This window comes from Nyctereutes procyonoides, unplaced genomic scaffold, assembly GCF_905146905.1.
Source record: "Nyctereutes procyonoides isolate TBG_1078 unplaced genomic scaffold, NYPRO_anot_genome, whole genome shotgun sequence".
NCBI lineage: Eukaryota > Metazoa > Chordata > Mammalia > Carnivora > Canidae > Nyctereutes > Nyctereutes procyonoides.
This window is the reverse complement of record NW_026575159.1, coordinates 19,568,946-19,713,124: the sequence shown is the minus strand read 5'-3', so window position 1 is coordinate 19,713,124 and position 144,179 is coordinate 19,568,946.

Genomic DNA, 144,179 nt, shown 5'->3' with positions numbered 1-144,179 from the left:
GGGTGGCTCAGTGGTTTAGCGCTGCCTTTGGCCCAGGGCCTGATCCTGGAGACACAGGATCGAGTCCCATGTCGGCTCCCTGCATGGAGCCTGCTTCTCCCTCTACCTCTGACTCTCTCTTCCTCTGTCTCTGTCTCTCATGAATAAATAAAATCTTTTAAAAAATAAAATTAAATAAATAAATAAATAAATAAATAAATAAATAAGGAAATGGCTGCATATTGTGGCACATCCATGCAAGGAATATAATCCAGCCACTGAAAAAAGTGAGTTTAATTGCTATCTGTTACCCTCAAGGGATGTCCAAGATGACTTGTAAAAGTGAGACATTTATAGAGCATTTAAGCAAGTCAAAGTAATATGTGTGTGTATGAATCTGATGCTTTCAATAAAAAGGGCAAAAAGCATATGTCTATATGTTTAGCGTGAATATTGAAAATGAAGCCAAAGATGGGGCACCTGGGTAGCTCAGTCAGTTAATGGCTCGGGTTAAGATCCCAGAGTCCGGGGATTGAGCCCCGTGTCATTCAGTTCCCTGCTCAGTGGGGAGTCTGCTTCTCTCTCTGCCCCTCAACCCCTGTGCTCTCTCTCACTCTCTCTCAAATAAATAAACACAATTTTCCTAAAAAAAAAATGAAGACAAAGATACCCATCCCACTGGTGTTAAAGCTGGTTTCCTAGAAGGGATAGGCTGAAGGAATTTTACTAGCCATTGTTTTTTTCATGTCCTTCAACTGCTTAATTTGTTGTTGTAGCAAGGACAAGTTTCTTTTGTAATTTTTTAAAAATATTTTTATTTACTTATTCATGAGAGGCACGGAGAAAGAGGCAGAGACACAGGCAGAGGGAGAATCAGGTTTCCTGCAGGGAACCTGATGCGGGACCTGATCCCAGGACACCAGGATCACAACCTGAACCAAAGGCAGATTCTCAACCACTGAGCCACCCACGTGTCCCTTTTTTATAATTTTTTGAAGATAAATTAAATTAATGAATAAAAAAGCCCAAACATTCTTATCACGGCTCTTCTCCTGAGGAAGGCTCAAGGGTGTGGGATAGAAGTTAAAGAGCTGGTCTACGCAAGCTATTGGGAAATATTCCCACAATATTCCTCCTTTTGAGGCCTCCTCTCCATCCCCACTGTGGCTGCCCTGCAGGAGAATTATCTCCCACCAGTCTTGGTGCATCAACCTCTGAGTTTGTTTCTTCTCCTCCACTGCCATGTGAGTATACTATACTCCTACAACGTCCACTATTCTACTGTAATAATTTATATACTTACCTTCCTCCTCCTCAAATGAAAACTGCTTTGCACATAGCATATGCTCAATTAAGTCTGTATAAATTATATTTACTTCTGGAATATTTGTTAGCAAAAATACATTTGTAAAAATATAGGTGTTTAGCAACAATCTGATCACAGACTATTAGGGATATGACTGATAATTTAAATTTTGTTATCAAAGTGAGTACTCAGTTAATAACATTACTGAAACACCAACCTGTGCTAATAATTGCCATTTAAATTATTGTTTCTGTTGGTCGCTGCTGCCCCAAAATTCATGGATCCCTCCCTTCCAGCTATTCCAGCATAACAGTGTGAGATAGATGAAATAAGATTCTTTTGGGGTGGGCAGCCCAGGTTGCTCAGCGGTTTAGCGCCACCTTCAGCCCAGGTGTGATCCTAGAGACCAGGGATCTAGTCCCACGTCGGGCTCCCTGCATGGAGCCTGCTTCTCCCTCTGCCTGTGTCTCTGCCTCTCTCTCTCTCTCTCTCTCTCTCTCTCTCTCTCTCTCTCTATGTCTCTCATGAATAAATAAAATCTTTTTTAAAAAAAAAATATTCTTTGAGGCATGTGGGTGGCTCAGTTGGTTAAGTGTCTACCTTTGGTTCAGGTCATGATCTCAGGGTCCTGGGATTGAGTCCCTTGATTCCCTTTGATGGGGAATCTGCTTCTCCCTCTTCCTCTGCACCTCCCCTATGTTCATGCTCTCTCTCTCCCTCTCTTCCTCTCTCTCTCTCAAATAAATAAAAATAATTTTAAAAAAAGAAAGCAGGAACATTCTTTTGGGCACCCACAGATCAAGATGTCAGTCCTGATTCTGCTTTTTTCTGACCATTTGATATCTGGCAAGCTCTTAACTGCTCTGTGCCCTACTTTGCTCATCTATGACCACTGTTATTCAGTGAAGACAATGGTAAGTTGGATACTTCCCTGGGTAATTGTAAACTCGATCCTATAAGAATGTTGAAGTTCTACATAAACCTAAGTTGTTGTCACTTTTTGTAACAGCTGCACCTCCTCCTACAGTGTTTATTTGCCCCTTTGCTCCTGATGGGAGTGAAATCAGAATCAATCATACTTGTCATGAGAAAAAGCACAACATGGATACCTAACTCATTTAAGCAAATCTATTAGGTCAAAATGAAGATTTCCCACACCAAATATTATGGGATGGTTATTTCCCATGCAAAAATATTTTTAATTTTGCAAAAAAAGTATAATTATTTAGTTTATTTAAGTAGCATGGTTTTCAAAATGTGTGCAATATCATTTTTCTTTAAATTCAATTAGCCAACATATAGTACATTATTACGTTTCAGATGTAGAGTTCAATTCCTCAGTTGCACCTAACACCCAGTGTTCATCACATCCCATGCCCTCCTTAATGCCCATCACTCAGTTACTCCATCAGCCCACCCACCTCCCCTCCAGGAACCCTCAGTTTGTTTTCCAGTGTTAAGGCTCTCTCATGGTTTGTCTTCCTCTCTGATTACTTCCCATCCAGTTTTTCCCTCCCTTGCCCTATGATCCTCTGCACTACTTGTGTATGCAATATCTTAATTCACAGGCAAAAATACCACTTTACACACACACACACACACACACACACATTTTCAGTTAGAACAAGGCTTTTCCTTCCTATTCGTCCTGTAAACATCATTTCCTTCCACTCAAGGGAGGCAGAGTAGAAGTGAAATTTGCTGAGCTTGAAGATGGGATAATTTGGGTTGCAATCTGGGTCCTAACACTTATTATGAAGGGCAGGGTATTTAAGTTCTCTGAGTCTCCATTTCTAAATCAGTCAAATGATATCTAGCTTTCATGATTATTATGAAAATAGAAATAAAGTATATAAAGTACGTGGCTCATAATATGTCTAAAAAAATAACAGCCACTATTATTAACATGTTTTACCATCACGTACTTCAAATATCTCACTTCCCTAAACCAAAAAGCTGCCTAGCCATGACATGAGTAAGAAATCAGAAACCTACAGCACACACAAATTAATAAATATATAAAAGATAAAAACTCAAAAAATAGTCCTAAGGATATTTCTCAAATATACTAATGCTAGTGTAGTATGCTAATGCTCCATCACAACTAAAACTTTATTGGATTACTGTTCTGGTCCTAGAACAAAGCAGCAAGAATTGTATTAACAACAAATATCAGTTTTCACTGGGTAAATGGAACAGCCAACAAACAAGGGTGAAAAGCCTGGCAGGAAGGAGAGTACCATAGGTTTATATTATCAGTCTTACTGTATAAGTCATTGATTCTGATCAGCAAGACAGTATAGTAATTTGAGTACAGTCTCTGATATCTGACAGGATTCATATCCGAGCTTTGCCAAATCAGTCCAGTCATAAAGGAACTCAAGAGCAGAGACATCACTCTCAGCTGCGGAATCCACACGAATAGGAGCTGTGGTCCTTGAGAATTCACCATGTGGCAGACACTCCAGTGGGTAGGCTACATACCTTTTCCATGTTAAATAGCCCAAAGGGGCAGACCCAGCTATTAGCCTTATTTTTAGGAGGAGAAATCTGAGATGCAGAGAAGTTATATAAATCCTCCAGTGTCACACAGCCCCAAATGACAAACCCATGCACGGAGCCTGTGGACATTGCCACAGTCATTTTCTCATTGCTCATTAAAAATAACTCCGGGATATGATGCATTGGGAACAATTGCTTTTTAAATGTTGATGGTTCATATTTATATAAACCAAAAATTGGGAACTGCTGTGTCATAAATTTGAACAGAATTTCAGTGATGTGGCACTTGCAGGCAATACAACTAGGTCTGTGTCCAAAGCATACATTACCTTCGAAATGTATTTCAGCTTAATTGTACCATATGGCCAAACAGCCTTCTAGTGTAATGAGTGACTTCCAGTGGTCAGTAAACAGCATTGTACACAAACTCTCAGAGAAAAACACACAGACCCAGAGTGCAGCTTACATGATTTCCTCACTCTGCATCAAAGAAAATGAGGCTCAATATAAACTGAGTAAGATCCTACAGATACAGACACACATCTGATCCATGGCAGAGCTGACACTCCAACTTAGAACTCCTGACTCAGTCCAGAAAGTGTCCAACTGTGCAAAAACATAGTAAGAAATCACAATGACTTTTTCAGTTCGTTAGCTAGAAAAAGTAGGACAACCCATACTTATTTGAGGTTTATATTTTTTAATAAAGATAAGCTAGTCACCTTCTCATTCATATACCTCAACTCTCCGACTTGAGAAAGAAAGGTCAAAAATTGGGCAGTCTGTCATTACGCTAGGGCATGGCTTCCCACAGACATTCCAAGATATACAGATCTATCTGAATCAGGGAACATGACAACATTTAAGAATATTCATGACACTGCAATTTCCTGTTCAATTTCTAGCTGTCTTTGTTAGACTTCAGGCCCATGAAGGCATCATGATTACTGTATTCATCAGCCACAAATGCCCAGCACAGGATTTTGGCAAAGAGAAGATAGTCAACAGATTTTTGATGAATGAATAAAATGAAAAGGAGCTCATATTTAAGGATGGTTATCTGTTGGCCAGGCTAATAACCCAAAGTAGCTTTCTCCTCTCAAATTGCTCCAAGAGTACTTTATTGACACCAAACTTCATAGCATTGGCTTCAGTCCCTGTGTAGCCAAACAACCCTTCTGCTAGCATACAAACTCCTTGATGGCACATTCTTTTTATTTGTTTCTCCCTCAAAACACACAGGCCTCCATCAAAAGAACCTGAGCCTAATGCTTGTCATCTTTTAGGAGCTCACTAATTGTTTATTGAATGAAGCTGAATCTGCAAATCAAGAGGTTAACCAGGATTATCGCTCAAAGACATTTTCAATCCTAGTAATGCATGATTTTAGCATGGGCTATGAGATGCCTTCTAAATGTCCTCATTTGCTTCCATATTTTGTTTGATAAGCCATCTGTGATTCACAAAGTCATTGATGTGGGAATGTTCAAGGAATGTTCGTATATATTCATCCATACGATTCCTTGGAATGCCAAGCTTGGAAATAAATGCTTCCTTGGCTAATGTGTTCTAAGATGTCATGTACTGTACCCTGATGCTAGTAAGGGAATTTTAGACAGTGACACAACATTGTTGGTCTTATGTTTCTTTTATTTACTTTATTTTTGGTTTACTTATTTTAAAGTAAGACTGTATTTTAAGATGGGTAAACAGTAATTCTTGCATTTCAAGATGGGTAAACATAGTATTTCTTGAATCTAACCAAATACGTTCGAGTTTTATTAAGTAGGGACCAAACTATATTCTGCATCAGAGGTCTAAATAAAAGATCCTTACATTCTTCAGAGAGTATCTAATATGAGCCATACTTATTATAGAGTATGTCAGGATGCCATGAGAGCTCAGCATCTAAAATTTTCTGCAGTATGGCAAAGTCCGAAGGCAACTAGGCCTTTGCCGTGAATTGCTAGAAGGCGTCAGGATGCCTAGAAAACTAAATTACAACCAGAATAAAACATTCTGTGTTATTTACAAGTGGGAGTCGTCAGGTCAGCTAAATCAATTATTCACCATTTGTCCAATTTGGCTTTGTATAAATCTTCATTTTCTCACACAGTAAATTCCCAGTTTGCTGCGAAGCCATACCCAGTCAGTAATGAGGACAGAATGCCAAACATTAAACTGAGGACAGTTGCAAAATTTACAAGTTCTGCCACTCGACTAGGCTTCATTGCTCTGCACCTTTCCCTTGCCCAATAGCCATTATTTTTGTCTGATTTTCATATGAAAGTCATAAACAGAAGCAAAGTCCCATCACCCCGACAAGCGAGAATTGTGTCAATTTTGCTTTATGATGTTGAAGCACAGAATTCCAGCTGATATCTATCACTGGGGAGGCTGGGGAGGGTTATGAAAATCACAGATAATAACAGGAATAATGGCTATAACAGCAGACATTTCTATTACTGTCTATGTTGTGGCAGCCAAACACTTTACATATTATGTTTTATTTAATCATGGCAACACCATTTGAGGATGTTCCTTATACCACTTTTCAGTTGAAGAAGAGACAATGTGAGATGTTAAAAAGCTTGTCCAAGGTCACAAGGTTAGTATTAGCAGAGCCAGGACGCCAGGGGCATTTGATAAATGGTAATTTTGATCTCATGCCTTCCTTCTCTTAATTTCCCTTCTTGAGCATGGGTCATCAGGCCATTTCCCCCTCTTGCTACCATGGCTGAGAGCTCTGATTTCAGCAGCTTTCGCACCCCAAAGCTCCTTCTGCAGTGACCCTTTATTAACAACATGATCCATTTATAAGAATATTCCTGAACTCTGCCCTTGGAATCAATATCTTCTTATCAATCAACTGTAGCAAATTCTCTGCAGGGAACCCTGAGGAAGAAAATAAGACCTAAGAGGAAGCATCTGCATAATTAAAAAGGACAAGCCCCCCTCTTACAAGGCAAAAAGAAGGAGCAAAAGAGATGTGGAAATTGATTGAAAATTCAATCCCAAAGACCCAGTCTTGGACCAAATGAATTGTTCTGTAGCTCTGAACCTTTAACAGAATCACTTTAATTGCTGGAACTTGCTAAAGAGCTCTGCTGATATGTATGTGGGGCCCAGGCTGCCCCCAGGAGACTTGGGGGCTGAAAGGAAGCAGGTTGGTGACTTTGGACAGTGGTACTGGGACAAGTGAGGCAGGCAGTGCCATGGATGCCACTCTTGTCTCTCATGTTTGCTGTACACAGAAGCTTCTCCACTTACTCACTCTGGCTTTTAAAAAAAAGGCTGTAATGTACGACTTTTGAAAAGTATGCGTTCTGAGAGACATATTTCTTAGGTTCAAGCCATGCCTCCTGTGCCAACCAACTAACGACGTGGCATTGTGACAATCACACACAATAAACAAGAAGCCAGAGTAAAATTTAATCAGTGCTGCTCACTGCCAACAGATGGCAGGGATCATTCCTGATATATTATCCACCTTTAGACTTCTGATGAACAACTGTATTTATGAAATGCATCTAGAAATCCAGCTTATAATTAGAGGAGCTTTCATATTGGGTGAGCCCCATTCGTTGCATATTACAGCTGGTTAACAATATGAAGTTATTTCCTTCAGTGGCTTCCAAACTTGGTCCCATTGAGCACTAGGGTGTGCCATGATGAAGCTTCAGAATGCTCAAGGGGAGAAAAGGGAGGTAAAATAGGTGAGTGGAAATAAGTAGATGAGTTTCTTCCCCTCTACCCCTTTTTTAGGCAAAGCACTCATGACATAATAAAAAATATATATTTGGCCTCTGCCCTCATTCCTAACATAGACATACTATAACTGTCTAATATCCTGAGGGATGAGGGGGATGGGAGAGTCCTATATCCTTTGGGGATTCCTGGCTTATACAAGCCCTTTTTGTTCTAATGAGATGGTTCTTGGTGGGCTTCTGGATAGTTATAGGACAGGGGCTGGTCACAAGGAAGACCAAGCCATGAAAAGAAGTTTGGAACTTTTGGCCCCACCCCCAACCTCTGGAAGGGAGAGAAGCTAGAGATCATGCTAAGGTGATGGAGTCTTCATAAAAACTTCTAGGACACAGAGTTCAGAGAGCTTCAGGGTTGATGAATGTATCCAGGTGCCAGGAGGGTGACACACCCCAAATCCAGGGGAACAGAAGCTCCTGCACTCAGGACCCTTCCAGACCATGTCCTGTGTACCTCTTCATTAGTTGCTCCCTCACATCCTTTGTGACAAAGCAGTAAATGTGAGTAAAATTGCTTCTCTGAGTTCTCTGAGCTATTTTAGCAAATTATCAAACCAGAGGAGGGGTGTGGGAACTCCCAATTATAGCCAGTAGGTCAAGCATGCTGATGACAATCTGAACCTGTGACTGAAGTTTGGGCAGGCCCGTGGGACCGAGCCCTTGGCATTGACAGTGGGATCTGTGCCAACTCCAGGTGGATGGTTTCAAACTGCATTAAATGGTAGGGCACCCAGCTGGTGTGCAGAGGTAGAGAACTGGCTATTGGTGTGAGGAAAAACCCCACACCTTTGGTGTCAGAAGCACTGTGAGTAGAGAAAAGGTTTTCCTTTAGCACCTTTATTATCATTTGTGCTATATCTTCACATTTTGTGTAATATTTTATTTGCTTTGGGGGACCTATAGATTAAAAAAGAAATGGAGTGAGAGAAGGACTCATTCTCTCTCAGAGTGAGGAAATCAGGTTGGCTGAGGATGACACCAAGTGAGTTGGGAGCAGAGCACAGAATAGTATCCAGCACCACCTCTAACTCCTATTTCCAGGGTGATTTTCATGACCACAAAGTGTAGGCTATCTACACATGCCTAATACTCCAATCCCTGCGCTGAGTGAACATTATTGTGTGATTCTAGCTCTTTACTTTGGTCCGGCAAGGTCCATTAATGCCCATCTGGGGTTCATGAGGTCACAGATGGGTTGTAAGGAAACAGCCTGAGTGCTTGGCTCACTGGCTCGGCACTGATGATACTGAGTTGGTGGACTTAGGGGAACAGGGAAGGAAAAAATACAGAAAGCTTGCCAGTGCTCCCTCAGCCTCTTAGCTTCCTTGCCTGACTCATTTGGAGAACAAAAACACAGGAAAGAAAAATACAGAATACCTGTGCCTTCTTGTAAAGTTGGTCTTTAGACCAGCCTGAGAAGTCAGTGACTAAGCTATGACCCTTGAGACCAGCTGGGACCTTGGCATTTTTTGTTATTTTGTAATATTTCTTAATATCAATCTTTTAATCCAGATTAAAATGTTATTTTAGACACTTAGGAGTTACTTAAAATTGTAATAAAAGTGAAAACTTTAAAAAATTTAAGTAAAACATTTTAAATTTAATAAAACATCACGGCAGTACCTCAAAAAAATATAAACACAGAATTCACGTATAATCCTGGGATTCCACTTCTGGACATTGACCCAAAAGACTTGGAAGCAGGGACCAAATAGAAATTTGCACACCCATGTTCAAAGCAGGGTTTCTCACAGTAACCAAAAGGTGGAGCAATCCAGTGTCTATATACAATAGAATATTATTTGGTTTTTACAAAGGAAGGAAATCCTGTCATGTGCTACAACGTGGATGAACCTCGAAGACATTACCCACAGCGATTAATAAGCCAGTCACAGAAGGACAAATCCTGGGATTCCACTTCTGTGAGGCTCCTAGAGGAGTCAGATTTGGAGGTAGTTGCAGGGACTGGGGCAAGCGGGCAGTGGGAAGTTAGAGTTTACTGGGGGCCGAGGTTCAGTTCAGGAAGATGGAAAAGCTCCAGAAATGGATGATGGTGATGATTATACAACATTATGAATGTACTTAATGCCACTGATGTGTACACTTCAAAATGGTTACAATGGTAAGTTTTTTGTTATGTATATTGTTCCCACACTGAACAAAACAAGATCAGTGCTAGGCATCATGTTGAGACGTGCATATGTATAAGGTATTCAACATAGAGGAAAATTGCAAGCATGACACCCACATGTACTTTGGCCTTTCACTCCACTCTGACATTATCCAGTAAGGACTCTATTATCGAGAACACAGTAAACAGGATGCCCATTGTGGCAGGAACTGAATTTCTGGGGAAGGATCCTGGATTTAATCCTTTTAGGAAAAATCGTCTAACTCTGATTTATTATTAGTATCTCAATGATGTGAGTTATTTTAAAGAGACAGTGCTTTTCCTAGCTACCACCTGGAGGAAAGAAGTGGCTCAGACCTCAGGAATGGTCACTTGTGAGCATACCGGAGACACAGCCTCTTCCTGCCACTCTGTACACAACAGCTCTCATAGCACATTGTTTCAGGGATATACTTATCTTTTTATGGAAAGCACAGGAGAGAAACAAGGGCCCCTTCCTACCAAGGTTGTGGAGAGGGTAAACATGGAATCAATGTATATGAAAGTGCTCAGCAAGTGCCCAGCACACAGCAGACAGCCAAGGAACATTCTAGAACATATGCTGTAATTATCTACTATGCTCCAGCTACTTTCAGATTCATTCAAAAATTATAACTGAGCATCTATTATGTGCCTGGCTCTTTTCAGGCCACGGACGACAAAACAGTGAATACGTTAAAGTCTCTGCTTTCAGAGTGCTTACATTTTAGTAGAGGGACAGAGACTAGAGAAGTAAAAACACAGTGCCAGTAGAGGTAAGGAAGAAGAAGAAAGATGAAAAACAAGTAAGAGAAAAAGAGAGTGATGGGGGGCAGTGCTCTTTTATCTGAGACGACCTGGGAAGACGTTTTAAATCAGAGACCCGCAGGGCAGGTAGGGAGCTTTGCATTTGGACAGGTGAGTGAGGGATGCTCTGGGGAATGCAAGCAGCAAGCAAAACTCCCTGAGGTGCGGACATGCTTAGAAAGTTCTTGAAATTGCATAGGCTGGAGTAGCTAGAGGAGAGTAGGAGGGGGAAGGGATATTGGAATATGAGGTTAGAGAGGTGTGTGGGTTTGTGCACAACTTGAGGAGAGTGGGCAATTATGCAAAGTGTGGCTCAGCAAACATGTTCTGCAAAAGGCTGATAGCAAATATTTTAGATCTGGGGGCCATACGGTCTCTGTTGCAGGCATTTGGTTCTGCTGTTGTGCTGTGAAAGCAGCCACAGACAAAAGGTAAACAAATGGGCAATAAAAAGAAAACAAAACAGGGAGAGCCTTGAAGGTCCTGGTGAGGCCTTTGGCCTTCACTCGGGAGGACAGAAAACCACTGGAAGGTTTTAAACAAATGAGTAACAAGATGCGACTTCCATGACTTACCATGATTGCTTTGGAAACGAGGTGAATCCCGAGGAGGCTTTTATAGTAGTGAGGTGAGAGAGGCTGGTAGCCTGTAGTCAGCTCAGGGAGGAGAATGTGTTTTAAAAGTAGATCCAAATTTTGGGGGGATCTTTAGTGGAAACTTTTTTTTTTTTTTGAAAGTGGATAGAAAGTGAGTTGGTGACAGGTTGCGTCCGGGGTATAAGCGACAGGAATTGTTGCCTGGCCTTGGCCTCTGCTGGCCTCTTCGGCTCCCACTGCCCTAGGCTCCCTCTGGTTCTAGGTTCCAGACGCCTGATCTCGATTCTGTCCCACAGCCACACCAAGGCATTGGCTCCAAATACTTTTCACGTCCTTTTTCTCCTAGTTCCTTCTAGCTCTTCCTTTAAATTTCAGCTGTAATGTCACTGCCTCGACCAAGGGTTCCCCGGTCAAGCTGAGAGTATCACAACTATTAGCCATTTCCTACATGGACACCTGCACTCAGGTGAAAATAGGATTCATTTGCATCACCACCGGCAGGTGTTATGGGGCGGTCTATTCTACTCACTATCAGATGATGAAGAGCAAGGAAACCAATGTTTCTAATGTGTCTGTTTGATTTCAAGTACTATATTATGCACTGTCTGTATAGCTCTATCAATTAAACTTCCAAAGCATATTGAGATCAATGTTATTATTCTTTGAGATATGAAGAAGTAAGGATCAAAGATGTCACATATCTTGTCCAAGGCCATAAAGCTAGCAGGTAGATGAAGCTGGGTTTTGAACTCAAGTCCGTGTCCTCCTGACCTATCTTCATTCCTCCATACCACACAGCACTGAAAGACAGGTTCTATTTACATAGAACCTCATAGCCTGCATTCTGGAAACTAGCGCTATGATTATTTGTCAGTAATGATACATTGCTATAACATCGCCTATAAAAGGTAACTATAAAGACAGCGAGGGGGAAAAGCCCCATTCCATTCTGCGTCCATTTTCTCACTGCCTTTATTGAGAAAAGGCCCTTGGGACTAAATTCTCTTTTCATGATCCTGGAGGTGGCTCCACAGTAAAGCAGGCGTTAACCCATGACCACTCTCAGCAACCATCAGAGGAAGGTGCCACCCTTTGGCCTCTGGGAAGAAATGAGCATTTTTGTACTGTATCGAATTGTCAAATCGCTGTGTCATACACCTGAGACTAACACGATATTGTATGTCGACTCTACTTCAGTTACAAATAAAATTTTTAAAAAAGAAGTAGAACAAAACCAAATCAAATGTATGTCACACTTTGGTTACAGGTGTTAAAATTGTTGCATAAAAACAAAAACCGAAAAAAAAATTAAAAAAAAAAAAAACGAAAGAAGAGAGACTCTGTGCCAGTCCATGGGTTTTGCAACACATAGTACAAAAGGAGGATAAGAACTGGAGCCAGCACACCCACAATCTGAGCCCTTATTTTGTTACTATCTCACAGAAAAAGGAAGGAAAGACCCTATTTTCCCAGGAAAGCTGATGTCTTCCTTCATCTGAGTCTTATTTTAATCAAAATACCAACTTCACAAAGTGGCTATGAAGCTAAACTAAGAATAGGAATATACACACAGGCCTCTGTGGGACTAGGCACCGTGTTCCCCCGAGGAAGCATTGGGGGTCCTCTCCCAGCCTCCTTGCTGACCCGCTGTCAGCACCGTGTCTGTCACAGGCTGGGTGACAAGAGCCCTATCCATGCCCCTCAGGGAGCCACCTGGGGAGATGGGGCTTCTTCCCTCACGCCGATGCCCTATTGTCCCTGTAGCTCCCGAGAGCTGGGCCTGTGCACAGAGTGGTTCCTGGGGCCACCTGCCCTGTCCTGCCCTGCCGGTCCCCTTGGGACTCCAAGAACTCCTGGGTCGGAGGGAACTGCCAGTGTTCCCTCTCACCCTGTCTTCCCCCTCTCTTTACTTTAAAAGCTGCTTTATTTAAAAGTTGATTTTGAACTTTTTATTTGAGGAGACAAAGTGAAAACAAATCTATAAATATATATTTTTAAAATATTAAAAAAAAAAGGAATATAAAGGACTCCTGCTTGGACCTGTTCCTCTTGTTAAAACTGTCACACATGGTGCAAAATGGATGCAGGATGAATTTAAAAGACCCGAAATGTATGCCTGGGGAGGCCCTTCTGCTGCACAGCATCAGACCATCACCGTCTCAGGAGGCAAATGCTCAAGTGCACAGGCTCTGGTGGACAAGGCATGATCTCCATACCCCTCAGCTACGTCGTATATAAATGATGTGACTGATGCCTCAGCTACCCTCCACCCCATGAGCCAGAGGTCCACAGAAGACAGCAACCACTTGAGATTTCCTTCTACATTTAAAACGTATACTTCCATAGGAAAAAGTACTTATTTTAACAACCACGTCCTATAACAGGCATTTATCAAGTTCCATATCAATCCAATGGATCAAAAATTGTTTGTGACGCTATTAGCCATTATATCTATTTCTATTTATTCTATTTATTTCTGTCTATTTCTATTTATTGTCTGTCTTTGTTCAAATAGTTTGGCATCCTGGAGACTGGCTGATTTCTTTCCAGCACTGTGCCTGTAATTCAGATACACACCACTAGGTGGAGAAGTCTCAGATCATGGTAAATTCATCCATGGTTAAGTTTCTCTAGTTCTTTAGGTTTGGAATCTACTTTACCATGAATAATAAATCTTTAAAAGAAATAGCAACGTGTATTTATTAAGAAAGGTTGGCCCCAGTCTCCAATAAATTCCATTTTCCGAACTTCCAGAAGAATAAACCTGTTTTATTCTCTTTGTTCTGACTCATCTAGAAAATAGGCCCTTTAGAGAATGGGTATCTTCACACCCCTAATGATACACATCAATTGGTTTAGTCACGCTACATATTTCCATGATTATGTCTTGAGGTCAACCCATGATAACCAGAAGCATATGGAGAGAGAGTGGACTTAGTGATGTTATTAATATTATCTAATATCAAGTATTAGAAAGCACTTGGCAAACAGTATATGCTCAATAATTATCACACACGCTATGAGCCAGGTACTTTTGCCTGCCTAATTCCTTAATTCCATGAGTATTTGTTGAACTCCTACTACATATCAGGCAATGTACATAATGGAGTCAAAAACAGCAGCAGCCATGGACTTAAACTCCTTGTCTACAGCAAGGATACATGCATTAAATAATTAAGTAATCAATAATTATGAGTGAACTCAGTGCCATGAGAGAAGAGCTACAGAAAGCTACAGCAAAGAATAATAGGGAAGGGGTTACTTAAGATGAGTGACAGGAAGAGTATTTCTGAGATGTGATATCCAAGCTAGAACTCAACAATGAGGAGGAGGCCAATACTTATGTTCTCCACAAGGAGAACATTTTAGGTAGAAACAGGTGCACATAAGATCCACGAGGCAGTGCAAAGCTTCTTGTGTTTTAGAGACTTAATAATATCTACATGGATGGGGCACCTGGGTGGCTCAGTAGGTTAAGCATCCAACTCTTGGTTTCATCTCAGGTCGTGATCTCATGGTTATAGGATGGAGCGCTGCATCAGGCTTTGTGCTCAGCTCAGAGTCTGCTTCAGATTCTCTCTCCTGCTCCTTCCTGTTCATGCTCTCTCCCTCTCAAATAACTAAATTTTTAAAAATGTATTGCATAACTGAAATGCACAAAAGAAGCTGTAGCAAAGTGCAAGACATGGTTGGAAAAGTAGGCAGAGGCCAGATCACAAAAGGACTTAATCCCATAATAAGGAGGTTATTGCAAACACAATAGGAAGTTCCAAAAAAAAAAAAAAAAGGAAGTTCCTGAATAGTTTTCAGCAGAGGAGGGAAATGATGTGTTTTAAAATGATTGCTCAATATTGTTGCAGAGAGACTATATGGAACTATGGAACTGGTTTCAGTGATGGTAGGAGACCAACAAGGAGTACGTTTTTGTTTTCTTGTTTGTTTTTTGATGACTTACCATTCAGGCTTCAGCAGGAAACAGAAAGCACTTTCACACAAGGAAGAGAAGAGAGCCATTACTCTAGCAGACACAGAGACGGATAAGTAGTTCACGGATGCAGAGGGTTGCCTCCTGGCTGGAAATGAGACTTTGTGTTGAAGTTCCTTGCAAGTCTGTGGCCATCCTGAAAGGAAGAAGCCCATGGAACATACCCTAGTCTCACTTACTCCCTTCCTCCAATTTCCTGCTATTACTTTCCATGAACTAAACCCAACCAGAAGCCCAAGGGATCTTATTGATGTATTTTATGCAGACCAGCCTGTTGAGGAATAGAGCAGGATGGAGAGGGTGGAGATTTGATCTGGAAGGAAACCTGGTAAATATGCCCCCCAGGTGATAGTGGAGATAAAAGTAAATGGGAAGAATTCAAGATCTAGTTAAAGAATTCCCATGGGGTGCATATGTATTTTATATGGAGAGTAGGGGCAAGGCATTAACACTGTTCCTTGGGCTTCTATTTGGAGTTACGGGGTTGTTATGCTATAGTTGCTGAATGTGATAGGTTTGGGATACAATGGATTCTTAAAAAGCTCAAGATTCATAGGCATGTTGAGTGTAAGGTCTTTGCGAGGCATCTCAGTGGAGACGTCATGTAGGCAGGTGGATGAACAAGACCATATCTCAAGATGTGCCTAATCTGGAGAGATACATTTCAGAGTCGTCAGCATACACATTGTGTGTAATGAGATGCTAATGGCTATTATCTAGAGAGAGATTATAAAGAGAAGAGAGAAGAAAATCTATTTTCAAATTCTGAGATCAGAGGGAGGGGGAGAAATTGGCACAGAAGACTGAGCAGGGGCAGCCAGAGTAGTAGAAAGAAGAAAGAAAAAAAAAACCCTGAAAACAGGAATGCATGAGATCACAGAAATTAAAAGAAGAGTATGTTTCATGGGGAGGGTGGGTCACTTGTGATAAACATACAATTGAAATGATAGCTCAACACCAGCTTCAGTAAGTGGAAAAGTCAGGAGCCAGATTCAAGAAGATTGTTCATAATAAACCAGTAATACAGATTCCAACACTTTTTTTTACTTTAATAAATGAAATAGAGATAATGTTGAGCCTAGTTAAGTAGATCTCTCAGTTATTAAATATTTTAAAGCAGGTCTTTGATCCCCAAACCCATGCTTTTTCCATTCTGCTGAGTAATGTTCCAACTCCATGACTCACTCTGCACCTGGAGAAGTCTGGAAGGAGCCATCATGTTAGCATCTCCCCCCAGGTTCATGCCACATCTGACCTTCTCTCAGCTCTGGGCTCCTGAAGGCAAAGGATGAGGAAAGTCTTCCACTCCACAGAGGGAAAAATAACATAAAATAAATGGCAAGATATTAATCTTGAGATCATTTCCAGAGAGGTGTTAAGTGCCCCCATTGGCATTAACAGCAATGAGCCTCAAATATCACTTGTACAGCAAGCTGCTTAGCTCGGCAGATAACAAGTCACAGCAGGCCTTCTTGGGTTGCAAGTGTAGTCACTCTGTTTGCCAATTAACTCTTTCCCACATTGCTTTTTATGTAACCAGCCAGAGAGCTTTGCTGAGACAGCAAGATCTGCTAGAAAAAAAGCACTGGCCTAGAGTTGGAAGAGATGAGGTGATACAAGCAGTATGTAGTAGTACCAGGCAGTAGTAAGAATAGTAGTAGAATAGTCATTAGTAAGCCAGAGCCCTAGGAGGATCCCAATTTTCTGAAATAAATTCCCATGATTGCTGAACTTCATAACAGTCAATGTCACAGGCAAGACATTGTTCTTTCATCCCAAGAAATTTCAATTTGTCTAAGTTGTTCTAAGCACGCTAGATAAAATATCCTGCTTTCTTTCCAAGCGCACTGCCAGTTATCCTTAAATCATTGGTGATGCCACAGATGAGATTTTTTCAGGAGCATGGTGTCCTAGAGAGGCAGGCCATCTCATCCATTGGAACCACGACTTCCAGTAGGGAAATCTACTGGATGGTCTTTGCTTGCTTTACCTCCTAGCAACATTTGACATGGCTGACCAACCCACTTTCCATACAACATGCTTCCCTTTGTCTTCCTGACACGATGAGTTCCTGGTGGTCTTCCTACCCCACTAATTACTCTCTCTCAGTCACTTGTGCTGCTCTTCCTTGTTTCTTCAACCTATATATGTTGAAGTATCTTGGGATCTTGCCTAAGGTTCCTTAACTTCTGCATCTATTCTCTCCCCGTGGCGGGTGCTGATATATTTTATCATCCAACACGGAACCACCTTGAGAGAGCTAAGATGCTAAACCAGTCAATATGTACCACAGGACCACAGATAAGTTTCTGGGTGACTACTTCCTACCTGGCAAAGATTCCGAAATCTTTCTCTATATACTCAGGATTCACATACTCATTAATCACCTTAACACTTCTGCTTGGGTTCAAATAAGTGCCTCAATTGTAACATATGCAAAATTGAATTCTTGAATTGATCCCAGCACACCTGTTCCTTCATAGCCTACCCCATCCTAGTAAATGGACCCATCTTTTATCTGCCATTCATAAAGCCAGGCACTACCTTTGATTTAGCATCCCTTCCTCCCATTATCCAATTCATTAGCAAGTCCTGTTGACTCCACTACCATCTTGGATAAAGCCACCGCCACCTCTTGGACAGATACTGCAGTAACAACTTACCTGGTCTCCCCTCTTTGATTGCTATCTTTCTATAAACTACTACTCCCCATACTTTGGATAGAGTACATACTCTTTGATGTACAAGACTGCCCACATTTTCATCCTCTCCTACCTCATTAGTTCTACTTCCTTCCACCTCCCATCTCATCCACACTGCTCCAGTCTCACTAGTCTTCTCAGGGCTTTGCAGCAGCCCTTCTCCACACGCTGCAAGCTCTGATCCTCAATGGTTAGCTTCTCCTTGACAACCAGAGCACTGCTTAAATATAACTTTCTCACCTGGGGTTTCTCATCGGACCACAGAACCCAGCAAATAATTTCACTAACTTCCCCTCCAGACTTTCTCAAGGACCTCATATTGCTAGTACCATTTTAGAGTCATAGAAGAGAAGTGAGTTACTTACATCCAATGTGTGCCTCAGGGCAGTTGGACTGAATCCTCTAGGGGAACTCCTACTGAAAAAAGCAACACATGCCCCCAATCACTTGTTAATCTTCCAAAAGTGGTTATCATTAAGTGGTATCCTTTCCTCTTTTATCTCCTTATTTGTTTATGCCCTAGCTCTTTTGACTGACTGTAAACTCCTTAGGGTAGAGACTGTCCATTTTCCTTGTGGGTACATACTATGCATTCAGCATTTCCTGGAGTTAAGAATGGATGCACAATGAAAGAAGAGGGAGAACCTAGGAGGATGAGGATTTCCCTGGAATCCTTTTTAAGGTTGTCCTTCCTTCCAATATCTTCCTTTATTTAAAAAAAATATTATGCCACGCTATGTATTTCTTTGATATTCCTCGTCACAACTTATACAGGCTTCCTCTCTTTCTCCACTCCCTAGAATATGAGATCCATGTAAGAGACCTTATCTGACATACTATCCTGTGTATCCCAATGTCCTACCTTATGCCTAGCACATAGCAGTTTTGTTGTCTAAATAAATGAAAAAGAGGGCAAGTATCTGCACAGAGACAAGTCCAAGATGAGCTTAGATCAATATTCCATAGACCTTGGAGCTTATTACTAACCCTGTTCATGTGTCAGATCTCCCCATCTGTAAAGCAAATGCCCATTAAGCATAGGGAGTAAATCATTCTACACATAATTGTTATGTGCTATTTTAGTTTGAGTTCCCAGAAACAATCTCTGAAACAAGGATACCAGTGCAACTGATTTATTTGACAATGAAGGAGACTGGTGGAAGAATAGGAAAAAAGAAGATAGCCATTAGTGTGGGCAAGAACAGAATCCCACTGAGGAAAAGCAGTAGAGAATGCAAAGTGTGGCTTGGTTGATCCCACAAAAGGGAGAGAGAGCTGGGGTATTTATACACCCATCAATCTTTGTTGGAGAGTTATGCTCCTGGGGCATTAATCTGACATTCTAGGTGCCATGAGGATGACAAATCTATCTGTAAGAGGAAGCCCTTAAGCAGAGAAATGCAGGTGATAAGGCTGGAAGTGGGTCCAGTGTCACTGTAGTCATAAGGGTGATGATGTGGAGGGGTGTGGGGAGAGGTTTCCAGAAGCATCTGTTCCATGTGACCAGTGTTTGACATCAATGGCCCAGCATCTACCATAATAACCTACATTTAGCAGATACTTGCTTTTGTTCATGGAGCCTCTGAAATGAATTGCAAACTATGGATAATTGTACATTTTTAAGGGAAAAGATGCTAAATGTTGATTATATATTGAAAAGAAATCCATGATCCCAAAGAGTTAAGGGCTACTGGCATATGAATCTATATGACCTGAGGTTTGTCCCTTTTCTATTCATCTACTTGCAAATATTTTTAAGTCACCATAGAGTAAGCATGAAGGCTGCACCCCCTGATGACTCCACAGCAATGTCCAGGAGGCTGAAGATTTTCCCTACCCATGAGAGGGAAGATTTGAGCCAGCTCCCATAGCTTTCCAAGGGGAAGAGGTGCCGCTCTAGCATACATCGTGTCCACGTGTAAAATGAAGACAGTAATGTTTACCTCACAAGGAGGCTGGAAGAATTTAGTGGCATAATATACTTAACAGATTTAAGTATCTAACATAAGCCCTGGCACTGCAGTTCCTACAGGGCAAATGCAAAGACCACACTTTTAATTCTTCATTTGGGCACCTAGGATCATTGGACACATAAATACATGCTGGGATGGCATTTTAAATAGAGGAAAAATGAGTGACAGGGTGAGCAGGCATCTGGACCACAGCGATTTTCAGCCTCTTGGATATTTCCAGAGAGGCCATTTAAAGCCAATGACACACAGAAAGTGCATTTATTGCATTTAGCAGGCTGGTGTCATTGGGATCAGACTCTCTCCAAGTGCTTATGTGACCCTGTGAGAATGGAGACAGCTGCATGGTCAGAAATAAGGAGGTGCTTCAGACGCATTTCCAAATATGTCCTTGATGCAGGAGGCAGGTCTCCTAGAAATGGGTCTCCTGACATTTGCCTACAGGATGCCAAGTCAACCTGCTCAGTTGAATAGACTTCAACCTTAGGTACGTTATTTAAAACAAAAACAAAACAAAAAACATAAGTGGCTTGGCTGGGACAGTTTTGCACTGTCTGCATGTTTGGCAAAGAGCCACCTAGAGAAAGTAGATGAAATCACAGCTTTATAGATCTCTGGGCTAGCAGTATTTTCACGGAATCGCTTAGAAGCATTGCTATAGCCTGGAAAAGAATCAGTTTCCCATTACCTGAAGGCCTGGGCTCAAATTCTGGCCTTAGACTGATGACATGGGAAGCCTTAGACCCGATTGCCCTAAGTCTCCCTGTTTCACCCAGAAAGCAAATCCAGGATGTGAAGACAAGCAAAATGCGTGCATGAGCACATGTGTATGCAGGTGCTGGTAGCTGCTGGAAGCATCTAGCCCAGCCCTCACTTTGAGATTTCACAGATAAGTCCAGTGAGGATAGGAGGAGTTAAGCTAATTGCCTCGCTCATGTTTGTAAGTAAGCAAATAGAGCAGAGGTCGACAAACTACTGCCCACAGGCCAAATCCGGTCCGCCGGCCTGTTTTTGTAAATGACGTTTTATTGGATGTCAGCCACGCCCATTCATTTCTGTAGTGTCTAAGGCTGCTTTTATGTTACAGCCACAGAGTTGAGTAGTTGTGACACAGACCAGATGGGCCACAAGCCTAAAATATTTACTACCCGACCCTTTAGAGAAAATGTTTGTTGACCTCTGAAGCAGAAGATAAGGGACATTCTGTGAGCTTGTGTCCCTGCACCAGTCTTTAATGACTGTATCTTCCAAAGCTAAGAACATTTCTTTCCCAATATGATGGGAAATAGTAACAGAGGTGACCCTGAAAGAGTCTCAGGCTTGCCTCCCTCTCCCTCCTCACATTCTTTCTTCTCCTCCAACTGTGTCCATCCTCTCATAGGGAAGATTTTTCCCTTTTCCTTTTAAGAGGGCGGTAAACAGATCGGGGCTGAGTTGCTCAAACCAGAGCATCCGATCCCCCTGCAACTGCGGTCCGGTGTGAACATCCCGGCATGGTACAATGAATGGCCTGTCTTCTTGGAGTATCAATTTATAGAAAATTATGCAAAATCTTATTTTCTTACTAAAAAAAAACAAATAAGGAGTTTTTAAAGATTAAGGTGGCGTGAGACTGCAAAAAAAAAAAAAATTTCTCCTAATATTCTCCCCTGGAGGCACATGCTTACCCTGTTCTCTGTTGGGATTTTTAGAAGAGAAGTTTGGCAAGTACAGTCTTGGTTGGGGCCTGACACATCAGAGCCAGACAGATCTGCATATGACTCTTCATTCCATGCCCAACTGGCTGTGTGTCCTAAATGTCCTGAGACACTCACTGCTTCCTCTGCTGAAGTGGGGTTTGGTGGTGGTGGTGGGGGGGGGGGACTATCTTCCTGGGGAAGTAGAGGCAAGAGTGAAAAGAGACAATTCAGACAACTCCTATCAATGGTTCTCAAACCTGACTGCATCTAGAAACCACTTGATGAACTTTTGGGATGCCCAAGTGCCACCCTCAGCCCAGTTAAGACAGAATGGAGACTACGGGGCTCACACTGGCATTTTTACAGTCACTCTGGCTAATTCTACCATGAAGCCTGGGTTAAGAAAACACTGATGTATATGGACGTGTGAGCATGGTGCTGACTCATAATTGGCCATTGTTAAATGGTAGTTTAAGTGATGGTGGGCAAGTGGCACTCACCTAACATTGCCACTCTCCTGCAAGCTCCAACTTGGTGTGGCAGAGAGCCTGAGGTTAACATGTCACCCCACCCATATCATATATTTGCATCGCAGAGCCTAATGGTGCCTTTAAATCACATCATGGAGACAACTTCAGACTCCACCTAATGCCAGCCCCAGGTCTAAGGTGAGTGCTGTTCTCAGTACATCTGGGGTTGGACACTAATACCCATTAACCCACAGGAACACACAACCTTTAAGGACCTGTCAAACACTTCCCACCCTTTGCGGACCCCAACGACCTATGAGATGCTCTGAAAACAGATGCTCTCAAGCTCCTCACACTTAGCCCATGTCCAGCTGCTTGCTCTGGACACGGAACTAGCATGTGTGTGTACATGTGTACGTATCCATGCCTGTGTGCATGTGTTAACTGAAGGAATCCCGACCCTGGAGTCCGAGATCAGAGGTCTGGCTTCTATCCCATCTTGTCCTCACTTGGGTTCCCCAATGAAGAGCCTGTATCAGAGTATGCCGTGAGATCGTTTATTTGGGAGGTCATTGCAGGGATCCTGAGTGGAGCACCAGTGAGTGAAACCAGAATATGAGTATAAAAATACACCATCAATTTGGTCACCACTGAGAGTGATTGTGGCTTTGCCCCTCCCCAACGTGAACTATGTCTCAGAACCATCCACGTGGGGGGAATGGAAAGAGGACGATTTCTCCAACATTTCCAGCCCCCCGTTGGTCAGCGGTGCCCCCCCTCCAGTGTTAGCCTCTTCTATAGTCCTTAAAAGCTGAGCAAAAGTGTACAGCTACAGCGAGCCAGGCGAAAGGACTGCCGCTCCATAAAAGCTGTAGAAACCGCAGCGTGGAATGGTTTGCACAGAATACGGGGCTGGGAGGAGGGGCCACAGTGCAACAAGGTGCTTGATACACAACTTGCCCACTAACTCCCTGCCACAGCCGATGAGGCAGGCCTGAGCTAAGTCCTGTAGGACTTAGTACTGTAGGTACATGTAGGTGCATGACCTCATTCAGGTCTTCCCAATCCCCAGGAGGCTGGCATCTCTCTCTTCAACTTACAGATGAGAAAGCTGGACCTCAGAGACACCGGGTCACCTAAAGTAGTCAACAGGCGCTGAAACCTGGGCTACCCACCTCGGAGTCCTCTGCTCTCCATCGTTGAGCTGGGAGATGGGGATTCTGGACACATGTCATTGTCATCATCATGATTCTTGGGGCCCTTGTCTATAAGATCATGTCAATGACCTCTGCCTCCTTTCTGGGCTGTAATGAAGACGAGATGACAAATGTGTGTAAACAACAAAGACATTCAGGGGGACTTTAATTTTTTTTTTTTTTTCAAAAGGCAGAAAACAGGGATGCCTGGGTGGCTCAGGCCATGAATGCATGGCCTTCAGCTGGGGTCATGATCCCAGGGGGCTCCTGGATTGGAGCCCCAGGAGTGGCGAGTCTGCTGTTCCCTCTATCTCTGCCCCTCCTCCCTGCTTGTGTTCTCTGTCTCTCTAAAATAAATAAATATATTTTTTCAGGCAGAAAACAAACAATCATAATAGCACAGTCCTAGTAGCAGAGGATGGGAGGCACAGGCCACATCCAAAGCCACATCCAGGACGAGTGGCTCTGCTTGAACAGACAGGCTGCCACAGGACGCTGGAGCTCAGGCAGGTTCTTCCCGGTTTGGGGACAGCCTTTCTCCAGGGTTCCAAGAAACAGCCAAGTAAGTTGGGGGTGGGGGGGGGTGCAGAAGGACAGGGGCTGGGTGTGCCCCTGGTTTGGTTGTCCCAGAGAAACAAAAACCAAGAGTTCCAATTCTTCTCCTAGGACGTGAAGCAGCTTTGCAACTGAAAGAGAGAGCAATCCGCCTGGAGCAATTATGTTTTCATGATTATTCCCTAGCTGCTGTGTCACAAATCAGTTTCCATCCCGGGGCATGTCGGTGCAGAGCTGGAGATGGCAGTTCCCACCGGTCCTCCAGCAGCCTGCTGCAGCCTGGCCCTGGGAGCCGCAAGCCGGAGGCTCGTCAACAGCGATACCTGCGCACAGGGTGCAGGCCGGGCCGCGGGATGCTGCGCTTCGAGTCAGGGCTTCCCCCCCATCCGCAAGGGATGACAAAGGCCCCTTGGCCTGTCAAACTCCCTTGGGGATTTTTCTGGAAAGAAAACTCGTGAAATCCTTGAGGATCTTCGGTGCCCACCTGCACGACGGCTCAGCCGGGAGCGCGGATGCCCGGTGCAGCCCCGACTCGCAGGCACCGACCAGCACCCCCGGGCGCCCCGGGCTTGGATGCGCGGGGACCGAAAGGGCCCGACTCGCGCGCGCCCCCAGCGCTGCAAGGCTCATGCCGCCATCAAGTGGCTGCAGGAGGAACTGCACCGGGGGCCGAGGCCACGTCTGCAAAGGGAGCTCTTCTTTTTCTTGCTTTTTTTCCCCTTTTTTTAAAAATAAATTTATTTTTTATTGGTGTTCAATTTGTCAACATATAGCATAACACCCAGTGCTCATCCCATCAAGTGCCCCCCTCAGTGCCCGCCACCCAGTCACCCCCACCCCCTGCCCACCTCCCCTTCCACCACCCCTAGTTCTTTTCCCAGAATTAGGAGTCTCTCATGTTCTGTCTCCCTTTCTGATATTTCCCACTCATTTTTCCTCCTTTGCCCTTTATTCCCTTTCACCATTTTTTATATTCCCCAAATGAATGAGACCATATAATGTTTGTCCATCCTTCCTCCTTTCCCCGCCTGCTTTCCTCCGTGGCCCCATTGCTTTCCTCCTGTCTCTTCCTTCTTTCCTTCCTCCTTCCTTGCCCCGTGACAAATACTGGGATATGGAAATGCATCTGAGACAGCCCTTGCTTTCCCGGAGTCAAGCCAAAGAGGAAAAGCAGAAGGGAAATTATTAAGTTCTGCATTAACTGCCCCCAACCCGTTTCCTGGGCTCCTGGGACTCCCCCCCCCCCCATTAGCACAGTGGCTTCTCATAGCAGCCTGGGGGTGTAGCCGAGGTTATTGATGACGCGTTGTCAGATGAATTTCAGTGGCCATCCAACACATTGTCGATTACCCTGTTGCTAAAATAGATCAGGTGGCTTCAATGTGAGAATCACACGGCTCTTATTTAAGAAGAGCGGATTCCCGCAGAGCATCCTAGGCTGTAAGCTAGGTGCGCAGAAGAAAATGAGGCTTCCGCTTAGTTATGGCTTCGAACAACAACAAAATGTTTTATCCCCCCCCCCAAAAAAAAAAGAAAATCTTAAACTGGGATCCCTGGGTGGCTCAGGGGCTGAGCATCTGCCTTCAGTGATCCTGGGGACCTGGGAGAATCTGCTTCTCCCTCTGCCTGTGTCTCTGCCTCTCTTTCTGTGTGTGTCTCTCATGAATAAATAAATAAGATCTTTTTTAAAAAAAGATCTTAAATTATGTCTTTTATCCATTGTTCTATTCGATTGTCTTCTAATTCTTAATTTGTAGAAGTTCTTTGTATCCTGGAGATATCCTTTTGTGTCTTCTATGACTTGCAAATGCTTCTGTATGGTCATGTATTTACCTTCTCTCTTTGCAGTCTCTTGGCCATTTTTTAAAATTATTAATATTTGTTTTTAACATATCCAAAGCTGCTAATTTTGTTTTGTTTTGTTTTCCTTTAGAAAAAAAAAAGAAACTCCTTCTGTGTTTCCTGCTCAGAAAGTTCTCTTCCATCTCAACGTTATGAGTATATTCCTTCAATAGTATTTTTTAGAACAATGATTTTGTTATTTTATTTTTATGTTTATGTGTACTTCATGTGAATTTATTTTTAAGCTCCCATTAAAGTAGGCTAACTTCATTTCCATCCAGATATGAAATCAATTATCCCTGCACCATTAAAGAAAAGAAAATCTGTTTTTTTTTTCCACTGAGCTGAAATGGTACATTTAATCCTAGAATAAGTGCCCATGCATAGATAGAATCTACCTGGTTATGGACATAGACTTCTCTGCTACCATAGTGCTTTTATCTGGTAGGACAAGCCACCCCTTACCATTTTTCTTTTGCAAAATATTCTTAGCCATTCTTCTACTACTTCTTCTCCTTCTCCTTCTCCTCCTCCTCCTTCTTCATCATCTTCTTCTTCTCCTTCTCCTCCTCTTCTCTTTCTTCTCCTCTCTTTCTTCTTCTTCTTCTTCTTCTTCTTCTTCTTCTTTCTTCTTCTTTTCTTCTCCTCCTCCTCCTCCTTCTCCTTCATCTTCTTCTCCTCCTCCTCCTCCCCCTCCTCCTTTTTTTCATTTCTTCTTCTTCTTCTTCTTCTTCTTCTTCTTCTTCTTCTTCTTCTTCTCCTCCCCCTCCTCCTTTTCCTTCCTTCCTTTCTTCTTCTTCTTCTTCTTCTTCTTCTTCTTCTTCTTCTTCTTCTTCTTCTCCTCCTTCTCTTCCTTCTCCTTCTCCTCCTCCTCCTTCTTTTTCTTCTAAGTCTTCTTCTCCTCCTCCTCTTCCTTCTCCTCCTTCTCTTCTTTCTCCTCCTCCTCCTTCTTTTTCTTCTAAGTCGTCTTCTTCTTCTTCTTGAGAGAGAGTGTGCATGCACACAGGGGTAGGGACAAAAGGAGAGAGAGAATCTCAAGCAGACTCCATGCAGCCACTGCAGTACCAGACACAAGATTCAATCCCACCATCCTGAGATCATGGTCTGAGCTGAGATCAAGAGTTGGATGCCTAACTAACTGAGCCACTCAGGCGCCCCAATGCTTAGTCATTCTAAACATTAATTTTTATATCATAAATTTATACATTGTATGATTTTGTATAGTAAACAAGCATTACTTTTGTTAATTAAAACAGGTCTCATTTCTGTATCTTTTGCAGAGCTTACATTGCTGCTTTGGACACCTGGCAGGAGAGGGCTACCTTACATCTTGGTTCCTGCCATGGGAAAGGCAAAGCCTACCTCTCAACCTGCTGGAGGGATTCTGACTGGCCAAGGTCTCTTCTACCGCTGCCAGGGGTGAGGGGTAGAGGATGGGGAGGGTCTTACATAGTAGAAACATGCTTCCAGGAGCCCACTCTGACTAGTAAGCAGTGGTTGTTCTAAGTAAATGGGGTGGCTGTAGGGTAAGCAGAAGCCCCAGTGGTGTTTACTATGTTCCTTAACCCCAAATTCATTAAAAAAAATTTATTGGTTGCTGCTTATATGGCAAGGCTTGGGACTAGGGAACAAAAATCAATACTGGTTACAGTCCTTGCATCCAAAGAGCTCATGGTCTAGTAGGGATGGATCCACATAAGACAAAATCAGTGCCCTACTGGGCAAAAAAAGTCTAAAGGAGACATGTGTGCTATGCCCCGGTACCTTTAACGGAAGAGCAGTTAAGTACCTCCAGGAATCAAGAATGTCATTCTTGGGACTCCTGGGTGGCTCAGGAGTTGGGAGTCTGCCTTCAGCCCCGGGGTGTGATCCTGGAGACCCGGGATGGAGTCCCACATCAGGCTGCTTGCATAGTGCCTGCTTCTCCTTCTGCCTGTGTCTCTGCCCATTGTGAAGGTGAAGTAGCACAGTGTCCCTTCCTCCAGGGGACCCCATCTTTGCTCAGTTCAGTGGTAAAAAGGTGATTACTCTTGTGTGTATATGCACTCTTATGTGTGCACACGTGTGCATGTTGGCCTGGTCCTGCACAGTGGCCTAGCCAGAAACCACAGGCTTGGGTTGAAGAGAGAGACCACAGGATTTAGGAAGGAAGCAGCTCATACACATGCCATTCTTCTTCCCTGTCTTCAAGTGACAACACGGGCAAACACTTCACACAGCCTTTCCCAAAAGACAAAGTTCTCAGTGTCCCAGGAAACGGGAGCTTATGGCCTCAATAAAGACTCCGCTTCATGCTGTACCACCTTCTCCCGCCTCCCTCCCGACACACAAATGCTGTTTGTCTGAAAGTTTATCTCAACTGGAGGTTTTCAGGAAGGGCCCCTTGACATTGCCGTAGATCCTGTGTTATGCTTCAGCTGTTTTTTGATGTTTGTTCACACAGATGAAGTCATGAAGATCACAATCTAGGGCAAGATGATATTTTCTGCGGTAATTATTGTTCTTGGAAATAGGAGACCAGAGCATGAGAGAGTGTGAGGGATGGGAGGGATTAAGGCAGCCATCCAACACCCCCACGGGGTTAACTCCTGAGGGAAAAGAGCCCCAGAGAGGTGACGTGACTTGGCCAGGTTCACACAGCTAGTTCGTTCTGCACAAATGCGTCTAAAGAAAACTGTTGGAGGGACGCTTCATCACCCCATCAGCGTGCAATTATATGGAGCCTTCCTTCTGACGGAATAGTTCACTTCTTTTTTCCCAAACCTCAAGTCAGGGTTAGCTACAATTTTTTTTTTATGTGAAAGTTTGCAAATATGAAATTCCAATCAGGGGGGTGAAATCCTTCCAAAAATGTAAAGGATATACGTTTCTTTTCTCTCAAAAAAAGGTTTCAACCAAGGAAAGTCTAATTAGATGGGGAATACTTGTTTCCCACTGCACAGGCCTCCCTGAAGAAAAATTTCTCCAAACACTCCCGTCCCGCTGCCTATTGCTCCCTGTGGTGAGCCCCTAAAATGATCTAACTGGAAAGTCTGGGACAAAGCGTGGAGTTTCCAGAGCTCATCTTTCTGCTCCCCCTTGACATCCAGTAACTGCTGGCAGAGGGCAGTTGTGTTCTCGGCCATTAGAATAAGGTCCTACCCCAAAGAGAAACACGACTTTGCTAGCACATCAGTGGCTGGTGGGAAAGCCAGCCGCATTCTGGGGAACAATTTTAGGAAGACCAATGTTGCCTGAACCTCATTAAGAAAGCAGGCATGTTGTTCTCCGTCTGTCAACCCCCTTGTGTCTCTTGTTGATTCTGAGCTCTGACAGGAAAAGGGGATGTGCTGTGTTCACTGCTTCCATCAGAGAACGTCACTGTGGGTTAGCAGTGGCTGATGTAAAGACTGAGAAGCTTCCTCATGTTTCTACAAATGTCAAGTTGGTCTACAATTTCATGTGAAATGCAAATGCTTTTCTTCATCATAGTTGAAAGATGTTTCACAACTCAACATTCTTTTTTTTCTCCACTTTGCTCTTTGGACAGAAGAAGAGCAGAAATGTATCACTGATGAGAACTTAGTTTGGCCTTCAAATCCAGCCACTGAGGAGAACAGTGCAGGAGCCAAGCAGAACCAGAAGGTCTGGGGAACTCATGGGCTTCTCCCACTGACTCCTGGATTGTCTCCTCTGTCTTCCTTGAAGTTCATACAATCTGAGAGTGTTCTCAAACACCACATGCAAACCACTTTGAGGAATTTTTAAAAAATCTCATTTATTTGTTCATGAGAGACACACAGAGAGGCAGAAGCTTAGGCAGAGGGAGAAGCAGGCTCTCTGTGGGGAACCTGATGCAGAACTCGATCCCCCAACCCCGGGATCACACTCTGAGCCAAAGGCAGACGCTCAATCACTGAGCCACCCAGGTGCCCGAGGAATCTGAAACCCTGCCACCATACCCCTGACAAGGGTTTGGCTTTCCACTGCTAGGGATCCAGGGTTTCATCAAACCAAAGATAGCCTGGTCCATGTTTCAACAAATCCATCTGCAAGGAAGTTTCGTTGTTTTCTCACGGCATTCTGAAAGTGGCCTTCCTGAACTCCACCTAAATTCCACTCCTTATGAGGCAACACTGCAATTCATAAAGTCTAAGATGCACGGTTTTTACATTCTACCTCTGAATCTGGAGTGTCCCTTAGCAGCTGAAGGCTTCTTAGGACAGTACTTGGGCAGTGACGTGAGTCCTTGTTGCTTGTGCACCTTTGAGCTCTGCTCTTCTTTCAGTTGAACCGTGTGGATGCCTTTGGAATAAGGAACATAAGTCTGCTTCACAACCTAAAAAAACTTAGCAGTTGAAACTTTCTGAAAATCACAAAAGCACTAAAAAAAAAAAAAAAAAAGTTAGGAAGGCATCCTGAAAAAAAATTCTGGAGGCAATAATGAAGCACTCTAAAGATTTTATTTATTTATTTATTTATTTATTTATTTATTTATTTGAGAGAGAGAGAGAGAGCGCTCCCTGCTTGGGAGCTGATGGAGGGGCAGAGGAAGAGGGAAAAGCAGACTCTGCAGGAGGGAGCCCAATATGGGGCTCAATCCCAGGGCCCTGAGATCATGATCTGAGCCAAAACCAAAAGTTGGATGCTTAACCAACTGAGCCACCCAGCAGCCCCAGTACTGAAGCACTTCAGACACTGCCTTATAATGTTCTTATAAGAAGAATAAAATTGATGGCATGATACAACAGAATTGCTTAACTGATATACCTAATACGTTGAATACAACAACTTTTTAGGAAATGGACTCTCTGTTGGTTTAGGATGTGCTACTAACTGCTAAACCTTTTCTGTTTAATCCACATGGAAACCTAATGAGGTAGTTAGTACAGGTACACTACCCTCTATCTACAACTCCTGGGGCAAGATGCATTTTTAAATTCATAGCTCTCTTAATTATTTTAGATAGATTATAATAGAGTATATATATTGTATTTAATGTAACCATTAGCAGAGCCTGGGATATTATGCTTTAATCAAACACATTAATATTTTATAGTGAAACACATGCATATTCACACAAAGCTGGAGAAAACCACAATAAGCTCATGCCAGTTCAGGTCGAGTTCAACTGTCAAGTGAGCTTGCCATGGACTTATGAAAATATTTTCTGTTTTTGGATATTTATGGATTTCAGAAATGCAAATGAGGCATTTTGGATTTGTATTACTGTTTCCTTTGTGCACATAAAGAAAGTGAAGCTTTTGAAGTATTTTCCCTGGTGCACACATCTCAGAAGTATGAAGTCAGGTGTGAGACACAGGTCATCCTACCTCCATAGTACATCATGCATCAGGGTCTTGACCATGACGCTTGATGGCCTTTGGTGGAATAGCATCTGTCAGTGGTTGAGGACCACTACCATGGGTCCTGAGTCTTCTCTCCTGCAGATTTTTTAAATTAATTAATTAATTAATTAATTAATTAATTAATTAATGATAGTCACACACAGAGAGAGAGGCAGAGACACAGGCAGAGGGAGAAGCAGGCTCCATGCACCGGGAGTCCGATGTGGGACTCGATCCCCGGTCTCCAGGATCACACCCTGGGCCAAAGGCAGACGCCAAACCGCTGCGCCACCCAGGGATCCCTCTCCTGCAGCTTAACCACCTGGGTGTAAGCACTGCCTCAAATCTCCCTCTCCTCTGAACACACAGCTATTCCCCACCCCAATCCCAATCATTATAAAATGAACAGTCTCCCACCATGCAGAGAGAGGCTTATCTGCTTATAGAGAAGGGCAGAGAGGTGTGGTTAGGGAGTCCACCCTCTAGCAGCCCCTGCCACTTGCTCAATGATTTAAAAAATAATAATAATCTAAGCAGATGATGTGGCTCCTACTTTTATAATGCTCATAATTTTAGAGGAAGAGAGCCATTTTTGGTTCCAAACTCAGGTTTGAGAAACTTCCATCCAGGTTCTAATGAAACCATAATTCCTATCTAACGTCCCCTGGAGAAGTTACAAATATCACAGGAATTTTAATAATAATAAAGTACAGGCTCTGTAGCCAGTGTATCTGAGCTGAATCCCAAGCTGTCACTTCCTAGCTGGGTGACCCTGAGGAAAACTTAACCTCTCTGTACCTCAGGTTTTCCATCAAACAAATGAGAATAATACTGTTTCCTGCCTTTGAGAGTTGGTGTGAAAAAGAAATGATTTCCTGCATGCAACTCTGAAGCTAGTGTCTGGCCATACTATGGACTTGATGAAAGTGAACTTCATCATCATCATCATCACGGGTATATTTAATATATGACATTTAATATACGATATCCCAGAAAGGAAAATGTGTAGAACCAAATTTATGAGCCAGATCTCTCTATCTCTGAAGCTCAGAGTCCTAAGTTTTAGGCTGCTCTGCTTCACATGCCCAGTTGTGAGGCCTGAAAACCAATCTACCCCTGAAGTCCTGGGGTCCTTCCAAAAACCACTCTAAGGAGCAAAACTATGTCTTTTCCTATCTCAGATTAGTGACCTGGTGCAAAACAAAACAAATACACATGGCCATCTCCATGGAGTCTCCTTGGTAAATTGTAATTTATTACATCTGCCTCAACACTCTTATTTTTTTAAATTTATTTATTTATGATAGTCATACAGAGAGAGAGAGAGAGGCAGAGACACAGGCAGAGGGAGAAGCAGGCTCCATGCACCGGGAGCCCGATGTGGGATTCGATCCCGGGTCTCCAGGATCGCGCCCTGGGCCAAAGGCAGGCGCCAAACCGCTGCGCCACCCAGGGATCCCTCAACACTCTTATTATTAGGCTTTCCTACAGGTAAGAATTCACATGATACACTCTAAAGAAACAAAAGTGGCTCTAACAGTCTTGTATTCAAAGAGATCGCACACTCATAGAAGTTACAAAATGTGCACAAATACATTAGAATATAGTACAGCGTATATGTATATGCATGTTATGTGTACCTATGTTATGCATATATGACAGACTCTTGACACTTTGTGATCAATACCTATTTGCTATGTCTGAATCTGTTTTTATTAGTTGATAGAGGATCATTTTTATTTACTGTCTGCTGTGGATTCTTAGATTTTTAGGAGTCCTAACTTGCTCATGTCTGTATCCATATTGCCTCTAAAATGAATGCTTGATGACACATGCGTGAATGAATGAATGAATAAATGAATGAATGAATGACGTGTGGTCTGGAGAGTTTCTGAAGGGATACAAGTAATTTCCACCTGTCGGTTTGTGCTACTATGGCGTCTAGAGCACACTGGGAGCATTTCCACAGTTTACCAGCTATCCTTTCGCCACACCCAAGGGCCCTCATCTGGCAGTGCTGGGAAATGTTCCCGCAGGGGCTCCCTGCAAGAGGTAATCTAAGACCTAAAGAAAACAAGGATGACTTTTTTAATTGCCTCGCCAAGGTGGGAATGGGAAGTTGAAATAAAAGAACGGTTCATGAATGCACATTGCCTTAATAGCACACGCAAGCCCTGGGGGTGAACCTGTTTTGGTAATTGAAGTGTAAATAAATTCTGATTTCCCCTATAATCCTAGAGGAATTTTAAGGGGATTCCCATTGAGCCACTTTGTAAACATGTGTTCACATTATCACCACCTTCAGGAAGCTTTTCTTAGCTATTGCACACCTCCTTTGATGGGTCTTTCCTCTGAACTTGTAAGGTGGCACTGTACCTAGTGGTGGTGTCTGGGCCATGAAATCCAACCCAGATTCAAATCCCACCTCTCCCTATACTAGCTATGTGACTTTTGCAATATACCAAGCCCTTTTTAAGTCTATACAGACTTACTGGAAAATGTGAATATCAATCAATAGCACCTACCTCATAGAGCTGTTTTAGAAATTAAAAGGTAGTCTGGATGGAAAGTACTCAGCTCATTGTTTGACAGTGTTGTCTTTAAAAGATCTAAAACTATTTATTAGTACTATTTATTGCCTTGATAACTTGCATTGAATAATAGATGTTCCTTAGGTTGTAATTTAAATATTTAATGCATGTTTGTTTTGTCTTCTTGATGGCAATAACCACATATTGGATTTGTATTGTGGTCTTGAGTGATTAATGTTTTTTAGCAAGATGGGGTGATTCTTGGCAAAATTTGTGAAGTGACAACAAGCCATGTAGTATAGTGGCAAGAGTATTTGTGAGGCCTCTTTTATCTTCTCTGGCCGATGCCTCCCCAAGCCACCTCTTGCCCATCCTGGTAGACTCTTCTCCCAGGTTCACAGAATGAATTGGATCTTGTGATACTATCCTGCAAGGGGAAATAAAGTTTGCTAAAATCAGCTGATTTTATGATTGGGAGAATATTCTGGAATATCTGGGTGGCCCAATGTAATCACAGCATCCTGAAATGGGGAAGAGGGAGGCAGAAAGACCAGAACCAGTAAGACAGCATCAAAAAGACCTACTAGGTGAATGCTATTTTAATGGTGGAGGAAGGAGCCATAAGCCAAGGAACAGACAACCTCTAGAAGCTCAAAAAGCCAAGGAAATGGAATCTCCTCTGAAGCCTACAAAAAGGAACCTTGTACTGTTGATAGCATGATTTTAGCTCAGTGAGGTCCATTTTGGATTCCTGATCTCCAAACTGTAAGATACTTGATTTGTGTTCTAAGCCACTGGGTATACGGTAATTTGTCCCATAGCAATAGGACACTAATGCACAGACCCTTCAAGTTAGATACTGCAGGATCTCTCAGGGACAGTGTTCACTCATAGAGCATATCCAGATGGCCTGCAACAGTATAGCCAGAGAGAATGTGACCTGGGGAGTCAAGGAGGAGGAAGATGAGCAGAGCTGGAACAGGGATCCTGGGCACTAGGACGGGATGACAGGATGAACTGAATAATAAGAAGAACAAATGGCAAGGTAAGGAGCTAGGAAGATCAATGGCAGGGTGGGATAGGATGCAGGAGCAAGGGCTGTGTGGTTCAAGACTGACATTGAGAACAGTGGGAGGGATGGGAGGCAGAAATGGTTGGCTGTGTTGTGACAGGGCAAGGATGTGCCTGCCATTTCACAGTTCTGGAAGCTCTCTCATGGGAGGGGACCTGACAATTCATCACCCTGGGAGCCGTGGTTCCACGTACGATGTGTATCTGTAGCTCCTATGACACTATCCGTAGCCCCTGATACCAAATCGTCTCTGAATATATGTTGATGAACAGTGTGCCTGAAGACCGTGACAGTGCTCAGTGTGATGATCTCATGTGTGAGATGTGGAGTCTTCTCATGATGGTACATCTTTCTTTTTTTTAAGATTTTATTTATTCATTCATGAGAGACACGGGGGGAGAGAGAGAGAGAGAGAGAGAGAGAGAGAGAGAGAGAGAGACAGGCAGAGGGAGAAGCAGGCTCCATGCAGGGGACCTGATGCAGGACTCGATCCCAGGTCTCCAGGATGATGTCCTGGTCTGAAGGCAGCGCTAAATTGCTGAGCCACCCGGGCTGCCCCTGTGCATCTTCCTTTTCATCATATTCTTAATATCTCACTTCCTGGAAGAATGCCAACACCAACCAGACTCCACGATACAGTGTGTTCTTATAAAATTTTACATCAACCAACAGAGAAACAATAAGCTTTCCTTACTTCCTTTCTCCCTTCCTTCATTTCTATTGAAATCCACATTCTAGAAGCCCTGAACTCACCAGAGAATGCAAATTCCACAGAAAGCATGCGACCCAGGGAGATGGGACACATGGAAGGTGGCAAGGACCTATTTTAGTTTTCCATGATGCCAAGAACAACCAACCTCACAGTCTTCTCCCCTCAGTTTCTTGTCTTCTTTTCTGACTTTCCTTCATCTCTCTTGGCTCTCAAACATAAAAGCTCTATATGCAGTGTACTTGAGACAAGATGGCAGCATCAGGCCCCAGGAAATAGGTATAATCCTGGCCACATACGATTGGAAAAGAGAGGCAACCTTCCGGTGCAATTTTTTTTTATTTACCACCAACAATACCTAATGCCTAATACCAGCGTAAGTTATGAGGAATCTTATTTTTAAACTGGATGGACTAAATAAATAAATAAAACAAGAATGTCAGAAGCAACTTGGAAACACAATAGTGTACCTCACATTGGAATGCTATTTTATGACAGTTGCCTAAGGACTTCCAGGGATATTATTAAACCCTGCACATTGCATTCATTTATACTGCAGAGAGAACATGGGGCTGGCCGTGAGCCCACAGGAACTCTGGGCTCAAATTTCTTTCCAACTGACTGTGTGTTCTTGGATAAGTCTCTTCCTGTCTCTGACTATAAGGTCTTCTGGCTCTGTGGCAGCCAACCTTCACTGCAGCAGTAAAGCTCCATATCTATTTTGCTATAGCTAAGGGTCACTGTCATTTTTCCAAGGATGCCTTCATGGTCAGGAAATCTGAGGACCGAAGCCAGTGTATCATGGTCACAAAATGTTCTTGACCACCTGGTGGAATGGACACAGACCACAGAGAAGCAAAAAAGGGCTAAGGAGTTGTATCATGTACAGCAGTCTCTGGGGGCATTTACTAGCTCCCAAGGCTGCTGCTTATCTTTCACAAGATGCTGAGCCACCCCCACTGCCTTCTTTAAAAAAAAAAAAATTGCATTTATTTATTTATTTGAGTAAGACAGAGAGAGCGAGCGAGAGAGGGAGCATGAGCACGGGGAGAAGCAGAGGGAGAGGGACAAGCAGACTCTGTGCTGACTCCTGAGCCGAACATGAGGCTTGGTGTCACGACCCTGATCAGGATCATGACCTGAACTGAAATCAAGAGTCAGACACTCAGCTGACTCATCTAGGCACCCTTCGACTACTCACCTTCTTAAAAATAAATAAATAAATAAATAAATAAATAAATAAATAAATAAATAAATAAATAAATTAGACTTCAGTGCAGGCATACAACCTTACAACTGCAAGAACCTTACACATGATTTATATCAAACCACTGTTTCTTCCCAATATTCAGCACACTCATATATGAGTGTGAAGAATCTGGCCCATGACTCCATTCTCATTAAGCGGTGGGGCCAGACTTGAACGCAGGTAGCCCCCCGGCCCCGCAGCGGATTCCTGCTCTTTCTGTTCCTCCAAAGACTATCCTTATTGGAGTCACTGTATTTGGCGAGAATGCAGCCCAAGGAAGTCCTATAAACTGTTGCTTTGTAAAGTGTTGTCTGTGATCCAGCAGCATCGACAGCAGCTGGAAACTTGTTACAAATGCCCCTCAGGCCCCTCCCCAGACCTACTCAATTAGAATCCAGCTTTGTGATAAGGCCCCCAGGCAGTTCCTGTGCACATTAAAGTTTAAGAAGCACAGCTTAAACTGCCCTTAATTCAGGGCAAACATCACAGTTCTCCGCCAGCCCTCTAGCCTAGCCGACCCACACTGGGAATCATTACAGTTCAGGGTGGCCCAAGAGGACCATCGTGGTCACTTATAAATCAGCATTAGCAAGTGGATCTTTAGTCCTCTGTACAGAAAGCTGTGACCTCCGTGGGAGAGGTCTTCATGATTTTCCATCTCCACTCAGGAATCAACATACATTTTGGTATCTAGGAAAGGAGGAGATGTCTTTTTTTTTTAATTATTATTAAAATATCAAATGACTGTGACTCTTTTGTTAACTTTTGCTTACTTGGCTTTGGCTTTGGTTTCATGAAACCAAACCTCCTATTTACATAGGGTTTACATAAGGTTCATTGTTCTTTCCATGGCAAAAAGAGGCAGGCTGAGGAAGAAAAAAAAAGAAAGAGCACATGGGGCCCAGAGTCCCCAGAGCTGGATTTCAATACTGTCTCAACTATTCAATAGCTGTGTGACCCAAAGCAGAACAGTTTACCTCTCTGAACCTTACTTTCCTTGCCAGTAGAATTGTTATGCCAATAATAACTAACTTATGAGAACCACGAGAAACGATCTATATGAAAGTTCCCAGCCTGTGGCAAGTAGTTAGTAGGATGCAGAGCTGTGTGATGCAGAAAGGTAGTAACTGGAGCAGGCAATAAATACTTCATGAGTATCCACGATGTGGGGAGACACTGAATACAACAGCAAACAAGACAGATATAGGATCTGCCCCGACAGAACCACTGTCCATTGAGAAAGTAAGACAGGAGATGATACAGCTCACAGTGACGGAGTGCTTGCTGTGTGCCTCGCTGTACACAGAACCTTACATAGATCAGCTGATTTAATCAGCAGTGCTACCCAAGGGATACTAGGTACTGGAATTAGCCCATTCTGCAGATGAGGAAACCAAGGCACACAGTGGTTAAGTAGCCTGGCCAAGATACATACAGTTAGTAAATAGGAGATCCTAGGTTATGAGCCCAGACAGGTCGGGTTCTTGAGCCCATGTACTTAGGCTCTGTGTTAACCTGCTTTGCCATAAGTTGTGACAAAATATATATAAATGTGTGCTCAAAAAGTAGATGGCCAGAGAGCTAGGAAAATGTCCCAGGGAGCCTTAACCTTGTCTGAAGAGTCAAAGAAGGATCTCTGAGGAGCTGATAAGGATGAGAAGAAGGAAGTGATGGGAACCCAGGTAAAAAAGGGGAAGAATCATCCCAGCAGGGCACAAATAGGGCTGAAGACTTGGAATTAACCCAGAGACTGGTTACTCTAACAGTAGGAGGTGACAGAACAGGGCTCGATTCCTGAGGAAGACAGCAACTCAAAACAAATAAGAAAACAGTGACCAACAAATACACTTGCAAATCAACCTCTTGTGTGCCACTCTGCTACGTAGGCATTCCCAGTGTTCAGTCTTGGCCAGCATCTGTCTACACCTAGCATTTCAAGAGATGGCAAAGGAAGCACAGGTGAGATGGCCAGGAGAAGGACAAAGACTGAGGGCTTTGGCATGGAGTCTGTCCGTGGAGCCACTGGCTCCATCCTGCTCCACCTTGAGAAGATGATTTGAAAGCGCTTTCTAAACCTCCGTTTCCCCATCCGGAAAGAAATACGTAATATACCTACTTCTGACCGTGGTGGTGACTATCAAGGAAGCCCTGCATGTGTGGTGCCTGAGACGTGGTATGAGCTCAAGGAATGTTCTCTCCCTTTTCTTCTCACAATTCAAATTTAGAACCAGGAAGCTGTGTAGGGAAATCAGACACAGTCCCCAGCACTGAGGTCCTCTTGGCTCATCCTCTGGTTTTTGACGGTGATTGGTTTTTCTGATGCTTTAACAATCACTGAGTTAGCAAGCTCTGTCACAGAGCCCTCAGGAGACCGTTTTTAAAAACATATGCATTTGGAAAACAAAACAAAACAAAACACAACAACATGAATTTGTTAAAGATCCTTCAGAGAAAGCAAAGCTCCAATCTTGAAGAAGACGTTCAAATGCCCTATTGGTATGTCTCCTTACAAATAAACTAACAAAAAAATGACATGAGCAATCAAATTATAAGAGGACAGCTAATATAATTAACATTGACATCAATGTAGAAAAGACAATTGTTCTAGCAGTACACAGTAAAGGGATATGTATGACTTCAATCCCAAATGCCAGAGAGAGAAATTTGGGGTTTAAAAGGCAAAACTGGGGGAACACCTAGAACTTCAGAACTAGAAATCAACTTCAAGAGTGTTAGTCAAGCCCCCCAGTTTCCAGTGAACATGAGCGATTTTTAAAGCTGAAGTAAGGTCACTTGGGGTTATTGGCAGACTTAGGACTTGAACTTAGGCCTTGTGGGGTAATCAAAAGGCAGCGTGTCCAGTGCCAGTAGTACTGGTCAGCTAAGGAGATTTGCTAGTCAACACAAATAGTTCAAGTTTCAATGTTTATGCAGAATGCTGTGGAGAGGTGACAACTCAGGGAACTTACTCTTCTTGGAGAGAGAAAATGGAATTAGAACTACTATAAAACAGCAAAGTCTCCATTCAACAAATTCTAGAACTTATTCTCTTTCCTAATAAGTGTACTAATTCTCACTGACCCTTTTGTGGGAAGTTAGTAAAGTTTGCTTAAATTTGCATGTGATTTCCATACTGGTCACTCCTTTCCAAACCACATAGGTGGGTAATCACAGGCCTGTTCCTGTTCTGGTGCTTGGTCATTAGACAAGAATGCAAGTGCCTTGGCCTCTGCCAGGCAAAGTCATTCCCCAAGAAAAGCAAGACCACTTGCCATCTTTCCTCCTAATCCTGGTGCCCTTCAGAGCCTTTCAGAAAGCTACAAAAGACTCCCTGGTACAGTAATGCAGTGTGTGGTCTGAACACATCAGCTATGAAAGATAATTGAAGACGTTGGAATTTGGGCTGGGCATTATACGCCACTGGGAAATTACTGTTAATTCTGATGGGTATGATAATTGTATTCTTGTTATGTAAGATAATAGTCTCATTTTTTACAGTTGCATTCTGAAATATTTGGGAATAAAATGCCATGAAGTATGTAATTTGCTTTAAAATATACACTTCTTTAAAACACTAAGCAATCTTGGGGTGGAGTTTTGGGGTTTTCTATGTACGGTATCATGTCATCTGCAAAGAGGGAGAGTTTGACTTCTTCTTTGCCAATTTGAATGCTTTTATTTCTTTTTGTTGCCTGATTGCTGAGGCTAGGACTTCTAGTACTATGTTCAATAGCAGTGGTGAGAGTGGACATCCCTGTCTTGTTCCTGATCTTAGGGGAAAGGCTCCCAGTGTTTCCCCATTGAGAATGATATTTGCCGTGGGCTTTTCATAGATGACTTTTAAGATGCTGAGGATTGTTCCCTCTATCTCTACACTCGAAGTGTTTTGATCAGGAATGGTTGCTGTATCTTGTCAAATGCCTTTTCTGCATCTATTGAGAGGATCATATGGTTCCTGTTTTTTCTCTTGTTGATATGATCAATCACATTGATTGCTTTATGAGTGTTGAACCAGCCTTGCATCCCGGGGATAAATCCCACTTGGTCATGGTGAATACTGTTTTTAATGTATTGTTGGATCCTATTGGCTAGTATGTTGTTGAGAATTTTTGCATATGTGTTCATCAGGGATATTGGTCTATAATTCTCCTTTTCGGTGGGGTCTTTGTCTGGTTTAGGAATTAAGGTGATGCTGGCCTCATAGAACAAGTTTGGAAGTACTCTATCCCTTTCTATCTTTTGGAACAGCTTCAGTAGAATAGATATGGTTTCTTCTTTAAACGTTTGATAGAATTCCCATGAGAAGCCATTTGGTGGTGGACTTTTGTGTTGTGGGAGGTTTTTGACTCCAAGATTGCTAGAACTCATACAGCAATTCGGCAGTGTGGCAGGATACAAAATCAATGCCCAGAAATCAGTGGCATTTCTATACACTAATAATGAAACTGAATAAAGAGAAATTAAGGAGTCAATCCCATTTACAATTGTACCCAAAAGCATAAGATACCTAGGAATAAACCTAACCAAAGAGGTAAAGGATCTATATCCTAAAAACTACTGAACACTTCTGAAATAAATTGAGGAAGACACAAAGAGATGGAAAAATATTCCATGCTCATAGATTGGAAGAATTAATATTGTTAAAATGTCAATGCTACCCATGGCAATTTACACATTCAATGCAATCCCTATCAAAATACCATGGACTTTCTTCAGAGAGTTGGAACAAATCATCTTAAGATTTGTGTGGAATCAGAAAAGACCCCAAATAGCGAAGGGAATATTGAAAAAGAAAACTGGAGCCAGGGCAATGCCAGATTTCAAGTTGTACTACAAAGCTGTGATCATCAAGACAGTGTGGTACTAGCACAAAATCAGACACATATATCAATGGAACAGAATAGAGAATCTAGAGATGGCCCCTCAACTTTATGGTCAACTAATATTCGACAAAGCAGGAAAGACTATCCACTGGAAAAAGGACAGTCTCTTCAATAAATGCTCCTGGGAAAAATGGACAACCACATGCAGAAGAATGAAACTAGACCACTCTCTTGCACCATACACAAAGATAAACTCAAAATGGATGAAAGATCTAAATGTGAGACAAGAATCCTTCAGAATCCTAGAAGAGAACACAGGCAAAACCCTTTTTGAACTTGGCCACAGTAACTTTTTCCAAGATACGTCCATGAAGGCAAGGGAAACAAAAGCAAAAATGAACTATTGGGACTTCGTCAAGATAAGAAGCTTTTGCACAGCAAAGGATACAGTCAACAAAACTAAAAGACAACCTACAGAATGGGAGAAGATATTTGCAAATGACCTATCAGATAAAGGGCTAGTATCCAAGATCTATAAAGAACTTATTAAACTCAACAGCAAAGAAACAAACAATCCAATCATGAAATGGGCAAAAGACATGAACAGAAATTTCACAGCAGGAGACATAGATATGGCCAACAAGCACATGAGAAAATGCTGCGCATCCTTTGCCATCAGGGAAATACAAATCAAAACCACAATGAGATACCACCTCACCCCAGTGAAAATGGGGAAAATTCACAATACAGGAAACAACAAATGTTGGAGAGGATGCGGAGAAAGGGGAACCCTCTTGCACTGTTGGTGGGAATGGGAACTGGTGCAGCCACTCTGGGAAACTGTGTGGAGGTTCCTCAAAGAGTTAAAAATAGAGCTACCCTATGACCCAGCAATTGCACTGCTGGGGATTTACCCCAAAGATACAGATACAGTGAAATGGCAGGACACCTGCACCCCAATGTTTATAACAGCCATGTCCACAATAGCCAAACTGTGGAAGGAGCCTTGGTGTCCATTGAAAGATGAATGGATAAAGAAGATGTGGTCTATGTATACGATGGAATATTCCTCAGCCATTAGAAACAGTGAATACCCACCATTTTCTTCGACATGGATGAATTGGAGGGTATTATACTGAGTGAAGTAAGTCAATTGGAGAAGGACAAACATTATATTCATTTGGGGAATATAAGAAATAGTGAAAGGGATTAAAGGGGAAAGGAGATAAAATGAGTGGGAAATACCAGTGAGGGAGACAGAACATGAGAGACTCCTAACCCTAGGAAATGAACAAGGGGTAGTGGAAGGGGAGATGGGCGGGGGGATGGGGTGACTGGGTGACGGGCACTGAGGGGAGCACTTGGCGGGATGAGCACTGGGTGATATGCTATATGTTGGCAAATCAAACTCCAATTAAAAAATAAAAAAAATTAAAAATTTAAAAAAATAAAACACTAAGCAAATGATGGGATGCCTGGGTGTCTCAGCTGTTAAAGCGTCTGCCTTTGGCCCAGGGCGTGAACTCAGAGTTCCACTCCCGGATCAAGTCCCACATAGGGATCCCTGCAGGGAGCCTGCTTCTCCCTCTGCCTGTGTCTCTGCTTCTCTCTGTGTGTCTCTCATGAATAAAAATAAATAAAATCTTAAAAAAATAAAAAGAAACACTAAGCAAATATTTTTTTAAAAAAGGGATAAAGTAAATGTAGTAAAATGTTGCTAAGTGTTAAATCAAGGTATAAGCACCCATTATAATGTACTCTTTAGTTTTCTGCACATAAACGTTTGAATACTAACAATTTTTAAAAAACAAAATAAAGTTATCCTGTCAGAATTAGAAAAAGAGCTTATGGAACTTGATCTCTTGTCATACTGTTTGACCCCCTGAATGTCAACCCCATAGATAGATGCTATGAGGAAGAAGGCAAGAACTCCTCTCTTTTATGTAAAAAGCACATAGGTAACTCATACATGAATATTTTCTCATTATAAAAACATCCAACCATAAAGAAATATAAGGACTAACAAGTAAAAGTCCCTCTCTGTGGATAGCCCTCTCTCTGTCACCTCCCCATCATCAGTAGTTTAGCGGAAGTGAATGGGAAAATTGATTTATGTTCTTGGGCCAAACTCAATGGCAAAATCATCCAGGACAAAATGGAGAAAGCACAGCCATGGGGTGGGTCAGAGGACAGGGACAGAATGGGAGGGAAACACTTTCTGATTCTTTGGGAAGCTGGAAAGACACCAAGGTGCTCACTGTGCTTTCTTCCCAGAAGGAGAATATGGCATCCCTAAAACTGAGTTCAGTTCATGTCATCTGGGAGAGCCTGAAGTCTGCAAACTCTCCCTCACACCAAAATGCCCAGGTTGGTAAGGTATGTCCTTCACCCACAGAGAACGCCCTCAATGCTGCTTTTTCAGCATGGCACAGCCATACCTGGGAGGAACATGTCACCTTCAGTTTTGGATTCAATGAGGATCCAAGGCTCTAGAGTGATATGAAAGTCATGACAACATGACCTGCATGGGATCATGCTTGCCTCCCTCACATCACATACCCTTGGTTGAATGAAGCAGGAACTTAGGGTAAATGTGTGGATGTTACCTGTTTTTACTAATTTACAACCTATTGAAAAATGTATAATCTCTCTAAGGTCCTTTTTCTGTGTGCTTACATACATGCTTAATCATAGTAACAGTAATCACATGTAAGCCCTTGGAGTATAGCAAAATTCTAAGCACCTTGTACATACAAAATTATTTAATCCCTAAACCATTCCTCCAAGGTACATATTTTTAATTCTCATTTTACAAATGGATAAACTGATGCCAGGGCAGTTAAATAATTTATCCGAACTCACCCAGTTAGAAAGTAGTAGCACTGGGATTTCAACCCAGGTCTTCTGACTTCAGGGCATGCTCTCTTGACCATCACACTATTCATTTTCACTGTGATTTACAAACCGTTTTGCTTTTAGCTTTGTTTTTCATGAAAGGGATCATGCTAGATGCAATTTACTTCATCTTCACATTCAACTATACCTTGGACTTCTTGATGTGTCAGTTCTGTATGCCTCATTTCTTTTTAAACACTATCTTTCATAGATGGTACATAGATGTGCAGAACCACATCCTAATTATTGGGCATTTACATTATTTTTAGTATTTTTTGTCATAAATATTGCTGTAATGAACTATCTTGGACTTGTATTTTTAGGCATATATGTATTTCCACAGATTGTATTATTAGAAGGAAAATTGCCAGATCAAATGATATGCATATTTAAAATTTTGATAAACATTGAAATAAGATTTCTTTTTTTATTTATTTTTATTTTTATTTTTTAATTTTATTTATTTATGATAGTCACACAGAGAGAGAGAGAGAGGCAGAGACACAGGCAGAGGGAGAAGCAGGCTCCATGCACCGGGAGCCCGACGTGGGATTCGATCCCGGGTCTCCAGGATCACGCCCTGGGCCAAAGGCGCCTGCCTGTGTCTCTGCCTCTCTCTCTCTCTCTCTCTCTCTCTCTCTCTCTGTGACTATCATAAATAAATAAAAAAAATTTAAAAAAAAGATTTTTAATTTATTTATTTGAGGGGGAGAGAGAGAACAAGTGAGGGGAGGGACAGAGGGAGAGAGAGAGGGGAGGCGAAACAGAATCCTCGCTAAGCAGGGAGCCTGATGTGGGGCTGGATCCCAGGACCCTGGGATCATGACCTGAGCCAAAGGTAGCTGTTCAACTGACTGAGCCACCCAGGTGCCCCTGAGATAAGATTTCTGCTTTTCAACTTATAATAGTGGCCAGAAACCAAGAATCCATATCTTAAGAGGGAGGGTAGAGAAATGATACCAACATCATGCATGTGATATATTAATACAGTTGCTTTTTCAGTCTCATATACTACAGCATAAAAATTGAGCCCCTAAAAGAATTAGTTCATGAACAGACCTTATATCTAGGTGACTTTAGCCTACTTTGCCTGAGGCCAAAAGGCCATATGAAAGAATGTGGTAGCACTTCACAATCATAATAATAAAACCACAATATCAGTGATCATAACAGGCATCATTTATTGAGCATGTATCAAAGTGCTCTGTGCCAAGTGCATGTATCAAACCCTGCAAAGGGCATTCACTGCCTCATGCATTCCTAACAATCCACAGTCCTGTGAGCAAATGCCCAGAGTCAACTGTGTGTACCTCATTCAGCCCTTTTCTCCCTTGATCACAGCTCAATCCTCACTGATCCACCTGACCAGGTCAAATTCCCCTACAACACCCTCTCAGTAGCCAAGCACCCTTCATTATAATGCTTTACAGAGTGGTGATTTTATATCGAATAGTGTGATTCGTGGTTAACCTCTATTTCCCTTTTTAAACTCTACAAGGGCAAGAGTGGTGAAAAATGAACAAGGGAAGGAGCAAATGGAGCAGTACATGAGTCACGGAGCACAAAGGCAGTGAAAGAAGCATTAATTCTAAGTAAGTGTGCTAGAAGCTTCTTGGAGGAGAGGGCTCTGGAACCACATCTTGGGCTAAATACTAATGGTCAATACCATAGAAGCAGTACAGATAGGAAAGTACATCCAGTCCAGAACATGTGATCAAGGGCATCAAGGTAAAAAAAAAAAAAAAAAAAAAAAACAGAGCAAATGTATGAAACAAGAAAAAGAATAATGTTACTAGAACTTCCTTGTTTATCTATCTGAGTTCTCTAGCTGAAAGAAGAGGGTAAAATTAACCACCTACACCTTACTTATGACTAGTCATACATCATCTTCTCTTAGCAGCATAAGTGTTTAAAAGAGAATTAAAAGCCCTGAAATGCAGGAATTTCAAGCACTATAACACCAGGACAAGAGAAAGGTTCTAGAACAGCAATCTTCATGGTCCCTGTAGACTACATTGTGTGGATACCTGCATCCTCCATCTTATCGTATACTGTTCTTGCTAATCCTGGATCCAGGAAAATACCCTCTGATATTTGAGCAGCAAAAATGGGAAGTGTGTTACACAACACACGCAGTGGTGTCTAAGAGAATGTACAATTTTGGTATGGTTCATTATCTTATATTCCCTGAAACTTCATAAAAGCAAATTTTTCACTAATAGCCATGTGTAGCAGTGCCCATGTGTCATGGCTTATACCTGAAGTGGCAAAGGAATCATGTACCCCAATCCCCAATCCCCTCAGAATGCTCAAGATCATTTAGGTTTCAGTAGGCGGAATTTAACTGTTATGGTCTGGTGGGGGACGCTGAGCAAACTGTTGGAAATGCTTCACATTGTATTGAAACAATGGACTGGCTCTCTTCTGGGGGGGGGGGAGGGACATTGGTGTGGTTTCCAGAAATTGCATGAATCATTAGTCTCAACCAGGTAATCATCATTCCTAGTTGGCGGGGCTCCAGGTGACCTTTCCTAAAAGTTGCAGAAGAAATGTGTGCTATAAATAGGAACATTTGAGAAATATTTCCTGGAAGAAACACACTAGCAGATCAAGGTCTCCTCCTTGTCTTATCCCTTTCTCTACCAAACAAAGGACTCCTTTGGGGTCTTTCTTTTTTGAGATCTGTGAGTGAATTATATGAAAAGGATCAAGCAGGACATGTTTTTTAGACAAGGAAAAGAAAGTACAGCATGGCTTTAGCCCTGTACATCAGTTAGGAATGTTTTGGGTTGCAAATAAGAAAATATTGGTCTCTTATATATTTATAATAGAAAACTTTTTCTTTCTTTAAGGCTTGGCTTAAGTCTTCTGAATGGTTTCCTCCAGAAAGCCTTTGACATTCACCATTGACTGAATGTCTACTAGAGGCCAGTCATTAATACCATAAATAATTCTCACATCAGCCCTGCCAAATAGTTAACAATCCCGCATAATAGAGTAATTTCTTTAGAGTCACTGATTTGAAATCAAGTCTGTCTGGAGCCCAAGACTTTCTCTCTTTCCCCTGAAACATATGCATTTTTTTTTTCTCTACTGAATTCCTCTGGCACTTACAGTGCTGCCAAAGCCTCTGTCCTCTCCTGTAGTATTCCATGAATTATTGATTTGTATAAATTATACAACAAGAGTTCCACTTCCCAGGGGCTAATGGTCCTGGTTTAACCAGCCAAGCAAGCTTTCTTCATAGGGGTTTATACACAGGGCCAAAAGACAGACTTTTCAATGAGAACTCACTTTTGGTATCCTTGGCCGATGAGGAATAAGGTATATTTGCTAAAACTACGCTAGAGCTCACAAGCCTGGCTCGTGTAGCTTCTCTGGAGTGGGTGTCCTAAGTGGAGCCCAGACAACCATATTTTTTAAAACCTTCTAAGTTTTCTTGTGCAGCTCAGATTTCTGTTCTAAGAGGATACTGAGACTCTACATATTGACCCAGCACTTTAGGTGGTTCTAATGATCAGACTAGTCTGTGTGAGACTGACCACATATATAACCTCTTTGAGGGAAAGGTAGAGACTCTTTCTTAGTTCTGGTCATGGTGGATAATTTACTCTCTCTAGTCCTAGGCTTGAGTGTGCCAGCGGGGTGTTAACAGTTTTTGTAAAATATAAGGGTTGACATCCAGAGAATCTCTACTACAATGCAAGTCCACTATGTTAAGAGCTTTAAATAGCTGGCTACTTTCTTCCTTATTCTACTTTTACATAAAATATTTGTATGACCCCATTTTTATAAATAAAAAGAAATTGCCTCAGGACACAAAGTTTGTAAATGGTAGAACTGGAGGTCCAATCCAGGAAGCCTGACCCTTGGTCTATGGTTTTAGCTCTACACAGCACTTCCTGCTCTGTGTCACACTAGAGTCCCTCAATGGCCCTCTATTTAGCCAGAAAAGAGGATGGGAAGCTAAAACCCAGATTTAGTCTAGAACTCCCTCTTAAAGCAAGGGAGCCTGATATAGAAGAAGAAACATTAGATTTGAGGGGACTAAAGATGTTATAAAGTCAAGCTAAAGAATCCAGCTACCATGTGTAAGACCTCACTCTAAGGACCTGATCTTCTCACTGGCATAGACAACAGATATTTCTAGGCTGTGTGACACAGTGGAGGCACCTGAGACCTCAGAGTCTAACAGAGTTTACATGTCTGCTCAACATTTACAAGTCACACAAGCAAATTCCCTTAACTATCTGAGCCTCAGTAGCCTCAATTGTAAAGAGAATAAACTAAAGCTTTCTGCCTCACATGATCATGAGAATAAAAGATGATAATAAACACGGTAGCCTGTAAATAACTGTACATACCTTCCTAGTCCCATTCCCTAAGCAACCACCCATTAGTTCAGCCATCAAAGGGTTAAGAAAGCCTGCTTGAGTGCAATCACAGGATTGAGATATTTTATTTCCGAACAAAGGTTCTATAATTTCAGCTTGGCTATGCCTATACCCAGCTCCTCACCCAATCCTCACAGCTGCCTGTGGGACATGTAAGCAGATCCAGAGCTTCACAGTAATGCTCTTTGAAAAAGCATTGTGCTTTAATAAGTCACTTTTCTCTCCTCGGGCGAAGTTCACATGAATTAGATTGCAAGGCACTTTATGCAAAACGTCTGACCTTCACTGGCTCTGATTTGCATTGTCATCGTTCCTTTATTCTTCTAAAGTGCCTTCATTTTGCATAATGTTATAATGTTATTCAGGCTTTGCAGTTAGCACTATTTCATTTCTCCAATTATAGCCATTTTAGGCAAAGCTATAGATAACCTTCAGAAACCCATGCCTGCGTGATATTTCATTCACAAGGAGGAAGCTAAGAAATCAGGCTTTAAAGAAAAAAAAAAAAAGGAAAATACTAGAAAGCTCATTTGGGGTGGAAATTTAAAACTCCAAGACTAGATTTTCTTTCCCTTTTTGGGGATTAAGACCGGGTGTTTGTGTACCATGAAAATCTCTGTATTACCAGTTAGTTATTATGGGTAAAGCTTACTATTGAAGCAGGGACACTCACCTAAGCAGAACAACCCAGTGTCATTGACACATAATTTGAAGAGCCTCCTAACCTAAGATCTCTCTTCCATCTGTCCCACTAGGTCCCACTTCATGGTAGGAATTGGCCCATCCCAAGGACAAGGATTCAAATCAGTTAATGAACCAATGTCTATAGGAGACAGGACATAATGCATTGTTATCTGCCTCTTGTTAGACTAAATGAGATTCTGATCGTTTCTTCTAATTAATTTAACATTGGTTGGAGAAAGACCAAGAACAGATTCTGAGAGACAGGAATGGAGTGAGAATGAGATGAGTCCAAACCCTTTCCCAAATGTCAACCCTTTCATATCTTTGCTAGGACCTTGATTACAATTTGGATATGCTAAATAGTAGTAGGAAACATTCATTTTTCATGACATTTATAAACACCTAATTTTCACCAGACATCAAGTTACATAGCAAATAATACACAATGTACTTAATTTTAATGGGACATACCATTCTAGTCACAAGATTATAGTGACCTAGGCAAACAATAAAAGAATTATGGACCTAGAGAAATTGAAGCTGGGACACCTGGTGGCTCAGCAGTTGAGCATCTGCCTTTGGCTCAGGGCGTGATCCCTGAGTCCCAGGATGGAGTCTCACATTGGGCTCTCTGCATGGAGCCTGCTTCTCCCTTTCCCTATGTCTCTGCCTCTCTCTCTCTGTCCCTCATGAATATATAAATAAAATCTTTTAAAAAAATTGAAGTTTTATAGCGAAATTAAGCTTCAATAATCAAAAAATGTGTGGCTCTTCTCTCTACTGTTGTTTTACTCTTCTTCACATGAACCCCAATTTGCCAAATATTTTTAAATATAGTTCATGCAAATTGAAAAATGAATCTAATCAGTCATTAAATAATTTATTTGTATTTAAGGCCATGTCCTTGAAATAATTGCTATTTTCACTGGTCTTCTCCCCATCTCTGCTCATCTCTGTCTATATGGGAGAATGGCTGACATGAGCCAGTGGAACTATGTGTGGAAGGCAATTTCCCAAGTTCTGATATATGAGTGTATGGCAGGCAGCATTTTATCAGGTTTCCTTTTTTTTTTTTTAAGATTTTACTTATTTATTCATGAGAGACACAGAGAGAGAGAGAGAGAGAAAGAGAGGCAGAGACACAGGCAGAGGCAGAAGCAGGTTCCAGACAGGGAGCCTGACATACGACTTGATCCCGAGACTCCAGGATCACACCCTGGGCTGCAGGCGGCGCTAAACTGCTGAGCCACGGGCTGCCCAGGTTTCCTTAGTTTTACTTCATTCTGGGTATGAGGGACTTTGACACTGACATCCACAAACCCTTCTGTAGAATTTTCTCAACCCAGTTGAGTCATTCCATTAGCTCCATAACAGTATCTATTCTCAATGACACTACAGATTCTCTGAGTCTAGAACACTCTCTTCCACCAGCCCTGGCCCAGGAAGCCACCCTTTGGTTTCTGTTGAAGGTTCTCCTCAGTTAGCCCTAAGTTTAGAACACTAAACTTAATGTTCTTTCTGCTGTACTAGAATTCCAGTACAGCAGAAAGTGGATCTAATGAATCTCAGAACTGCTGATAAAACCTTCTTAATGTATGTCAGATCATTCTCTCTCTCTCTTTCTTTTTAGGATTTATTTATTTTAGAGGGCACACCAGTGCATGAGTACGGGGAGGGACAGAGGGAGAGAATCCTCAGACTCCCCACTGAGCACAAAACCCAGGGCAGGGCTGGATCCTACAACCCCTGAGATCATGACTTGGGCTGAAACCAAGAGTCAGATGCTTAACCAACTGAGCCACCCAGGTACATCCAGACCATTCTTTTAAACCACATCCAACTCCTCTTATTTGCTTATTGACGCTCTGCATTATGATGTCCTCTTTGAGTCCTCATCAGAGGCAAGGGTCAGGGCCCTCTGAGCTACATAGTCCCCGAAATCTAGCTAGCACATTTCCTTTCTCCACCAGAGCAGGAGACACAATTATATTCCTGGCTGCCTTCCTCTCTCATCTCTGGTTTCCTTCTCACTCCTTTGGACTCAAAGAGAGAGAGAGTCTTTCCCTACACAAGATCCTCCTCCTTCCCAAGGGCACCCAACCCTCCCCACCTCATTCCCTGTGCTATATTGGCAAACAGTATGTGGGGAGGCAGTAATATTAAAGTAAAATAAATTAAGACATATCTAAAAATAACATTATTTTTATCCTTAAATATCCTGATTCTCAATCACCAATGAGAGCAGCAATTTTCCTTTCCATTTTGCAGATAAGAAAGGCTAAAATGAAGAAAGGTGGACATAAAATTGAGTGCATATGAATCCCAATATATTAACACTTCAAGTTAAATATCTATCACTTCAGTGGCACTAAACTTTGGAAATTTTCTGAGAGAATTGTATCTTCTGTTTTTTTCTTTGAGGGGTGCTCTTCTTTCTCCTGACCTTTAAACATAGGAGATTCCCCAAGGTCATTTCCTTAGCCTTCCTTTTTTTTTTCACTAGTTTTGTGTGTGTAGGATTTCATACAGTCTCAGATTTTAACCAGGGTCTTTAAATATAGATTCAACATTTCTTTCTTACCTTGTCTGCTTTTCCTACTATCTGCTGGGTTGTTCCATTTTAAGGTAATCCTGGATCCTCAAATTGGACATTCAGAGAACTGAATGGCCCCCATAGCACAGATTCTCTAATTTCTATTTATATCACCCTGTCCTCAAACATCTTATTGTCTGTCATGTCTGGGTCTTCATTCACCAATCCTGGCCATGCTGGATCCCATAGATTCTATCTTCTTGGTTTCTGTGATAACCTACCATATCTTTTCCAATCTTTACCTCTCCTCTGCTCTTACTTCATAACAAGACCTCTCACTGAGGTCGTGCTGTGAGGTCAAGTAAATGTGATAGAGCACAAAGGAAATGGAATCATTCCCTCTTGGTATCCTGGCATCATAGGATGCTCCAATACACAGTCCAATACACACTCCTCAAACACACTTCTTGTCTTAATTACCACACTCCTACACATTATCCACACAGCTGCTGAATTTGGCAGCTCATTCTTGAAAATGGACTTTCCTATCACTGTACAATAGCTAACTTTTGTGTTTTCTGACTAAAATGAGCTTGCCAAGCCACTCCATTTATTGCAGTCTTTTGACCAACCACAGCTCATTTTCAATTCTATGTCTTTCTATCTTTCTTGAGACCCAACAATCTGCCTCTACAACTCCTCCTCAGACACAAAAATGGGTAAATTCTTCAGAGATACCTTCTTTGATCCTCAAATCATGGCTAGGGATTCCTTCTGTGTTATCCCAACATTTTATGGGAGAACTTTCATCTCTCTCTGGCTCCCTCCTTCTATAAGGAGACACCAGTGAGAGACAAACACACCTGGTTTCTCTCTCTCCATCCCTTACTCAGTCCTTCTCATCAAGGGAAGACTGAAATATCTGATTCCTGGCTTTGGGAGAGCAGACTAAACAAGTTGATCTTGACCTCACTTTTTCTTCTCTTTCTCACTGTCCTCTCCCCACTGAAGCTTGGCTATGTGCAGGATGTAAACATTCTGGCTTGTTCTCCTCCAGGTGGTGGAAGCTTCTTTCTGTGGAGTAAGCTTGTCTGTCCCACTATACCAGAGGCTAGTGGGTAAGTTTAATTCTGGCCTCAAGTATCATCAGTGAGAACTCTGGGTGATGGATCTGCTATCATCTCCTCCAGTCTAGTCTGTATCACCATCAGAGATGACATGCTCCTTATCCGTATGTTTTTATTCTGTGCCTCTTAACAGGGTAAGAACTTGAATGAGAAAAAAGTAGCACTTCATATTTCCTTCATGATGGTTTTCAGTATGGTGGTCAATGCCAGTTTCTTTCTCTGTCTCTTCCCCATAGCCTGTAAACTTATATAAGACATGAACCAGGGGATCCCTGAGTGGCTCAGTGCTCAGTGGTTTAGTGCCTGCCTTTCAGCCCAGGGCATGGTCCTGGAGTCCTGGGATGGAGTCCCACGTCAGGCTCTCTGCATGGAGTCTGCTTCTCCCTCTGCCTGTGTCTCTGCCTCTCTCTCTCTCTCTCTCTCTCTGTTTTTAATGAATAAATAAATAAAAATATTTTTTTAAAAAAAAGACATGGACCATGTTCTTTTTAATTTTTATATTTCTATGATATAGCACATTATCTGGACCAAAAAATACCTGCAATGAATGGAATCATGAATGAAAACTTTATACCACACTTATGGGCTCATAATATATAACAGAATTGTATGAATAATTGTCTACTTTCTATAACTAACTGATTCTTTGTCACATGATGTTTACTAACTCGAACAATCTGCACCTCACAATTTTGCTGCAGGCCTGGAGGTGAAGCACTCTTGCAGCAATTCCTCACTGCTTTGATTTTCCAAGATTTAGATTTGGCTGGAGTATAAAGCTCTTCGACCCTATCAGCAAGCACAGAATCACACACAAAGCATAGTATTAAAGTTCGATGATACCATTCCTCTTATCCATGGCTTCTCTTTCTGCTTTTCTGCTCTCCCTTTTAGAAACCAATCTGTCAGGACACCTGGGTGGCTCAGTGGTTGAACATCTGCTTTTGGCTCAGGGCATGATCCGGGGTCCTGGGATCAAGTCTCACATCAGGATCCCCAAAGGGATCCTGCTTATCCCTCTGTCTATGTCTCTGCTTCTCTCTGTGTGTCTCTCATGAATAAATAAATAAAATCTTTTTAAAAAGAAAGAAACCAATCTGTCTCTTGCTGCACGTTAAACCATAATAGTAGTTCATGCAGCCTCCCTTATCAGTAACAAGCTGACACAGGCATTCAGGAAGCCCATGAAGTCTACAGAAAAAGAAAACCACTTTTTTTGTTTTTGGCTGAATATTTTTTTCCTCCAATCTCTTGTCTTCTTTCCCAGAAATTCAGCTGTGCTATTTTTAGCCTGAATTAGGTGTGTCTCTTTCCAGGAGACTTTTCTGTAACCAGTGATAAATACTTCAGAATGCATCTTCAATTTTAACATATTAGCAATCATATTACTTATTAATTAGCCATCCATATGGACTGGGTTGGTTATTTTGACAAAGGAAACACATGCTAATTTGCATGGTTTTCATTTCTGCGCTTATAGACCACCCCCATTTATATAGGGAAGGAAAGCATTTGATGACCCCAGAAGGTTTCAAACCGATTCCATTCATGAACTTATCATCTACTAGTACTGAGTGGATACTCCACACTCTTTACCAGTTACTTATTGTTGTTCAACAAAACCAGGCCATAATTTAGTAACTTTAAAGGACAGTAACATATTATTACCCCTGAATTTAGAGGTTATCTGGGAAGTTTTGCTGATCTGGGTTGATCTTGGTGGGCTCATTCATGCATTTGTAGTCAGCTGAGAGGTAGGTAGGCAGTTTTGCTGATTGCTGATCTTGGCAGAGCTTCTATGTCATTCTTGGGGATGGGCTGGTCCAAAGTGATTTTGGCGGTGGCAACTCAGTCCTGTCTGATCTCTCATCCTCCAGCAGGCTGATCTAGGCTCAGTTCCATGCATTTGGTAGGATTCTATACTTAAGCAAACTCAATAATGCAAGCACAGAGGAGACACTCAAGGGCTCTCCAAGACTCTATTTGTGGAAGACTTACTAGCATACCAATGACTAAAGTGGAGGTCACTCTTACTCTAAAGTCAGAAGGGAAAGGCTTCAAGTTACAGGATAAAGGACATGAATAAAGGAGAAGGCATTAAGGAGGGCCCATCAGCACAACTAGCATATCACTTTCCAAACTCTCTTTTTGCCATGTGTACTGTGCAAGAATACAGCTTTAATGCCCTATCTATTTAATCCCTGATGGATATAACAACAACATCATCATCGTAAACAACAACAATAGTAACAACAAATAGTCTTCATGGAGCACCAATTGTGACGCTTACACTATAAATAAATGTTCTTATTTAATCCACACAATCACCTTATAAAGCAGATACCATTTTTATTTCAAGTCAGGTGTTCTAACTTCACTCTTCATGGGCTTAAGTGTGAGGCCAGTCTTCCTGTAAAAGCAGGTTTGAAATTGTCTCCTATAGGGACACCTATCGTGATAATGATATTTTGTTTTACTTTGTACTTATCTCCCAGTAAAAACTCTTTGGTAAAGAGTTTGTATAAATTCTTTGTATAACTTTGTATAAACACCAAATCCCTCCTTATAGTACAAATCATTTGAATGGCCAAAGGGTATGTGAATATACAAGCATATATGAAATTGAGAGGAACAATGAAAAATATACCTCAAGGATCATTCTCAAAAATGGCTCACAAATCACTTTGTGCCAAATCCTCGGGCCTCTGGAGTCTCTCTTGACACTCCCAAATTGTTGCTAGGCAACAATTTAAAGTGGAAAGGAAAAAGAATCTGTTTCTGGGAGCATCCCTGTGCTCTGGGTCCAGCCCTTCTAGACCTACTTTCACAAAGATGTTGGATCAAAGAAGGTAGTGACATACCCATGCAAACATGAAGCAAAACTACTCATTGAATGGTGGGTGAGAGTGCAGAAGATTAGAGGGAGAAGAGATGCTTAGCATTTAATTAAAGAAGCCAACATCATGTCTTATCAAGCCTGACTTAGGATACACTTTGATACAACAGATTCTTCAATACATTACTTGAAGTAAAAAATTATAGCACCTAATGAAAATGTCACTAACCTATTAAATAAGCTTCTGAAATGACCAGGACTGTTCAGCAAGATAGTCTTAGGTTGCTATGATTTCGTCATCAATATAAGCGGCACTACGAGGTGGAGAACAATGTTGTAGAGTATATCATGGCATTTATGGAGGCTGTTTCACATGTTCAGGTCAATTGGCATTATGTATCCCATGGCCCCAGGGAGTGCCCCAAGTAACAATGTAGGCCAAGTGTCAATAAAGTCTTTCTGTAAAAGACCAGATGGTAAATATGTTAGGCTTTTTAGGCCATATGGTCTCTATTGCAACTCTGCCATTTTGCACAAAAGCAACCAGAGATGTAATGTAAATAAATGTCCATAGCTGTTTTCCTATAAAACTTTATTTACAAAACCAGATGGTGGGCCAGATTTGCCCTGTGGGCTGGAACTTTTTGACAACTGACATAAATAATCAGAAAGTCTCTGAAAACCTGGAATATGTTTCTCTGGAGAGTAAGTTTCGCTTCTGAACAGAATGAAGCACAGGCAAATTTAACTAAGACTTTAACCACCACCACCCCCTTCCTTGTGATACTCTGAATGGGAATCTGGACAGTCTTGGTTAATAATTACGAGATAACCAGTAGACTTGAATGCCAAGAAATGGACTCCATTGGGGAAAGTGAGTCTCCCAGAGAGAAAAAAGACTAAGGTCACAGAAGAGTTTTGTTTCCTCGGAGACAAATTCAATGCTTTTCTCTGCACAGACTTACTCTAAAGTGCTTGAAGATGTAAACATGGGAAGAACCAATGGACTCAAGTCAAATATTGAAAAAGCACTATGCAAATAGACCTGAGGTCCATTCCCAGCCTTGCCACTAACTGTTTAGGTGTGTTACTTGATGACTGGAACCAAGTTTTCTCCACCTATGAAAAGAGAATCCAGTGTTTCTGAGTATCATCTCTGTACCCATCTGTATCCGAATCACTTGGTTTATTTATTTAAACTTCTATACTGCACAACACCCTCCAGACCTCCTGAATTATAATTTCTGAGGGTTGAAATGAGGTAATATGCACAAATAGCATGAGCAACAAAGGCTCTTAAAATCAACTAAGTTTGAGGACCACTGGTAAGAAAGGAACTTCTCAGTACGCCTTCCAGCCCTGGTGTTCTGTGCCTCTCTAAAATGTGGCATTAAGGTCTATCGTCCTCCGTGGTGAGAACAACTCAGGGAGAAGCTTGTTAACTGTGACTCATGTGGCATTCATTAGAACTGTGTGGACTTTTAAAAAGAATAATTGCCCTCACCTATACTGCTGTTTGGAGAAATGGTCTTTGGCCTGAGTAGACGTGTTGTTTAACAATCAAAGGAGGAAGGAAAAAACAGTACCTCCACACCCTTTTCCTAAGGCCAAAATGCAAATTTGGAGTTCACTCTGCATGCCTTTCCAGGGAGGTGGCACAGCTGATGAGGGACCTCATGCTTGTAGCAACAGGCCCTAGAAATTGAATCATATCCTTGAAAATGACCTAGCTCCCTTCCTTTCAATAGAGCAACTAAGGGAGAAGGGAAATGCATGTATATGTGTGTGTGTGAAGTGTATGTGGTGTGAGTGTATTGTATGTTTGTGCAGGAACGTTTGGTGTGTATGGTGTTTGTGTGTGGGTAATGTGTATGTGGTATGGTATAGCGTGTGTGTGTGGGAAGGTAGTGTCGGTGTTATGCCTGTTTGGTGTTGGGTGTGTATGATATATGTGATGTTTGTGTGTGTATATTTTATACATGAGGTATATGTGTATGCATGGTATTTGTGTATATGGTATGTGTATGTTGTATATATGTGCGAGCCTGTGTGGTGTATACAGCGTGTGTGTGTGCACATGCACATGTGCGCTGGGGGAGAGTAGGGGGATGGTTAGCCATGAGAGCCAGAGTTCATAGATTAGACAGCTCCTACTATGTGCTAGCTCCAGGCTAGGGGCTTAGAGTGAGGAATTAGAATAAGTCCCTTCCCTAAAAACCCCATCCCCTTGAGTAGTCTTCCCTGAGCGTTATGGGCCAGGCATGTTCCCTACACAACCCCTTGAGGTAGAGACTGTGGTCATTCCTATCTTATAGCAGGCTAAGACAGGTCAACTACAGAGCACCATGGCACAATTTAAGAACTTGAACCCAGACAGGTCAGATAACAAAGCTCATCCAATGAACTACTGGCATCACAACAGCTAACTTTTATTGAGGGTTTTGCAGGCATCATGATCTCAGGATGTGTTCTAATAACCTCATGAGGTAGACCCTGTTATTCTCATTGTGTCAGTGAGGAAACTGCTCAGGGCCATGGAGTCAGTAAGTGGTAGACCTGGGATTTGGCCCCAGGTAGTTATACTCCAGAACAGGTGTTCCAAGCATTCTGTCCCTGCCTCTTAAAGACAGATAAGCCTGGAAATAAATGACAATGCAGATGTATACACAGAGGTCAGAGAAAAGAAAGGGTGATTTTCTGGGGGAAGCCAGAGAAAGCTTTCCCAGGAAGTCCTGTCTCTTCTCTTGCATTTGCAAACCTGACTCTGGGAGGCAAAGAAAGTCTGATGGTTGTAATTTCATACTTGCTTGATTTGTCCTTGCTTGGGCGGGGAGCAGGGAGTCGTGTTCTATTTCTCTTTCCCTTTCTTTGAACATGAAGTCCCTAGATGAAATGTGAAATCCCTCTTTTGGCCATGTCAACAGCCTCTTATGGTACCCCTCCCCCAGGAGCTAAAGAGCTGTCAAGGGCAAAGCTAGTTTGTTAAATGGGCAGAGGAGAGAGGAAAGGAAGTGCCCTTCTATGCAGAGTATTCTTGCCCTGAGAGCAAGCCTGGAGCATTGGAGAAAAAGTCTTGTTTTATATTTTGTTCCCAGATCTGCTATAGTCTCTAGTCTTCTTTCCAAAATAACTGGAAATTATTTAATAATAAACTCATGGTTAATTTGTGTTTCTGAAAGATAGGTCTGACTAGCTATATTCTAAAAAGACAATCTTAACCCCCAGATGCTTGGGTTTAGCTGTACAGGACATTAGTGACCAGAACCAGAGCCTAAAGTTCATTGAAACTACAGTGTGTTTGTTATTTTTTGAACCTTGAATATAAACCAATACATATAAGAAAAAGATCAAACCTAAATAAATATGCATAAAAACTGCACTGGAAGGCACCTTAGCAAGCCAATTGAAGTCAACTCCGTTTAAATGCATGTGTAAGTGTGTGTGTGTTCACATATCACCCTGGTCACCTTGCACTTGCATACTTCCAAAAATGGAGGGTCACTACTTGCCCAGACAGATCACTCCTTTGTTTTGTAACTCAAATAGTTGGGGTGGCAAGTTACAATTATTCACCACTTGCCCTGTGTCTGACTTCTGAAGCTACTCCAAGTTGATTTTAAATACTTTTTAGTGACTTCAAAACCTTTTTGAAAGAAAGACATGGAAAGCAAATGTATGTAAGTAAAATAAAGAGTCAAATGTATTCTTCTCCACATAAAAATCCCATTGATTATTTGAAGATGACTAATACATTCCTCTAATGTATCTCTTCTTCCAGTTTAAATACCGCTTCTGCCTGTCTCCAGTCCCCATAGTCAGAGCCACTTTACTCTCTCCCCGGACGCACACATGTGTACATGCACTGCCAGTTGGTAGGTTCAGCTCTTCTTTTTTTTTTTTAAGATTTTTTATTTATTTATTCACAAGAGACACAAAGAGAGAGAGTAAGAGACATAGGCAGAGAGAGAAGCAGGCTCCATGCAGGGATCCCGATGTGGGATTTGATCCTGGATCCCAGGATCACGCCCTGAGCCAAAGGCAGATGCTCAACCGCTGAGCCACTCAGGCATCCCAAGGTTCAGCTCTTCTTTAAAACTCTGTGATTGGTGTTCTCCTTAAATAAAGTATGAGGTGCTCACAGGACTTCCTTCAAAGTTAGGTTTGCTGATGGTCAAGCTTAGTACTTGTATGATCTTTATTGCAATGTGTTACTTCCACATCCCTGAGCCTGACTCCCCAACTTGTAGCTCAGGTCATCATGGGTCTTGCTGACATGTCTTGAGTGTGTCCTCTTCTTAAAACCATCCTTCTTGGACTGAAGCCTTGAACCCAGGTCCCATCCAACAATTTTTCCAGACCCCGTGGCATTAGAAATTTTAACATTTTAAAAAACTCAGTCTTCCTTTCAACCAATTGATTAAATGTTTACAAGGGAGGCCAAGGACAGACATAGTGGCTAACTAAAGATGACCCTGTTCTTCCACCAATATGTGGTTATTGAAATTTACTATCATCCGTACTTCATTTCTCAAGTTTTTCTTCCAAAATTTTATGAAGGAAACTTTCAAGTCCCTCGCTGGAATTGACACATAGTCTCACAATGGCACCCAATGCTTGACTAGTCTAGCAACTCCATCAGAAAGGAAAGAGGTGAATTTGTCGTCCCTTTTCTTACTCTTAGATAATCCATACCAGTTCCTGTTTCCTGCTGGGTCACTGCTTCTTTTTCTAAATGCTGAGAAAAAATATATATATTTCTCAATTGTAGAGTTTTCTTGGGGATAGATACCAAATTCAGATGTAAATTCTAATATCCTTCTTCCTTTCCTTCTTAACACTGAGCAATTTGTCCATGTTCAGTCCTCTGGAATCCTCCTGTGCGGTTCCTTGGAAATTAGAGTTACAATTGTATCCTTAAGTTCTTATTAGTAAAAACATGAGACTGATATGTGAGTTCAAATTTTGTCTCTATCAGGGTGCCTGGGTGCTCGGTCATTTAAGCATCAGACTTTTGGTTTAGGTTCAGGACATGATCTCATGGGTCATGAGATCCAGCCCCCGCCTCACGCTCCATGTTTAGCAGGGAATCTGCTCAAGATTCTCTCCCTCTGCCCCTCCCCCTGTACTTGCACCCTCTTTTTCTCTCTCTCTCTCTAAAATAAATAAATAAATATTTAAAAAAAATCTTGTCTCTATTAAAAGTAATTTATTCAAGGTAGTGACCTTGAGGAAATGGGTTATTTTCTTTGTACCACAGTTTCCTTGTCTCTAAAACGAATATAATAAATGTCTTCCAGAGAAAATACACTTCCTTCATTAGAAAGGAAGTAAAAAGCACACCTAACACAGTACCTGAGATGTCCTTTGTTAATACCTGTCCCCGTCCTATGGGGATCTACTGACTTTGTTTCTGCATCCTGATCTCTGTGCCTCCATAGCATTTGTTTGTGTATTCCACTTTCCAGGTTCCATCCTTGCCAGTTGGAATATTATTCCCCTTGACAAAGATGACATGTTTTATAAGATGCATACAGCTCTGTTGCCTCATTGTTATCTATTAGCATCATATTTTCTGCCCTGGGTCTTGAGCCTCTTCCTTCCCTACTCTCTTTATTGTGAAAACAGCTTCTAAATAATTCCACCGAAGCTCCCAGTACCTTTAATTCTGAGTATTCTTCCCATGTATTCAGCATGCACTCAATGTTGAGAATCCCTGGTAAACAGACTAACAAAACCTCTATCCTGATACATCTTACAGTGAGCATTTGTTTCCTGCAGCTGAAGTGGGGTTTACCTCCCGCACCAAGTCCTGGGATGAGTATAGCATATGATGGAACCGGAATTCTAATCTAAACGTCCTTTCTGCTATGTGAGGTTGGCACACGTGAACTTTTTTGAGAGACATGAAGAGCACCGAAGAAGTATTATGAAGTATGCTGTAAGGAAGCCGCACAATCCTCCTCTGACATCACCTGCCTCCATTCAGCTGATTATCAACTAATCCTTATTAAATGGATACTGGATAGGGTCATTAAGGTGTAACCGATAACAACTAAGATGCAAACCACTTCCAGTGGGAAGGGTGTGATGTAAGTGGTTGTCCTGCCCCATTATTATTCAGTCAATTCTAATTTAATCTTTCCATGGATCCCCAACATTAAGCACTAAATGCAGTCAACAGAAGATTCTTATACTCCATGATTACACATCCTTGTGCCTTATAACCCATACCCTTCTTCACTCATTCTCCACATAGTGAAGTATAAAGAGGTCTTCAGTAGCTGGGGTTGATGTAGGCTATTGTCTCACTCCTGTCCCTAGGCTTCAGGGTGTGATCATGGATCACTGTACCTCCCCGGGGTTCCATTTCTCAACTGTAAAACCAAGGAGCTAGACTTGAAAATTCTTGAAAGAACATCCTGCCTATAGTTCTAAGTGGTCAATTGCCTGGTTCCAGAGACACTTGGCTGTATACAAATATTAGCAATCAGCATCCTCCTTTAAGTGCCATCGGTTCTGTAGAAACAAGGACATAGTTCTTCACAGGGGCTCCCACAGTGTAATCTGAACACTCACATTTTTTTTAAACAAGAAAGGGACTTTGACTCACAAAACTTTAAAGTTCAGAAGCAGGGCAGACATTAGGCACAGGTGGATCTAGGGCCTCCAGAAAAATGACAACAGGACTTAGTTCTCATTGCTTTCTGCTAGCCACTTGAGTTTCTCTGCAGACTCTGTATGTGGCACAAAATCAGGCTTACATAGTCCTGAGTTTGTGGGATCTCTGCAGAAGCTTCTTTCCTTTTTTTGTGTGTGTATATTTTTTGATTGGAGTTCAATTTGCCAACATATAGCATAACACCCAGTGCTCATCCCGTCAGGTGCCCCCCTCAGTGCCCGTCACCCAGTCACCCCAACTTCCTGCCCACCTCCCTTTCCACCACCCCTTGTTCATTTACCAGAGTTAGGAGTCTTATGTTCTGTCTCCCTCACTGATATTTCCCACTCAGTTTCTCTCCTTTCCCCTTTATTCCTTTTCACTAATTTTTATATTCCCCAAATGAATGAGACCATATAATGTTTGTCCTTCTCCAACTGACTTACTTCACTCAGCATAATACCCTCCAGTTCCATCCACATTGAAGCAAATGGTGGGTATTCATCATTTCTAATGGCTAATATTCCATTGTATGTATAGACCACGTCTTCTTTATCCATTCATCTTTCAATGCACACCAAGTCTCCTTCCAGTTTGACTATTGTGGACATTGCTGCTATAAACATTGGGGTGCAGGTGTCTCAGCGTTTCACTGCATCTATATCTTTGGGGTAAATCCCCAGCAGTGCAATTGCTGGGTCGTAGGGCAGGTCTATTTTTAACTCTTTGAACCAGGGGCATCACAATGCCAGATTTCAGGTTGTATTACAAAGCTGTGATCATGAAGGCAGTATGGTACTGGCACAAAATCAGACACATAGATCAGTGGAACAGAATAGAGAACCCAGAAATGGGCCCTCAACTCTATGGTCAACTAATATTCGACAAAGCAGGAAAGACTATCCACTGGAAAAAGGACAGTCTCTTCAATAAATGGCACTAGGAAAATTGGACAACCACATGCAGAAAAATGAAACTAGACCAGTCTCTTACACCATACACAAAGATAAACTCAAAATGGATGAAAGATCTAAATGTGAGACAAGAATCCTTCAGAATCCTAGAGGAGAACACAGGCAACACCTTTTTTGAACTTGGCCACAGCAACTTCTTGCAAGATACATCTATGAAGGGAAGGGAAACAAAAGCAAAAATGAACTATTAGGACTTCATCAAGATAAAAATCTTCTGCACAGCAAAAGGAACAGTCAACAAAACTAAAAGACAACCTACATAATGGGAGAAGATATTTGCAAATGACCTATCAGATAAAGGGCTAGTTTCCAAGATCTATAAAGAACTTATTAAACTCAACAGCAAAGAAACAAACAATCCAATCATGAAATGGGCAAAAGACAAGAACAGAAATCTCACAGAGGAAGACATACACATGGCCAACAAGCACATGAGAAAATGCTCCGCATCACTGGCCACCAGGAAAACACAAATCAAAACCACAATGAGATACCACCTCACCCCAGTGAGAATGGGGAAAATTAACAAGGCAGGAAACAATAAATGTTGCAGAGGATGTGGAGAAAGGGGAACCCTCTTGCACTGTTGGTGGGAATGGGAACTGGTGCAGCCACTCTGGAAAACTGTGTGGAGGTTCCTCAATGAATACTCACATTCTTTCCCAAGAGCTCATTCACTCACTCAGACAGTCTTTGTGGGAAAAACAGAATTGCAACTGTGGCAGTAGGCTTGCAGCCTGGTTTTGTTACTTACACATTGTAAGGTTTTGAGGAAGCCATGCCATCTCTCTGAGCCTCTGTCACTTCCTTTATAATTTGGCATAATGGTACATCATTGAAGGCAGTGGTGGGTGGGTCTAGAATTCTTTTAAGACTAAATTATTGATCTGATTGGAAGGTGGCATTGACTTGACTTGAATCTGTGGCTGTGAGGCAGCAGGCAAAAGCATAGTGCATTTACTGGTTATTTGAGGTGGTCTGAGTGGGAGCCCTGGTATAGAGGATGCATGGGAGGGTGACTCAAGCCTCAAGTTAGCCCAATAGCACAGTCATTATTCGCAGGGCTATTGTTACAATTCAATGTGATTGCATATACCGAAGTGCCTGGTACATGCTCAAAGAAAGACAATAAAATGCTGGTTATGAACATGAGTCTGCTTTGTGCCAGGCTCCAGGTAACATACACGGAAGCTTTTATGTACATTCTTGTCATTTGTTGACATTCAACAATTCTAAGCCTTAGTTTCCCCCTCAGTAGAATGTGACCATTAAATTAAGATCTTTCTCTTCACCAAATTTACTACCACATAATAATTTTTAGAAAAATGCAACATAAACTCTTATGTGGACTATCCCATCAAGCTTAAGCATATTAGAGAAAGAATAATCTGGTTGTAGACTTAATCAATATTTGTTGTATACTTACTCATGCCAGTGCTAGGTTTTGGAAATGTAGAGGTGACCTAAACAGAGATTCTGGCAAATATTGATACATAATAGTAAACAGAAAAAGATTTACATAGAAGAGAAGGGTATATATGATGGGACTATGTGTCAGGACGGTATTACCTAGGAAGGAAGGAATACATGAAGAAGTGAAATTTGGAATATGGAGGATGGTTGGGAGTTAGGTAGGGGAGGGGTAGGAAGAGAGAAACACAGAAAATGTATCCTAAGTGAACTTTGAGGGCTTCTTAAGGACAAGTTGAACAAAGTATTGAGCCAGAGTAATAACACTTTCCCAAATGTGGTGCTATTAGAAACTGATGGTTCCCGGCAAAATCTCCACCTAATCCTTAACACTCATGGTTTTCAATTCTGTAAGGTATTTTTTTTCTTGAGGTGCCATTTTAGGACTAGATACTCTCCCTTTTCATGTGCACAGTGTTTTTCAATTTAATGTATACAAAGCAGACTTAAATGTATGATTTCACCTAATATTTAAGGTACATGGTATTATCCTCAATTACAGGAGTAGAAATGAACAGATGGTGACTTGTGGTCAAGCAGCTAGTAAGAAGTGGTGAGACCTAGATTTTCCTCCCTTTGATTTCCTGACCCAACATTTTGTGTACCACTCTCTTTCTAGTGAGGAAACCATGTCCAATAAGGGGAAAAAAGCTATTTTATTCCTTTAAACAGAAAATTGGTCAATTAATCCAACAATACCAGCTTGAGAGATTAAAGTTAAATGATTTTTTTATTTTTTTATTTTTTAGGACCCGCTTCCAAGCCACACAAAATAATAAATAAAACATTTAAATCCATCCTTTGGTTTTTGGCCCCAAACATTATTACATGGCTTGATCTCAGCCTTCATTCAACAGAATTGGCTCTGAATAACATTTTGTTTCCAAAAAGTCTACTCCACCCTCAAAGGATAGATTCATCACCATAGGAAAGACTAAAAAAAAAAAAAAAGGGCTGTAAGCTCTGAAGGCAGTTCTCAGGAATGTCCAAACAAACTCTGGTTCTGGTAATGTCATCTGAATAAGAGTTCACCCTGTGCTGAGTGAGATTGCTGATAGTTATCAGCAGCTCTTTGAAGGTATTGGTACTGATATACTAAAACACACTGAATTATATACTTTTATATGGGTGAATTGTATGATATGGGACTTATATATCGCAATACCATGATTTTTAAAAGGAAACATCATTGGTTTATCCTGGGCTAGCTGCACCAAAGCTCAAAGAGGTAGCTTTATGCCTACAGGTTGCAGTTAAGTTGGAGAGACATAAGCCCACCATTAACCTTTGTCCTTCCTGCTTATCAGCTGGTGACTTCCTGCCACCTCCCTGGGTTCCATGAGCTCATCATCTCCATTACTACGCAGGAGTCCAGGGGACTAGATTGAGCCTTCCAGTCTTTCTTCAACAAAGATCTTTGAAATGGGAGTCTTTTGAGAGCTATCTCCATGGCACAGGCCAGCTGCCTTGAGGCCTGCCAAGTGTTCATAGAAATTGACAAATCCCCAAGGCCCCTCATGAAAACTATTTCCTCAAGAAGACTCCCTACAGAGGAGTTCAAGGAAGCTGCAGAAATCCCCATAATATGGGGCTGCAAAAGAGAAAAGGAAGGTTGGAGAGGTTAAAGCTAATTACTCTGAGGAATATGTTTGGTCAATACCTGGGGTCTTTTAAAACCAGCAGCAGAGTTTACTGAGTGGAGAGATTAATTGAGTAAAAGGCATTGGCACCCTGAATTCAAGAGTATGTCCTCATTAGCAAAACTCACCAGTAATTGAGAGAACCTTGAGGGAGAAACAGAGTAGTCTAGTTATCAAAAATTTTTATCTAAAACTGACCTAAACACACACATATACACACACGGACACACCATTTAATACATAGAATTTTCTCTCTTTACCTTTTGTATCTTCTTTTTTCTCTCTGCTTTCTTCTTTCTTTTAACTCATTCATCAAAGGACGTACTTTGGGCCAAGTGCCGAAGGAACAACTCTGTCATAGCCCCTGCTCCCACATAGTTAATGGTTATTGGAATATTTCCAGAGAAATAATCTAGAATGCTGCAAGATTGCTTCTCACTCTCATTCTTGCAAGTGGTCCAGTCTGGAGCTGTGTGTGTAAGTCCTCCATACACGTGGATATGTCATACATGGAAAATGCTTTCTTTGGTCAAGATCAGATTAATTCTTGTCACCAACCTTCTTAGAGTCTCCAGAGGGACCACTGAAGCTACAAGCAGTTATAGAAAGTCAGAGACCCAGGGAAATTCTAATTTTTTTTAAGATTTATTTATTTATTTATGATAGACACACAGAGAGAGAGAGAGAGAGAGGCGGAGACACAGGAGGAGGAAGAAGCAGGCTCCATGCTGGGAGCCCGATGTGGGACTCGATCCCGGGACTCCAGGATCACGCCCTGGGCCAAAGGCAGGCGCTAAACCGCGGAGCCACCCAGGGATCCCCAAAATTCTAATTTTTGATAACTGTGGAGTAGATTGAGGAGCCCCAAATCACAGGAATCCTGGTTTACAGTATTTACCTTGCCACAAGCATCCTATTTTTCTTTAGTTCTTCCAGAGTGTGGGAGATTCAAACATCACACCAGATGATTTGGAATAAGGAATGTGTCAAATTGCCATAGCTGCCGTGATCCCAAGATTACTGATTCCCATAGAAAAGTAGGTGGAAACACAAAGTATCTGGGTATTGATTCAAACATGAGAGGTCAAAGCAACATTAGAGTAGTACTTCCAAGGTAGAAAGTCATACATATAAGAGTTCATTAGGATTAAGTTTTGCTGTGAGTAAAAGAAATCTAGAAAATTATTGCTTAAAGAAAAGTTTCTTTCTCACATTTCAAAAGTCTTGAGGTGGGCATTTCAGAGCTGATAGATCGCCTCCTTGATGCCAAAAACTATCATCCTGCTATATTTGGTCCTCTGGATGGCTTTCATTCCCCCAACATCCTAAGGTTCCAAATTTCTTTCTAAAGTCAGCCATTACACACATATTCCAGAAGCAAAATGGGTGAGTAAAGAGAGAAAGGCAAGCCTCTTCTCTCTTAAAGAAAGTTCCTAGAAGAGCCTACTGACACTAATGCTTATATAACATTGGCCAAAATGTAGTCACATGGCCTCACCTTATTGAAAGGAAAGGTGAGAGATTTGGTGGAGCAGCAACGTGTCCCAGTAAATATTAGGGTCTGTTACTAACTGGAAAGGGAAAATGGATTATGAACTCAACTGTAGATAATCTTTCCATGGTTATCAAAGAATTTGCTAAAAAAGAAAAAAGTTTCATAAGCAAGCTATGGTATTGACTACCTAAGGTCCTTGGGAAGGAAAACTTCTGCTTCCCTGAGCCTGTTTCTTCACTTGTAAAATGAGGACCTGTGATCACTTTGGTGGCATCCTTCTCTTTTTTTGAAACCTATTTGACTTGGGTAGAGTACGTGGAAAATTTTCTCAATTCCTTGGCCTTAAGAGTCTTAACAACTATCTACAAAACCTGGGTTATCTTTTGCAAACATGTGTCTGTCTAGGACTTGTTACATTCAGTAAGAAGACAAAACTATCAGAGTCTGGTCAAGCTAATGACAAGGAAGAACAAGGTCCATTAAACTCCAAGTTAATTGCCACTAAGTGGTAAACTCCTAATTAAGCAGTTGACTTAAAAACCAGACAGGATTGCATTAGTCCTTATTTTTCCCAAAAAATTGTTCAACCATGAGCATGAAGGACTCTTTATGCTGTTGAAGTGCAATGGATGCCTCACCCAACCCAGGGGAACCCACTGAGGACCAGTAAGGGAAGCAAAAAGACCCTTAGGGCATCTTGTGCAGCTTTCCAAAACACATACGCTAACTCAGCTTCTGGAAATCTAAATTGTTCTGTATGTACACTCATGATTACAAGGGGAGAGGTGGGTATACAGAAGAATTCCACATGCCTGGGTTTTTCTGGTAATCATCCAGGGAAATTTCAATGTTGATCCAGTATCTAGAGATTTAAAAAAAAAATCTTTAACCTTTACTTTCACAGCCCTTCAACCACCTAACAAAGACTTTTTAAAATATCATTACCATCAACTAATCCAATTCTAGTATTTCAGATTCTGAGATTTATGGTTTTTTTTTATACAACCTAAGGTGCTGTTATGATATTGGGACTAAGAAATCAGATTCAGGAATTGGATGGCTTGGGGTGCTAGCTCCTGTTCTAAAATTTACATGTTGTATGATGTTGAGCAAATTAGTCAACTGTGTATATCCCAGTTCCTTCTGCAATACTGGGAATGATACTGACATTTATCCCTTTATGGGAGTAGTAAATACAAGAAATCCTGGAATGAAAGCTTTTGATAAATTTCACTTTAAAAAATGCAAGCAAATTTTTATTCTTCTGCATTCCACTTCTTCATTTCCACTAAAATTTCCCATTGGCCTTACTTCCACCACCACCTCTCTTGCCAGATATATCTTTCTTGAGTCTCTGCTGGCTGGATATCATGGAGGACCTGTTTCAACGTCAATCTTGCAAGCCTCTACCCTCCCAACTTGACCTTTCTTGTTGTCTGCCTTTCCAATGTCCACCCTGTAGTACCAGGCCTGCTGAGTACCACTGGGAGAATGATGAGATGGAAGCTAATCAGCAACAGTACAAACTCACATGCAGCATTGACTGGGCTCAGAATGCAGAGAGGCATCTGTTGGTCATGTCTAGTTCCTACTTTCCACAATGAGGTTCCCATTTTCCACATACAGTTATGATCCCAACCCTACCTTCTCGGCATGAATCAATTATTTTCTTCATACCTGCTCTAATTCACTCAGCCAATAAATATTTAGTCAATCTCTTCCACAAGCTGGATTTATGGTTTCCAAGACAACTCTCACCAAGAGAAGTCTGAGGCTCATTCATTCATTCATTCATTCAAAATGATCTTACTACTGCAGAAAGAACGCCAAGACCTTTAATAAATTCTCTCAAAGTTAATCCACACTTTCTTCTAATGTCCACAGAAGAAACACTGTTTCTATGCAGCCCAGTTGCTCCATCTGTGCTCCTCTCCACTCTCAGCTATTTCCTTTGATACTTCTTTTCATATTCTTCATTTCTCCCCTGTGGCTAATTCCTTATTCTTTAATTATTTGGAGAGTCTCCATTGAGAAAACAAAACAATCATTATTATCTTTTATTTTTGTTCTCTCTCTTTTTCTCTCTCCTTTTCAAACATCCTAAGCATGTCTAACACATTCTTAGGATCCTCTCCCTTTCACTGCATTACTCTTAGGAATGCGGTGTAGCCCTCATACAATAGGCTCTAAGTCACTACTGGCCATCTCAGTGCCAAGTTCTAGGGATCTTCCCCATCCTCATATCATTTATCTGTCCTTTCTATAGTGCTTAGCCTTGGCATTATCCTGTGCTTGAAATATCAATCCACCTTCCATCATTTTATTCTGAGTGCTTCTCTGCAACATTTATAACTATTTCACTCACTGCCCCTCCTTGGATCCAAGTTTTCCACCACCCAGGGATGCAGTCCCCCAAAGTCTGTTCTCTCATCTCCTTCTTCATGTTCCTTCTCAGTGTGTTTCATCGCTGTGTGAATGAACTCACAATTCTCTCTCTATGCTATAACCTTTCCCCATGTTCTAGACTTAATCTTTTCACTGGTTACTGGACATCTCCGTATCAATGGGTCAATCAAACATTGCTCAAAATAATGAACAACCTTCATGCTTTGCTCTACTTCTGCAAAAGCCCTTAAATGGTCCATTTTTACAGTCTTGCCAAGGATGATTATAATCTAGAGTGCCCATTGTAACCCAAAATATTCTTCTTAGATTCACATATATCAAAAACCATTGATCAAAATCTTCCTACAGAGAAAAAAATAAATGTGAAATCTCTACTAACATAGTTCTCAGATGCCTCTATGATTTGGGTCCAACCATCTTATTAGCTTCATTCATTCATTCATTCATTCATGCAGTCAACAAGTATTTATTAAGGACTTACTATGAGCCAGACACTATTCTAGGCATTGCTAAATAAAAGAGATAATACTTGATTAGTATTATCATCACTACTATTATTAATAATCCTGCTCCCAGGGAGCTCCTGTTTCTGTACGGGTTTATCCCCCACACTATGCTAATTACACTTAAAGTATACTATTCCCTTTTTCTGATCCATTCAGTTTTGTTTTTCACTATTTTCTTGATTTTTTTTAATGTATGGAATTCATTTTCTTCATTTTCTTCTTACCTGACAAAAATTGCTTTTCAGAATATCAATCATGACTATGAATAAAACCTCAGAAAAAGAGGTTTATCAAAATCCATTATGTATCCTCTCCTCAGCCTCATTCCATCCCTCATTCCCCAGATGCACCATGGGTTTCAGAAACAATGAACCCTTGTAGCTCCTGGGATGGCTATGCCCTTCCATGGCTCTGTACCTTTACGGTTGGATTGATCCCAGTCTGGGGAACACACTTCTCCTTTCTTTTCCTGGCTAACTCCAGGAAGACAATTGAACAGAAAAGTTAGAGTCTGGATTGGAATCCAGGCTCCACACACCCCCTTTTTTTTTTACTTCTGGCATGACCCGGACATATTAATATCTCAAAGTCACAGTTTTATCACCTGTACAATGTGGCTAACAACAGAAGCTACATCATAGTGGTGTTGCCATGGTTAAATAATACGCAGGAAGCAAATGGAATACTGCCTGACACATGCAAGACCTCAATAGCTATGGCTATCGCTATTGTGGTCACAAGTCGTGTGGTAGAGATAAATCAGGGGCTAGAACACACCTAAAAGAAGAGCTTGTGTTACTCTGACAGGTCTGTGAAGTTTTGAGACATGCATATTCCTCTTTTGTGTATATCCCGTGTATCTATACCACGGACTGTGACAACATATTTTTCATTGCATATTTACATATCTCTCCACCATGGAGAGGCTGAGAGGGTAGGTGCCATGTCTTATTTATATTTGTATTCACGACACATAGCACAGGCACTGGTTTGCAAAAGCTCAAGCATGTTGAGTGAAATAAGAGTGCACCAAATTTAACTGCTGAGTCAGCTTCTTCTCAAGGAGACATTTCTGGCTCTCCTCCACCTGCCTTATTCTCTGCAGCATCTGACACTTCAACATTTCACAGTCATAGTTACAAGGGCAATATCTCACGAACCCCTAGACTGTAAGCTCCCTGAGAGAAGCCGCTCTATCCACAGGCCATTATTCAGTGTTGCTTGCCAGAAGAATGCATGAACTGAGCTGAAATCATGCCTAGAAATGGAGTGGCTAGGAATTTAGTAATTGCCCAGATGAAAGCCCTGGCATGGGTCTTGAGTGGGTGGCCCAGCGTTGCTCACATTTCCTGCCTTCCTCCAGAACACCATGCTTGCACAGCTTAAAGACTCTACTCTCTGTGTGGCAAAGCTTTGGAATCTGGCTGCTAAAATCAAAAGAAGAGGAAGCAGAGGGGCCAGGGAGTCATTTGAAATGACTGTCCTGAGATCCCGTTTCATCATGTGGATGCACTTAGTGACACATCAGGAAACTTTTTTCCAGCAGCAGGTCTTTTTTTTCCCTTCCACTTGTGGACATGTTGAAAGATCACACATACGTTTTCAATGAAGTCACTGACAATCACGGGAAGCCAGCAGCAACAGCTGGTGGGTCTGAGTTACCCCGAGGCAATTTAATCTCCTGGCCTCTCATTGGGAAAACAGTTTGAGAAAGGTATAGCCTCAGTTTAAAATATACATATGTATAAATATATACACACATTTTATACATATATATTTATTTGTATAAAATATGCAGAAAATATGTGTATAAAATATATGTATATAAACTTGTATAAATATATGTATATATGTGTGTAAATATATGTATATATAAATACACATATCTATGTATTTTTTTAAATACATAGGAGATGCAATAGGAGAAATTATATGGTTTAAAGGAATTGCTGCCATTACTATAAGCTAAGAAAGAAGAAGGCAAGAGGGACCTCATTCCTTGGATGACAGTGAAGCTTGTTATCAGCAGAGTAGCCAGGACCATTGCTCCTGGGAGAATTTCACTGCCTTTGTAGAATGAGATACTAGATTTCTAACTTCCAGCAGGGAGTCTGGGACTGGGGCACTTTCTGATCTGGAATGTCTGGACCAGCATCACTCCTGAGAGATGAGTAACAGGAGAGGGACAACTAACAGGTCAGGGAACCCTGAAAACAGTCATCAGGGCCTGGAAGGGAGCAAGCAGAGGTGCTGTACAGCTGTGAACATGTCAGCAGGGATTCCAGGAAAGGTGCCAGGCAGCGAGGTCAGCAGTTGTCACCCTACTACTACTACTGTCACCCTACTACCCTACAGGCACAGGATCACAAAATTGTGATTTTGTGATCAAATCTAGCAAAATTTCTTCCCCAAAACAAAACAAAAGAAAGAAGGATTGTGGAGGTCCCTAATGCTCACATACTTTCTACTGGATGGAAAGGTCTAGAAGTTTGGCATGGATTTCATGATCATATTTTTGTATATTAGGCAATTAAAAGAAGCTACCCTTCAAAGGGAAGGCTTAGTTCTCCCTGAAAACGGGGCCTTTGTTAGTCAAAAGGAATAGTTGAGCAGAAGTGATCAGCTCTGCGATTACAACTGAGATTGAACTCCCCTGTGATGATGTACTGATTGCACATTCACAAAGATGAAGAAGGTACAATCACTGTCCTTGAGAAAGTCAGCAGTAACAAGGTAGGAAGAGCCCCGAAAGAGGCCATCATGACGCAGTGTAGTGTGGGCTGCTTAGGAGTCTTGCTGACACTGCGGAGTGGACAAGGTGGGCCTGCACGTGGCAGGTGGAGATGGATGGTGGGCCTGCACGTGGCAGGTGGAGATGGATGGAGGGCAAAGTGGTCTATCAGTCACAGTTTTATTTTTTTGCATTTGTACTTGTGTGATCCTTCATTGCTCCTTATATACATATTAGTTGAAGCTCTGCTCCCTTTCCAAAATTTCCCCAACCTTTTCTCATTTTTCCTCTATTTAATACACTCCTGTTTTACTTATCCTTACCATATGCCTGCTGCCCATTTACCTCTGCTTATCTCCTTCCTGACATGTGGAATGCCCTCCTTAGAGTTCTCAGTATTTTAATCTGCCCATAATTCAATTCCTATCTTTCTTAACTTCCTTCCTTCCTTCCTTCCTTCCTTCCTTCCTTCCTTCCTTCCTTCCTTCCTTCCTTCCTAGAAAGACAGCATGCAAATGGGAGGTAAGGGCAGAGGAAGAGGGAGAAAATCTCAAGCACATTCCCCGCCGAGCATGGAGCCTGACACGGGGTTTGATCTCACAACCCTGAGATCATGACCTGAGCTGAAATCAAGAGTCAGATGCATAACCAACTGAGCCCCCATGTGCCAAGACTCCTTATCTTTAAATTTACCTTTGAACAAATGAGGCAAAGGTTTTTACTTTCACTAAGTTTTGGTTAACAATAGGTAAGAGAAGAAATCTGGTTGTTGAAAATGCCAGTATAAAATAGGCTTCGTATTTTTTCATGAACAATTTCAGGAAAGCAGCCTATCTAGGCCTTTGAAACAACAGGGCTTTTCATTGTTATTGCCTCAGTGGATACTCAAATCATTTGTACGTGAAGTATGTAACAGGGAAGTTATATTTTGAATGGCAGTATCCTTTGACTTCTGAATGTTAGAGAATATTTTGGTTACTTTTATCTCCCATATCTTCCTTTTAGAAATTCAGCCCCCCTCCACTCCATTACTATCCTATTATTTTTTAGGTGGTTAATTATATGCCTACAGAGTTGGGACCATGATCCAAGTGCTCAATCAGAATAGCCCATTCTGGCCACAGTGGTTGGTTTAGGCAAGAGGACAAGACATAAGCCCAAGACCAATCAAAGCCATCCTAAGATGTTTCCCTGGAGCCATTGGGCAAAACAGACCATCTAGATGATCTGAAATGGCTAATGGCATATGAAGAACTGTAGATGGTAATCTAAGACGCTGTGTGGAAAAGGCATAAATGAGAATAAAGGTAACACAGAAAACAGATATGGATTGGGGAGAAAGAACAAGAGAATGACTTTCCCCCTTGAATTCATCAATGTCTAAAACAAGAATGGCCATTCTTGAACTTCCCAGTCATGGAAATTTATTAAATTAATTTTTGTTACTTCACTTAGTTTCCATTGGGTTTATATCTGTTGCAACCAAAAGTATTTTTTTACATCCAGATGTATAGACATATGTCACCTTATAATTGATGATAATACTCTCAAATGAAATGGATTTAGTATAGGAAAGTAGACAGACAATAGATTATGTAGCAAAAAATAAATGAATAAATAAAGTATGATCATTGCATTGCATGATAATAAAAGGCTCAATTCACCAGGAAGACATAACAATCCTAAATATATATGCAGCAAACAGGATATAGCCTCAAAATATACAAAACAAAAACAAAATAAAATAAGAGCTAAAAGGAGAAATAGACAAATATATGTTAGAGCTGAGGACTTTAACACGCCATTCATGGCCAATAACAGAATTACTAGCCAAAAAATCAGCAAGAAAATAGAATTAACAACATAATCAATCAGTAGGATCCAACTGATATAAACAAAACAAGCCACCCAACAGTAGTAGAGTACACATATTTTTCAAATACCAGTGGAGTATTCACCAAGATGGCTGTATCCTGAGCCCATGAAATGAGCCTCAACAAATTTAAAAGAATTGAAACCATACAGAGTATGTTCTCTGACCATAATGGACTCAAGCCTAGGCTCAAAACAGAAAAAACACAAGAAAATCTCAAAATGCTCAGACATTAAACAATGCACTTTGAAATAATCCATGGATCAAAAAGGAAATCTCAAAAAAAAAATAAAAAAAGAACTGAACAAAAATGCAAAATATCAAAATATGTGGGGTGCATCCTAAGCTTTGCAGAGAGGTACTTTATAGCACTTAACATGGTAGAAAACAGAAAAGGTCTCAAATCAATAATCTAAATTTTTACCTCAAAAAAAATTACCTCAAGAAACTAGAAAAAGGAGAGTGAAATAGAAACAAAGCAAGCATGAGTACAGAAAAAAAAATAAAGACAGGCAGATATAGATGTGCTTGAAATTGAGAAAATAAATGAAACAAAATGATGGATTCTTCAATAAAGTTAATAAGCCTCTCATAGGACTGACAAAGTTACCAGATGAAAAGACACAAATCACCAATATCAGGCATAAAACAGAGAATATTACTGTAGATCCTGCAGCCACTAAAGGGATAATAAGGGAGTAATACAAATAACTTTCTGCTTATAAATTTGACAACATTGAAGAAATGGACCAATTCCTTAAAAACCACAACCTACGATCATTCAACCAAGAGGAAATAGGCTCCTGAATAGTCAGTCCTATAACCACTAAAGAAATTTAATTTGTAATTTATAGCTCCCCAAAAAGAAGTCTCCAAGCCCAGAAGATTTCACTGAAGAAATTTACCAAACATTGAAAGAAGGAATAACACCAATTTTACACAAGCCCTTCCAGAAAACAGAATAGGAAAGAACTGTTCACAACTCATTTGATTAGATATTACCCTGATAGTAAATAAAGAAAGGGCTGTACAAAAAAAAAAAAAAACTACACTATCTTTTTTTTTTTTTTTTAAGATTTTATCTATTTTTTCATGAGACACACACACAGAGAGAGAGGCAGAGACATAGGCAGAGGGAGAAGCAGACTCCCAGCAGGGAGCCCTATGCAGGACTTAATCTCTGGACCTGGGATCATCCCCTGCGCCGAAGGCAGACGCTCAACCACTGAGCCACCCAGGCATCCCCACACTATCTTTCATGAACTTAGATTTAAAAATCCTCAACAAAATATTTACAAATTGAATTCAGCAACATATAAAAAGAATTACATGCCATGACAAAGTACGATGTATCCCAGGCATGAAGACTTGGCTCCATATTCAAAAATCAATCCATGTAATCCACCATTCCAACAAACTAAAGAGGAAAACCCATATGACTGTATCAACTGAAAAAGCTTTTTGACAAAATCCAACACCCATTCATGATAGAAACTCTCAGCGGATTAGGAACAGAGGGGAGTTACTTGGATTTGACAAAGAGAATGGACCAAAAATCATGCAGGTGACATCACTCTTGAAGGTCAAAGTGCTTTCCCCCTAAGATCAGGGACAGGGCAAAGATACACATTCTCACCATTCTTACTCAGCACAGCGCTGAAGTTCCAGTCAGTCCTCAGCCAGGGTGACAGTCTAACTCAGGCCCTGTGCTGGCAGTGGGTTTGGGGGACCACCAAGGGTCTCAGATATACACATGACAAGTGGGTAGGGCCTCTGAGTCGTAGGAAGTGTAGCAGTAGGGAGGGGTGCTAGGTGTGAATGAACACCTGCAAACTGGAGAAGCCCTGAGAATCGTTTCTCTCCTCCGTTAGCTCCGTAATGGGAGACCTGACGCCAGTGTCCCAAGTGGAAGTCCCCACCCCTCATGCTCCCCATCACATTGTCCCTGGAGTCACAGCAGCACCGGTGGCTCTTTGCACCTAAAGAGCAATTTTAATTTTATCAGACCTGCTGGGGCTTGTTCTGAGTGTGTGGAAAGATAGGAAGCCCTCAAACAGGAAGTCAGGGTAAGGTTACACTGACGAATCTGTAATCTTGCTCATGACTTTAGGGCAGAAGAATGTTCTGCTGCAAGACTACATTGCTACAATCAAATTTGAAATATATGCGTGTCTGTCTGTCTCTCTCTCTACCTATCGTGCACACGCATACGTACACGCGCACACACAGACACGTTTAAGCCACTTTGGCTGCTTGGAGCTGGTTCCGACCCTTAAAGTTTGAGTGTTATCTTCGTTCTGTCCTAAGAAAAACCCTTCCCTCATAGAGGGAACCTGTTTCCTTCCTCAGAGTCTTCAGGATCCCCTTTCAAGGTTTTAAGCTCAAACCTCTGTTAACGAGATCCCAACACCTCCAGTCTTTCAGAATCTCTAACCTTCCCTCTGTCTCCTCACACATTCCACAATCACCAAGTCCCAGCATCTTTGCTTCTGAAATGCTTCTTAAGTGTACGATCTGCTCCCCCATAGGACACTCATGACCCCAGGTCGGACCCTCACCGTCTCTCCTCTGAACTAATGCCCCAGTTTCCCAAAGCATCTTCCTGACTCCATCTCTCCCTGTAGACCTTTCTCCACCTTGCTGCCAGCATGGCCTCCACGACACAGATCTGATCAAGTCATTTCCCTGCTTCGATCAGTCCTGGTGGTTCTCATCCCCAGCCATCCTAGGACCATCATAGTGTGGTCCATGGTCTAGAGACAGCTGAGAACTGTGCTCACATCCATGCCAAGATAAGCACAGAAATTGAGAGCGAGGGTTTGCAAACTTTATGGACATCCGACATTGCCATGCTTCCCAAGTGTGTGATGAGTGGACTTGTGTCACTGAACATGTCAATCCAGGCTACTGTTGGACCCACATAGTGAGTCATGTGTGGCACAAACTCCATACTCCCACTGGTCTGTCAGAGACTGGCAAATAAAAACCAGCACTGCTTCTTCACCGCAGCTATAGGATAGAGTCCAGAACCTTCACCTCAAATCCTTCATTATCTGGTCTATGCCTATGACTCTTCTACTCCCTGGACTCCTATGTCTTCCCTTCTTTCGTGAAGCTCCTTGACAGTTCTCCAAGTACAAGGTACATATTCTTCTTTCTGAAATACCTTTCCCTGCTTTGTCTGTCTGGAGACTTTCTCTTATCCCTGACAGCTCTGCCAAAACAGCTTCTGTGATGCCATGACTGATGTACCTTTAAGTCACCAACATGGATATCCTCACCATATGCCCTTCCCTACTACCCAGTACAGTCACTCAAGAAGCATTTTTGCAATGGCAAATCCGGGATGAATAGAATAAGACAAAACTCCTGCCATCGTATGATTTCTAGTCTCATGAATGTTTCGTGCATTGTCTCCTTGAGACTATGTCTTAAACATCTCTGTGTCTCCAAAGCCTCCATGCTGTGAACCTAGTGGAGACAAAAAGGATAACATTCAAAATTAAGGTTGATAATAATGGTTGAAACATAAGGAGATCCAGGAATTTTTTTTTTTTTTTTTTTTTTTTTTACCGCCTCAGTGAACCTGTCTGGGATGTCACTTCCCCTTTTATCACATGTCGGATTTGAACTGTAGGACACCTACATTTCCTTTAAAGCTCAAAGATTCTACTCTAGAGCCGGGGGATTCACATTACCACAATCCTTCCAAATTTCCCTAGCAGATGGTCCTTATCTGCCCCACATCCCCACACCAATTCTTTGTACTCTAAACACACAAGTAGCAACCGTGAGAAGGCGTGTGGCTCTATTTTCCTAATACTTTCCATCAGGTCTTTCTCAGCACTGCATTCCTTTGGTGCTGGTGGCCTTTCAGCTGCTCATAGACTGTTCTGTAGCCATGCAATTAAAGTAGAAAGAAACAGGGATTTCATATACGGGTTTTATTCTACTGACATCTTTCCTAGGTGTTGCTGGGAAATGGAGGCAACAAGAAAGGGCATGTTTCCACATCAACATGACACATGTCCCTAGGCTTGCAGAAGAGCATCTGATAGTCATTCACACATAAAACAGTGGGTCTGGAACACCTCAAGTTAAACACAGTAAGCTGGAAATTGAGCTGTCATTGTGAAGTTAAGTCAAATGGTCCCCATTAAACCTGCTGAAGTGAGGTCGGTGCTCTTCTGTTCTCCTCACTCTCTATGGATATCAGGTTTCACAGAAAAGTACGTGGAAGTACATATTGTTCTTTGAGGTTTCAGATCAGATCAAAGTCTCTTGTCCCCACAGGATTTCAGCTCATAGAGAATCCTTTCTAGACTTATCCCACACCCAACTCTTGACTTGGAATAAACAACCTCTATCTGACTAAACTCTTTCTTTGCTCCTGTGGAATATTGTTGATGAATTAATTTAATTGCCGTTTGGGTCACAACACTGTCATGCACAGTGATCATTTTCCACTGCGTTGCCTTTCTGGAAAAGTGGGCGACATGCTCCTAAGGCATGGTGTCCCCCATAGGGCTTCCTCTTGCCCAAAACACATCCACCCAAGCCCCTCCACACCTGGCTGGAACTGACTCATGCTTCCAATCTGAAATTGGATAACACCTCCATCACTCCAGAGCATTCCCCAAGGTGGGGCAAGTGGCATTCTTGCCCGCTCCCATAGTATCCTCGAAAACCAAGCTATGAAAGAGAAGCAATAATAATACAAGTGTCAAATTATCTCTCACTTGGTGGTGAGCAAATAGAATGCCCTCATTTTGAGGTCTTCTTCCCCAAGTCAGTCTAATATAAGACAAAAATATTCACCAACTCTCAAAGACCGGAGAGCTTGACATTTTTATTTCCTTGAATAATTCTCAAAAATACTCAACTGAGTCAGAAACATCTAACAAGATGGTCAAAGATGCTGCAAGTGTAATTGCTCTACAAGGGGGTGATTTACCATGTCACTTGGAAATGTCACAGTTAGGGAAGAGCCTTAAATCATACCACTGTCCCTCACCCCCCCACACACACCCCACCCCTCAAAATCTCCCATGCACTTAGCATAGGAGCCTTGGCGGGCAATTCTTTAGTTCAAGACCTGAGGAGCAAATGATTCTGCTCCTGGTCCCTGGGGCAGGCCTTGCAGAGATTCCTGTCACCACAGAAGGCCACCACATCTGTCCTCACCTTCCAGACCACTTTCTCTTGAATCAACAGGCTGGCTTACCTCTTCCTGCACTCCCCATGGCCCGCTCACCAAACCCAGGGCCGGCTACACATATTAATGCTATCAAAGCAATGTTCCCGGTAGGTGTTCAAAGAGGGGGCCACACACCCAGAAGGAAGGAGGAGATAAAGGTCTGAAAACTCAGTTTTAATTGTATTTGGATTGGGGAAGCCTGTTTTGATTAACAAGTAACAATGTAACAGCGTATCGCTTACAATTTAATGAAAAGTTGGGATTTTTTTTTTCCTCCTTAAGAAAATGAAAGGGGGACTCAGATAGCTATGACATCTTCCACCCAACCCCCAAGCAATTATTTGATTCAGGCAAGCAATGTAATTTGAATGCCCAGATGCAAGACTGACAAAAATCAACTTTCAAAGGCCTCTGGCGCCCCCTGCTGGCAACTAGTACAGAAACCAGTGACACAGAAAAGGATCCTGAGGCCCTGAATGTTGCAGTTCTCTCTTCCACTTTCCCTGAAAGATGCAGAAGATGGGTCAAAGAGACTTACTTAATAAAGCTATTTAACTTGTTAATAGGAATTGTATTGTTGTCCTAGGGGCACCCTCCCATTAGAATATCCCTTTTTTCAGATAGGATGTATTTTTATTTTTCTCTAGCTATGTTCATGAGCAAATTACTGACCCTCCTCAAGTCAATTACCTGTTTCTAAAACAAGATAATAAAGATCAAATGACTTTGAAAGCACTGGAAAAAGTACCATTCTTTTTTTTTTTAATTTTTATTTATTTATTCATGAGAGGCCCAGAGAGAGAGGGAGGCAGAGACACAGGCAGAGGGAGAAGCAGGCTCCATGCAGGAAGCACTACATGGGACTCGAACCCAGGACTCTAGGATCACACCCTGAGCTGAAGGCAGGCACTAAACTGCTGAGCCACCCAGGGATCCCTGGAAAAAGTACCATTCTTTGAAAAATATTTACCTGGTAGTTTTTAGCTTTGGCATCTTCACGGTTGTTTGGATATCATTACATTATCAGGGCTCATGGGTTCCCCTCCCTAATTATTGTTCTGTGAGTTTGGCTAATGAGAAGGTGGATAATAGGCGACAGTAGTTTAGTTAAAGTTATATAAATAACTGTGGTCCTGCACACATACTCTCTGTGCCCATATTTACAGCAAATTACAATCCATATAACTTTAGGACTGACTGAAGTACAGATGTGGTGTTATTTACCAGTTCTCCTTACTAATTTACTGGAACACCACCTTCTTCCCGTGGAACACAGTGACCGAATGCCCTCTCTTCTCTGTCTTTGCCTAATTTGGCATCATCACAACCAAGTTCACATCTGAAAGCTCTGCCACTTTCTTATCTCAGAGTTAACATGTTAATCACAGGAAGTTCTTGGAATCTCTTTATGTAATTGTGTCTTTTTGCTTTGCTTTGTATTATTTTGGCAAAGCAAAATCTGGGTGAATTCAGAAACTTTAAAAGGCATGGCACTCTTCCAGTGGGAATTTGCTCTGCCTGTGGAAGCCACTATAAATATGTTGGCCCTGGTAAAACAAAACAAAACAAAACAAAACATTTTATGGGCCTTCCTGGTTTAAGGCAGGAAAAATGCAATTCTATACAGATATTTATTAAATATCAGCTATATGCAGGCATAATATATTGTTCTTAATATAGGATACAGGGGGAGCAAGAGAGACTGGTTACAACCCCACCAAGCCTATAGTCCAGCAGGAAGGATGGTGATTGATCAAAGATCATTTGATCTTTTTCCTCTTTGCTATCATAAGTCATTCTGCTGGTTGCAGAGGCTGTATTTACTGGTTGCTGGTTGCTGGCTATAAACTATTTCCTGGGAATTTGCTTTGAAATTATTTTGAATACGTATGCACATATTTTAAAATGACCTGAATACACACACAAAAGCAAGTTGCAAACTATAGAGGGCTGTCTCAGATGGTAATAAAATATGTACCGGGTATTATATTAGTGTCCCAGTTACTCTAACTCCCAGCTCGTAATCTATTAAACCATTTTGGTAACCTGCAAGCTTGAGAGTTCAAAATATTTGCTAGAGGATTGCCATGAGCATTCCTGTGCTTCAGTCCCTGCATTTCTGATTCAGTAGGTGTGAAGTCATGTCTAAGACCCTGTTGTACCTGGCCCATAGACAACCCTTCAAAAAATGTACTTCTGTGGCACCTGAGGGGCACAGTCAGTCAAGCGTCAGACTCTTGATTTTGGCTCAGGTCATGATCTCAGGAATATGAGATCAAGCCCCACATTAGGCTCTGTGCTCAAAGTGGAGCTTGCTTGAGACTGTCTCCCCAAGGAGGCCTGTAGTGCGAGAGGCATGGTTTGGGGGCGCGGCCCTGGGGACACCGCCTCAGGGACTCCCTCCAGCCTTCCTCTTAGGGAGCCTTTCCAGTCTTGCCCACCCGGAGACTTCTGTGCTTGCCTCAGCCACCCGCAGGAATGAGGTGCCACCAGGGCCCCCGCCCTGCATCCTTCTGGCCTCCATGCTGGCCGGGCAGAACCCATCTCCCTATCTCTCTGCCCCTGCCCCTGATCACCCATGTGCTCTCTAATTAAATAAATAAATAAATAAATCTTTTTTCCCCCAATTGTGCTTCTTCATGAAGATTTATTTTCCATCAATTCAGTAATACTTTTTAAAAAATACTACTGTTTTGGGAGGTACCCATATTTATTGGATATCTTCTGTATGCTAGATGCTCTGCATGACACTTTCCCGGGGTGGTTCAGAATTGTGATTAAGACCAGAGAAAGCATACCATCCAGGTTCAAATCCCAGCTCACTTTACCTCTCTGTAGGCCCCATCTCATTAGTAAATAACAAAAGTAACTTCATCACGCAGTAATGGTGATGATAAAATGGGTGATACATGTAAAGTGTGTAGAACAGCACCTGGAATATGAAAGCAGATGTTCTCAGTACACATATTAAATTGAAGCTAAAAATGGCCAAGGGGTTTGAATCAAGTACACAGTAAGTGGTATTTCTGAGAATGGTATTTCTGAGTGTTATTTCTTCAGATTCATAAACCTGAAGCCTATTTTGAAATATATATATCCTCCACTTTCAACCCCCAATAAGCTTTTGGACAAAGCAAGGCATTCCTCTTGAGAGTAATGATGAAAATATGCTGTGGTGTGTGCTAGAACAGGTGACAGAGAACAAGAAGCCCCTTATGAGTTTAGATGAAAAACCCCCATATAGACCTTGAAAGATCCATCTATCACTGCCTGGTGAATAGAAATATATCTAAGAATTTAGATTGGTTAGAAACCCAGGTTTTCAGATACCCTGGATTCAATGAGAGCAAAATAAAAAGTTTCAGCTTCTAATAAGCTAAATGTTCTGGACTCTGCCAGGTGTTAAGTGCTGAAAAGTGGAGCCAGACCATTCTGTAATGTGTTCTCACACTTGAGTGCAATAAACTTCATCTGGTCCAGAAGTTCTTTACTAGACATAAAGTGAAAATCTCCCTTGTTGCAAATTAAAATAATTTCATCCCATCATTGGAAGTGAGATTCTCAAGTAAATTACATTACTGGTTAAAAAATATGCTTGCATGTCTCAACAGCGGTAAAGTGGTAAACATTCAATCAAATGCATACTAAAATCCAGAGTAATTAGTTTTATTTCTGAACTGTCTCTGTGCTTCAGCTTTTGAGAAGTGCTGAACTGGACAGATAATGGTTTGGGTGCAGTGACATTGTCTTACATTTCTGTATCATTCAACACACATACACAAAAATAATGCTTCTCATGTTAATGGTCTTATATTTAAAAAATAAATCTGTAAATCCCATGCCCTAAAGTTGGGGCATTGAGATCATGTAATTAAAAATGATAAGCCCTGAGATGCCTGGGTGGTTCAGCGGTTGAGAGTCTGCCTTCAGCTTAGGGCATGATCCCAGGGTCCTGGGATCGAGTTCTGTATCGGTCTCCTTGCAGGGAGGCTGCTTCTCCCTCTACCTGTCTCTGCCTCTCTCTATGTGTCTCTCATGAATAAATAAATAAAATCTTAAAAAAAAAAGATAAGCCCTGGCATTCATATTGGTTTGATGGTGGCATGTTGAAGATACTTTATATGTTTAAATATTTGAACTTGTTCTTCCAGACAATAAAGTCCTACCAAAGAGTAGATAGCAAATCTGCCAAGAGCAGCTTCTTTCTAAAGAAAAAGGCAAATATGCATTGCCCATTTCCATTTGTACCCAGATTAGTTATCATTCCCTCTAAAACATTCTACTGCTTTCTCATCCCCTCATTCTTTTCTAGATTACTTAATTCTTTCCCATAATCTTTATTGTTTCCAGATGCCACACTCATGATTTGTTTAATGGTTAGCAATTATAGTGGCCATGACTAAATTTAACCAGTAATTGTGCAAAAGTTTGATACCTCAGTGTAATCCAAAAGTTATCTAGCTTTACAAATGACAGGCAAGCAATAGGATACCTTGAACAGTGAACCTAAGGAAACAAAGGATTTTTTTTTTTAATAATAAGGTGATAGGGGACTTCAGTTCTTAAATCAGTGAGGAGGAGAAGTAAGAAGGTCTTACCCCATTGATTAGAAGGAATTCCCCTAGATTTAGTTGATAAGAATGGAATGTGGTCTCTGGACAACATGATACAGAAAAGAGATTTCTGAAAACTGGAAAAATTTCATAGATTTGCCTGCCAAATTCAACATCAGTACACTACCATGTAGTTAAAGGGAGAGCTCATGAGATTGATCCATAGATGCTTGGATTTGAGAGGATCTTGCACGGTATTTAAGGTAAGAGTATTACTTCCATCCAGATGCTGAGAAAAGTTAATTTAAAAGCTAATTTAAATAGTGTCCTAGGATAAAATCAATAGGCAATAGCTAAGAAAAAATATTAAGGGCTTCGTAGAAAGATATGAATATAAAAGTAATCATTACCACACACAAAACATCTTCCAAAATAACAGAAGCTTTATAAAAAAAGAGAGCAAATAAAATAAATAAAATATTGAAGGACTCTTGTGTATATAATTAGACATGATTATATATACATAATAACTATATATATAACTATATATAATTAGACATGATTATGTATGTAAATAACTATATAATTTTATAATAAATGTTTTATATGTCACATATACAAATATAAACATTTTTTACATATGCAATGTTACATATTTAAATATATATAGATGCATAGGCCAGATGTAATATATGCATATATATATGTCGGAACTGAGACCAACCAAATCATTATCATAGTATCAGTAAATAAAAATGGATTCACATAACTTATTAAAAGGAAAATGTTTTCAGAACAGTTAAGAAAGTAAAATACAGTATTATGCTGTATATAAGAGACATATTATGAAGAGATTCAGAAAGATTAAAAATACAAGGTTAGTATATTTAGACAATGGGATATTTTTCAGTGCTAAAAGGATATTAGCTCTGAAGCCATGAAAAGATATGCAGAAACCTTGAATGCATACTACTAAGTGATAGAAGGCCATCTGAAAAAGCTGCACGTTATATTATTCCAACTGTATGACATTCTGGAGAAGCAAAAAACACAGGGGTAATAAAGAAATCAATGGCTTCCAGGAGCTGTGGAGAGTGGAATAAATCATCAGAGCACAGACCACTTTCAAGGCAGTGGAACTATTCTGTAGATAGAACAATGAGGAACAGTTATCACTATATATTTGTCAAAACCCACAGAATGTACAATATCAAAAGTGAACCCCAATGTAAACTATGGATTTGGTGCATTAAGCACACTGATTATAACAAACGTACCTTTGTGGTATGGGATGTTGGTAATGTGGGAGGCTGTGTGTGTGTTGAGGCAGGGGGTGTATGGGGAATCTCTGCACCCACTTCTCAATTTTGCTGTGGATCTAAATTTTTTCTAAAAAGTAGTCTGCTAAAAAATGTAGACAGCTAGATAGGTAGGTAGATAGATAGATAGATAGATAGATAGATAGATAGATAGATAGATGATAGATAGCAAAATGTTAATACTAAGTTAAAACAGAGATCACAACTTTTATGATCAACAATATTGAATTTAGATTTCAATGTATTAAACATAACTCTATAATGGTAAAGGCAATTATATACAGTAAAGCAATTACAGGTATTTTTAAAGAAGATTTTATTTATTTATTCATGAGAGACACACAGAGAGAGGCAGAGACATAGGCAAAGAAAGAAGCAGGCTCCATGCAGGGAGCCCGATGTGGGACTCAATCCCAGGACTCCAGGATCACACCCTGGGCTGAAGGCAGGCGCTCAGTCGCTGAGCCACCCAGGCATCCCAAGCAATTACAGGTATTAATATTTGTTCACCTACTAATATGACAACACTTTTCGTAAATCAGATGAAAAAGAAAACAGAGAGACTACTAACTGGACACTCGGACACCATTATCAATCCCAGAAACATGACACCAACCAGAAACTAGTAAGCACGTTTCAGACTTAAAACAGCTTGCCTCTGAGGTTACAAGTGTCCCCAAGCAGAGCTCTGGGCCTCAGCTGGGATGTCTGCCATGTGTGGAGCACAGTTCCAGGTGGAGTGTGACCCACTCCCACTGATGAGCTCTTCTTGCCTCAGGCACATATCTCCTCACATCTTTCACCTCCTGCTGCAAAAATTCTACATCACAACCCCGGCAAGGGCCCAATTGACAACACACAGACACAACCCCAAAGCACAAGGAATGAAAAGCCTTTGAGGATAATCCTCAACATTGGAGATAATTATTCATCACTCAACCAGAATGGACAAGGGTGAGAGGCCTTACTTAATACTTGGGGAGGCCCAGCAAGCACCAGGCCCCAGTGTGGTCAAGTGGCATCTGCAGTAACACACTTACATACTATTCCTCACCCTCTTCTGTCCTTCACCCCTGGTCTCAGGGAGAACCTTGTACAGAGGCAACCTGCACAACACCAGTTCTGGTTTTAGGGTGTCCTCTGGAGCATCTAAGTGTAACTATATAATCACTAAAGTGGAACACACACACACACGTACTCTATCTATCCAGTTGTATATGAATCCAGATAAAATGTAAATGTGTGTGTGTATATATCATATATATATACTCTAAAGTAGACATATGTACAGTCTAGTTTAAAATGTATAATATATATATTCTACTTTTGAACAATGATCTGTTAGAACATATACTTTTTTACAAGTACATAAGAAGTATTGACAAAAAAGAAAGACAGCTTATGTTCCAAAGAAAACCTCTATAAACACTGAAGAACTGAAATAGCAACAAAAGCATTCTCTGACAATAGGGTGATAAAAGTATAAATTAGTAACAACTGTAAAAAATGGCTCTTCCAGCTATAATTTTTAAAATATGCTATCAAATAATTATATCATTATAATATAATATAATTATAATAGTTATATATTATAACTATCAAATAGTTCAAAGGAGAAGATAAAATTTCAAAATTTCTCAAAAACAATAATGACCATAGCATATCCATCTCTATGAGATAATTTTTTTTTGAGATATAGTTAAAGTAGTTATCAGAGAACATGTTATACTATTAGATAACCATATCAATAAAAAGCAAAAAAATGAAAATTATATAATGCTCAACTACAAAAGTTAGAAACATTAGTAAGCCATTAAAAGGGGATCCCTGGGTGGTGCAGTGGTTTGGTGCCTGCCTTTGGCCCAGGGCGCGATCCTGGAGACCCGGGATCGAATCCCACGTCGGGCTCCCGGTGCATGGAGCCTGCTTATCCCTCTGCCTGTGTCTCTGCCTCTCTCTCTCTCTCTCTCTCTCTCTGTGTGACTATCATAAATAATAATAAAAAAGTAAGCCATTAAAAGAAGCAGAAGGACATGTATAAAAAGATTAAATTATATTATCATAAATTAGAAAGGAGAAAAATAGTAAAACTAATAAATAAATCTAAAGGCTGAGTTTAAAAAAATCAGTGAAAAAGTAGATAAATCACTGATCTAAACAAGAAAATGAGAAAATGCACATGCACAAAATTCACAAAGGTCTAAAATAAAGAAAAAAAATTAGAATCCTAAGAGATAAATTTACAAAATCTAAGTGGAATTAATAATTTCTTAAAAACACAACTAGCTGAAACTGACCCCAGGAAAGGGAGAGATTAAAAACAGTAATACTCATGAAAAATAGATAAAATAGTTAAAAAGTTCTTGTTGTTCCATGAGAAACAACAGTCCCAGATAGCTTCAACAGGGAAATTCTTTCAAATCTTTAAAGTTCAGAGAAACTCATTGCTACTTAAAACAAACAAACAAAAATTCCTAATTAGTTAAATGAAGTAAAATAATATTGATCCATAAATATGATAAACATTATACAATAAAAGAAACCTAGAGACAAATCTCAATTTAATTAATTATTTATTTTTAAAAAGATTTTATTTATATATTCATGACAGACACAGAGAGAGAGAGAGAGAGAGAGGCAGAGACACAGGCAGAGGGAGAGGCAGGCTTCATGCAGGGAGCCCAACATGGTACTTGATCCTGGGTCCCCAGGATCATACCCCAGGCTGAAGGCAGGGCTAAACCACTGGGCCACAGGAGATGCCCCAAATCTCAATTTCAAATGTTGATGCAGGCACATTGAATAAAATATTTGCAAAAAGAACATGAATGAATATACATCATGACTAAAGATGATTTATCCCAGTAATTCAAAGGTGATTTAATATTAAGAAATCCATTACTTCAGATAACAATCTGGGCCAGCTGCCACCTTGACACTAGCCTCCTGAGACCATTGGCAGAAGGCCCAGCTAAGCTGGGTCCAAATTCCCAACTCACAGGAACTGAGAAAATAAATGTTTGTTGGTTTAGGTTTGTTGTTTGGCTCGGTTTGTTGTAATTTTCACAAAACAGTAAGAGATAAATAATGCAAATATACAGTAAATTCTGAACAAAATGAGTAATCATTATAAATCTTGGACAGGGTAGTCCATGAGATATTTAAACATAATTTAAGACCTCGGTAATTAGAAGTTCATTCAGGTGGCTGGATAGATAGACATGTGAATGGAACAGAATAGGAAATCCAGAAGCAGATCAATTGTGTGTGACTTTCAGTACATTGAAAGGCAGCATCTCAAACTAGCAATATGGTGATAACTGGATGGTTCTATTTAAAAAGTTGAAATTTGATTCATTGCTTACAATAAGATAAATTATAAACATATAAAAGATTTAAGTACATAAACAAAAACGTATAAGAAGAAAGCATGAGTGGATTTTCACCAAAGGGGAAAAATGTTCTAAGGATGCCTCCAAATCCAGAGCAAAAAATAAGAGTGTTGGTAAATTTGATTAAATACAAATTTGAAACATTTGTATGCCAAAGCACCATAGGCCAAGTAAAACACTGGGAAAAAAAAATATTCACAAACTGGTAATTTCCCTATTGTGTAAGAAGCTCCTAAAGAAAGAGAAGTAAAAGATGAGAGCCTTGCTTTTGGTTTGAAGACTTGGGACTTCACAGGTGAACCTTGGACCTGGCCCTGGTACCTGGATGACAAGGAGAGACGGAAGAAGAAAGGAAGAAGAGGCAGGTCACCCCAGATTGGTAGGTGGCCAGTTGAACAGGCAACTGAACTTAAACGAGGCTTGCAAGTGGATCTCTTGCATCCGCCCTGACACAATCTGTGCCATTTGTTTATATTGAGTCCTTGACAGGGTTCCATCACGTGTACCATCCAGAGGGTCTCAGCAACACCTCACTCTCTCAGTGTTATGTCCTTGAACATTGTTCCCACTGTGGAATAGTAAGCAGACCGTATCGTCCAAGGAGGGAGTTAGGGAGGAGATGAGGAGCAAAGACATGCTATTCACACACACATACACAAGTAAACATCTTTTAAATTCATGAAAAGATCCCTAACCTGTTCATAATGCTAGAAATAAAATTTAAAAACCATACTGATTGACGAACTAAGTTGTGGGAAAACAATCGCAAATGTTGCTTCTAGAAATAAATATTTAAACTACTGTGAAGGAGAATTTGGGAAAATCTAGAAAAATTACATGTACACTTCATGTTTGTTCCAGCTACCCCTCTCCTAGGAATAGATTTCAAAGATACATTGTCAAAATTTCACATAAGTCTGCAATATCCCTTGTTATTCACCCCAGTGATTCAGCTTTCCTTGTATCTACAACCTTGTCCTGGCCTCATCGTGGGTAGAACACTTCTCAACCTTTGACTCTGGGCTTGACCATGAAGCTTACTTTGAATGACAGTATGTAAATGGAAGTGACCGTGTGCCAGACCCATAGCTGGGCTTTAAAAGATGTAAACAATAAATGATTATTTTTATATTCAACTGAGTTTAGGTGGTTATGTGTTGCATTTCATTTTGTAGCAAAAGCTGATACACAGGAAGCATTATTGGGAAGAGCAAATCATTGGGAACCACCCAAATATCCATCAATAGGAGGCTGATTGAATGAACTATGGGCAGACTACACAAAGAATTGTTAAGCTTTATGCTTAATTTTTTTTAACAGCGAGAGCAATTGCCATTTAACCAGATCAATTTAAAATAATTATAAGCTACTATTTTTCTTGAGAATCTTCAGATATTTTTCTAAAGTTTTTATTTAAATTCCCTTTAGTTAATATACAATGTAATATTAGTTTCAGGTGTACAGTATAGTGATTCAACACTTCCATGCATCACCCGATATTTATAAGTGCCCTCCTTAATCCCCATCACCTCTAGTTAAGAGTATCTTTCTTAGTCTCTCTCTCTCCTTCCTTTCATTCTGCTTATTTGTTTTGTTTCTTAAATCCACATATGAATGAAATCATATGGTATATGTCTTTCTCTGACTTATTTTGCTTAGCGTTATACTCTCTAGCTCCATCCATTTCATTGCAAATGGCAAGATTTAATTCTTTTTTATGGTTAATATCTCATTACACACACACAAACATCACATATTTATTCATTCATCAGTCAATAGACACGGGCTGTTTCTACAATTTAGCTATTGTAGATAATGCTGCTATAAACATCAGGGTGCATGTATCCCTTTGAGTTAGTACTTTTGTATTTTCTTTTAAAGATTTTATTTTTATTTGAGAGAGAGTGAGCAAGAGAGAGCATAAGTGGGGGCAGGGGCAGAGGGAGAGGGAGAAGCAGACTTCCCGCTGCACAGGGACCCCAACATAGGACTCCGTCCCAGGACCCCAGGACCACATACTGAGCCAAAGGCAGATGTTTAACTGGCTGAACCAGACAGCCCTGTTTTTTTATTCTTTGGGTAAGTACCTAGCAGTGTAATTGCTGAACATCACAAAGTTCTATTTTAAACTTTTTGAGGCACCTCTGTATTATTTTCCAGAGTGATTGTACCAGTTTGCATTCCCACCAACAGTGTAAGAGGATTTCTCTTTCTCTGCATCCTTGCCAACACCTGCTGTTTCTTGTGTTGTTGGTTTTAGCCATTCTGACAGGTGTGAAGTGATACTTCATTGTAGTTTTGGTTTACATTTACCTGATGATAAGAGATGTTGAGCACCTTTTCCTGTGTCTGTTGGCCATCTGTGTGTCTTCTTTGGAGAAATGTCTGTTCATGTCCTCTGCCCATTTTTAAATTAGATTATTTGTTTTTTGGGTGTTAAGTTGTATCAGTTCTTTATATATTTTGGATACTAACCCTTTATTGTATACGTATTTGCAAGTATCTTCTCCCATTCCATATGTTACCTTTTAGTTTTGTTGATTATTTCCTTCACTGTGTAGAAGCTTTTTCTTTTGACATCATCCCAATCATTCAATTTTGCTTTTACTTTCCTTGTATCAGGAGACATATATAGAAAGAAGTTGTTACATTAATGTCAAAGGGGTTACTGTGAGAATCTTTAAATATTGAAGTATTCATAGCATTTAACTTTTTTACAATATCATTGGTATTAAGGGACCATCGAAGCTCTGTTCTGACCAGATCATTGTTTTCAGCTTAGTAAATCAGAAACTGTAAGTTTCAAATTTGGATTCCTCTAGAAAGGAGAATCATGAATTCCAATAAGCCAGAAGTCGCCGACTTTTTCTCAATACAAGTGATCTCATTTTCTTTATAGCCACCAGGCATGAATGAATAGGGAGAAGCTTTGGGGAATAAGTTGCTTACTGTGCATGGCTACTGAGTGCTTCCCCCACCTGGATTGCTGTGGGGAGCAGTATGTCATGGCCATAAGATGACACCTTTGTGGTCAGACAGACCTGAACTCTAATCTCCACTCCACTTCTTGACAATCTGAACTATGACCAACTTAATTATTGTAAAACTCAAAGTCCTTATCCATCAAAAAGGGTCACTGATACCTACCATGAAGATTTTCAGTGAGGAGGAAAAGAAGCAGTAAATATACAGGTTCTACACAAGGTACTTGCAAGGTCAGGTACCCAAATATGCTTATATGTTTGTTTGTCTTCTGCTTCCCTCCCTTCTCATCAATATTGTGGAGACATGAATGTAGGTGTGAGCTCTGAAATCTCGTAATGATGGTTAAGTTCAAGACTTTCATTAATACACAATTAATGATAATTCATTAATACTTCCATTAATATAATAGACTAATTTTCAAATAAGCTGATATAAATTATCATAATACTGCAATATAAACACAAAATCAAAAAAGAATTCTTGAGAACTCATTGGCATTACAAGAAACTCTGCAATCACATACAAAGGCTTGGAATTAATATCGCATTAAAAGAACTCCATTACCTTATTTAATCTAGCTGTGTATACTAGATTAGATTTAAAATTATGCACTCTTTCTTCCAGTAAAATAATTGTAGATCTCTGTCTGTTGATGCAATGTAACATGACTTCTTCTGGGGGAGCTTATGTCTCCATCACATTGTCACACGTGATCATGTGATTTGCTTTGGCTAATGGCAGATGAATGAATATGAAATATAACACATCCCAGTGGAAAGTGTAAAACTCATCAAGAACCAGAGTGAAAAGTCTCATGATAGACCCAGCATCAGTTAGAATACTAAGAATGGTCTTGCTTCAATCCTATGGAAAAATTAACTATAGTAAACTTCTATAAAGGACTTGGTAGTAAATCTATTCTAGGCTTGCAGGCCACATTCAGTCTCTGTTTTATAATATTTTTCCTTTTACAATTAAAAAATGTAAAAGCCACTCTTGGCTTGTATATAGTACCAGAAGAAGCCCCTGCCCTAAATCATACCCTTGGTACTACCTAAGCTTAAAAAGAAAATCCAAAAGGATCAAGCTATTTCTAAGTAACTTAACTGGGCCCTAGAATAACACTCAAGAATATTTATAGAAATGCAAAAGTATCAGGACCTTACAAAGTAAAATTCACAATGCTTGACATCCAATCAAAAATCCACAGGCATACAAAAGCATCATAATACAAAACCACAATGAGGATATAAATCAATAAATCAAAACTGACCCAGAAATGACAGATAAAAAAACTTGTTTCCATAACCTGAGAGGTTCTGACCTGAGCCATGGCTCACAACATTGGCTTTGAGATTTCTTTTTGTTTTTTACACTTGGGAATTTTCTTTTCCTAGAATTCAAGGTAATGATTTTTCCAATAATTTTCTTACAAAATCTACCTAAAATTTTCCATGTGTTTGGAGTAGTAAAACAGATCTCTCAATACCTTTTCATCATGATAGTGCCTGAGAGTCTTGAGCCATTTCTCTGTTTTATCAACACACCTCAGTCCTGCAGAATATCGAAGGACAAACATTTATCCTGATCTTTAAGCAAACTAGAATCTCCATTGTGTCCGGTCATATTAGTGATAACCAATCAGGAAAACAAAAATCGATACAGATGTGCACAGTAAAACCACTAGATGGTGCAGTATCTTCACATTTCATTAACACTAAAACCCAGAAGGGAATTTAGTCCTTTACAAGGGACACCAAGCAGATAGCTGCCCGAATTTGTCATTCCAGTGGCCTGCCTTACTTGCTGATGATCTGCGAGAAGGGAGTAAGTGTAATGCATCTTTGCTTTGCTTAACTTGAAAGGGAGCTTTTACAATTTTTTATGATGATGCTGTGGTGAGAGTTTGAGTATTTTCAAATGTAAACCCTGAGATTAATTCTCATTCTGCTATCTGTACAGCTAAACATAGGCTGCTTCCCTTACTCGTCTTCCTGGCCCCAGATTCCAGCATTCCTCAAGGCCTAAGGTTGATTCTCCTCTGTAATAAACCTTCACAGACCTTTCTAGTCAATTACTATCTCTTTTTTCCCTAAATTCTTATAAAATGTTTGCTTTGTCCCTTACTAAATAGAATAGTGTAACAATGGGGAAGCTGTTTTACCTACCAGAGGCTCAATTTGCTCCTCTATATAGTGGAAACCACCATATTACATCCTCAAGAATGTTTTAATAAAAACATCATAACAATTAGCACAGTGTTTAACACACAGTAAACTCTTATGTTTATTTACCAGCCTTTGCCAATACAAGAAGTATCATTTGTCACTATCTCATGCTTCATTCATAATCTCAGTAATTATTTCTTAACCATCAGCAACATGTCAAGTATCGGCTTGCTGCTATAGATGGAGTAGTGAATAAAAACTACACAATCCATTTCCTTACAAGCCTTAGAACAGAGGAAGGGAGATAAATCATCATTCATTCCAGTAAGTTTTACAATAGCAGCAGTACAGGGTGCTGTGGGAACATGAAGCAAAATTAACTTATCGTATAGATTTAGGAAGTCCCCCTCAAGGAAGTATTATCTAAACTGAGGTTGATAAAAATAGCAGTCGTTAGTTAAATAAAGCAGAGAAATGGGGTGGCATTTTAATCCGGACTGTGAAAGCCCAAAGGCAGTAAGACCAGGGTTTAGTGAATTGATGGCTTTCAAATGCTGTTTTACACAACAAATATATTTCACATCATAGCATGTACACAGATTCAAACACACATAAGTCAAACAAGGCTCACCCCAACATGGTTAACCTTATAGCAAAAAAAAAAAAATCTATTCTTATATTTTCCATTCTATTTTATTTGAGAATTTTTGGTTGCACCTCACAACAAAGCACCGAAATACCTGAAGCAAAACAGACAGAAATGAAAGTACAAATAAGAAATTCAAATAGTGACACTTGGAGACCTCAAAAACCCCACTTTAAACAATGGATAGAAAAAAATTAAAAAAACAATGGATAGAACAATCAGAAGACCAACAAGGAAATAGATTTGTACGACACTATAAATCAACTAGCTGTAACAGACATCTATGGAACATGTCACCCCACATTAGAATATCTAGTCGGTCCTTGAACAGCTTGGGTTTGAACTATGCAGGTCCACTTATATGCAATTTTTTGGATAAATACAGTATAGTACTATAATGTATCTTCCTTATGATTTTCTTAATAACATTTTCTTTTCTCTAGTTTACTTTTAAAGTTTTTTTTTTTTTTATTTATGATAGTCATACAGAGAGAGAGAGAGGCAGAGACATAGGCAGAGGGAGAAGCAGGCTCCATGCACTGGGAGCCTGACATGGGATTCGATCCCGGGTCTCCAGGATCGCGCCCTGGGCCAAAGGCAGGCGCCAAACCGCTGCGCCACCCAGGGATTCCTCTAGTTTACTTTTTTGCTAGAATACCATATATAATATATCTAACATACAAATTATGTGTTAAATGACTATGTTATCAGGAAGATTTCTGGTCAACAGTAAAACTTTTGGGGAGTCAAATGTTACAAGCAAACTTTTGACGATGCAGGGGGTCAATGTCCCTACTCTCCACATTGTTCAAAGGTCAACTGTACATTCTTCTCAAGTGCACATGGAATATTCTCCAGAAAAGATCATATTCTAGGCCATAAAATAAATCTCCATAAAATTAAAAAGAATTAAATTCAAAGTTCACTCTAAAAACAAGAGAATAAAATTATAAATCAATAACAGCAAGTAATATGGGAAACTGATATATATATATATGTGAAAGCTAAACAAACTACTCCCGAGTAACTAATGAATCAAAGAAGAAATCACAAAGGAAATTGGAATATACTTAAAAATGAAAATAAATTAAGATATGCTATTCTAAAACATACAAAGTACAGCTAAATCAGTTCTTAGAGGAAAATTTAGAGTTATAAATACCTGTATTAAGAGAAAGAAGAAGAAAGACCTCAAAATCATAAACTAACTTTCCATCTTAAGACACTGGCAAAGGGATACCTGGGTGGCTCAGTGGTTGAGCATCTGCCTTCAGCTCAAGTTGTTATCCCAGGGTCCTGGGATCGAGCCCTGCATCAGGCTCCCCACTGGGAACCTGCCCTCCCTCTGCTTTTATCTCTGACTTTCTTTGTGTGTCTCTCATGGATAAGTAAATAGAATCTGTAAGAAAAAAAAAGACTGAGAAAAGTAAATCTAAAGCAAGAGTAAAGAAGGAAATAATAAACATTAGAGAATAAATTAATGAAATAGAAACTATAAAAGAATATAAGAACAATAGAAAAATAAACAAAAACAAAGTGGTCCTTTGAAAAGATAAGCAGAATTGGTGGACCTTTAGCAAGACTCACCAAGAGAAAAAGAGAGAAGACTGAAATTACTAAAATAAAAAATGGAAGGAGAAATTGCTACCAACCATACAGAAATAAAGGGTTTCAAGAAAATAGTATGAACAACTGATGATAGTAAGTGAAACAAGTTAGATGAAATGGAGAATTCCTGGAACTGACTCAGGAAGAAGTTGACAACCTAAATAGACTTATAACAAGTAAAGAGATTGAACTAGTAAAACAAACAAACAAAACTCAAGTCCAGATGGCTTCGTTGGTGAAGTCTACCAAACATATAAGAAAACAATACAAATACTTCATGAACACTTCCAAAAAACAGAGAAGAGGGAAATACTTCCCAACTCTTTCTATAAGGCCAGAAATACCTTATTTCAAAACCAGACTTAGACATTACAGAAAACAAAACCAATGTATTTTATGCATATATGTACAAAAATCCTCAACAAAATGTCCACAAATCAAATCCAGCAACATAGAAAAAAATTATATACTATGGTCAACTGGGATTTATACGAGGAATGCAAGACTAGTTTCACATCTGCAAATTAATTAATGAAATACATCATATTAACATAATTAAAACAAAAGCCACATGATCATCTCAATAGATGCAGAAAAAATGACAAAATCCAAAACCCGTCACAATACAGTTATACATCTAGACAACGGAATATTATTCAGCACTAAAAACAAGTGAACTGTCAAGCCATGAGATGACAAAGAGGAACCTTAAATGGATATTACTAAGGGAAAGAAGTCAATCTGGGAAGGCTAGATACTGTATAACTCTGACCATGTAACATTTTGGGAGAAAGTATAACTGAAAACAATAAAAAGATCTGTGGTTGCCAAAAGTTGGGGTGGGGGGGCAGAGCACAGAGGACTTTTAGGGGAGTGCAACTATTCTGTATGCTACTGTAATGGCAGATACACGTCATTACACTATTGTCCAAACCCCTAGAAGGTACAACCCTAATGAGTGAACCCTAATGTGAACTATGGATTTAAGGTAATAATGCTTCTATGTAGGTTCATTAATTGTAATTAATGTACCATTTGGGTGGGGGATATTGATAACAAGGGGAGACTGTGCAGGTGTGGAGACAGGAAGTTTGTGGGAACTCCCAGCTCTTTCTGCTTAATTTTACTATAAATCTAAAACTGATCTAAAACTTAAAATCTGTTAGAAAATAAAATAAAAAAGCCTGCTTGAGGAGCTCTCTCAAAATAAAATTTTGTGGTTCCCCCCCCCCCCGATGGTATTTATCTCAGGCTGTTGATCCTCTGTGTTTTTTGCTTTCACTAATGAAGACTGGGCCCTCCTTGTTTTTGGTGAAAGGACGTTTTCTCTTGAGGTACCCATTCATGCGTTCTCTCCGGAAGCAGAAGGCTTAGAGTCAGCATGGTGGAACCCAGGAAGCTGGGGACCTTGATGTCTCCTGGTTGATCGGCAAATGGCTTTGTGAAAAGCATTTTAATCCACTAAGCCTTAGGTTCATCATCTTTGGAATGGAATTAGTAGTGACAATTGCATTTAATTATTCACTTAACTATCTGACTAGTGTGTTTCAGAGCAAGGTCCACAAAGACAGGAACAATGTCTGTTTTATTCAGCATCACTACCATAGAGCTGGCACAAAGCCAGCACTGAATAATGATGTACAGATGAATGGACAGAGGAATACACAAAGGAATGATAATGCCTGGCCTGCAGGGTAGTTCTGAAGCCTGAATGAGCCTCTGGCACATGCTAGGTGTCCGCCTTCCCGGGCCCTGTGAATTTGTCTCTTCACCCTTAGAGATCCTCACCTGCCACCCTGAGAAAGCGTTCCTGGCAATTAAGACCAATGGACACCTAGACAAAGAGAGGCTTTAAGACTACGACTGACCTAGAGAGAAAAGAGACACCTGCTCCATTTTCCCTTAACAACACTTAACAAAAGTAGGTCTTTGTCTTTCCTAATTGCACATTGGGGAAAAGCAGTATCAATTTAAATGTAACACGTTTCAACCAAGGGATAGGCTATTTCTATCCCAGGTCTAACATAATGATTCCCAAGAAGCCACAAACCTACTGATTCAATTATTCGAAGAAAATTTCTAAAGTTGAGACAGGCTTTAATTTAGTCTCCATTATCATTTTCCTGGATCCTGAAGCAGGCAGAGTGAGAAACAGAATGAGCAGCCTTTGTCCAGAAGAAAAGAGAAGTTTGTCTTGTTCTTTCACTGTCAACAACAGGCTGTGTATACTTGGGCACATTGTGTCTCCTCTCTGGGGCTCCACTTCTGGATTTACCAAATCTGGAAATTAGCTACATCAGAGGATCTCCAGAGCACATGTCTAGAGGAAACACTGGGTTGATATTCAGATACAATTTTAAGGACAAACAGTGTATGTTCTCATTCATTTGGGGAATATGAATAATAGTGAAGGGGAATATAAGGGAAGGGAGAAGAAATGTGTGGGAAATATCAGAAAGAGAGACAGAACATAAAGACTTCTAACTCTGGGAAATGAACTAGGGGTGGTGGAGGGGGAGGAGGGCGGGGGGTGGGGGTGAATGGGTGACGGGCACGGAGGGGGACACTTGACGGGATGAGCACTGGGTGTTATTCTGTATGTTGGTAAATTGAACACCAATAAAAATTAATTTATTAAAAAAAATTTTACACTTGGGAAAACAAAAAGTAGCCATTGTTATAAAATAACAAACTATATCTTGATTGATGTTGGATTATGTCAAAGAGTGACTATAAAGAGAGCTTGTTCTTAGCCATCACCCACTCCCTCTCAAGTCCAAAGGAAACGTATCTGAGTTTTGAGAATGATGTGTGTGTGTGTTGTATGCATGAGTGTGACTTTGATTGTTTATCACAATTTAGAATGGACTAATTGTTTAAAAAATACTGATTATATGATTATTTTATTATTTCCATATCTCAGATTAAAGGATAAAGATGATCAGAATTATATTTATTTATTTGTTTTTTTAGTTTAAATTCAATTTGCCAACATATTGTATAATACTCAGTACTGATCAGGATTTTAAATACATATATCCCCCACTTTGCAAAGTCCATGATACACCACTTTGCTTTTATGGAAGGCCTGCATTAACAGCTGTTTTCACTAGCCAAAAAGAAATCTGAAGAGTGTTTTTGCTTTTATGAAAAAAGGGCTAATGTGAAAATAGCATTCTGGATTTCTTTGTAGCAGCCATTATAGAGGCAGCCATACCCTAAGCAGGGAAAGGCCCCCTGCCTCCTTCCAGCTTGTCCCCTAGAACTACATTCACATCTCAGCATCAAGTTGCCAGAACTTTGACCTATATCCGTGAGCATTTGAGCTTTATCTCAATTTATTTTATGCATCTGTTAGCAAAATGTGTCCTATGGTATGAGAAAAGCCTAAGAGGTGATTTTTGGGGTTTCTTTCTGAGAGTGGGGCAAACCTGTATTGAGTTCTTCTACACATGCAAGGTATTGTACAAAGGATTTTATTTAGAATTTTACACTTACTTCTCAATGGCCACTAAATAAATTGGCAGAGAATATCTCAATTACACTCTGCAATATTTCTCTCCTGAGATTTTCAGGGTGGTGAATGTTATTACTTATTAAACTCACAAGTCAATTCCCAAGTAATAAGATACTGCTTTTCGCCACGGAGCCCCAAGTTAATGGACCAATAATGGGCTAGCTTCGGTTTAAAGTTAGCATCAGGGAACTGGAAATTTATAATTCGATGTACTCTGTGCCACCTTTCTTATATATGGGAAGGAAATTGGTATTTATTGACTTCCTACAATGCACTGATTTTCTTCTGATTTAATATTTTAAATAGCTCACATTACTGACACATAGTAACTGTTCAATAAATGCTTACTGAGTTAATAAGTTAATTAGTTAATTTGTCTTCACGTATTATAAATGAGGACATTGTGGCACCTAGAGGCAGTATGTAGTAGAGGTAGGATTCAGGTGTGCCTAATGTCACATCCAGTTCTTTCTCTTCTTGTTTATACCTCTTGGTTTCTAGAATCTATTCTTGACTTCTCAGTAGCATAGTTGAGCATGATCTCCATGTGCCTCAACATTTTTTTTTCAGCTAAAATCATCCTTAAAATCTGAGTTGCCCCTCAAGCCAAATGTTACCATTTGCAAAGACACCTGCAGGGATGACAGGATAGAGCAGTAAATAAGAAAAAAAAAGTGAAAGAAGTAGGTTAATATTGGTCAATTGGCAGAAGCCCCCCATTTCCCCACCATCCCGGTTTTTAAACTTAGTGACGTTCTTTTATAAGATTAATCCTTTTATGAACAGTGTGCAACTATGAATATCGAGGATAGTGTTGGTGGGAAACCAATAAAAGCAAAATTAATCTACTGAAGCCAGGAGCAAGAGACTGAATTCACGAAATAATGTCATACTTTTCATGCATGGGCCTATGTGGCATTGGCAATATGAGAGCAGCTTTCTCCTGAGACCTTGTGAGAATCAGCCATCATCCATCTCTGGATGTAGGATATTTTAACAGCTTTAATTATTATTTAAAATCAGTAATGTAAATAAATTACAGAATTTGAAGAAGGAAAATGAGAGCTTATGGTGGTGATATGCCCTCCCTGGATAATCTGGTTAGAAGACAGAGTATAAATCCCATTCTTTCTCAGTGCTAACCATTTGCCAATTCTTTTTTTTTTTCCCTCAAGATTTATTTATTTATTTTACACATAGAGAGAGAGTGTGTGCACACAGGTGCATGACTTGGGAGAAGAGCAGAGGGAGAGAATCTTCAAGCAGACTCCCCACTGAGCCAAACATGGGGCTCAAGCTCAGGATCCATGAGATCATGCCCTGAGTTGAAACTAAGAGTTGGATGCTTAACGGTCTGAGCCACCCACATGCACCTAATTTTCTTTTTCATTCAAAAAATGTAGAATAAGTTACAGAGCTATTTTTTTGTTGTTTGATTTTGAAATTGATATTTTTAAAAAGATTTTCTTTATTTATTCATGAGAGACACAGAAAGAGAGGCAGAGACAGAGGCAGATGGAGAAGCAGACTCCCTGCAAGGAGCCTGATGTGGGACTTGATCCCAGGACCTCAGGATCATGCCCTGGGCCAAAGGCAGACACTCAACCACTGAGCCACCCAGGCATCCCTGAAATTGATTTTCTTAAAAAAAAAATTTTATTGGAGTTCAATTTGCCAACATTTAGCATAGCACCTAGTGCTCATCCCACCAAATGCTCCGCTCAGTGCCCATCACCCAGTCACCCCAACCCCCTGCCCACCTCCCTTTCCGCTACCCCTTCCTCATTTCCCAGAGTTAGGTGTCTCTCATGTTTTTTCACCCTCACTGATATTTTCACTGACTTTCTCTTTCTTCCCTTTATTCCCTTTCACTAATTTTTATATTCCCCAAATGAAAGAGACCATATAATGTTTGTCCTTCTCCGATTGACTTATGAAATTGATTTTCTGATGATGAATATAAATTAGTAATTTAGTTCTAAATGAACACTTAGAAAACCGAAACACATCAGTAATTAAATAAAGTCAATCAGAGTGCAATAGTTTGGATATAATCATTGTTAGGATGTTGCTATACTCAACAGAAATTTGGGCAATAAATATGGCTGAGCACTTCACGGAAGAGAAATTCCAGTAAGTATTTAAAAATGGTAATAGACTATGCTCAACCCCACTGGTTGTTCAGGAAATTGAAAGTAAAATGAAACAAATAGCAAATTGAAAATTAAATTAATTAAAAATGACATAGGAGACATAGCTAAAGAAAATATCAAGGAACTAGAACATAAAATCAAGGAAATTATCCAGAATACAGTACAGAGTGAAGGGAGCAGAAACATCTGCTCTCTAGAAAATGTACCAAGTATTCTCTCTCCCAGGTTTTCCTTTCTTTTTATGTACCTTGCCTGAATGATGTAGCTGTAAATCTGTTCACCGAGAAAAGCAACTAGACAGGAGGAGTGACCAGGGAGAGGTGCAGCCATGCAGGAGGGGGCTGTAGTACTGATGAAGAGACCTCTAAGCAAGGTGAGGAAGGGACACCTGTGGAGGGGGGTCAGTACCTGAGCCAGGTGAGGTCATTCTTGCATGAGGGTGACCCAGAATGGGAGGACTTCGCATGGTGAGCCAGACCAAGGCAGGGTGGGGAGGGCATCTGTGCATGTGAATGCATGGAGGTAAGGATGGAAAATTAACTACTCACAGGAGGATCGAAGAAACTAGAAGCTTAATTTTAAAAAAGATTTTATTCTTTTTATTCAGCAGAGAGAGAGAGAGAGAGAGAGGACAAGCAGGGGTAGCATCAGGGAGAGGGAGAAGCAGGCTCCTCACTGAGCAGGGAGCCCAAAACAGGGCTCAATCCCAGGACCCTGGGACCATGACTAGAGCCAAAGGCAGACGCTTAACAGACTGAGCCACCCAGGCATCCCGAACAAGAAGTTTATTAAGGAGAACCGTAGTCAAAACTTTTATTGTTGGAGAAAGGAGTTACAAACACAAAAAGAGAGAAAACTAGAACAAACTCTGGGCTATTGGATTAGGACTGGAGGTACCATAATTTTACTCATTTGCTATTGCTGCTTTAACAAATTACCACATACTTTGTGACTCCCAACAACACAGATTTATTATTTTCCAGTTCTGTAAGTTATAAATCCAACACAGGTACCAATGGGCTCCAATCAAGGTGCTGGAAGGGCTGCCTTCCTTTACAGAAGTGCTGGGTTTGATCCCCCTCCCTGCCTTTTCCAGCTCCTCTAAGCTGTCTGCATTCCTTGGTTTGTGACCTCTTCCTCCATCTCAAGGATAGCCTGAGGGGTGGGGTCATTATCATATTGCATGGCTCTGACCTTTTCTGCCACTTTTAAGACTTTTTTGGGATTACATTGGACCAAGCACGATAATTGAGGATAACCTTCCTACTTAAAGAGCAGATAATTGGCAACTTAAGTCCATCTACTGCTTTTATCCCCCTTTTCCAAATAAGATAACGTTCACAATTCCAGGGATATGGACATCTGTGAAGGGCCATTATGTTGCCTACCAGAGATGGGGACTAATGGCTTTCAATATATATAAATAGAGAAGTATATATAGTTGTTAATGTGTCTATGTGTGTTTGTATTTACCCCTATATGTGTGTATGTATATACAACCCCCTAATTAACCCCTAGTTTTGTCACTGGGTGATCCTGGGATCAATGACATCCTGATAGCAATGACTACACATAAACACAGATCTTGACTTCTATTTAACATTCTCGATCATAAAGAAACAGGGCTCCTTGGAGAGATGGCTGGTCCAGAGCTAGGGCATAAAACGTTTAAGATGAGTATAGTATGGGCAGCCCCGGTGGCGCAGCGGTTTGGCGCTGCCTGCAGCCTGGGGTGTGATCCTGGAGACCAGGGATCGAGTCCCACATCGGGTTCCCTGCATGGAGCCTGCTTCTCCCTCTGCCTGTGTCTCTGCCTCTCTCTCTCTCTCTCTCTCTCTCTGTGTCTATGAATAAATAAATAAATAAAATTAAAAAAAAAGATGAGTATAGTATGCCTTATATGTCAGAAAGCAAGAGAAGTACTCCAAGAATGATGGGGTGTGCTGACAGGACACAGAAGCCAGCTTGAAAGGGCCCCCTTCTGGCCAAACCGGAGAAGCTGGAACATTAAAATAAATAATGATAGTAGCACATTACAACCCACTGAATGAGACAGGAAACCATGACTCTGCAGAGGTATTATTTAGCAAGTGAATACATCAAAACTTTGATGAGGGAAGGACTATGTATGCAGTTTTAAACTATTCTCCTCAAAATATGTATTAATTTTACAGGACAAACAGTAACTTTAGATCAGAGAAGCAGACGATATCAGGTAGCACTGCCTGAGCATCTATTTTATTTGGCTACGCAGCTGCAGGGAACTTACTTACACTGACCTCATGCAAGCCCCTCATGCAAGCACCTTCCCTAGATAACAGCCTGGAGAGCACAAGCAAACGTACATTCCTGATATGATCCCCCCCAAAGCCATTTTGATATACAGCCTTCCCTACTCTTTCAAGGCCTTTCCCTGTGTGCCCCTTAAAGAAGACCCCCATGGAGTTTACCAAAATCCTGGGGCTCTTTTTGGTTTGAATTTATCAATATAGAACCTACCCAGGGACCCTCACAAATGCATGTGCCCCAGGTCTGCTTCTCTCTGCCTGCACCTGCCTTCACCTCCCCACGTGGCCCTTCGATATGTGCCATGTACTTCCTCCAGGACCTCTGAGTAATAAACTTTGTATCTCACTTTCTCTTGTGCTCTTTTGCTGAACCACAGCTCATTTAGCACCCCAGGGTTCTACTTAACAAACATTAATGTAACAAATCATAACAGTAACTCTGTAGGAAAGTCATTATAGGAAGTGACCTTAAGCCCAACTGTTAACCCCAACTGTTCCCACAAGTGCAAATGACAAAGACTTCTGTAGACTATTAGTCAGTAAAAGATGGCAAACATATTACTAGATAAATGAACAAAAGCTCTGATTTGGAAGGCAAATAAACATCAGTAGATTATCTGTGTGTCCCTTTAATGCAGGAAATCAAAATTGAAAGGAGATGCCATAATGATAGACCATTAGAAATCAACAAATTAGAAAATGTTAAAACCTGCCAGCATCAAGTATAAGCAAGAATTTGGAGAAATGAGAACTCATCTAAAACTCTAATATATAAATTTGTAGCAAATCACTAGAATATTATTTGGTAAATAAAGTTATGAAGTAAAAAGGTTTTATAACCTAGAGCCTCATAATTTCACTTTTAGGTATAGAAGTATATGGAAATTTGAATATGTATGAGTTACATACAATTAATCCTGGAGAATCCAGTTAATACTGGAGAATTCCACTGATGTTGAAGAGTCTTTCAATGTATAGCCTAAATGTACATTGAAAGGAGAATGGATATATTAATTAAATATATTCGCACAGTAGAATACTGTTCAGTTGTAAAAAAAATGAATTGTAGCTACATTTTTCAGACAGATGCATTTTTAAAAAGATTTGTCCATTTATTTATTTGACTTAGAGAGAGAACATGAGCAGGAGAAGGCAGAGGGAAAGAGTGATTTCCAAGCAGACCCCGAGCTAACCGCAGAGCCCTATTCGGGGCTGGATTCCACAACCTATGAGATCACCAGCTGAGTGGAAATCAGGAGTTGGTCACTTACTCCACTGACTGAGCCACCAGGTGTCCCAACATGGATACATTTTTAAAACACAACATGGAATAAAAAAGCAAGTTGTGCAAAACTAACCACAGCTTGATAAAATTACATCAAGTTAAAAAACAATGACAACCAAGAATTATATATTTCATGCATATATAGGTATGTGGCCCTATTATTAAGAAAATCAAGGAAATAGGGATGTCTGGGTGGCTCAGTCAGTTAAGCGTCTGCATTTGGCTCAAGTCATGATCCTGGAGTCTTGGGGTGGAGCCCCGAGTCAGGCTCCCTGCTCAGTGGGGAGTCTGCTTCTCCCTCCCCCTCTGCCCTTTCCCCTTGCTCATGCTTGCTCTCCTTCAAATAAATAAATAAAATATTTTAAAAAAAGAAAATCAAGGAAATAGAGAATTCCATTTTTGATTCATTATACAATAAAAATTAAAATAAACATTATATCAAGGACTGGTGAAGATAGGGAAATGGGCATATTTACTAGGAGGGATTGGATTACTGTGATATTATTGAAAAGTAATGTGGTAATATCTACTAAAATAAAAATATATACTCTGATTAAGAAACTGTACTAAATTATTAAAAAAAAAGAAAGAAGAAAGAAAGAAAAAGAAAGAAAGAAAGAAAGAAAGAAAGAAAGAAAGAAAGAAAGAAAGAAAGAAACTGTACTAATCAGGGATGCCTGGGTGGCTCAGAGGCTGAGCATCTGCCTTTGTGTCAGGGCAGGATCCCAGTCCGGGGATGGAGTCCTGCATTGTGCTCCCTGCGGGGAGCCTCCTTCTCCCTCTAGGTCTCTGCCTCTCTCTCTCTTTCTCTCTGTCTCTCTCTCTCTGTCTCTCATGAATAAATAAATAAAATCTTTTTTTTTAAAAAAGAAAAGGAATTGTCTGATCAGAACTGATCCCCTTACAAAATGCCTCTAAATCAATATATGTGTGCAAAGATGCATCGCTATTTGTGTCAACAACAAAATGGAAACCAAAATGCCCATCAAATGAGGAATGGCTGAATACACTGTGGTATATCCATTCTTTGCAAAGTTATCTAGCTATTCAAAAAACTTAATTAGACTTTAAGAGATAGTGATATTTAGTTAGATGAAAGTAAAAAAAATGCCAGAATAATGTAATGTAAAATGATCTCACTTTTGTAAATAATTGAATTGTAAAATGATAACCTTAGTCCTAAGCATTTGTGCATATGAATGTATAAACTTGTCTGTGGGGAAAGAAATGGATTAATGCATATCAATATGCTAAACTTTGTGACCTTGAGAGCTGGAAATGAAAATGAGTTGCCATGCTATTATTAATTTTTAAATACAATCTTGCATTGTTTCACTGGTTCAAAAGAGAGTATGTTACTTTGATTTTATGAAAAATAAAGGAAAAAATTTTTAATTTTAATAATTCATCTCCACTGGGGACATTTGGAATATTTAATTTCCAAAGTGTATTCTAGGAAACTATATTTTATAATAAATTTAAAGAATTCTCTTTTCCAATAAGTTTGGTAATATGGGATAAAAAAAGTTTAAGGTAATTTTTTTACTAAATTATTTATCAAATCGCTTAATAATTTTACTTGTGATGTGAATTTCTGAGATGAGGGTTTCACTTGTAGAATTTCTTAAACATTTTGACAACTTAGAATATCTCAGGAAACTATCACTCTATAAAACCAATTTTCTGAAATAATGTGCTAATCCAACTCCCCAGACATAACTAATCTCAACATGAGGTCCAATTCTTTCTAATTTTTTTTGCTAGTATTTTTACATAGTGTAGATTATATGGTACCCATAACTTTCACATCTTTTTATTTGTAATGCCTTGTCGTAGACATTGTTTTATCACTGGGTAATTTTTATAGGCACTAGTTATTATAATTTAGTGAGAATTCCAACATAAATGTTTATGAAAAAATGTAACCAACATAATCCTAAATTAGTAATGGAAGATAGTAAAGAATATGATTAACCTATAATTCATGTACTTGTATGGTTCACACTAAAAGCTTTAAAGGGACTGACCAGAGATGATGGATATCTGGAAACAGGAGAGAAGGCATCATGGAGGAGACAATTTTTTTTTTAAAGATTTTATTTATTTGTTTAAGAGAGTAAGAGCACAGGGCTCCCACTGAGTAGGGAGCCAGACACAGAACTCCATTCCAGGACCCCTGGATCATGACCCAAGCTGCAGATGCTTGACCAGCTGAGCCACTCAGGCACCCGCTGAGGGAAAGGAATTTGAAGACAGGATCAAGGCAGCTCTGGCTCAGATTAGAGAAAGTCGAATATCCTGATAAGACAAGAGCTTGCTCAGGACCAGGACTATAGCTTTTATTAAGAGAGGACTGGTTTATATAGAAATCACAAATGTGACTTACGGGTGAGATCCCATTCTACAGAATTCTGTAGAAGGAAGCAATGCTTATTATGACCGTTAAATCTGGGTTGTGGTAACTGAGGCCTGTAATAAAAAAGATTTATGTTTCTAAATACAATGGGTTGTCTTCACTGTTCCCCTACAAATCCCTTGTTCATGGAAATGGCTGTCAACTGAAAAGAAACCGGAGAGCCTATCTGGAGTCAGTTCAGGCTGCTATGACAGGGTACCATAGCCTGGGTGGCTTAAATAATGGAACTTCCTTTGCTCAGTGTTCTGGTGGCTGGAAATCCAAGATCAAGATGTCTGTAGACCCTGTGTCTGGTAGGGGCCCCCTTCCTGATCCAGAGAGAGCTGTCTTCTTCCTGAGTCCTCACAGTCAGAAAGCAGATGACAGAGAGCAAGGGCAAGCTCCTGTGTCTCTTCTTCTAAGGGCACTAATCCCATTCATGAAGGCTCCAGTGCATGACCTAATTGTCATTCAAAGGGCCCTCCTCCTAATACCACTACATTGAGAATTAGGATTTCAACATAAGAACTGTGAGGGCGGGAGGTGGGAACAAACACTCAGTTCGTAACAAAGTCACTCCAGTAATTCGACTGGAAGCTGCATAAACCCTTATGTGAGTAATAACAAGTACTAACATTTTTAGAGTAACTTACAAACACCATTCATATATATTATCTAATCTTATCTATTTAACCCATCTGTGAGAATTGGGTATCACTATCTAAATATTATAAATAAAGAAATTGAAACTCAGAGAGCCCAAACAATTTGTCTGAAGTCACAGAGTGAACTAGTGAGTGAGTTCGATTTATACCCGGATGTGTCATCTCATGTTTGTTCTCCTGCACCATACTCTGTCCTCAGTATCAGGCACTCTGACAATAAAGACAGAGGATATTAGTACGTTTAATTTGTTAATTTGTTCATTCTTGATTTTTTTTTTAATTCTTGAGTTTTTAAAGTGGAATTGTTTCTTTTATTACTTGGGGGATCTCTTCACATAATTTAAAAAAAATTGGTGGCATATTTCTATGCCATTGTGTATTGGAGAATATGTTTCCTTTGTCAGAAACATGAAAGGTAATTGGCATAGGTGTCAAGATTTGGGGTCACAACCTTCTTCCCTTAAAAGCCATCAGCTATCACCCCTTACATTCTAACTTCTGATGTAGTGAAGTCTGAACCAGACTGACTTGTGTTCTTTTGCTGGTAACCTGTTTTTCTCCCCTCCTGAGTACTTGTTAAAATTTTCTTTATCCTGCTATATCATAAATTTTGCCAGGATCTGTTTCTATCAGTCCTTTTTCACTCATTTCATCAGAGAAGCAAAAACTGTTTTGTCTTTACTTTCTAATCTAATTACTTATTGGGATTTTAAATGATTTTATCTTTGTGGGTTTTTTCTAAGATTTTATTTATTTATTCATGAGAGACACACAGAGAGAAGAGGCAGAGACAGAGGCAGAGGGAGAAGCAGGCCGATGTGGGACTTGATCCCAGGACCCCAGGATCACCTGCTGAGCTGAAGGTAGATGCTCAATCACTGAGACAGAAGATATTAGTGTCCCATAATTTTATCTTTGATACCTACATCCCAGTTACTTTGATTTTATTTTTCCTTGTGAACACTTGTTATGTTCAGGTGAGACCTCCTTTCTCTACCCTCCATATCTACCATTTTTGCTGTTATTTTTCTCACTTTTTATTATTTTTCTTTGAGTTTGAGTTCTCAGTTTATCTTTTTATTCGACAAGCATTTATTAAGTGTTACTCCGTGTCACTCATTGTTCTACGACTTTTGGATACAAGAATGAACAAAAGGAACAAAAATTCTTATCTTTGTGTAATTTATAAGAAAAAACAGAATATTGTAGATAGAGATAAATAATTTGGAGATAAACAAGCAGGCAAGTGAATGCCAGGAGTGGGGGAAGTTTAATGTTTAAACAATGAGACAGCAAGATCTTTCTTTCTTTTTTTAATTAAAAAATATTTTAAATTTAAATTCAATTTGCCAACATATTGTATGACACCCCAGTGCTCATCCCATCAAGTGCCCTCCTCAGTGCCTGTCACCCAGTTACCCCACCCCACCCCCCCTTCCACAACCCTTTGTTCGTGTCCCAGAGTTAGGAGTCTCTCATGGTTTGTCTTCCTCTCTAACTTTTCCCCACTCAGAAAGCAAGATCTTTCTAAGAAACTTTGGAGTAAAGAGTAAGCCAAGTGGGTGTCTGAAAGAGGAGCACATGAGGCAGAACAAGTAGACAGACAACAATGCTGCCTACTCACGTGTTCAAGGAAAAGCAGACCTCATTGTTCCCGGTCTATGGTATGACAAGGGGAATAGCAGGAAATGAGGTCAGTGTGGTCATGTAAAACCAAGTCATATGAGGCCATATGGGTCATAGTAGGAACTGTGGCATTTGCTCTAAAAAGGAAAGCCTGTGAAGAGTTTTGAGCAAAGAAGTAGCATGAGTTGATCTGCTTTTTCATAGAATCACTCTACCTGCTGTGAATAGGGCCAAAGGCAAAAGGAGAGATACCAGTGAAGCCTATTGTCATAGTCCCAGTGAGAGGTGACAGTGACTTGGACCAGAATGATAGGGGAGGAGGTGATGAGATGTAGTGGGACACAATATATCTCAAAGGTTGAGTTAGTTAAAACTTTCTGATGGATCGGATATGAGAACACAGATTTTTGTCCTGGGCCACTAGAAGGACAGAGTTACATTTCAATAAGGAGAAAACCCAGAAGTAGGGAAAAGATATCAGGAACATATTTGGAAGTATGTTATTTATGTGATTTTCAAGGGGTGTGGCTTATTTTTGCTCAAGATTTTATTTATAAGATTCAGACATGTTAACAAACATAGCTGTAGTTAATATATTTTCACTGATCTATACCAGGGGTTGGCAAACTTTTTCTGTGAAGAGAAGATAATAAAAAATTCTGGTTTTGCAGACCAGATGGTCTTTCCTGCAACAACTCAACTGTGTCATAGCGTGAAAAAAGCCATTGCCATTATATAAAAGAACGAGTATGGCTGCATTCCAATAAAATGTATTTGCAAAAATAGGCAATGGGCCAGATTTGGTCCATGGGCTGTAATTTGCTGACCTCCTCATCTATAGTATCCAACTGAGTGATGATACCACAATTTGTTTATCCATGTTACTGCTGATGGGCATTTGGAATTTTCATCTTGGAGCTATTGCAAACAATGAACCTTCCTGAGCATGTTTTTTTGGTGCCCAAGTGCTTGCTTATATTTCTATTTGATATATAAAAAGAAATGGAATTGTTGGGTCATAGGCATGTTAATTATCAATTTAAGATAATATACTGGTTTTCCAAAGAGATTCTAATAATTTAACTTTCACCATCTGCATTTGAGAATTCCCCTTGTTTCCCCACCTCACCATGAACTCGCTACTGTCAGACTTTTTGTTTCAATGTCCTGGTGAGTGTTTAGTGGTACTTCATTTTGATTTCAATTTGTACCACATGATTGCTAATGAGGATGAACACTTTCATATGGTTTTTGGCCACAGATATCCTCTCTCCTATGGGGCTGGTTAAAGGATTGTGTACATATTCCTATCGGGCTGTCTTTTTTCTCATTATTTTGTAGAGTTCATTATAAATTCTGCTTCTAGGTTGCAATGACATTTACCCAAGTATTTACTTTTTTTTAATGTTCTTTATTCATTCTTAGATTTCTCAGCTTCTATATGGAATACATTTCTTGTGCATTAAATGAACACATCTTTTTTGTGTTTCTACCATACAGTTCTGCTGGTGATGAATTTCTTTAGTTTCTGTTTGAGTGAAAATATCTTAAATTCCTATTAATTTTCAAAAGGTCTATTTTTCTAAATATAACATTTTAGGTTGTCTACCATTTTCTTTTAGCACCTTAAGGAAAGCATTCCTTTGTCTGCTGGTTTCTATAGATTCTGTTGATAAATTATCTATCTATCTTATGGCTGCTCACTGGGGAGTAATAGATCTTTCCTTTCCCTCTGTTACTAACTGCTGAGTTTTAAAAAAATCTTTGTTCTCAGTTTTAACAGTTTTGTTTTAATGTTCCTAGGTGTGATATATATATATATATATATATATATATATATATATATCTCCTGCATGGATGTCTAAGGCATCTGAAATTACTGGCTTAATTTCTCTTGCCATTTTTGAGGAATTCATAATACTTTTTGCCTTATTGCCTCACTTCCCTTTCTTTCTGGGTCTCCAGTTATCTATTATAAGACTTCCTTATTAGATTGTCTAGGTATGTTATAATCTGTATATTCATTCATTTGTCTTTATAAGCTTCATTCTTGATATTTTCTTAGTTAACTAATTCTGCTTTTGGCTTTGTCTAATTTGTTCTTTAACACACAATACATTAAGTTATCATTTTTAGTAATATACTTGTTTCATATTTAGAATTTCAATTTGATTCTTTTTATAGTTTCCAAGGCCCTGTCAAATTATCAAACGTGTCTGTTATTAACTTGAAAATATTTAGCACAGTTGTTTTGTTTTAATCTGTGCTTTATAGGGCAGCCCGGGTGGCTCAGCGGTTTAGCACCTGCCTTCAGCCAGGGACATGATCCTGGAGTCCTGGGATCGAGTCCCACATCAGGCTCCCTGCATGGAGCCTGCTTCTCCCTCTGCCTGTGTCTCTGCCTCTCTCTGTGTCTCTAATAAATAAATAAATAAATAAATAAATAAATAAATAAATAAAGTCTGAAAAATAATCTGTACTTTATAGCTTTATTATGTGGATCACCTCTGGATTCGTTTTTCTTATTTGTTGCTCCTCTTGATTCTATGTCATATTATCTTGCATGTGGATTGTGTGTGTTTTTCAGTTTCATAAATATTTTTTCCAATTTTTTTCTAGGTTTTCTCTGGAGGAGGTTAGTCTGAACCACATAGTTTGAAATTCAGGAAGTATAATTTCTGACTCTTCCTTTTTTCCCCATTTTTAGAAATTATTGCTTTTTTTTTTTTTTTAGTTTTCTTGCCATCTTTTACATCACTCATCTGCATTTTCATCTCTTCTTAGTAACTTTTATCTCCCCCTGTCTTTATTGTGGTGATCTGCTTCTGTTCCAGAGTGGCAATGTTTTCTTACATTCTCCTGAAAATACCAAACTAGATCTGAAATTTTCCTAAGTTTGTTACTCCTCTGAGTCTTCAGGATCAAGTTCCTTTGTTTTATCCTACAATTTACCCAAAAAGTTATTAAAATTGCTCTGTTATCTAAGGAGAAGATCTTTCTAGACTAATTGACAGAGTTTGCAGATCACTATTATTTTGCTTTCTGTAAACTGCAAGTCTGGTCAGGCCTCAGAGTGTGACCTATATATACCTGAATGGCAGCCTTTTGTGTACAACTTTTAGGCCAATTCTTAGTAGGCTTTCCTTGAGTAGGTTTTAATTAGGCTAACAGATCATTTCCTTGAATGCATACAAATGCAGAGTAAAAAACATGGTAAATCCTGGTGTATATATATATAGAGAGAGAACTCCATCTAGTTCTCCCTATTTTTACCTTTCACTTCCTACTCACAACACCACTTAGGAGCCTTATACCTCCAGGATGCTGCACTACAGCCTGTTTGAGACTATGTGGTTAAGGTAGTCTAACCTTGACTATTTTAGCAACCCTTCTAAATGTCATATTCTTTATTTGTAAAATATTATACATGTAAACTTAACAGCACAACTGCTGACACTTAGAATCAAATAAATGTTAGCTATTGTTATTGTTAGTAGAAGTAAGGAGTCATGCCATAGTAGTAAGGCTATTAATTTGCTTCCACTTGCTTCCCAGTCTGACCCTAACCTGATGGATTTAATTAGAGATGACTTGATGAGATTATTGGTGTCTGAGGAGTAGACCAGTTTGTAGGCTCTTTGAAAGGCAGTACCAGTGCAATAAAGGGATTTATATCTTTTCTGATAGGAACAGTTTCATATGTTTGCTAAGGGTTGGACGATGGAAGAAGCAGAAAGCAGTCTCAAATGCTGATAGGTGTCCAACAGAATAAAAATGAGTGTAGTAGGCCAGGTGTAGTCAAAAAGGATGGGTAGGGATTGATAAATATGAGAGCACATGCTTAGCTTCAGCTTCAGCTATCAGACACTACACAGAAATGTGGGCTAAATGATTTTCCCAGAAGGTTGGGATTTATAAATGAAGTCATATTTCATATTTATGTCATTTCATTTTTTTTTAAAGATCCATGAGAGCAAACAATCTGTCTGGGCTCTATGGGCTGTATATCACTCATGATATATTGTTTTCTAACTGAGAAAATAAAGCCCACCACCTTGTCAATAACATCCTATGACCTGGCTCCAGAAATCCACTTTATCTTATGCCTCTTCTTGGTTTTGACCTTCCATTCTAGTAATTCCAAAGTGCTTCCCAAGAATCCTCTGACTAACTCCTAAGCTGTGGCCTTGCTAAATTGCCCTATTACAGTTTTTGTGCCAATTTGGGTACAGAGTTATCATGGCACTTGTTGCCCAGCTTTAAAACATCTGTTTCCATCATGCAATAGTTTCTTGAAGCTGAAGATCATTCTTATCCACATCTTATCCCAGTGCCTAACACTTACTAGACCCTCAGATAACATTTGTTAAACTGAAATTAAATTTTTGAAACAACAGTGTGTTAGCAATATAGTCAGTCTTTGCAATAGAGAGAGTATGGAGGGCATAGTGCAGAACTCTTATCATTCACAGTTTTCTTTACTCATCATTTTTGGGTTTGAAGAACCAAAGATCTGTAGGACCCCCAAGGCCAAATATGCTCAAGAAACTTTTAATAGGCTTATTTCCCTATATTGTAATATTCAAATAGCAAAATTACTCTAATAATAGTGACCATCACTATTATTTATTTGAGAGACTATGAAATGAAGTTCTTTGCTAAGTAGTTTGCAGGAAATATGTATTTCAATCTTCATGCCATCCATAAAAGGCAGATACTATCATTGTTCCCATTTACCAGGTGAAGAAATCAAGGCTCAGAAGACTGTCCATGATGATGCAGCTAGAAATGGGATCCACACCCAGGTCTAACTCCGTCTCATTTCTTTATGCCACCTTACCAGTGCCAAATGACGTCAGTGAACTATGGATGATTTTTTTTTTGGGGCCCAGTGAACCTGTAACTCAGAAAGAATCCATACTGCTTTGTGATTTTCTCATGACAGTTTTGAAGAGATAAAGAATCACAGTAGGATTAGAGGCACCTTGGATTAAAATGAGTACATTTAATTGCTCTGTGCCTTTAAGCATTCTTTTGGTGTACAGATCCTTTTAGAAGAAGAAGCACTCTGATAGGGTGTTTTTTGAGAAATTGCCTCTCTCTGACTGTGAATAAAAAATAAAGCAAGGACCCTGGAGTCATATATTCTTGGTTTCAAATCCCCACTCTGTCCTCTTAGGGATTGATTATATTCTTTCAGGCTTATTTTCCTTATATATAATAAAATAGAACTAATGATGCCCTGCTGGACTCACAAGTTTGTTATGACAACATGCATAGGAAAGAGCTTTTGAAATTGTAGGGCACTAAGCACACAGGAGGAGCAGTTACTTTGTAGAAATGACATTCCCCAAGGCTTTTTATATAAAATGTGTTAACCTGGGGCAGGGCCTAGGTATATACTGTGTGGTCCTGCTTTGATAACAGCTCAGTGGTTCAAGTAACCATCAAACCAATGGAAATCAGGCTATTAGCACCAGACATATGTAATATATTGAAATGGACTTTTTCTTTGCCAGGGACCTATAATCACACCTTATAAAAAGCAATATATATTTTTCAGCATGTTAATAAAATGCACATCGATGAGCAATGAAAAGCAAGAAGGCAATAACAGAAAGAGATATTAGAAAAGCACACGTCTATGTGGATGGATGGAAGAAATTCAGTGTGCTTTTTATTAATACTTATGTAACGCTTACCCAAACTCATCTTTATTAGAATCTCAAGCCAGGTAGATCTGATTTCCATCATTCTAATGTCCATACAGTAAAGAGGAAATTCTACTCAGCTGAAAAGTGATACCATGGAAAGGAAGCAGAGATTTTTCTTTGCATCCCCAGATGTTATGTGGACCAAACTCAGACCTTCTGATTTAAAGCTATTTTTTATCTGAAAATCTGTTTTACAAAAGAAAACCAATATCTCTTCCTCCTCCATGACCCTTTTACCAGGAAATAAGCAACTCATTTGTTATCAATTTAGTTTTCATAGATTCACTCCAAGAGAGTGTCCTGGGACTATGAGACTCTGTCTTATCATAGCAGATGTGATTTTGATAGCATTTAATAGCACAAGAGAGCCTCTCTCACCAAGGACCCCCTTGTTGACTGTTAATTAATAACTAGTAGATACTTCTGTGCAGTAAAGAAGCCAGTAGGTGACTCACAGGACATAAAAGAATATTCTTATTAGGAAGGAAAAAAAAAGGATAATCTGAAACATTTAAAATGAAGATAAAAATGATGATATTATATTTATTAAATAGTTCTGGCACCATAATAAGCACTTACATAAATCATTTACTTCGCCCAACATACTGTGAGGCACACAGTATAGTTAATCTCAGTTTTGCAGATGAGAACACTGAGGCAGAAAGGATTCAAGTAAATTTCTGAAGACTCCCAGCTGCAGAGGCAGAAAACAGACAAACTCTAATATGAAAGGAATCAGTCATTCTTTCTCGGATAAACCTCTGGTGCTGTTGGCCCTTGCTTACCATGAAGACAGAAGAAACCAAGAAGAAAGAAGGAAGGAAAGAAAGAAAGAAAGAAAGAAAGAAAGAAAGAAAGAAAGAAAGAAAGAAGGAAGGAAGGAAGGAAGGAAGGAAGGAAGGAAGGAAGAAAGAAAGAAAAGAAAGAAAGAAAGAAAAGAAAGAAAGAAAGAAAGAAAGAAAGAAACAAGCATCATCCTCAGCTGCCAGGAGCCACTTCCTATCTACATCACTTCCCCATCTCCCTACCTTATTCTACTTCCTAAGTCTACTTCCTAACCTTTCCACATTCTGACCACCTTCTACTTCCTGGGACATGAATTCACCTTTTATTGGTCTCCTTTTACTTCCTGCAACAAAAGCTCAGCTTTCCACTTGCAGGCCTTGTTCTACTTCCCTGGTCATTAGCTCACATCTCTTAACTGACCTTGATTTACTTCTGGGTTCTCCTAACTAGAATGATGTTTGGACGTAGAAAACAAAGAAGCAAAAGAATAAATCATTACCTTCATAGTTTTTACTTTGTAAGCAATACCAAAAATGGGAGAGGACTTTGTGTGTTTGAAATCTCTTTATTCTTTGAAGCCTGGGTGGTCAGCATTTAAGCATCTGCCTTCAGCTCAGGGCATGATTCTGGAGTTCCCGGATTGAGTCCCACATCGGGCTCCCTATAGGGAGCCTGCTTCTCCCTCAGCCTATGTCTCTGTCTCTCTTTCTGTGTCTCTCCTGAATAAATAAATAAAATCTTAAAAAAATAATTTTTGAAACCTCTTTATCCTAAGAGTGACAAAGCACTATGGAACCTAGCATTCAGACTGAGGCCACAGAATGTCTTATGAGACTTATTCTCTCTCAAGATAAGAAAGGGGGATTATAGCCATGAATTCAGACCATAGGGCTGTCAAAACGCAAATAATTGAGCCTAGAAGCAATGAATCTAGAATATTTCTTTGGGTTCTATTATTATTAATTACTATCACTATTTTTATTTTAATGGGGACTTCTATGCATGAGATCTCTTCCAAAAAATGAAAGGGAAGGAAGGAAGGAAGGAGAAGGAAGGAAGAAGAAGGAAGGAAGGAAGAAGGAAGAAGGAAGGAAGGAAGAGGAAGGAGGAAAAGAGAAAGGTCAAATGAAGCTTCTGCCTAATAATTCCTTGAATTTAAGACAAGCACGCAGTGTAAGAGTAGTGCAAGTACAAGAATAATGTTTTACTAAAAAAAAAAATCACGGAAATCAGGTCAACATAAAAAAAGCACAGCTGTGAATAAACATTCCTAACCACTCACTACTGGATAGGTAGCTGAGGCTTGAGATCAGAAAGACCGAGGTCAGTTTCTTTCACATCATAGTTCAGATATTTGAACCTTAGAGTCCCCATTCGTAAGTAAGAATCAGTACAAACCTCTCAGCATCTCACCAAACGAAACAAATAAAAATTGCTAACCTTTAGGAGAGTTTACTCAAGGCTCAGCTTTTAACATACATCATCTGAGGTTTCCAACTGTCGGTCCATGTCGTATTTGTGTGTGTGTGTGTGTGTGTGTGTGTGTGTGTATCTGTCGTGTTTTACCTACTAGATGTTTCAATATTTGTTAATTAGTTGTCATCATTTAAAACTGGGGAAATTTCATATTTTCTCCCCATTCCTTGTTTCTCTTAAAAGAATGGCAAAGTTGAATAGCAAACACCTACTTTAGGTGAGACATTCACCGTCCCCCCACCCCAGTTTGTTTTATACCCTACCCTGCCCTGTTGCATGGCACTTTTGCTCATGCACATGATCTTCTTGGCCTCTGTAGCTCTTTGAATTTGCCACAACTGCATCACATCTTAATCTTTGAAAAAGCTCAATGAAGTAAGTATTGCATTTGCATGGGAACATATAAGCAAAATTGATTTTTAAAAAGGGTTATTCAATCTACACAAGTTAACTTCTTCCTTCACTTTACATCTACAAATTTTGGATGGATTCCATTGTAGGGGAGAAGGCCTGTTCTTAAAAATTTAATTAAATACAGCTGAAAATAGAGGCTCTTTGCTGAAGCTTTTATTCAAAGAACCATAAAGTGCTATTCAAAGCAAATCCAAATACAAAAATAAATCCACCAATGTCCACTTCTGCTATTAAATGTAGATGAGACACATCATTACCTAATATCAACCAAAGAGCCTATTAAAGTAAGAATGTTTTCAGAATTAGAATATGTCTTGAACTGGAACTTAATTATTGCCTAAAGAGGTGAATGTTTAAAGCAGAAAAAAAGTTGGGGGAACAAATTTAGAAGATGGGCTGTGAATTATTTATGGATCTTTTGAAAAAGGTCAGCGTTTTTATTTAATTCCACCAGGACCCTCTGAGGAATGCAATACTGCTACTCTAGATGCTTCTTCCTTAGGATGCCTGCTCTTTATCAGCATCCCTGTCTCCATGGTAATAGGTTAGTGCTCATCCCCCACCCCCACGTCTACCTATACCACCCATAGCAAACCTCAGCAAGAGGAAGAGCCCTCTAGGGGGCCATGCACTGCAGCTCCAGGACATAAACAACTCCATGGGTGTTTGCCATGGCAGTTCTTCATCCCCAATATAATTACCCCAAGGTGCACTGGCGATGCACTTATGTGCATCGAAACAAGAACAGCTACATTTCAATAAATCACTCGAGCTAGGTGGTCACCAAGCTAGAGTTTTAAGAAGCTTGGGTTACAAGGCAACCATGGCCATAATTCATCATTAGAAATAATAGCAGGCCTGGAGTCCATCCCAGGCATGGAGTGCTTTTCCAGTTGTATAGAAGAAAGCCACATGTATCCATAAAAAGAATACCAAGCAAATTCAGATTCCCAACCAGACAAAACTAAGAATGATGATTGCTTCTTGTACTTAGCAGTTGTGCAGATTTGGTCAAATCATTTTTCCTATCTGAATGTAGATTTGCTCATTTGTAAAATAAAATGCAAGTAACAGCATATACCTTATGAGATTGTTACAAGTATTAAAGGGGATTTATATGTGGATAGTGACCAACATTTAACAGCAGTGACTAATATTATTTTTATAGTGAAATAAGTTTGAGAATGAATGATAGTCATCAAATAATTAAAAGATAAAATCTTCCAAATGAAAGGACCCATTAATCCCTCTTCTCCATATAATCATGTACATGTACATGTGTGGCTAGCAACCACTCATACTCAAAGATATGCCCTGTGGATGGAGAGGTTAGGCAAATTCTCTGCCTGTGTTGTGCATATTGAATTCCTTCATTAGACACTCTGTTGAGGTCTAGCACTCATTCTTTGGCCAGTGACTGTTTTATACCCTATAGCTTCCTAATAAGAGCAGTGTATCTAATCAAGTTTCAAAATTATGCTGAATGATAAAATGAAACTCCGTTTGGGAGAATCCTCCAAGCTGAATAGATGTCACCTCCTACATCAAGCTCAACTTTGTCTTCCTATCAATCCCTCATCACCAACCATTCCCCCTTTCCTTCTTCTGAGGATTTTGGCAAACATTCTCTCAGGCTACAAAATCCAGAGTTGAGTGGGCATTCTCATTCCCATTTTGTCATGTGCAAACTGATGCTCACGGAAGTTATGTGACATGTCCAAGGCCACCCAGCCGGTCAGTGGCAGGACTTGAAAGGAACACAGGTGTCTGACCCTTTCTGCCCTTCATCCAGAATTCATTAAATTGTCCCAGATGCCTCTCCCAATAGTCTGTTGAGAAAATTATTATGCCATTGGAAATATGTCATTGATACCAATACTGTGAGAATTAGTCTCACTTTGAAAAGTCTTGTATATTTCAGACAAAGCCATCAAGAAATGCCACTTGAGATGAAGTGGTTGAGTCCTTTGAACAATCCAGTTGTCAACCACCAGGCCTTGCTGTTTTTCGACCGTCTCTCCTCCTGACCACAGGAATGATCCAAGTAAACACACAGGCATCTGCTTCATTTTAGTTAGCTTCACTGCTAATATTCATGCATGCACTTGGTTCTGCTCTTTATCCAAACTGCCCCCATTATATCTTTTTTTTTTTTTTTGCAGCAGGTTCTCTAAGAAAAATGCAGTTATCTTTTTACAAGTTAGTCGGGCTTGCCTGAAAGTCTTAACATTTTAATTTCATCAAGTTTTCCCTGGACCTGAGGGATTCAGAGTTGGAGGGATTCCTGATTCTAACTCACTGTTTTACAAGATGTTTCTTTTTTAACCAGCCTTCTGATCTTTGTCAGAAGTTCAATGACTTTCTTTATCCTTCAGGACAGACATTTTTATAATAGGATTTTCTACATTCTCTAAGGGATAATGTGGTTAAAGGGAAAACCAAGGGCTGACCATGAAGAGTTTCTGTAACTGGTGTCTGAGGTTCCAGTTCCCCTTTGCAAATGGAATCGCTGTGAGTAAATAACCTCCCAAAAACAGACTTTACTTTAACCTAAAACCAGGTTTCCAGGATCAAGGGCCCTTATATACCTTCACTTGGTTTGGCTTTTATTTTAATATTACAATTATTTGGGGGCAGCAAAACTACTCTGTATGATGTTGTATTCATGGATACATCTCTTACATAATTGCCAGAACCCATAAAATATACAACATCAAGAATGAACCCTAATGTAAACTAGGAATTTTGGATGATAATTACATATCAGTGTAGGTACATCAACTATAACAAATTTGTCACTCTGGTGGGGACATTGATTATAGGAGAGACTGTGCATGTGTTGGGGCAGGAGATACGTAGGAAATCTCTGTTCCTTCTGTTCAATTTTGCCATTAACCTAAAACTTCTCTAAAAAGAAAATCTGTTAAGAAATATTATGATAACTGATATGAAGATTCTTTACTTGCAGGTACATAAGTTATACCTCAAATAAAAGCTCTGCTTTTGTAATCCTATGCTTTTTTAAAGCCATTTTTTGCTTTACTCATGGCCCTATTCCTAGTTTCTATACAAAGACCTGGCTGTATGATTGTGTGTGTGTGTGTGTGTGTGTGTGTGTGTGTGTGTGTTTGAAACAATTTCAGCATAAGAATTATGTGATTGTAATCTTGTCATCAAATATTTGTTCATATGGATGCTACTAATTGGAATTCGTGCTGTTTAATACATAGGTTGCAATTCTTTGTTGAGATAGTAGAGGTGCAAGAGACAGAAGTGATAAGATTATTATAAACAACTTTCAAAGTATCTTAAAAATCTCTTCATCATCCCTCCTTTGAACATAAACACACATGAGCTGTAGATTATTCTTATTAATTCAAAAAAGCCAATTTAAGAATCGCTTGATGAGTATCGGTTTGTTAGTTGCCACACTGAATTACTGTATTTTATGGCAAATAATAAACCTGGCTGCTCTTATATAAATCACAGAGCAAGGAATGAATTTCTCTCAAGTTCTTTTAAATTAGTTAAGTTTAAGTATACATGAGATTCTCCAGTATCTTTGAAATTTTGATTCAAAAAGTATTTACCAATAGAGATACTGTTTTATTCTTATTTATACAGGATCTAAAATCACATACAACATAGATGCATGGTACATATTAATAAGCTGTTTGATAAATTCTATATAAGTTTTATAATCTCTCTTTTTATTCTATTTAAATTCACATTAGTTAACATGTAGCATTTTATTAATTTTAGGGTAGAGTTTAGTGATTTATCAGTTGCATATAACACCTAGCACTCATTACATCAAGTGCCCCTCCTAATGCCCATCACCCAGTTAGTTACCCCATCCTTCACTTCCCCTCCAGAAACCCTCAGTTTGTTCTCTATAGTTAAGAGCCTCTAATGGTTTGTCTCCCTTTCTGCTTTTATCTTTTGATAACCTTATCTAACCTAGGCTTTCTCAGTCTTGGCACTATTGACATTGAGGATGGGTAATTCTTCATTGTGGGAGGCTGTCCTGTGCATTGTAGGATGTTTGGTAGCATCCCTGCCCTCTGTACACTAGAAGCCAGCAGTACTCTCTGAATGTGACAACCAAAAACGTCTGTAGATATTGCCAAATATCTTCTAGGGTGGGAGGATCTCCCCCGATAAGAAATATGAGACTAACCAATGATTGAGCTCACAAAGCTCTCCTTTCTCTAAAAGAAATCTATTTTAATTATGCTTAATGTGACTCGAGTTAGCTCAGCTCTTTAGAGCATAGTACTAATGAGCTCAAGGTCAGAAAATTGATCCTTATGAGGTTTATGCATTCATTCAATAACCATTTATTGAGTGGCCTACAATTGTATTGCACTGTGCAAGCTGCTGAGAAGGAAGCCAGAAAAATGGAAAAAGCAACCAATGCCCTCAGAACTTATGATCCTGTATGGTGAGTGAAAAAAAAAAAAGCTAAAATGAATGGTGGGTATAGTAAAATAATGATCCAGGGTGATACCAGGGGTTGAAAAAAGCTATGTATGAGGATAATATTGAATAGAAAAGAATGCGGTTAGACAGAGAAGAAAAAGACTTGATTCCTCCAATGAAGTAGGAATACCAAGGACAATTATTTCTAGTAAACGGTTAACATGTGCTAGTCACCACAGTACTTATTACATCATATCCTCTGGGTACAATGTAGATGAACATCACAGAAATTAAGTTCTGGCTCTGAAATCATCAGACCTTGGTTTAAATCCCTACTTCTCCTAGTTCACTATATGACATGGGAAAGATGTTTAGCCTTTTTGCATATTAATTCTCTGTGTATAAAATGGGGATAATATATGGTATGGTTGCTTTGAAGCCTAAAAGAGGCGATACATAAAAGCTAATTTAGTATAGTACCTACACTAACAATAAATAGTGAATATTTTTATCCCTCTTATTTTTATAATTGCTATTAAAAACAATCATTTACTTTGGTATTTAAGCCAGGCCTCTCTGCCTCTGAAGCTGTGCACTCTATAACTCAGGGTGGCTGCAAAGAGCAACAGGAGTGCCATGCCCTTCCTGGAGGAAGACAGTGAACCACATATCTAGGAGTTGATACTATTCACAAACAGCAAGAAGTATCAATGACTTGGAGCGCTGCTCACATAAAGGCCCCCAAAAGCCATTATAGCTGGAGTGAAGAAAACTTTTAGGAAGAGAAGAAAGAAAAAAAAAGAAAAGGGAAAGGAAAGCAGAGGAAATGTGGCATTAGATGGAGAGAAAAGATCATCCTGGCTATTTAAAGAATGGAGAATGGATTGAAGAATGGCACAACTGTAAACAGTAGGGCCAATGAGGAGACCAATTATAAACAATGGCATCCTGGACTTGGCTAGTGATGGAGAGATGGGAAAGATAGAAGCATGTTTCAAGGTGTTTTGGTGATAGAATTGAAAGGACGTACTTCAGCTAGTAAAGCCCAGATGTCTGACTGCAAATCTAATGCCTTTTACCCTACATTATAACTACTTTCTCCTCCAACCAACATACCTATAAGCACTAGACACTATAAAAGCAAGAATAATTATATGCATAAATCAGCACTGCATCTTCCAAAATGGGAAAAGAAATCAAATTTTATCTATCTATCTATCTATCTATCTATCTATCTATCTATCTATCATCTATCTATATCTAACTATCTAATCTCAGTACCCAATTTGGGCTTCAAACTTATGACTCTGACATTAAGAGTCACATACTCTACAGACTGAGTCAGCCAAGTGCTCCAAAAGAACTTAAATTCTATGTTTTTGGATTTTTGCTGAAAATTGTAAATGTCTATAAAAAGATTAAATGAATGGTATGGAGTTAGTGATATCATCTCTGTATATAAGGGAAACATGACTTGTCTGGAATATGGTATTTACTCCAATGCACCCCAATGACATCAAATTTTTGTCAGATTATCTGTTTCTTCCAGGGCAAATTTGAATAAGTACATATTTTTAAGTTACACCAAGATGGTTTAGGTTTGATATATAGTGCTATCTTAGAATAAAATGGCAGCTGGAGAAATCTTTCAAGCATATCTTTGATTAACTTTTAATGTGTTTACTAATTTATTCAATAATTATTTTGAGCTAGTGTCTGTCACGTGTTGTGCTTAATGCCAGTGACAGCATGAACACAAGATAGAATATCTCCATTTTTAACCAGTTTATCGTCTACAGAGTGATACAGACTACTCAACAGCACTTTCAAAAAGTCAACAATTTGCTGGATTGAGTATGTATAAGGTACTTGGGGATGAAAGGACATTTAACCTTCTTCTAGAGGAGCTAATATTGAAATAGAAGCCTGAAGATAAAATGTGAAATAAGAGGGAGAATGAATGTTCCATGATGAGCTCAGAGTATATACAAAGGTCCAGAGATGAGTATGAAAATGACATGTCCCTGGAACAACAATATTTCAGAATGGCTGGAGAGGAGATGTGTACAAGTTGTGAACTTGCAGGGACCACATCATGAAGGAACCTATGGTTCATGCTAAATAGCCTGAATTCATACAAATGGCAAGGAACTATGAGAAGACTCTCAACATAGAAGTGACATGATCAGGCATGAAATTTAGAAAGACATCTGAGTGCAGGGTGAAGAATGCATGAGTAAGGGTGGAGAGGTCAAGTACAAGACCAGGCAAGTGAATGTGAAGCCTTACATGTTATGATGGACTAGCAGCTCTCTGCTCTAAGAAAACTGAATGGGAATGGAGAATTATACATATTTTCAAGAGACTATTTTAGTTGATAGGATGGGCAACAACTTGGTGATTGACTGGATGTGGTGGGTGAGTGTTAGGAGGTATTGAAGACAGTTTCCAGGTTTTTGACTGGAAAAACTGTATGGATAGTGGTGCTATGGAGTTAGGAAGCACAGGAGAAATGGTTAGGATATGGTAGTAAGTTGTACCTCAGACATGTTCAGTTTCAGCTGTCTGGAGGTCATTTTAGAGAAGATGGCACCCAGGTAGTTGAATTCACTATACTGACAGGAGATCTCTGTGTGAGATTCAGAGATCCTGTTGGCATCTGCACAGACTGCAGTATTTTGATCGAACGTGGTCCATGAACACAGAAGTCAGAGAAATGTGACAGCATTCTGTGAATTACCCTTTCCCAGCTATCCTGGGGCTGTTACAATTCCTCTTTGTAATCACTGATACACTGAGCAAGCAATTTCTAAGGGCTACTCTAATGACTTTGTTGCATTAATCTATTATTAGTTTTCGCTGATTGCTGTTTACCACAATTCCAACCTACAGCCAATGTGTTGATCAATATTTACATATCGAGTGCCCCGCATACTTTCAGCATAATGGCTATCTGAATTATCTTCAGATTTCTGGATATGTTGTACTAGAATTAGGACAAAGAACCTTAAATAAAGGGCCCAAGAGAGGGAGGAACTTGCAGAGTAAATCTCAGTTTGAAGCATAGAAAACAGCAAGTGTCAATCAGTACAAAGTCAAGATGGGTTAGCAAATCTAAAGAGCGAGGGTGTTGCACAAACCAGGAAGTAATGCTAAGGGTGCAAGATCAAGTGGAACAGGACAGAACAAAGAACAGAGTCAAGAGAGTGTGGAAGACCCGAGGCAATAAGGTGCTTAAACATCCCTATATTGACTTCATTGTTTATCAAGACCTGGTTCTTTGATGGGCCAAATCGGTTTATAAGTGCAGAGTTGTGACAGACAGCAAATATATATATTGGTTTGATTCTTTCACAACTCTAGAGCTCTATTCTAGACATTTTTGATTATGGCAGTATTTCCACTTATCGTAACCCCCCCCCCCATTTTCTAAATCCTTTAGGCAGAAACTCCTGAAATAATTATAAGTAGATACAACTCAATGAAAACTTATTGTATGCCCCTGAATGGCCCTTGTTCATGCTTTGTCCCATTTAATTCTCACAACAGTCTTATAGAATGAGTATTGATTTTATTGATGAATCTATTTTACAGATGAGGAAACTGAATCTTAGGGAAGTTTATTTATTTACTCACCAAAAATATGTATTCATGCTCCCTAATGTTTATCAAAACTAGAACAGAGAAATTAAATTCTATGCATTCACAGAATATTATGCAATAATGAGAATGAATAAATTACCACAATGATCTACTACTGCATTACTATATGCAGTAATCTAGAAATATCTTACAACTATCATGATAAAAAAAAGAAGTTAGATAAAAAAGAAAACGTACTGTGTACGATCACTCTTGTACAACTCCAGAAAAGGCAAAATGAATCAATGACAGCAGAGGTCAGGGTAGTGGTTACCACTGGGGAGGAAGCAGGGCTGAGATGAGCAGGGATCATAAAGAGGGCTTTAGGTGCTGGTAGTATCCTATTACTTGATCTGGGTGCTGGCTGCATGTATGCATCCACTTTATAAGCATTTGTCAACCTATACAACAATAATTGATGCATGTTTCTAGATACATATCATATTTCAAGAAAAAGTATTTATTATAAGAAATAGAGACAAGTTTTCTTTTTGGCAAGTCCTCCATAGAATGCTACTAGTATGAGGTACTATGATGCTAGTATGAATCTGCTCTCTGCTATTTGTTATACCTATAAAGAAGGATAATATTTCATGAGAAAATGGATCAGGTTTTGTAAATGTGCATTAAATAACAACCCACTGGTGAAAAATGAGACTAATAGTGGAAGACTTTTACAGTTCAGAACATGTGCTGAGAGAATTGTTTGTTGCAAGCCTACCATATACTGACTCAGTGCTGTGTGACTTACAAGTGCAATCAGGCTCATTAAGACTTTACCTCTCCCATTCCCCCCATATTAAGTCAGGAAATTGATGTTCCTATTGTCACTGGGAAGAAAACCAACACTCTGAAGACTGCCTGCAAGACTCTGTTTATTCTACTGTGCTTTCCTCTCCATTTACTCTGGAAACTTGCTCCAACTCACGCTTGTGTTCAGCTACCTTGTCCTCCTTTCAGTTTCCCATAGCCATCATTCTTCCAGACCCCAGAATATTTTTTACCTGCTGTCTCCTCAGTCTGGATTCCATTCCCTCTTTTACTTTATGATCTCCTTTAGATCTCAGCCCAAGGAAAGCTTCCCAGGCCAATGTTCCTTGCCTTCCCAGTACGATTCACTACTCTTGGTCATGCGTTAGAGGACCATACCCTTCTCCTGCCAAGCCCTGAGCTCAGAATGTAATTACATCTTTGTTAGCAGAATTAGGTATTTAAAATTTTTCACCCTTAGTAGACTGTAAATGTCATAGGAGAACTCATAAAACATTTTTTTTATTTACCACTCTATCCCCAATGCCAAGTACAGTCTTGGCACATGCTAATTACTCAGTAATTATTTGTCAAAAAACAAATAAATGAAAAGGTAATTTTCTCAAGGTTACAAAGCTAGTAAATCTATATACATGCTATTTCATCAAACTCTGCAACAATAAAGTTAGTTTTCATTATTTGTAAATTGTGAAAATGAGGGCTGGAGAAATTGTCACTAATATTCAAAGCCCAAACAAGTCATCAATTAGTAACAAAACTGTTGCTCGGATTCCTACTTTCCTTGACCATTTTCCTTTAAGAAATATTAAACCCCTTTTGCTTGCTTTTTACCTTCCTCTCACCATCCTCATTGTGATCATTTGTTTGGATGCCCAAAAGAAAATGCAAACAGTACTCTATATCCTAACATTAATATGAGTTTAAGGAACTAACCAGAAAAGTAATCTACCACTAAAACTCTAAATTAATAAGCTAAAACCATAACTGAAAACATTGCTTCAATTTGGCAACTGCACTTGTCATTTCAATAGAGTGTGGTTTCTTTGCATACTGCATATTTCCCTTCAGAGAAAATTGAGAACGGCTATTGAGTTGTGCCAGAAAGAGGTATAGCTGTGTTGAACATTCTACAAACATTCCTTTAAAAGCATGTGTCATTTTGACATTTTATTTAGATGTATCTTTTAAAGAAGCAATTGTCTCCATGCTGTAAGCTGATGGAAAGCAACTGTAGCTTCTTTTTAAAACCATTTAGGCCCCCAGAGCAGAACAATTCAAATCAGAGCTATACTGCAACCAGGTATGTGGATAGCTTCCCTGTGGCCAAGTTCTTAGTTAAGCCATGGATCATATTATTCCACGTCAGTTGATACCTCCTTAAATGCCATTGCCTGTGTTTCTGCAACCATATTTAAAGATGAGCCTTTGCAGTAGTGAGATACAAGCTCTTTTATTTCTTCTTGATTATTTTTGTTCTTTCTATTTGCCTTTCTCTTTACATTTCTACATATTCAGGTACAGATTATGAGCAGTAAGTCCCAAGCTGATAAATGAGAAATGCATTCAATTGACTCAAAATATGGTAATGTTCTAGTGTATTCCAGAAGGTTTCCCCCTTTTTAATCCAGCTTGGATTAAATAAAGTAATAACTCACTGAAGATGATAGCTGAATATGGGCCACACTGTCTTATCTTTCTCTACTTCTAAAGTCAATTGACCACTCCTAAAATCAGACCACCACTCATCCAGGACTCTTTGCTGAGAGAAAGGCAGTATTTTTATTAACACTTACCCAAAAGGCCTCAAAGCACCTGTTCTTTGAAAAAGATCAATAAAAGGGAAGATAAGAGAGGCATCTGAAGTAATGATAATGAAATATTTCAGTTAGGGACTCAGGAGAAAACCAATGCACACGAACAAAAAAACATAAGGAGAAATGGTCAAGAACATTCCAGTGAGCAACAGAAAACAGGATAGTATAATGAAAGGTTAGGAATGTAGGATTGAGGGGCACCTGGGTGGCTCAGTGGTTGAGCACTTGCCTTTGGCTCTGGGTGTGATCCTGGGGTCCTGGGGTCGAGTCCCACATTGGGCTCCATGTAGGAAGCCTGCTTCTCCCTCTGCCTATGTCTCTGCTTTTCTCCGTGTCTCTCATGAATAAATAAATAAAATCTTTTTTAAAAAGGAATGTAGAATTGAGTCAGACACTTAAGTTCACTGTTTTTTTCACTTATTAATCCACTTATATATACAATGTATACACATACAATGGTAGCATTGCACATTTTAGCCACAGTGACTAGAACCAAATCCCAGTTCTGGCATTGGACAAACTGTGAAGCCTCTGGCAAGTGACTTAATGTCTCTGGTTTCAGTTCACTGGTCTGTAAAATAGAGCATGATAATGTATCCGTTTCATAAAGTTGCTAGGAGGATTTAATAAATTAACATAGATGAGATGCTTAAAACTGTGTCACATGCTGAGCACTATATAATTTTTTTTTACTGTAATTTTTCCTTGTGCATCTGCTGTATTCCAGCTCCCTCCATAGGTGTTAAGTTTTGGAAAGGGATAGATCAGGACTTAGCCTTCATTGTGTAGACCATTGTAAATATTATGATGGGAAGAAGTAGAAACTAGGAGAGAAAATAATATGATTGTGGGGGTGACTTGATTAATTGACAAGTGAGAAAACCCCTCTCTGGAGAAGGTGTCACTGAATCTGAAAACTGAAGTCAAGTGACTTGAGGGAGATAAAATACCCAGTAAGAAGAAAAAACAGGTGTGATGCACTGGTTGAAGAGTATTTGCTACTTCTGAAGAAGTGATGCAAGGTTAGAGGCATAGAAAGGGGGGTAGGTAGTGGGAAAAAGAGCCTGGAAGCAGGGTGCAGGCTCCACCAGGGCTCTTCATAGACCATGATCTAGTCTTAGAGTGGTGAGAGGTACTGAAGGATGTTATGCAAAGAAAGGATATAATCCATTTTTTAAAGTGAATAGAATTTATATTGAGGGCAGTTTAAAGTTCACACAAAAATTACGCAGAGTACAGAACATCCCATATATCCTTTGATCTCTCAGCCCCATGGTTTCTCCCACGATTCACATCTTGCTTTACTGTAGGTACAGTTTTGACAAATAATAAACAACAATCAACGCATTATTATTACTAAAGTCCACAGTTGACATTAGAGTTCACTCTTTGTGTTGGACCGTTGTGTGGGTTTTAACAAATGCTTAATGCCATGTATCATACATGACGGTATCATTGAGAATCGTACAGAATAACTTTATAACTCTATACTATTTTATGTAAAATAAAACTAAACATTAAACTAACACTAAATCAGAAGTATGTGGAAAATGTGGCTGGAGCAAGAACAGTGATGAGAAACTAGTTAAGTGGGTTTGTTATACTCTTGACAATATATGATGGTGACTTGGCCTAGGATGAAGACATGGAAATCAGATGAATGATATATTTATGAGTATATTGAAGAGTATTTGCTACTATTTTGGTAATGAGTTTGAGGGGGTTATATTAGTCATGGTAAGATAACTTCTCTGTCTATAAACCTCCAATCTCAGTAGTTTCTCATCAAATAGAAGTGTATTTCATGAACCCTGGCAAAATGGTTTTGGGCACAGGGCAGGAGTGTGATGGATCACAGGGGAAGTGCACATCATAGTCTCCGGGCCAAGATCCAGTTCTATAGTCCTTAATTGCCAGAAATTTGGGGAAACTTAGTCTAGTTGTAGGTTAGAAGGAAGAGTAGATGTGATTTTTTTGAACACATATAGCAATCTTTACACAGGACAGAGAAGAACAGGTTGAGGGTAACTTCTAGGCTTCTGGCTTGAGCTACTAGATATGGAAAGTAATATCTTCCCCCCCTTTTTTTCCTTTAAGCCCCTTTTCATTTAGATTCTCTGTTGCTAATGACCAACAGAGCCCTTACTGACACATGATCCATAAAACCCTTCTAGATCCCTCCAAAATGAACTGATTTCTCTTACTTCTTACAGCATTTCTCTCCATATTCTTATAGCGTTTATTTCTGCTCCTGTCTTGTGGAACCTACTGCATTCTATTATGCATCACAATTATTTATGCATATACCTAATCACTCTATTAGAATTAAACTTTCTTAAGGAAAATTGCCATTAGTGATTTGTCTCTAAATTCCCCATCTTCCATAATCCTATATTAGAGGGACACGAAATGGCAGAGTTCTGGAAGAATTTGTTAAGGATATCTTGGTTAGTTCCCCCATTTTTTGTGGCAATGGTTCCCAAATTGAAGGTCTAGGACTCCTGGGCAGTTGAGAATTAATTGAGAATTCTTCAAATCTATATGTACACATAATCAAATCATTATTAATCAAATCATTATTTTTGATATATAAAAGGCTGAAAAATATTTTATAATCTATTATATTTGTTAATCTATTGTGATTAACAAAATGTAATCTCATTTTAACTTTATTACTAAATCTATGGCAAACATTTTTCAGTATATATCCTCTCAATTAGCACATACATAGCTAAATACATACCTTATCTGAGCACTTACAATAAACCAGACACTTTAGATACATCATGTCACATAAGCTTCCCTGAAAGTGACACTATTTTGCAATGTTTTCCAGTGGATCCTATAACAATGTTTCCCAAATTTTATGTCCAAGTACTAGTTGAAAACACTACCACTTCTGTGGCTCACTGCAGTAACAGGACAAAGATGCTTGTAGCTGAAGGTGATGTGTAATGACTTGTGGCTATTCTACTGTCTTCCAGACAGTCGTGCTAAAGACTGAGGGGATGGCTATGTTGGCGCAACTAGAATCTGTCATGGTACGGCAATGTGCTATAATCTAGTGGATAATTTCTGTAGCCTTGAATACAACATCCTCACCTACACTTCACAATCTTGCCTTCCTAATCCTTCCAGCCCCAATACCTGCATGCATGCACACACATACACACACAAACACACACACAAATGTGGGTATATTTGCTACCCTACTGCAATATTTGACAATTATAAGCCTTTCTGCACAACTTGTGTTACATTCTTCTGCATCTCTATTTTCAAGTGGGGAAATGGAGGTATAGAGGGGTTAATATTCCTAAGACTTAGATCCAAACCTTAGACAAATCTAACCCTAGAGTCAGCAAATTTACTCATTGCTATATACCAATTGTTACTACAATTTGAATTTTAATATCATTATCTTTATTGACTTTGTCATTATTGAAAACCACAATTGATTAAGATCATTTTTAGATTTCCCACATTTTACCTATTGTCTTTTAATTTAGATCTGTGGAACCATTTGCTTAAAACAAACAAACAAAGAAACCTTGAACCTGCTGTAACCTGACTCCAGGTGAGTATCCCTGTGATGTACACCTCTGCTACTTTCACTACTCCATCATGTATGAAGTGGCTTTGTGGTCTTCTTCTTCATAGTAGTTGCCTTTGGGAATTATAGTCTTATGTGATTTGAATCAAAATTATGTATAAGAAGGATGGTGTGTGTATTTGATGGGAGAGGAACCTGAAGTGGGAGAATGGGCAGCCGAATGTGAATTCCTGTTTTCTATGGACATCCTGTTAATGTACCACATTACCTCAGACTTGAAGTGTCAGGAGGTGACAGAAACAATGATGTTATACAGCATTAACCTGATACAGTAGCTGAATGTCAGAATTTTGGAAATGCATGTTGATTAGGTTTTGGTCTTTCTCTGATAAAAGTCTTTGCTCTAATAAGACAGAGAGGTGGTATCTATTGGGTTCTAATTTTTTTTTTCCAATCCCCTGCCCTGAAAATTACCCATCATCACTGGAAGTCTCAAGCTGTTTATTATGACAATTCCTTAATTACCTTTGACATCCAAAACCATGTTTTTGGTTTTTTGTGATTTTTCATGGTGACATGACCCAGTGGAATCATAACTAAAGAGAATACTGGAAGAGAGCTAGAAAGAAGGATATAGCTATGTACCTTGCCGATTATTGAGCAATGGGACTAGCAATAATGCTTAGCTGGTTGATGATTGTTTCTCCTTTCATTTTGAAGAGGTGATTTGTCCTCTGAGTCACCCAGAGGATGTTGAGCCCGTGGAATGACCAAGGAGACTGTTGGTTAAGGTTAAGAGAACACACTTTGGAAACAGACTTTCTGGGTTCAAATCCTGGATCTGACATATATTAATGTGACTTCGGACAACTATTTAAACTCTCTGTGTCTCAGCTTTCTCAGCTGGAAAATGTGGATAACCAGAGTACTTATTTCATAAGCACTTACAGGGAACAAATGCATTAATACAAGTAAAAAACTAAGAACTGCACTTGGCACAGATGAAAAGCTGTATATACATATTAACTAGATCATTAATACTGAGTATGAATTCTTTATTTGCTATTTAGTGTTTCCAAAGATGTAATAATGTGCCTTGAGGTTGGGAAAATCTGGGTTAAATTTTTATTTACAGTCCTGTTACACGTAAAGAATTTGGATTAGAATTTCATTTTCTAGGACATAGAGTTTCAGCCAATCTCCCCTTGTCTGATCTACTAAGTTGTGCTAACTCTACTTTAGGAGTCGCCAAGTATGTGGCACAAAAGCGAGACATTCTTCTCGCCTGGTTTTAAATCGTTGACTATACACACAGAAAGGAAAGAAAGGAGACTACTATTTAAAAAGCAGCTGTAATTGTGATCCAACTACTTTGTTCATGATTTCTCACACCCTGGGGTTTTAGCCTAAGGCAACAGCTTCAAACACATAATTGTATTTTTTTTTTGTCTGATGATTTATGTGAATTTTGTGTTCTACTCCATGGCATTCTACATTCCAAAGATTCACATGAAACTGGTGCTCCAGGAATTTAGTTTGTTCCTATGACTTGAAATATCCCCATCCTTCTCAAGAATTCCTGAACACAGAGGATATTCCTCTGGAGTATTCATAATCCCTTTTGAGAAGCACAAATATTCTTACTCTATATTATTTCTTTAAGAAATTCCATCTTTCTACATATTGGTTCCATAACTAACTACATTCCAATGTCTGCCAAATTTCTCTTTTTTAGCATGGAACATACCACTGCATCCTAGACTTATATTTACCTGACTAATGAAGCTATTCATTTTGTGTCTCAAAAGTGTCAAAAGCAAGACATTCCACTTTCCCAGATTAACATATTCAAATATGAACTCAAGAGCCACTCCCACCTTAAATCACCCAATCAATCTCCCTCAGCATCTCTTCTCCCAGTAAATGCCAACCTTAGTTGTACGAACCAGAAATCTGCACCTACAATCCCCTGAGACCTTCTCCATCCTCCATAATTAATCCGTCACCATTTCCAATCAATTTAACGTATTCATTGGTCTTGAATCTACTTACTTTTCTCCATCTTCACTGCGATTGTCTTGGACCAAGCTACTCTTCTATCTTTTAAAGACCCACAGGGTCCACTCTTGTTCTGCTTCGATCTGCTCTCCATATTGAAAGCTAGATTACTATTATAAAATGCAAACCCAATTATGTCACATACACACTTAAAATACTTGGGTAGTTTTCCATTGCTTTGGGGAAAATGTCAAAGTTTCTTATCAGAACCTTTAAAAGCCCCTATAATCCGTTCTTTGCCTACTTCTCCAGATGCATTACCCATCAAAGACCACTTCCTCCAAGCCTGTTCTTGCCACATCAGCCTTCTTCGATTTTTGCTACAGAAATAATATACTTCCTCACATTTCTTATGGTTGCTTTTGAGCTATAGTGGCATAGCTGGGTGTTTGAGAGAGAAACTGGATGGCCTACAAAGACTAAAATATTTTGTGCTTTGTCCTTTACAGAAAAACTTTGCCAACTCCTGAACTATGGTACGGTATTTGTGCAACCACATTTTTCCTGAGAACTTAACTTGTGCCTGATAATAGGCTGACCACTGAATTATGTCATTGGAAAAGAAGAGCTAATGACAGGAAATGGATATTTTGTCAACTACTGTCCTCCTTAAACACAGTGAACTTAAAATCAAAATGGAGCTTTTCCCTTTTATTACAGACACTTTCTAGATGCTCTGTCTCCTTACAACTTCTGTGCAAGATGTCAGTTACCTCTTAAACCATTTCAATCTCCACACTGCTTTATTAACAGAAATGAAATCTGCCTTCAAATTTCTGAGGACTCCGAATATCAACTAAGCTGCTAGAGTAGGGGAAGGGAAGAAAAGAAAGAAGTGGATGGGAGAGAGAATGAGAATTATACAACAGGCCAAACTGGAGATTTGAAGGCCACTTCTCAATTAACGGGCACACAATCTTGAATTAGACAGTCCTAGGATTTAGCTCATTGTGAAACCTTTTATAAGCCTTAGAGCAAAAGCTGACTAATAACTTCCTTAAAATAAAACAGATTGAATTTAGTCACCCATAATAGCTTGACCTTAGAAAATTCACTTGTAGTCTCTGAATCTCAACGTCCTTGTCTATAGGATGGGGGTAGAAATAAAACACATTTAATAATAATGTGTGTGTACATACTACTTATATGTGAGCTATAAATGCAGCTTAAAGCTCAACAATTAAGAAAAAACTCAACAATTATTTTTAAGAAAGTATGTAGATATGTATATGTTATATCAGTATTATGAAGTATTAAATACTATATAATTAATAAAAAGTATATACTCAAGTGATTTTCATATATATAATTTTATATAATGTTATTAATCTTAATTTATTTGTACAAATGTGAATTGTCTATTTCTGGCTCATAGTAAGTGCTCCACACATAGTTGTTGAATAAGTGAGTAAATGAATAAATTAAAACTACAGTATAGTATAAGAAATTTGCATGTTTGTTTCTTCTAATCCTGCATGTACTTTTAAGTCCCTGAGAACACTGAAGGACAAAGAATGACATACCAACATCTGATTTTGGATGCTGTGTGGATAATTCTTAACTATTGAGAAAGAAATGTACACAACTTATTTTTCTACCTAGTTTATGAGTTCAGTCTTTCATGCCCTACAAAGATGCTGACCTGGATTTTCTGAGTGCAGCTTCATAACCTAGTCTAGGTGATTTGGTGTGTTTACTATAAAAGGAAAAATGATCACCAGGTGTATCTACATGACTGTACAAGTCTATAGTAGATAGCTTGTCTTAGGGGATCCAGTTACTATGGGCAGCCCAAAGTGATGGAAAGGTCATCGTCCTTTGTATCAAATGGACCCAGTTTCCAATCCGTTTCCCAGCTCTCACAAACATTTGCTGTTGATGCTGTCCAACACGCATGCCTTTTCTCCCGACAATAGTATCCTTAGCGTCCTTGGAGGAAACCCTTCCCTGCTGTCAATTTTAGCAGAAATTGAATCTATCTTTCACCACATGAAGATTCGGAGATACCTGTCTACTGAGTGGGTCTGGAAGCAGCAACACCTCAACAGCAATAAGCATGCCTAGAGTTTGTTTGTTAAATATCATTCTCTCTTAAAATGAACTAGGGATCCTTGGATAAATGGCTGCTTTAGGAAGGGGGAAAGGAGGAAGGATGAAGTGCAAGATGAGCCTGAAACACTTTGTACCAGAAAGTATGGAAAAACTCAGAGAATAATGGGGATATGTCCAAAGGAAGCCAGCTTGTAGGCGCTTCCATGGACAAAATTGAATGTGATTAGAATGCCAAAATACATGATGATAGTAACAGATTTAGCTCACTAAATAAAACAAGAAATCATGAGGCCATATATACATAAATAAATAAATTTAGAACATAAAGAATACATAAATCAATAAAAGTTCGATGAATAATGGGATACACAGTTCAAACAACCTCCTCACAAAATAATTACTAACAACAAATAGAGCACTTCACAGTGAGGATCTTGGCAAATACCACTTCAATGTAATGATCACCGTTAATACCACCAGTCTTGGAACAAATCAATGTCGTGTGCCTCTGACAAGATGCAATGAGAATAACATATCACTTCTGCAATAGTCCTGCCAAAATGCATAACTCGAATCTACTCATGAGGAAACATCAGACCAATCAAAAATGAGGGGCACTTCACAAAGTCGCTGACCTGTAATGTTTGATAGTTTCAACATAATCCAAGTCAAGAAGAGGTTGAAAAATTATTCTAGACTGAAGGAAAACACAGATATGACAGCTAAATATAACATGCAATTCTGGAATGGATCCTTTGGTTTTAAAGATATTGGAACAATTGGTGAAATTTGAATGGGGTTTGAGGATTAGATGGCAATAATGTATCACTGGTTGCAACTTTTCTATGTATAGGAAATGCACATTAAGAAATCCAGGATCATGGGGCATCAGGTTGGCAAATCTCAAATGGCTTAGGGAAAAAAAAAATCTGTGCTCTCTACTTGTACCTTTGGTGTGAGTTTGAGATGGTTTCAAAATAAAATACTGATAATGAATATGTAGACTGTATCTGGGAGATCACACCAGAACTGCGGTTGTCTATAGGAAGAGGACTAAGAGAGAGACTCATTTTCTACTGCTTGAGATGTTTTATGCTGTGAATTAAAACCTGTGTCACTAAAATAGCATTTGAGACATTTTAGTGGAAATTAAATAAGAAAATGCATACATGATCATTATAGAAATTTTGAAAATTGCAAATATTTTAAGGGTTTGGCCAGATCCTTCAAGGAAGCATTTTGATGTTTTTCTTATTGCAATGCATCATTTTTCTTGCTTTGGTTTTATACTATTATGATCTTGTGTTTCTGTGCTATCTGAAATTCCATATTTTTAAAATTAATGTCATTTTCTATTTTACTTAAGATTCTTTTAAGCATTAAATAAATAAATAAATAAATAAATAAATAAATAAATAAAAATCTCCTTCAATCTATACCTTTAGGCTACTTAATTTTTGTTGCTAGTGCTTGCCCTTACATGATGAAATATATGAAAGATATAATGTTTTATTATTATTATTATTATTGTTGTTATTATTATTATCTGTAGCTCCTGCACTAAAATGTTGTCTCCTTCCATGAGACTAGGAACTTTGGTTTATTGTCTGCTGAGTCTCTGACACCTAGTGCCACACCTGGCACATAGTAAGAACTCAATAAATATTTACATTAGAAAGAAAAATGTCAGGCAGCCCCGCTGACTCAGCGGTTTAGCACCGCCTGCAGCCCAGGGCGTGATCCTGGAGAACCCAGATGGAGTCCCCTGTCGGGCTCCCTGCATGGAGCCTGCTTCTCCCTCTGCCTGTGTCTCTGCCTCTCTCTCTCTCTCTCTCTCTCTCTCTCTCTCTGTGTGTGTCTCTCGTGAATAAATAAATAAAAATCTTTAAAAAGAAAGAAAAATGTCACTGGAATTTATCTTATTTAGATTTAGTTTGAGAACCTGTTAGGTATAAATTGTTTCCTGGACTAATATTCATTAAGTACCAAGTATATGTTCAAGCACTATGCAAGTACTTTACCAATACTCTGTAATTTAAAGATTTATCTATAACACTATGAAATAAAGACTATCACTATGTACAGATGAACCTCAATAGGTTCAAGAATGACTAAATTGATTAAGGTCACAGCTGGCATTCAGAAACCTGAGATGGAACCTGTGTTGGCTGACTCTGGCTATCCCTCCATCTGCACTGCCTCCTGGTATTAATGCCTGTGGCAGCCACATCAGCAGTGGAAAATATTGGCTCTCTGCCTCCTCCCTGACTCAGCTCTTCATTACCTCACCTCTGGACTCCCATAGTGAATGCTCAGCTTTCTTGATTTCCTACTCATCCTATAATTTCTTTCCAGATTATATTTCCAAAAAAAAAAGGCAATGATGCCCCCTACCAGTTATTTTTAAGGGCTGTCCAGGGACTAGAACAGAATTGCCCAGAGCTTGTAAAATATTTAGTCCACAAGAAGTGAAAGCAAGAATTTCTCTTCCCTAAGGCAAAGAGGAGGGCATCAAGCAATATATCCAAAGAGGAATGAAGATTGAGAGTATTCAAATGGCCATCCATTTAACTCACTGCTTCCTCTTGCCTAAGTGCATAGTTTCTAAATGTCAATGGCCTGCAATCCCCTCTGTTATAAACTGATTCAACACTAATTGAGCATATACTATGGTAGTTCTCTCACTCTTAAATGAGTGTTGAAAGATAGTTGGGAATTCTCTAGGGAATTTATAGTGGGTTGAATGATGACCCGCAAGAATATCTGTCTACATCCTCACTCCTGAAACTGGTAAATATGACCTAATTTGGAAAAATGGCCTTTGCAGATATAATTAAGGATCTTGAGGTAAGATCATTCTGGATTACCTAAGTGCTCCTAAATCCAATGATGAGTATCCTATAAGATACTGAAGAGGAGAAGATATAGGCACAAAGGAGAAGGTCATGTGAAGACAGATGAAGAGACTGGACTTAAGCAGCCATAAGCCAAGGAACTCCCAGAGCCATTTAATACCTGGAAGCAGCAAGAAGGATTCTCCCCCAGAGCTTTCAGAAGAAATATCACCCTGCCAGCACTTTAGCCACAACTGTAAGAGAATAAATTTCTGTTGTTTTATTTATTTATTTACATTTGTTTTATTTAAATTCAATTTGCCAACATAAAGTATAACACCCAATGCTCATCCCATCACGTGCCCTTCCCATTGAAATTTCTGTTGTTTTAAACCACTTAGTTTGTGTTAAACTGCTGTAGTCACAGCAGCCCTAGGAAACTAATACAGAGGTAAAGAGGGAAGTACCATCTGATACGGGGAAACATGGGAATTCACTGAGATATGATAGAGAATACAGCTTCATTAGGACAGCTTCAGCAGTTCCATAGGGTTCCACCTTGGATAAAAAGATGGATAAGAATGAACCAAAATGAATCAGGGAAGGGCATGCCTCCCTCAATATGGAATTTGGGTTTTATTCAGTAGGCCATGGGAAAATGGGGGGGGGGTAATACTGACCCAGTGCACATCTTAGAAAGATCATTATGGGGCAGCCCTGGTGGCCCAGCAATTTAGCGCTCCTTTCAGCCCAGGGCCTGATCCTGGAGACCCAGGATTGAGTCCCACATCAGGCTCCCTGCATGGAGCCTGCTTCTCCCTCTGCCTGTGCCTCTGTCTTTCTCCCTCTCTCTCTCTGTGCCTCTCATGAATAAATAAATAATATCTTTATAAAAAAAGAAAGATCATTATGGCATGTGGTGGCACAGAGAATGTATTGGAGAGACAATGGAATGATCTCCAGTGGGAAAGTAGGAACTCTTATAGTCATCAGAGTAACAAATGATGAAGCTCGGAGTCAAAATGATCATAATGAGAATGAAAGGAAGGCAATGGGACAAAAGATGTTTGGAAGATTTAATCCACAGAATTTGGTGGCTGATTGGATGTAGGTGGTGAAATAGAATGGGGGGAGTTGAATCCTTCTCCAAGGTCAATTTGGGTGACTGGGTAGAGGGCAAAGATTTTCAACAGGTTACAAAATGCAGAAGAGCAGATAAGGTGGGACAATTTGTTCATGCATAGATGCATTTGAGGTCAAGATTCTCTGAGTATCCAGGAGAGAATGTCAAGCAGGCAGTTGATATAAGAATCTGTATCACTCTCTTCAATAAATGGTGCTGGGAAAATTGGACATCCACATGCAGAAGAATGAAACTGGACCACTCTCTTGCACCATACACAAAGATAAACTCAAAATAGATGAAAGATCTAAATGTGAGACAAGATTCCATCAAAATCCCAGAGGAGAACTCAGGCAACACCCTTTTTGAACTTGGCCACAGTAACCGGAGAAGGACAAACAGTGTATGTTCTCATTCATTTGGGGAATATGAATAATAGTGAAAGGGAATATAAGGGAAGGGAGAAGAAATGTGTGAGAAATATCAGAAAGGGAGACAGAACATAAAGACTTCTAACTCTGGGAAATGAACTAGGGGTGGTGGAGGGGGAGGAGGGTGGGGGGTGGGGGTGAATGGGTGACGGGCACTGAGGGGTACACTTGACGGGATGAGCACTGGGTGTTATTCTGTATGTTGGTAAATTGAACACCAATAAAAATTAATTTATATAAAAAAAAAAGAATCTGTATCTGAAAAGAGAAGTCCAAGCTAGAGATAAACATTGGGGAATTGTTGAAATATAAATGATCATGGAAAACATGGAGGGAGAAAAGATTACCCAGGCAGACATGCAGAACAGAAGATCAAGGATGGAACCTCCAGGAATGCAAACATTTTTCTCAGAAACTTCTGTGGTTTTATAGATAATGGTTTCTAACTACTGTTACAACAAAATGTTATAGTTTTCCATGAAATGTGAAATCTTAAAAGAGTTTCTGCATTCTTAATGATCCAGAATTTTTATTTTATAATAATAGCAAATGAAAAAATACAAGTGAATGTATAAAAATTCTATTAAGAGGAGCACCTGGGTGGTTCAGTTGGTTAAGTGTGCGACTCCTGATTTTGGCTCAGGTCATGATCTTAGGGTTGTAAGATAGAGCCCAGCATCAGACTCCAAGCTCAAAGGGGAGTCTACTTGAGATTCTCTCTCTCCTTCTCCATCTACCTCTCCCTCCACTTGTGCTTGCTCTCTCTCTCAGATAAATAATCTTTAAAAAAAATTCTCATTAAGAAAAATATCTTTCATAGAGCAAGACATACAGTTTCTTTTTTATTTATTTATTCATGAGAGACACAGGAGAGAGAGGCAGAGACACAGGCAGAGGGAGAAGTAAGCTCCATGCAGGGAGCCCGACATGGGACTCCATCTCAGGTCTCCAGGATCACGCCGTGGGCCGAAGGTGGCGCTAAACCATTGAGGCACCTGGGCTGCCCAAGACATACAGTTTCTTGTTTCAACCCTTCTATCCATGCCTTTCTCCAATATCCTGATCTCAGTAACTGGCACCATCATCTAATCCGTTGCCAAACTCAGAAAACTGGGAGTTAAAACTTATACCTCCCTCTCCCTGTGCCTTAGCTCTAACTAATCCTTAGATTGAATCTGTTTCTCTTGAATCTCTTCACTTCTTATGCCCGCAACTTAATTCAAGCCACTTGGTCCTTTTGCCAATAGCCTCCTAACTTGTCCCCTAAAGTCTCCCTAGACTCTCTCCAGTATATTCACACTGTAGTCATAGTGATACAAACAACAATATAAATCTATTTTAAAAATGTAGTTTCTGGGATCCCTGGGTGGCGCAGCGGTTTGGCCCCTGCCTTTGGCCCAGGGCGCGATCCTGGAGACCCGGGATCGAATCCCATGTCGGGCTCCCGGTGCGTGGAGCCTGCTTCTCCCTCTGCCTGTGTCTCTGCCTCTCTCTCTCTCTCTCTGTGACTATTATAAATAAATAAAAAAAATGTAGCTTCTTCCTTAAAATGTTTTCATGAATTTCCAACGCTCTTAATTCCTACAGTGTCCAATGGCCTCCTATGGTCTGACACAGCATATCTCTACACCTTCACTGAGCACATTTCCCCCTCCATCTCTAGACTTCAGCTATCCTGGGCACTTTCTTGAGGATACTACACTTTCTAACCCAGGGTATAGCTGCATTTCACCGGGGAAATGCATCCGCCTTCTTAACTTTTAGGTCTCAGCCTAAATACCACATTCTTGGGTAAGATTCCCCTGATTCTATTACCTCTCATTATACATTATCAAAGACTCAATCTCTTCTATTATA